Here is a 121,896-nt window from a genome sequence, read left to right on the forward strand (position 1 = left end):
GGTTTCCCAGAGAAAGAGGCATTTAACAATGAGTTAGAATTCCAGGTGGAGGGTCAATGTGAGAACAGGCAGGCATATTCCAGAGGTAGAGAAACAAGGAGAGGAAACACCCAGTGAGAAAGACTGGGGATATTTGGTTCCAGTGTATGGCTCACTGTCACTGATGACTGAAGTCTTTGCATGGCTTGTATATCAACAGGAGACTCTGAGCTGTAAGGCATAGGAACAATACCGGTGAGACAAGATTCTCATGGACCTGAGTATCTGCCCAACTTTGTGAAAACCCTATCTCCATCTCTCATGAGCCAACCAATTCCCCCTTATCACTGAGACCCTCCTAGGAGCCCAGTTTCCTATGAATGGCAAGATTTAGATGCCTGGTAAGACTCATTCGTTCAGTAGGCATTTGAGTGCTAGTTTTACAGAAGGCTCTGGATATATATTGATGAATAAGATGGTGACTCCTGCTCTTATGGAGTATACAGTCTGCAGTGTATAGCCGAATGTGGGGAAGACAAAGTAAACAGTTAACAGACAATGAGGTAAATATTCTGTGTAATGGGTGGAGGAGGGTGGGGGAGGTTATCACTATACCTCATCTGTTGCCTTCAGGGTCTGAATGAGAGCATTAGCTCTTGCCAGTTTTCCATCTCAGTTCTTCAGTTTTGTATTCTTTCTTCTCTAGTCCTGTTTATCTTACTCTTTTAGTGACCTTCAGAGGTTCTTAATGTAAGGACACATGGATGGGCTTGAGAGGGTGCCTGGATCTCTTGAAATTGTATGCAGAATTTTGTGTGTATGTGTGTATTTTCTGATGAAAAATGCCTGTATATCTCTATATATTCTTCAAGTCTGCATTGTCCATTCTAGCCACATGTGGCTATTTGTTTAAATTACTTAAAATTTAGTGAAGTTTAATATGCAATTATTTAGTTACATTAGCCATATTTCCAGTGTCCAAAATCACTTAGTCTAATGGCTGTCAGATTGGACAGCAGATACAGAACATTTCCATCATTACACAAAGAGTTGTGCTCATCATATACAGCATTGCTTCAAAGAGTATTGAAAACATGAGTCCCTGACTACAGTGACTCCATCTGCAGACACTTAAAAAACAGGTTGTGTGGGTTTGTGTGCACATGTACATGCATGTGTTCTTCTACCTTGCACAGATTAGTTGAGTAATTGCTCTCTGTGTCAGTCAAATGCTGTGCTAGGTGCTACAACATTTATACTGGACCTTCAGGAGGTCAGGTTGAATCCAGCTACTCTTTCTTAGTTAATAGGCTGTGCTCAAATGTTTTTCCCTTTGTAAAGTGATACTGTTTTTAGAAATTTAATTCTTATTATAGGCCCCTTCTTACCCTTACTTATCTTACTCTGGAAGTAACCACTATTAATTAAATGGTCTCCTTCCTGATTGTTTTCTATTCATAGATACATAAATTTGTATGTATTTTTAAAATAAAAATTGGATCATGCCATACAAATTATTCTGCCACTTGCTTTTCTCTAGGACTTCTTTTTAAATAGCTGCAGTGTGTTCCATTGTGTGACTACACTACAATTTAATCCATCCCCTATTAGTGGAATTTTAGGCATTTGTGGTTTTTCATTGTTATAAAGTGTAGTGAACATCCTTATATCCTTTCACACCTGTAGTAGTATTTCTGGAGAACAAATTTTTAGTGTAATTATGGAGTCAATAGCTTTAAATACTGATTGATAGGTAATACCATATTTCCCTCCAAAAGTATTATACCAAATTACATTCCCTCTGTAACTAATGTGAGAGGCAGAGACAGCTGAACGTAGTGACTAAAACAGCTGATCAGGGAGCTGCATTTTCAAGCTTGGCTTTAGTTCCATCTGCGGGTTGGAACCATGGGGTTCCCAGAATGTCTGCCTCTTTCAATGGATTACCTAGATTTGCTTGGATCAATCTTGCTCTGAAAGGTTTTAAAGTAAATGGGTTCATTTCAGAGTCTCTTTGGGCTTTGATCATTAGTACTCAGGACTGAGGATTTTATAAACATTGGATTACTGAAAATCAAAGATGGAAGCAGAGCAGTCTAAGGAACGTAACCAGGTTTTGAATGGATAAGTTTACTGTAGTTGGAAGTGTTATTACCAAGGCATGCATTCTGCTTAGAACCACTTGCATTGCATGTGGTAAACAATATTGTCTACAATTATATATTTTTCTCCCCCTCTGTGTACTCTCTTCCTTTCACTTGAAGCTTGTCCATGTTTTCAAAACTACAGCATTTTTTTATTAACCATTAACCATGTCAAAACAGTTAGGAATTGTCCAGTGGGGTTGAACATGCACATCATCAGTGGTTCCACTTCTAGCTATATACCTAGAGAAACACTTGTACATGTACCATAGGAGATATGTGTAAGAACATCCACAGAAGCATTCTTATAGTAGCAGAACACTGCAGACAACCAAAATATCCATCCTTAAGAGACTGGATATCTAACTGTATATTCAGACAATTGTATATTAACCAGCAGTGAAAATGAATGAATTATATGGATAAAACCGTATTGAGCAAAAGAAATCACAGATGAATAAATATGATCCTGTTTATATGAAATTCAAAAACAAGACAAAACATTTTTTAGGAATACATACATGTATATTTGGTAAGAAAAGCAAGAAGATGATTAACACAAAATTTATTAAAGTAGTTAACTCCGGTGAGAGGATGCGGGCAGGGACGGAGACACAGGAAGTTTCAAAGGTGTTTGTAATGTTCTATTACTTAAGCTGGACTGTGTATATACATGGCATTGGTTTTATTATTCTTTTAAGCTGCACATACACAATGTATTACATATGTATGTATTATATCATTGTATGTATGATATCTTTCAAAGTAAAATTTTTAATATAAAAAATGTTAAAAGATCTCTCTCTTTTTTAACCTTTAGTTTTCTCTGAAATAGTGACTTCTGTTATAGTCACCCACCACAAAATTCTTCTAAGGTCTCTTTGACCTCCAAGCAACTGCTTAGGACAACTCCCAAGTACCTAAGCCATGGGTCACTTTCACCAAGGATGGAAAGAGAGCACCATTTGTCTAGTATTTTGGAGAATATAATGATAAACAATATATAATAATTGGCAAAAGTGACCACTTTCATATGGCTTAGCAGATTCAAATACAGCTGACCAGGCATTAGGGGTGCTGACCCCTCTACCCCCCCCACAGTCAAAAATCTGTGTAAAGCTTTTGATTCCCCCAAAACTTAACTACTAATAGCCTTCTATTGGCTAGAAGACTTACCAATAACAAACATTTGATTAACGTATTTTGTATATGTATTATATACTATATTCTTACAATAATGGAAGCTAGAGAAAAGAAAATTTTTCAAAGTGTTGCAAATCTCCAAAGCATTTTCCAATATATTTATTTTTAAAAATCCACTTATAAGTGGATCCACACAGTTCAAAGGGTCAGCTGTGGTGCTTCTTTATCATAAAAGAACTGAGGGATCTAAAAGCAGTTTATGGCTTTGCTATTCTAGATCTGGCATGCTTTCAGACACAAAGAGAGCCCTGTGCCTTGCATTTTCTAACACTTCACTACCATGGCATCTGGACAAAAGATTTGTGAAATGCTTCAGTAAGTCAAGTAAATAATAATAAATGATGCAATTTTCCCATTTTTTTCCCCATAAACTTTCCAACATTCTAAATGTTGAAGTTAGGTTAAGAATTTTAAAAGAGTAGTTTCATATCTCATCCTAAGTGATAAATCTTTCAGAATCAGAATGGAGGCAAAATGATAAAGATTAAGAATTTTATAAGCTAAAGATTGCCAGCAAACCATCAGAAGCTAGTAAAGAGGTGTGGAGCATATTTACCCTCACAGCCATCACAAGATGCCAAGCCTTTTGCACCTTGATTTCAGACTTCTAGTCTCCAAACTGTGAGACTATTTCTGTTGTTCAATTATTGTTTCTAACTCCGTGGAATCATCAGTCATTTCCTCAAGTCTTGCATTCATCCATTAACTTCACCCTACTGGGTTTGGGTTTGACCCAGTTTTGCTACATTCTGGAGATCTCAAATGCAAAATCTGATAATCTGAAATTTAGAAATCTGTGGCATCTCTCCTCCTTGATGTGATGAGAAGGAAAGGTGTAACTCGTTGCTAACTATCTACAGCTACCTCAGCTGAAGAGAAAGCAAGGGAGATAGCAAGTGTAATTCCCCATTTCCCCTATTCTGTAGGGTTTATTCATTTTGTCTTTCATAAGCAAGGTTACTATTAACTGGATTTCAGTTTTTGCTCTATTGATCTTCAGTGTGAAACATCATTTTAGTTTTCAGCTTAGCAGACATTCCCAGAAGCCAATATAGCAAGGGGCATATTTTCACATGATAGAATGCAGCTCAGGGAATGATTGGAGCAAATAAAAATGTTTTGGGTTGGTGTTGCAGACACAGAGAATGCCTGGATTCATTCTGGAACCTCTCCAGTGCTTGTTATGAATGTTTTCCCAGAGATGGTTCTCCAGTGAGACCACACTTCTTAGTGGTAAAAAATAGAATGAACTCACATCTGTCATTGCCTGCCTCTCAAAACCAATCTTTGCAAGCCTTGCAGCCCGGGGCCTGGGTTTTTCTTGCAAGAGTTAAGAAACAAACTAGAGGCACACCAAAAATTTAAAAATAAAAATTCATTAGATTTCAATTCTTCCTGCAGAGCTATGTCCTATTAGGGCTGCTGATATATAAAGTCCTGCCTGGGCTGCAGACCATCACCAACTAAACACTGGGTAGTTCTTCCGGAGAGAACAGGTCTTCCTGAAGCCAGACTCAGAGAACAAAGACACTGGCACCAAATTTGTAAGAGAGCAGGAATATCTTGGTAATCCATTGACTGTGCAATGGTTCTTTCTCTCATGGACTTCCAGAGGTTGAGAGGTCCTGCAATACAGTTCAGGATAGGACTTGTGAAGAGCCTGGTGTTAATGGGGAATGGTTTCCTTGAGCTGTAGTTTGTTGACAAATTAGGGGGAGCAATAGGGATCCTTCCAAAATAGCAGCCATCCTTGTAGAAATATCTTGCCCAAATCTTGCCAATTGCAGCTGCTCCAATAGATGGTGCCTCTAACTCTTTTACTGTTTTTTTTTTTTTTTTTTGAGCAGTGAGAAAGCTTTATTTAAAAGTATACACTTATAGGAGAGTGTGGGTGACCTCAGAGAGGTGGCACACTAAAAGCCTGGGGATTCTATCTTTTAAGCATTTTCAGTAATGTGACAAAGGGCCAGGGGTACAGACTTGTAAAGTAGTCTCAAGATGCTTATCTCTGGTGAGAGACACCATGTTTCCTCTTCTCCATTATCAGTCCTCCAGGTAATTCTGCAAAATTAACTTAACACAAGAAATTGCTCAGTTCCTCTCCGGGATAGTGGCTTCCTTCTGGGAACATATCTTACTGTCTTATTTTATAATAAATTTTCCAGTACTAATCCAAGTGTTTTTTTTTTTCCTCCTTGGGCTTTTAAAGAATATGTCATGTTGTTGATGCTTTTGATTCTCTTTGAAAAAAGGTAAAATAAGCATAGTTCTTATAGATGAAGAAATTGTAGAAAGGCAAAAAACTAGGACTATCATAACGAGTTTTCGTGCAGTTTCACGTGAATGAAAGAAACCACAAATGAACTAAGCATGAAAATAGGTAAAGAACTGAGAAATATAAAAATGAGCTTCCACTAACAATTCTTAAATTTAATTTTTCTCTAGGCATTTCCAGTGCTTTGTATTTTCCGAATTTCTGCAGCTGAAGATTCTCCTCTGAGAAGATAATCCACTCACTTTTTATTTGTGGAGACTGGACACATTTATAAACATTAGTAATTATTTCCATAGGAAGTCATCACTGCAGGAAGCAGGCAAAACTCAGAAAATGATGTAGCCTTGCCAGTCTTTAGAGAGGTTGCAGCACTAACGGGCGATTTAAGTACTGTCTGACAAGTGCTGGGGGAAACCTAGGGAGCTACAGGAGCATCTAGGAGAGATACAAAGGCCAGGAAGTGAGAAAGCACAGGGACTAGTCAAAGGAAATCTAAGAAGGAGTTGCAAATTGCAGAGGTAGGGGTGGCTTGTTGATGGGATGCCCTCTAAGCTGAGATCTGAAGGGAGAGCAGGAGCCAGCCAATGGGGTGAATGGGAAGGAGTGAGTGGGAAACAGGACCCTGTTCCAGGGAGAGGAGTAGGGACAGTATCTTCGAAGATCTTAGGGAGACAGCAAGGCCTAGTTCAGGAAAAGTTAAGAGCAGTATCTTCAGGGCACTTTAGAAAAGTCCCTTAGGGGCTCTTAACCTCTTCTGTGATATAGACCCCTTTGGCAGTCTGGTGAAGCCTATGGGTCCCTTCTCAGAATATTGTTTTTAAATTCATAAAAGGCAACCAATTACAGTTATCAAAATATTTTTAAAATCTGTGATATAACAATCCTTATAAATGCATAACATTACAAGATCTAATGGCAGATCTAATAGCTACCATTATTTTGAAATACATGAGCAAAAGCAGTATGGTAATGTTATATTCTATTGTGACATCTGTGATTTCTATTGGAGACAATAATCACAGGAAGGTAAATGTTATTGTAGTCCATTGCTTACCTTTATTGAAGGAAGGGTTTTCAAACATAGATTAGTGAAAATAAAGTTTCAATGTTTTCCCTAACCAAGTAACCAATTGAATTCTATCCATGGATCCATTAGGAGTGTATGGAACCCGCAGAGAAACCCTTCCCAGCAGCACGGTAGGGAATGGACTGGAGAGCAAGTCTGAAGTGAGGTGCTATGGGGACCCAAAGCCCTCAGTTCACAGAGGTATCAACAGTCCCAAGGGATCTGGATTTAAGAGAGAGGAGCTAGTAGAGCTGGCAGAGCAGGGGCTTTGGCCTTCCCATCCTCAGTACCACAAACCCTACTGAAGCACCTGTCAGGTGCCAGGTCCTGGGGCACCATGAGGTGTTGACAGCTTCCTGGGGAACAGAACATATAAACATTTTTGCAAGGGATTGATGAATGCTGTTTACTAATCTCCAGCCTGATACAGGATGGTTGTTAAGAGCCGCCAGAGTTCAAAAGACTTGAGTTACACTGCCCTTTCTGCAATTACAGAAGCTGTATAACCTTGCGCAAGTTTATCTTTGTGTCCTCATCTATAAAATGGAGTCATAAAAATGTCTGTCATGATCACAGGGTTATGATGAGTTAAAATGATGTAATTCATGATGGTGCCTGTAGATAATAAATACTGAATAAATAAAGGTTGTTAAATGTGAGCGAATGAAATGGAATGAATCTGCCTGAGGGCATTCCAAGAGGGGAATCGCTTTATTTTTTTTCTGCTTCCTGTTACTCCCTCATTGCTTAAATCCAAGAGGATTTAACACCATCTGGAAAGGTAGACATGTCACAGGTCTTCAATCTCTGGTTTCTAGATACTACCAAGATTCCACCTGTTGTCAACATCTTTTTAATGTTTTTCAATGTAAACTTTTCTTGAGCACCTGCAGCCTGCTGGGGGCTAGGAGAGAATCCTAAACATCTGTCTTGCAGGAGCTTTTGAAGTGAAACCTGATATTTCATTGCAAGGACAGGTATTAAAAACCGTGGGTTAAGAGTGCACAATAATTGAAGCCCCTCGGTCAGGAGCTAGGTTAATTAATATGGAGCAGAACAGCATTAGGGCATACGGGAATGGCAATCGTGGAATTCTATATACTGCTGTTTAGTTGATACAAAAAGAAACTAACTGCGGCACGGACATTTTCTAAGATGTCTCTTTCCTTCTTTCTTTACCTATAAGGTTAGAATGTTCCAAAAATTGTCTTTCAAGCATGTCAAACTGAAATTGATAGTGCTATTGTAGTTGACTAATAAATAGTCACTGGAATATTCAACTGCACTCCGCGAACGAATTTACTTTCACTTGTTCAAATCCGAGGCAAAACGGAATACCGACGAGGATGGGATTCGAACCCACGCGTGCAGAGCACAATGGATTAGCAGTCCATCGCCTTAACCACTCGGCCACCTCGTCCCAGAAGTCTACGTCTTCGTAGTAACTATAGGGAGTAATACTAGGGGGATGTGACGCACTGTTATGGAAGCCGCCATTTTGTACGGAAGCAAAGATATGATCATTTTTATAACAATCAAAATAAGATGGCCGCCCCCTTGATGTGAGGGATCTGCAAAGGGGAAAGGCAAAATAAAATTGGGAAGAAAATGAGATAACCTTGAAGGAAATAAAGTCGGCAAACAGGCTGAAAAGTTTGATAAAAGGAGTTTTAAGAATAGGGTTGCTCTGGCGTCTGAAGGGCGGAGCCGACGCGTAGCGCGATATTGCGCATGCGCAATACGAAGGCGGTTAGATTTGAATACCTCTCTGAGGCCGTCTGGGCGTCGTGAGGTGAATTCGAGGGGCGGCGGTGAGAAGCTTGCCCTCTGTGGAGCGCGCTGGGCCCCAGACAAGTCTGAGGATAATTTGTCGAGCAGTTGGGCTGAGACGGGTAAAAAGAATGACCCTTTCGTTCTGGGATCCTGGGGTGGGGGCTTTAGGTTTTGCTTGAGCGCTCTGAGGGCCCCGCGGTGGGAAGTGGGGGAAGGTCCCTCAGCCTGGAAGCCTCTGAAAGAGCTGGGCGCAGAATAGACACTTCTCCCCGGGTTGGGGGCTCTTCTTTCCTCACCTCGGCCAGCACCTCTTTCTTGCGTCCCTCCTTCCTAGCGCTTCTCCCGCCACGCCTGGCTCCGCGGCCGGCTGGGATTACCAGTCGGTGGCTGAGTCAGCGCCGCGCCCGGGGCGCCCCGCCCCGCCATCTTCTGTCAGGGCTCCCGGACCCTTCCTCGCGAACCCCTGCCGTTTTTCTCTAGGGAACTCAAGTCTGTATTTCCGGCTCGGTCTTTCTTAGCTATAACTGAAGTAACAGCAATAACTGATTTTAAATTCTCGGCTTGTCGCGGTTTATTTAGTGTCTGATCCAGATGCTGGCAGCACTGGACATTCGGTTTCCTGAAGATGTACTAACAAATTAAGCCAATATTGTAGTACGCCGCAAATGAGTTTTTAAAATTTTCCCTCTGTCCCTATTAACTCAGAGTTAAAGTCCCTTTTCTTGCTATTTACAATAGAGTTAAAGAAAAAATATTTTTAAAAATTGCCTGTTGGAATTTTAAAGGTAGGTTTGCAGCGATATGACAGCTTACTCTAGATACTAACATTGAAGTTTTCACTCCATTTGAACTGAATCAATCAAATTCCTCAAATACTCGGTTCCTGTTGTCTTGTGCTAGGGCTAGCAGCGGATGGTTCAGAGTCCCTAACCTAGAAGAGTTTACAGTCCGGAAAGGAGAATAATTAATATATACGAATAACTATAATACTAGACAATGTAGAAGATTATAGGACTTATAAAGTGGTCCTTTAGGACCCATAGGTCCTTCTATAGAACAGAAAAGGGAAAGCTTATTTGATGCTTTGGCTTGGAGACTAAAGGAGGTTTCATTGAATAAGTGCCATTTGAGGTGAAACTTGAAGGGAAGAATGATTTACAGACATAAAAAATGTTAAGATTTTGCTAATTAAAGGTTGGGTTCCAAGCAGTATAATTCTTGATTATATGAAGGCTTGGGAGTGTTTACAAGACAAATAGATGTAAACTGAGTAGAAATGTTTATAGTGGTAGTATTAATGATGTGTTTGGTGCTAAATAAAAGACTAGAAAACACTACATGTTTATATTGAAAGGGCAGTGCTATCCAATAAAACTTTCAGTGATAATTGTAATGTTTTATATCTACACTGTCCAACACAATGCCCACTAGTCACATGACACTATTAAGCACTTGAAATGTGGCTATAGTGACTGAAGAACTGAGTTTTAAATTTTATTTCATTGTAATTAATTTAAATTTAAATAGCTACTGTATTTGGACAGCACAGGTCTACAACCTGTATCAGTGGGTAATGGTGGTATAAATGCAGGATGTGGACAAAGAACCAGATAGTAAATATTTCATGCTTTGTAGGCTGAATGGTCTCTGGCATGGTCTCTGTCACATATTCTTTGTTTTTTGTTTTGTTTTCTACAACCCATTCAGAAATGTATAACACCACTCTTAAGGATCCATTTGTCCCAGTAGCCATACTTTGCAGAGTGTCAGGGTTATTTAGACTTGTAGTTCCCAAACTTCCTTGGTTCATGGTACTCTGAGGCCAAAAATATACCTAACAATTCCATTTATTACATGAGGCTCAAACAACTTAAAAAGTTGCTAAGTTGAAATAAATTTACATCCTAAACACTTAGTAGTCATTTGAAAAATATATGTATACATTGAAGGAAAAGAAATTTTATTCTTAAGTAATCACAATTATTTACTAATTGGATGTGTGTACCTGTTGAACATTGCACAACTTCTCAAATTTTAGAAACAGATTTGACACTGCAACCCTCATTTCCTGTACCACAATGATAAAAAGAACTTGCTTTATATATCACAGCAACTGCCAAAAATCAAGCTTTGCAATAATACGTTATCAAAACTAACACAATGCAAGTGACACTATTTTGAGACAGTAGTTGATACAGTGGGATGGTAGTTCACACAGTGCCTGACAAATGTCAAGGATTGTTGTTCCTCTCAAAAATGTAAACATCCCAGGACACCTTTGTGATATGCTATAATACTGCTGCATGCCAGGTGCAGAGCTTTGGGACCAATCAATAATAAATGTGGCAGTGATCAAGAGTTCTACCATAATAGCATTTTACAAATGAGGCTTCATGTGAGGATATGGGGCCTCCTATTTTTATTGCAAGTGGAACTTACAGTTATATAATACAATATTTTTAAAGAGGGCTTCAGTAAGTTTAGAATATCAACAATTGAGTACCAACTTGTCCACAGTTTTGACAAAGAATGATACTCATGACTATTTCAAATTGTGAAGATGTTTAGGTGATCCTAATTTACTAGTATTTAATATTTAAATGTGAGTTTTTTTCCCGAAAGGAGAAGAAATTTGCAAATTGGTGATTGTAAAGGTAACTTAAAAGAATTGTTTCTTAATTACTCATTCAGCAAATGTTTATTGAGCTCCTATTATTTACAAAGTACTATGCTAGGTTCTTAGAATATACCAGTGGACATGTGAGACACTAACTTTATTCTCATAGAGTTGAGGCAAGGGTAGTTTGGGGAGAGAGCAGAAATAATTTACTTATCAGACTTAATTGCAGACATGGTAATGCTGCAAAGAAGACATACACAGTGTTACAAAGAATGCTTTTTCTCGGCTTTCTTGCCAAGAGAAAATAGCAAATATAAATTCATTGACTCAGGAAAGAGCTTTGTGTGGGCAGGAATAGAAATGCCAATATGGCTAGCATAATGAGTGAGGAAGACAATGGGATAAGGTTATAAGTGTGAAGTTTGGGAGGCAAGCAGGGACCAAATCTTGTAGAGCTTAGCACATCCTGGTGAATAATTTATTGTCGGTACAATGAGAAACCATTGAAGGGTTTTAAGTAGGGATTGTCTTAAATGTGATTTATGTTTAAGAAGATGCCTACTATTCAGAGAAAGGATTTTAGGAGGATAAGAGTGAAAGGATGAAGACCAGTGAAGTGAATATTGCAATATTCTCTGTGAGAGGGGATGGTAGCTTGAACTATGGGGATAGCACTGAAGATATAAGTGAATGGATTTGGGAGACATACATACCTCATTTTATTGAACTTCACAGATAGTGCATTTTTTACAAGTTGAAGGTTTGTGACAACCCTGTGTCAAGTCTATCAATGTCATTTTTGTAACAGCATTTCTTCACTTTGTGTCTCTGTGTTACATTTTGGTAATTATGGAAATATTCCAAGCTTTTCCATTATTTTTTTTCTTTTTCTTTTGCTATTATTAATGTACAATTATATAAACAACATTATGGTTACTAGACTCTCCCTATTATCAAGTCCCGACCACATACCCCATTATGGTCACTGTCTATCAGTGTAGTAAGATGCTATAGAATCACTACTTGTCTTTCCTGTGTTATACTGCCTTCCCCGTGTCACCCCCCCCTACATTCTATGTGCTAATCGTAATGACCCTTTTCTCTCCCCTTATCCCTCCCTTCCCACCCTCCTCCCCAATCCCTTTCCCTTTGGTAACTGTTAGTTCATTCTTGGGTTCTGTGATTCTGCTGCTGTTTTGTTCCTTCAGGTTTTGCATTGTTCTTATACTCCACAGATAAGTGAAATCATTTGATACTGTCTTTCTCTGCCGGGCTTATTTCACTGAGCATAATACCCTCTAGTTCCATCCATGTTGTTGCAAATGGTAGGATTTGTTTTCTTCTTATGGCTGAATAATATTCCATTGTGTATATGTACCACATCTTCTGTATCTGTTCATGTCCTGATGGACACTTAGGTTGCTTCCATTTCTTGGCTATTGTAAATAGTGCTGTGATAAACATTGGGGTGCGTCTGTCTTTTTCAAACTGGAATGCTGCATTCTTAGGGTAAATTCCTAGGAGTGGAATTCCTGGGTCAAATGATATTTCTATTTTGAGTTTTTTTGAGGAACCTCCATACCGCTTTCCACAATGATTGAACTAGTTTACATTCCCACCAGCAATGTAGGAGGGTTCCCCTTTCTCCACATCCTCACGAACATTTGTTGTTGTCGTTTGGAAGGTGGCCATCCTAACTGGAAGGAGGTGATATCTCATTGTGGTTTTAATTTGCATTTCTCTGATGACTAGCAATGTGGAGCATCTTTTCATGTGCCTGTTGGCCATCTGAATTTTTTCTTTGGTGAAATGTCTGCTCAGCTCCTCTGCCCATTTTTTAATTGGATTATTTGCTTTATGTTTGTTGAGGGACGTGAGGTCTTTATATAATTTGATGTCAACCCCTTGTCAGATATGTCATTTATGAATATATTCTCCCATACTGTAGGATGTCTTTTTGTTCTACTGATGGTGTCCTTTGCTGTACAGAAGCTTTTTAGTTTGATATAGTCCCACTTGTTCATTTTTGCTTTCGTTTCCCTTGCCCGGAGAGATATGCTCATGAAGTTACTCATGTTTATATCCAAGAGATTTTGTTGTTGTTGTTGTTGTTGTTATCATTAATCTACAATTACATGAAGAACATTATGTTTACTAGGGTCCCCCCTTCACCAAGTCTCCCCCACAAACCCCATCAGTCACTGTCCATCAGCATAGTAAGATGTCGCAGAATCACTACTTGTCTTCTCTGTGTTGCACAGCCGCCCCCCACATTATGCATGCTAATTGTAATACCCCCTTTCTTTTTCCCCACGCTTATCCCTCCCTTCCCTCCCATTCTCCCCAGTCCCTTTCCCTTTGGTAACTGTCAGTCCATTCTTGGGTTCTGTGATTCTGCTGCTGTTCTGTTCCTTCAGTTTTTCTTTGTTCTTATACTCCACATATGAGTGAAATCATTTGGTATTTGTCTTTCTCCACCTGGCTTATTTCACTGAGCATAATACTCTCTAGCTCCATCTATGTTATTGCAAATGGTAGGATTTGATTTCTTCTTATGGCTGAATAATATTCCATTGTGTATATGTACCACATCTTCTTTATCCATCCATCTACTAATGGACACTTAGGTGACTTCCATTTCTTGGCTATTGTAAATAGTGCTGCCATAAACATAAGGGTGCATCTGTCTTTTTCAAACTGGACTGCTGCATTCTTAGGGTAAATTCCTAAAAGTGGCATTCCTGGGTCAAATGGTATTTCTATTTTGAGTTTTTTGAGGAACCTCCATACTGCTTTCCATAGTGCTTGAACTAATTTACATTCTCACCAGCAGGTTAGGAGTGTTCCCCTTTCTCCACAACCTCGCCAACATTTGTTTTTGTTTGTCTTTTGGATGGTACCTATCCTTACTGGTGTGAGATGATATCTCATTGTGGTTTTAATTTGCATTTCATCCGAGAGATTTTTGCCTATGTTTTCTTCTAAGAGTTTTGTGGTTTCGTGACTTACATTCAGATCTTTGATCCATTTTGAGTTTACTTTTGTGTATGGGGTTAGACAATAATCCAGTTTCATTCTCTTACATGTAGCTGTCCAGTTTTGCCAACACCAGCTGTCAAAGAGGCGGTCATTTCCCCATTGTATATCCATGGCTGCTTTATTGTATATTTATTGACCATATATGCTTGGGTTTGTATCTGGGCTCTCTATTCTTTTCCACCGGTCTGTGGGTCTGTTCTTGTGCCAGTACCAAATTGTCTTGATTACTGTAGCTTTGTAGTAGAGCTTGAAGTCAGGGAGCATAATTCCCCCTGCTTTATTCTTCCTTCTTGGGATTGCTTTGGCTATTTGGGGTCTTTTGTCATTCCATATGAATTTTAGAACTATTGAAGAATGCTGTAGGTATTTTGATAGGGATTGCATTGAATCTGTAGATTGCTTTAGGCAGGATGGCCATTTTGACAATATTAATTCTTCCTAGCTAAGAGTATGGGATGAATTTCCATTTATTAGTGTCCTCTTTAATTTCTCTTAAGACTGTCTTGTAGTTTTCAGGGTACAGGTCTTTCACTTCCTTTGTTCAGTTTATTCCGAGGTATTTTATTCTTTTTGATGCAATTGTGAATGGAATTGTTTTCCTGATTGCTCTTTCTGCTAGTTCACTGTTAGTGTATAGGAATGCAACAGATTTCTGTGTATTAATTTTGTATCCCACAACTTTACTGAATTCACATATTAGGTCTTGTAGTTTTGGAGTGGATTCTTTAGGGTTTTTTATGTACAGTATCATGTCATCTGCAAACAGGAACAGTTTGACTTCTGCCTTGCCAATCTGGATGCCTTTTATTTCTTTGTATTGTCTGATTGCCTTGTCTAGGACCTCCAGAACTATGTTGAATGGAAGTGTGGAGAATGGGAATCCTTGTCTTGTTCCCTATCTTAAAGGAAAAGCTTTCAGCTTTTTGCTGTTAAGTATGATGTTGGCTGTGGGTTTGTCATATATGGCTGTTATTATTTTGAGGTACTTGCCGTGTATACCCATTTTGTTGAGAGTTTTTATCATGAATGGATGTTGAATTTTGTCAAATGCTTTTTCCACATCTATGGAGATAATCATGTGGTTTTTGTCCTTTTTGTTGATGTGGTGGATGATGTTGATGGATTTTCGAATGTTGTACCATCCTTGTATCCCTGGGATGAATCCCACTTGATCATGATGGATGATCTTTTTGATGTATTTTTGAATTTGGTTTGCTAATATTTTGTTGAGTATTTTTGCATGTATGTTTATCAGGGGTATTGGTCTGTAGTTTTCTCTTTTTGTGGTGTCTTTGCCTGGTTTTGGTATTAGAGTGATTTTGGCCTCATAGAATGAGTTTGGAAGTATTCCCTCCTGTTCTACTTTTTGGAAAACTTTAAGGATGATGGGTATTAGGTCTTCACTAAATGTTTGATAAAATTCAGCAGTGAAACCATCTAGTTCAGGAATTTTGTTTTTAGGTAGTTTTTTGATTACCAATTCAATTTCTTTGCTGGTAATTGGTCTTTTCAGATTCTCTGTTTCTTCCTTGATCAGCCTCAGAAGGTTGTATTTTTCTAGAAAGTTGTTCCATATCTTCTAGGTTATCCAGTTTGTTAGCATATACTTTTTCATAGTATTCCCTCATAATTCTTTGTCTTTCTGTGGTGTCCATAGTGATTTTTCCTTTCTCATTTCTGATACTGTTTATGTGTGTGTAGGCTCTCTTTTTTTCTTGATAAGTCTGGCTAGGGGGTTATCTATTTTTATTTTCTCAAAGAACCAGCTCCTGCTTTCATTCATTTTTTTCTATTGTTTTATTCTTCTCAATTTTATTTATTTCTGCTCTAATCTTTATGTCCATCCTTCTACTGACTTTGGGCCCCATTTGTTCTTCCTTTTCTAGCTTCATTAATTGTGAGTTTAGACTGTTCATTTGAGATTGTTATTCTTTCCTGAGGTAAGCCTGTATTGCAATATATTTCCCTCTTAGCACGGCCTTTGCTGTGTCCCACAGATTTTGTGTTGTTGAATTACTGTTGTCATTTGTCTCCATATATTGCTTGATCTCTGTTTTTATTTGGTCATTGATCTATTGATTAATTAGGAGCATATTATTAAGCCTCTGTGTTTGTGGTCTTTTTCATTTTCTTTGTGTAATTTATTTCTAGTGTCATACCCTTGTGATCTGAGAAGCTGGTTGGTACAATTTCAGTCTTTTTTAATTTACTAAGTCTCTTTTTGTGGCCTAGTATATGATCTATTCTTGAAAATATTCCATGTGCACTTGAGAAGAAAGTGTATCCTGTTGCTTTTGAATGAAGTGTTCTGTAGATGTCCGTTAGGTACATCTGTTCCAATATGTTGTTCAGTGCCTCTGTCTCTTTGCTTATTTTCTGTCTGGTTGATCTTTCCTTTGGAGTGAGTGTTGTGCTGAAGTCTCCTAAAATGAATGCATTGCATTCTGTTTCCCCCTTTAATTCTGTTAGTATTTGTTTCACATATGTAGGTGATCCTGTATTGGGTTATATATTCTTGTTGGATATCATTATGTAATGTCCTTCTTTCTCTCTTGTGACTTTCTTTGTTTTGAAGTCTGTTTTGTCTGATACAAGTACTGCAACTCCTGCTTTTTTCTCCCTATTAGTTGCATGAAATATATTTTTCAATCTTTGTATGTCTTTGGGTTTGAAGTGAATCTCTTGTAGGCCGCATATAGATGGTTCTTGTTTTTTATCCATTCAGTAACTCTATGTCTTTTGATTAGTGCATTCAGACCATTTATATTTAGGGTGATTATCGATAGGTATGTACTTACTGCCATTGCAGGCTTTAGAGTTGTGGTTACCAAGGGTTCAGGGGTAATTCCCTTACTATCTAATGGTCTAATTTAACTCACTTTGTATGCTATTACAAATACAACCTAAAGGTTCTTTTTTTTCCTCCTTTTTCTTTTTCTTCCTCCTCCATTCTTTGTATGTTATGAATCATATTCTGTACTCTTTGTCTATCCCTTGGGTCACATCTATTTAACCTTATGAATACTTCCGTCTATAGGAATCCCTCCAAAATGAACTGTAGAGGTGGTTTGTGGGAGGTAAATTCTCTCAGCTTTTGCTTATCTGAAAATTGTTTAATCTCTCCTTCAGATTTAAATGATAACCTTGCCGGGTAGAGTATTTTTGGTCCAAGGCCCTTCATTGCATTAAATATATCATGTCACTCCCATCTGGTTTGTAAGATTTCTGTTGAGAAATCTGATGATAGCCTGATGGGTCTTCTTTGTATGTGATCTTTTTTCTCTCTCTAGCTCCTTTTAAAATTCTATCTTTATCCTTGATCTTTGCCATTTTAATTATTATATGTCTTGATGTTGTCTTCCTTGAGTCCCTTGTGTTCGGAGATCTGTGCACCTCCATGGCTTGAGAGACTATCTCCTTTCCCAGATTGGGGAAGTTTTCAGTAATTACCTCCTCAGTGACACTTTCTATACCTTTTTTTCTCTCTTCTCTTTCTGGTATACCTATAATGTGAATATTGTTCCATTTGGATTGGTTACACAGTTCTCTCAATATTCTTTCATTCTTAGAGATTCTTTTTTCTGTCTGTGCCTCAGCTCCTTTGTATTCCTCTTCCCTAATTTCTATTTCATTTACCATCTCTTCTACTACATTTAATCTGGTTTTAAATCCTTCCATTGTATGTTTCATTTCAGCTATGGAATTTCTTAATGATTGCATCTCCAACTTAAATTCATTCCTGAGTTCTTGAATATTTTTCTGTACCTCCATAAGCATGTTTATGATTTTTATTCTGAACTCTCTTTCAGAAAATTTGGAAAGTTCAGTTTCATTTGGCCCTTTTTCTGGGGTTTGTGAGACTGTTGTCTGAACCAGGTTCTTTTGACATTTCATATTTCTATGTGGTACCCTCTAGTATCCAGAAGCTCCAGTCACTGGAGCTGCTCAGCCGCTAGAGTGATGTTGGGAGTCATAGGGGAGCAGAGCTCGTGCCTAGGGGAAGGAAAGATCTGTTTCCTGATTCCCATCTGCGGTGCCTGTCTCCAGTATCACAGCCAGTGGGCCGAGCACACAGGTGTAAGCCTCTGTGCTAGGTGTCTCTAGCTGTTGTAGGCCGGGCCTCCCTCTGGCTGGCCTGATGCCAGTGCAGTGACTGTGGGTTTGCAAGCCAGTGCTGTCAGGCCAGGAGGAGGGCTTGGCAGGCTGCGTGTCACAGTAGGGGGCCTTGGAGCTGAGCAGCCAGCCAGGGGGATGGAGCACCTGAAGCCCTTCAAAGTTCCCAACTTACTGGGCAGAGTGCAATCAGACAACCTTGTCCAGCTCTTCCTTCTCCCGCTCAGCAAGCTCCATGCAAACCCCTCCCCTTCAGCTGCCCTCTCGCTGCTAGGAAGCTTCTCAGACCGCCTGCCTTTCCTTTGTCCCAGAGCGGCCGGATGTGGGTCCCATCCTCTACAAACAGGTGGAATCTCAGTCTCATGCACTCCACCTGTCCCACCTCCCCAGCCTCCAGAGCACCACACTGTGTAGGTTTCTGCTTGCAAAGCAAATCTCCAGGGCTGGGTGTTCAGTAGTCCCAGGCGTCCACCTACTTCCCTCTCCATTTCTCTTCCTCCTGCTGGTGAGCTGGGGTGGGGGAAGGGCTTGGGTCCCACCAGATCAAGGCTTTCTTACCTTACCCTGTTTTGTGAGATTTGCTCTGTTCATGAGGTCTGTATGCAGTCTGGTTCAGCCTTCTTTCCTGTTGCTGTTTTAGGATTAGTTGTATTAATTAACTATATTTTCATACTATTTGTGGTTTTGTGAGGGGTTCTCTGTCCCACCTCTCATGCCGCCATCTTGAATCTCACCATTATTATTTTCATACGGTGATCTGTGGCCAGTGATCATTAATGTGAATGTTTTATTGTACCGTGACTGCATCCATATAAGACAGAAAACTTAGTTGATAAATGTTGTGTGCGTCTGACTACTGCACTGGCCAGACATTTCCCTGTGTCTTCCCTTGTCCTTGGACCAACGTGTTCCTTGAGACACAACAATTTTGAAATTAATAACCCTACAAAGGCCTCTAAATGTTCTACTGAAAGGAAGAGTCACATGTCTCAAGCTAGAAATGACTAAGCTTAGTGATGAGTCCATGTCAAAAGCCAAGACAGGCTGAAATCTAGGCGTCTTGCCCCAGTTAGCCAAGTTGTCAATGTAATGGAAAAGTTCTTGAAGGAAATTACAAGTGGTACTTTAGTGAATGCATGAATGATAAGAAAGCAAAAAGCCTTATTATTGACATGAAAAAAGCTTTAGTGGCCAGGATAGAAGTTGAAAAAAGCTTTAGTGGCCAGGATAGAAGTTCAAACCAGCCACAACATTCCCTTAAGCTGAAACCTAATCCAGAGCAAAGACCCAACTCTCTTCAATTCTATGAAGGTTGAGAGAGGTGAAGAAACTGCAGAAGAGTTGGCGCCTAGCAGAGGTTGGTTCAGGAGGCATAAGAAAAGAAGCCATCTCCAAAACATAAAAGTACAAGGTGAAGCAGCAAGTGCTGATGTAGGAGCTGCAGCAAGTTATCCAAAATATTTAGCTGAAATAGTTAATGAAGTAACAACAGATTTTCAGTGTAGGCCAAACAGCCTTCTATTGGAAGAAGATGCCATCTATGACTTCCAGAGCTAGGGAAAAGTTAGTGCCTTGGTTTACAGTTTCAACAGATAGGCTGCCTCTTGTTAGGGGTTAATGCAGTTGGTGACTTTAAATTGAAACCAGTGCTCACTGACCAGTCTGATAATCCTTGGGCCCTTCAGATAGATGCTGAATCTACTCTACCTAGGCTCTATAAATGGAACAACAAAACTTGGATGATAGCACATCTGTTTGCAACATAGTTTACTAAATATTTTAAGCTCACTGGTGAGACCTGCTTAATATTTTAACTCCACCATTGAAACTACTGCTCAGAAAAAAAGATTCCTTTCAAAACATTACTGCTCATTGACAATGCACCTGGTCATCTAAGAACTCTGATGGATATGAATTTGTTTTCATACTTGCTAACACAACATCTATTCTGCAGTCCATGAATAAAGTTTTGACTTCTGACTCATATTAAACAAATACTCTTAAGGCTTTAGCTACCACAGATAGTGATTCCTCTGATTAATCTGGGCAGTCAGTTGAAGACCTTCTGGAAGAGAATCACCATTCTAGATGTCATTAAGTTCTTAATTCTTTGTGATTTATGGAAAGACATCAAACAGGAGCAGGAGTTTGGAAGAAGTTGATCCCAGCCTTCATGGATGACTTTGATGGGTTCAAGACTTCAGTGGAATAAGTCACTGGAGATATGGTAGAAATAGCAAGAAAATAAGAATTACAAATGGAGCCTGAAGATGTGACTGAATTGCTGCCATGTCATGATAAAACTTGACCAGATGAAGAATTGCTTATTATGAATGAGCAAAGAAAGTGGTTTCTTGAGATGGAGTCTACTCTGGTGAAGATGCTTTGAAGATTGTTAAAATGACAACAGAGGATTTATTTATTTTTTATTATTTGTTTGTTTTATTAAGGTATTATTGATATACACTCTTATGAAGGTTTCACATGAAAAAACAATGTGGTTATTACATTCACCCATATTATCATGTCCCCCCTATACCCCATTGCAGTCACTGTCCATCAGTATAGTAAGATGCCACAGATTCACTATTTGCCTTCTCTGTGCTACACTGTCTTCCCCATGACACCCCACAGCATGTGTACTAAACATGATACCCTTCAATCTCCCTCCCTCCTCACCCGCCCTCCCACACCCCTCCCCTTTTGTAACTGCTAGTCCCTTCTTGAAGTCTGTGAGTCTGTTGCTGTTTTGTTCCTTCAGTTTTGTTTTGTTGTTATACTCCACAAATGAGGGAAATCATTTGGCACTTGTCTTTCTCCACCTGGCTTATTTCATTAAGCATAATATTCTCCAGCTCCGTCCATGCTGTTGCAAATGATAGGATTTGTTTCTTTCTTATGGCTAAATAGTATTCCAATGTGTATATGTACCACATCTTCTTTATCCATTCATCTACTTATGGGCACTTAGGTTGCTTCCAAATCTTTGCTATTGTAGATAGTGCTGCAATAAACTTAGGCGTGCATATGTCTTTTTGAATCTGAGAAATTACATTCTTTGGGTAAATTCCTAGGAGTGGAGTTCCCAGGTCAAATGGTATTTCTATTTTTAGTTTTTTGAGGAACCTCCATATTGCTTTCCACAATGGCTGAACTAGCTTATATTCCCACTAGCAGTGTAGGAGGGCTCCCCTTTCTCCGCATCCTCGCCAGTATGACAACAGAGGATTTAGAATGTTACATAAATTTAGTTGATAAAGTAGCATCAGGGTTTGAGAGCACTGACTTCAATTTTGAGAGTTCTATGGGTAAAATGCTGTCAAACAGTATCACATGGTACAGAGAAATCATTCATGCAAGGAATAGTCAATCAATGAGGCAAACTTCATTATTGTCTTGTTTTCAGAAATTGCCATAGGCACCCCACCCTTCAGCAACCAACATCCTGATCAGTCAGCAGCCAGCATCAGCAAAAAGATAATGACTCACTGAAAGCTCAGATGATGGTTAGCGGTTTTTAGCAATAAAGCATTCTAAATTAAGGTATATACATTGATTTTTTAGATATAATGCTATTATTGCACGCTTTATATACTGCAGTACAATATAAACATAACTTTTATATGCACTGGGAAACCAAAATCTTCATTTGATTCCTTTATTGTAATATTTGCTTTATTACGATGGTCTGGAACAGAACCTGCACTATCTCTGAGGTATGCCTGTATATATTAGAAATAGAACTACTAAAACTTAATGATAGATTGAATACAAGTGGAAATAGCTGTCATACTTGAATCTTAGAAGGAAAGTTTTCAGTTTCACAATTAAGTGGATATTTACTGTTTTTTAAATAGATACTGTTTGTTAGATTAAGGAATTTACCTTCTATTCCTAATTTGCTAATTTTTAAAATATGGATGTTAAAGATCATCAAACCTGTATTTCAGCTATTGAGATGATCATATGATTTTTCTCTTTGAATCTGTTAGTATGGTAAATTTTCAAATTAATTTTCTACTGTTAAGCCAATTTTGCATTGCTGGAATAATACTAACATGACCATGACATACTATCCTTTTTATAAATTGCTGGCTCCTTTTTGCTAGTTATTAGGATTTTTATATTAATGGTAATGAAGTTGGCATGTCTTTTCTTTCTTGTACTGCATTTATCTGGGTGTATGTGTAGGGGGTGAAGCATATGTGAAATGGAGGTGGTTGCATATAAGAGCTTTTTTTTTTATTTTGGTATCATTAATCTACAATTACATGAAGAACATTATGTTTACTAGGCTCACCCCTTCACCAAGTCCCCCCCACATACCCCTTCACAGTCACTGTCCATCAGCATAGTAAGATGCTGTAAAATCACTACTTGTCTTCTCTGTGTTGTAGAGCCCACCCCGTAACCCCCCCCACATTATACATGCTAATTGTAATGCCCCCTTTCTTTTTCCCACCCTTATCCCTTCCTGCCCACCCATCCTCCCGAGTCCCTTTCCCTTTGGTAACTGTTAGTCCATTCATTGCTTCTGTGATTCTGCTGCTGTTTTGTTCCTTCAGTTTTTCTTTGCTCTTATACTCCACGTGAGTGAAATCATTTGGTACTTGTCTTTCTCCGCCTGGCTTATTTCACTGAGCATAATACCCTGTAAGAGCTTTTTTTTTTGAGAGGGCATCTCACATATTTATTGATCAAATGGTTGTTAACAATAAAATTCTTTATAGGGGATTCAATGCACCATCATTAATCAACCCCAAGCCTAATTCTCAACAGTCTCCAATCTTCTGAAGCATAACTAATGAAGGGCCCCCACCAGTAAGATGCCAAACTTTCGGCTTCTCTTCGGGGTCCTCGGTTCCCGCCGGCGCCACCTGAAGCCCAATCACCTCTCACTCCCCTCCCAATCCCAGCACCTAGCCAATAGCCACCAGCCCCGTAGAAGTGACACCTCAATCAATTCATGCCCCTTCCTGTATTACCCAGCACCATTCCCTAATAAAGCGGAATTCTCCGGTGAATTGCTGCTGTGTGTCGCTCCTTTCTTTTCATTGGTGCTGAAACCCGGGAGACGGGACACCCCAACTGGGCCCCGTCTTCCCCCCCGACACCAGCAGCAGCTTGCCCTCGTCCTCTTTTTCCGGCGCTGGCTCATCACACTCACCACTCCTCTCTGGCCTTTAGGTAAGTTTTCCCCCCGGAGTGGGCCACTCTTCCCTGAGCTATCGCAGTGCCATTGACCGTGATCGTCCGGCAAGGCCCTGACGCTCGGGGATGAGGAGGGAATTCTCCCCACCTCAGGCCTTCACAGCTGCAGCAGACCCTCAGGCCCCTCCTCCGACAGCCATAAATCCCCGCCTCAGGCCTTCACGGCTGCGGCAGACCCTCAGGCCCCTCCTCCGACAGCCATAAATCCTCGCCTCAAGCCTTCACGGCTGCGGCGGACCCTCAGGCCCCTCCTCTGACAGCCATAAATCCCCGCCTCAGGCCTTCACAGCTGAGGCAGACTCTCAGGCCCCCCCCCTCCAACAGCTATAAATGAGGTGACTCCTTTGCGGATGAGAATGCTCCCTTCCCCCCCCTCCTTCTGCTCCGTCCGCCGAAATCTGTTCTGTCTGCCGAAAACTCCTAGCACTAGGTACCTCGTGACTCCGGCAAACTGCCTTCTTAGGGAAGTCTGGGTGACGACCCACACTTCCCAAGAAATTCCGACTCATATACGAGTTTCCGCAGATCACCAAGGATCATCGGGGACGCCCTTTGTCTCCTTGCGGTCTGCTCCCAGTCCGAGGATCTCCTTTCGTCTTCCCCTGTTTGTCTCCTTCTCTGTCCTTTAGCCATGGGAGCCTCCTCATCCCTCCCTGAAAGTTCACCTCTTGAATGCCTGCTTAAGCATCTGGCTACCCTCTCCCTGACGCCTGATATAAAACCAAAACTTCTCCGTAAATATTGCTCCCAAGATTGGCCGACATACCCCCTAGACAATAACAACCAATGGCCCGCAGGGGGAACTCTTGATCCTAACATCACTCGCGATCTTTTTAACTACTGCCAGCGCCTGAAAAAATGGAAGGAGATTCCCTATATCGAAGCTTTCCACATCCTCCTCCCCCCACCCCCTCCCAAGTTCTCCTAGCCTGCAAGCCACCGCCCCCGCAGAAGCCTCCCGTTCACTCCCTTCCCCTTCCCCCAGAACAGCCCTTCTCCCTTCCTCCCCCACCATCTCCTCTCCCATCTCACCTCCTCCACCTTTGTCCCCTGCAGATTAAGCCTGAGCCTTTCAGCCCCCCCTTTAACTAGGTCCCAGGGGCCTCCTCCGTCTTTGCCCTCATCACCTGTTTCTCCCGTTAGGGACCGCCTTTGTCTTCTCACATGTTTGTAGGGAGAATGGGAAAGCACCTTCCCCCATGTCTGAACGCAGCATTGGAAAGCACAAGCTAGAGAACAACCGGTGCAGTCCTTAGAAGTTATCTGTCCACAAAAACATATCTTGCCAAGACTCCTCACTCTGAAAATAGGGAGACCTTGAAGATGTGTAGAAACACCGCCCCTCCTTCTAAATATGCCCTTCCTCCACTTGCCGATGTGGCAGGAATGGAGAACAAAGAACATTCTGTTTACACATTCCATAAGCAATTAACTGGAGCCCTGCTGTAGCTCAGTTAGTAGAGCATGGGACTCTTAACCTCAGAGTCATGAGTTCAAGCCCAACTACAGCGGCAGAGGCAAGCAGCAGGGCTGCTAGCTGGCGACACGTGGGTCCGATTCTATCTTTCTTTATTTTCTTTGCCCCCCTTCTGCACTTCAGGACCTGCTCGACTAGGCATGGCTAGACCGCGTCACTCCCCCACAGACTGAGCCAGAACCCTTCAGTCCCCCTCAGACTTGGTCCCTAGGGCCTCCCAGAATTATCGCCCCCCTCTGGGAGGTAGCAGGATCCGAAGGCATCGTGCGCGTTCACGTCCCTTTCTCCTTAGGAGATTTAGCCCAACTAGAGAAACGCCTAGGTTCCTTTTCCACTGATCCTACGACATACATCAGGGAGTTTCAATGGACCCTCCAGTCTTACAGCCTCACACATCATGACATTTTCATGCTCCTGGCCAATACTCTCCCTGAAGAGCGTAGACGAGTTTGGGACTTTGCCCAAACGCATGCTACCGAAACCCACAGGACTGACCCCACCTATCCCCCTGGCCCCACTGCTGTCCCGGGACAAGACCCACACTGAGATTATAACACCGCCATGGGTCTCTGCTCTCGAGATATTTTTGCCTCCTGCTTAATAGCAGGTCTGAAAAAGGCAGCTCGTAAAGTAGTCAGTTTTCAAAAATTCCAAGACATAATTCAAAAGAGAGACAAAACCCCCTCCGAGTCCTTAGACAGACTCACTCAAGCCCTATTACAGTATACCAGCCTTGACCCAGAAACACCTGAAGGAAGACATGTCCTTATGACATACTTCCTAGCTCAAAGCTACCCCGACATTAAAGCTAAACTCAAAAAGTTAGAACAGGGCCCTGCTACCCCACAGACTGAGTTCCTAACAGTGGCCTTTAAAGTCTTCCATAACCGGGAGGAGGAGAAAGAATGCCGTAAACAAAAGGCTGATCAGGCCAATTTCCAGATGTTGGCCCAGCTGATAAAACCACAACCGGGGCGCCCCTCTACAAACAAGCCCCCCCCCCCAGGAGCTTGTTTCAAGTGCGGAAAAGAGGGACATTGGTCAAGGGCGTGCCCCTCCCCCAGATCTCCTACCTCCCCATGCCCCAGATGCCACAAAATGGGCCACTGGGGGTCTGATTGCCTAACCACCCGAAGGGGAGGCTGGACAAACAACCCCCATCCTAAGCCCGCCGTAGTGGGGCTGGCAGAAGAAGATTGACAGGACCCGGGGGCTTCTCACCCAACCATTTCCATCACCAAACAGGAGCCCAGGGTTACTTCAACAGTAGACGGTCGCCCCATCTTCTTCCTCCTAGATACAGGAGCCACCTTCTCAGTCTTGCGAGAATACCGGGGCCCTACCATGCCAGCCATTACTCCTATAGTCGGGGTAGGAGGTAAACAGATTTTCCCATTAAACACCCCCCCCCCTTTTATGCACAGTCCTAGACAATCCCATACCTTTCTCCCACTCCTTCCTGGTTATGCCCCAGTGTCCCATCCCTTTACTAGGACGAGACATCCTTTCCCTCCTCCACATTTCCATAACTATATCCACTCCCACAGCCCCCAGTACTCCCTTTCTGATGGCCCTCATAGCCGATGGCCCCCCTCTACCCAATGAAAGCTCTGGTTCCTCCCTCATACAGCCTGTAAATCCCAAAGTTTGGAACATTACAAGCCCCTCCGTGGCCCTCTGTCCCCCTGCCTCTATCAAATTACGTGACCCCTCTCAGTATATCTGTGAGGCCCAATATCCCCTAACCACTTCAGCCCTCATAGGCCTCCAACCCATCATTCAAGATCTCTTAAACAAAAATTACCTCAGACCCACTCACTCCCCATTTAATACCCCCATATTAGCTGTTAAAAAACCAACGGATCTTTCCGCCTCGTCCAAGACCTTCGCCTCATCAACATGGCCGTTGTCCCTATCCATCCCTTAGTTCCAAATCCATACAGCCTTTTATCGCAGATCCCTGCCTCAGCATTCCACTTCTCAGTCCTAGATCTCAAGGACCCATTTTTCTATCCCTCTAGACGCCTCCTCCCAAGATTTTTTCATCTTCACCTGGACAGACCCATACACAAGACATTCTGAACAACTCACTTGGACAGTTTTGCCACAAAGCTTCCGAGATAGTCCCCATATTTTTAGACAAGTCCTAGCTCAGGACCTCAAACAGTTTCATCATGATCACTCCAAGTCCACCTTATTACAATACATGTACAATCTTCTACTCTGCCGTCTCTCGTGGGAACAGTCTCAACTTGACACTGCCTCCCTACTTAACCTTCTAGCTTCCAGAAGTTACCAAGTATCCCCCATCAAAGCTCAAATCTCTTCCCCTCCTGTCACTTACCTCAGATTCCTTCTATCTCAACAAAGAAAGTCCATTACCTTAGACAGAAAATGGCTCCTCTCTGACCTGCCCGTTCCCAAAACCAAGGCAGAAATCCTTTCCTTTCTAGGCCTGGCTAGATATTTTAGAGCTTAGATCCCTAACTTCTCCCTGCTCCCTGTTGACAAGACCCCTATACGACCTCAGCAAGGGCCTCCCTAAAAAACTATTATCCTCCTCACCCCGACACTCCTTCGTTAAGCTCTGCCAAGCCCTTGTGGAAGCCCCAGCTCTCCATCTTCCTGATTTGTCGAAGCCCTTCTCATTATACATTCATGAGAGGTCCAGTCAAGCTCTAGGAGTCCTAGGCCAATATTATGGCCCATCCTTTGCCCCAGTAGCTTATCTCTCCAAGCAATTAGACCCCACAGTTCGGGGATGGGCCCCCTGCCTACGAGCATTAGCCACTAGACAGCTCTTGCAGAAAGAAGCTCATAAACTGACATTCAGGGCGCCCCTTACCATTCTGTCCCCACATCACCCAAAAGATCTCTTAACCTACAAAAGTTTATAGACTCTCCCTCCCTCCAGACTCCTGACCTTATTGTCCTCTTTCCTCCAAAATCCCGTTCACCCCCTTTGCCATCCATACCCGAATCATGACTTTTTCCTCCTTTACTGCTCTCTCACTTTTTTTCCTCATTCCTATTGTCTTCCCCGCCACCCCAGCCTCCTTTGTATGGTGATTCAAAGTCAGACAGACTTACACACAGCATCAAACAAAAGTTACTGCCCTCATTGCCACACCAGACTGCCCTCTGAAAAGCTGCTCTGAGCCTTTATACCTCCACTTTCCTCCCTCCACCGAAGTGTTCACTAGCAGCTACCCTTATTCTCCCTACCTCTGCTTCCTCTATGACCAAAAACAAGCCTATTGCAGGTGATGGCCAGACACCTACAGGAGATGTTCCTACTAGTCTTGTGCCATTCACTACATGGGTAACTTCCAGTACCCACAGTATTACTCCTCCAACCGTTTCATGAAATATCCCAACGGCTCATTCTCCTTATCAATCCCAGATTCCTGGGACTCTCGATGGGCTGCCAGAGTCACAGTCTCAGTTTACTACGGGGGGTCCTCGACCTCCCACGGTACCCTTCATATCTCTCGAAAGTATGTTCCCTCTCATTCCCAGATCTCTCAAGTTGCATCAGATATCAGACATTCCAAAAAAGTCATTATCCAAACTCTTGACGGTGCCTCTTCATCTTCTTATCCCCGCCCGTCTTCCCATTTCTCCTACTCTTCGTTACAGCTCATTTAGGACACCACCATCTTTCTCAACTACACCCTTAACACCGCCAATTGTTTCTTGTGCGCATCACTACAGCGCCCACTGCTGTCCGCCGTGCCCCTTAATATTTCCAACTACTCCTTCCATGCAGAAAGACAACCCCTCTGCCCCCTGGCAGACATACCCCTATGGGAACCAGAATACGCAGATAATCTCATCATCCACCACTGTGTAGGCCCAACTCCACCCCCCTCCAGCGCACTTCACTGCCTCTCTATCTACACCCCTACCTCCGGCTTTAAGACTTTCACACAACCGGGACACTTCTTTTAGTGTAATGGCAGTCTTTTCAACTCACTGCCTCTCAACTCTGATACACCCTGCATTCTCGTCACCCTAATCCCACAGCTTACACTTGACAGCATGGCAGACTTTATTGAGCTCCAACCTCCCTTGCCCTCGTGCACAAAAAGAGCTGCTTTCCTTCCCATCATGGTCTGTATCTCTTTGATCACCTCAGCTATTGGAGCAGGGTTTTCGGGAGAAGCCTTGGGTCACTCTCTATGGGCAGTTAGAGATCTCAACACCAAACTTGAGGGAGCCCTGACATCCACTGCCGATTCCCTAGCCTCTCTTCAAAGACAGGTCACTTCGCTAGCTAAAGTCACCCTTCAAAACCGGCGGGCCCTAGATCTGCTTACAGCCGAGAAGGGTGGCACCTGCGTCTTCCTATGGGAAGAGTGCTGCTATTACATCAATGAATCCGGCATTGTAGAAACTGATATTACCAAACTCACCGACCTTGCCTCCAGTCTCCACTCTGCTTCCAATTCCAACCCATTCTCGTCAATACTAACAAACCCCCTCCTCACCTGGCTCTGGCCCATCGCAAGCCCCATAATAATCATTCTTCTCGCCTGTCTCTTCTTACCCTGTATAATAAAGTTCATCAAATGCCAAGTCGAAAAAATCACTAATCAAGCTTTCAACCAGCTTTTACTCAAGAACTACCAGCTTCTGGCCACAGAAGATCCCTCACCCTCACGTGACCTCCTCACCACACACTGAGATGGACCCCTCTCTCCACTGGAAACTGTTCCTGGAAACAATGGCTGCAGATGCCTAGCTCCTGACACCCATATCCTCTTGGCACCATTGGAATCAATAGGTCCTCGATCTATGGTTACAGGGAACCTTCATTGATTTCCAAACCTGAAGAAGTCCACATCTACTCATCCTTACTGTGGGGAATCCTATCAACCCTTTCCTCCCAATCCTCAAACCCTCACTCCCTTCTCCGCCCCTGTTCAGCAGGAAGCAGCCAGAGAGAAAGCAGCATCCACAACCCCATGGAGGAGAAAGGGGGGAATGAAGGGCCCCCACCAGTAAGATGGCAAACTTCCGGCTTCTCTTCGGGGTCCTCGGTTCCCGCTGGTGCCACATGAAGCCCAATCACCTCTCGCTCCCCTCCCAATCCCAGCACCTACCCAACAGCCACCAGCCCCGTAGAAGTGACACCTCAATCAATTCATGCCCCTTCCTATATATCCCAGCACCTTTCCCTAATAAAGCGGAATTCTACGGTGAATTGCTGCTGTGTGTCGCTCCTTTCCTTTCAACTAACAAGTTCTGTAAGAGCTTTTTTAAAATACAAAATAATTATCTTACAGTAGTGAAAGTGGTTGTTTTTGGGAAGGAAGATACTGAAGTGCAGGGGGCTGCTGTTTTTAAAAACTAATCTTGTAAAGCCAATTTCTTATACTATGTACATAAAAACTATAATTACAAATATTATTTTAAGTAGATACGGGTGTTATCTGTGAACAGGAGGTAAGTGAAACCAGAAGAATAGATAGACTGAGAAAGCAATGGAGGACAAAAGGAAAGCATCTGAGATCAAATCCTAGAATATGCCCATCATCCTATCTATATTGACAGCTAATTGAGTAAACCAATACCAAAAATAAGCAAACATTTGTTTCAGTTTGAAGTTCAGGTTCTTTATGAAGTATTGTTCCCTAATTTGGCTCTTGTTGTATATGATGAAAACATATAAAATATCTTTTAAGTACCTATTTTTTTTACTTATTTGCAAAGAGTAAGAACATTGATTCTAACAGTTTATGAATATAGTATTAATTTAATATGGTGGTAGAAATACTAATATTGTTGAGTCAAAATCTGTAGCTATTCAGATTTTTGAAGTCTGTAATGGAATTTGTTCTTACCCAGGGGTGACGTTCTAAAGTTAATGCATAGGGAAATGCAAACCAAAACCACAATGAGGTACTGTCAGAATGGCTACTAGTCAAATGACAAGAAATAACAAGTGTTGGCGTGGATGTGGCGCAAAGGGAACCCTCCTACACTGTTGATGGGAATGTAAATTGGTCCAGCTAGTGTGTAAAATAATATGGAGGTTCCTGAAAACACTAAAAAATAGAAGTACCATAGAAACCAGCGATTCTATTTTTTGAGAATTTACCTGAAGAAAACAAAATCACTAATTTGGAAAGATAAATGCTCACCTATGTACAATAGCAAAGATATGGAAGCAACCCAAATGCCCATTGATAGATGATTGGCTAAAGATGTGGTACAGATACACAATAGAATATTATTCAGCAATAAAAAAGAAGGAAATCTTGCCACTTGTAACAACTTGGATGGACCTAGAGAGTTAGGGTATCATGCTAAGTGAAATAAGCCCGGCAGAGAAAGGGAAATACCATGATTTCACTTATATGTGGAAGGTAAAACACAAAACGAGGAAGAACTGGTCCCATAAATATTGGCAACAGATTGTTGGTTACCATAGGAGAAAGTTTTGTGTGGGTACACAAAATAGGTGAAGGGGATAAAAAAGAGGTACAAGCTGCAAACTATAAAATAAGTTAGTCATAGGAATGGAAGTATAACAAACGGAATATGACCAATAATATTGTAATATGTTGGTATGGTAATAGGGTAAGTACACTTACCTTAGCAAGCATCTAATCATATATATAATTACCGAGTCACTATGTTTTACATCTGAAGCCAATATAATATTGTATGTAAATTTTCTAGCAATTAAAAAAAAAGTTGCCAGCTTAGTGATCTGCTTATCTGAATGTGTTTCTGCAGAAATTTAGAGAAAGTTGTCAATAGTAAAGCCATGTTAAAAGCCTTAAGACATTGAGGGCATTAGGTCCCTGAAAATGGCTACCCAAAAAAAAATGTTAATGCATAACGTGAAGCTCTAGTATAGTTATGGATAGGTTGGAACTAAGAACAATTGAGGAAACTTCAGGTTATGCCACTTGTTTCATACCCTTTCCAAGACAAATACTCATTGAATGGATATGTAAGCATAATCAGCTGTAGTACTTAAAAGGTTACTTTCATGTCTTAAATTTTTTTTGCTGAGTACTTATAGTTAAATTTTCATAAGATAAATATGCATATTATGCAAAGCCTCTGTATTTTGATATGTAACTGACTTCACTTTAGGATTGAATTATTATGTAATCCAAAAACTAAAAAACTAGAGCAAATTTTTATTCAAATCATTAAAATCCATATCCCAGTGACTGATTTTATCTTGAAGTATTGATATACAATCTTATATTGGTTTCAAGTATACAGCACAATGGTTCACCAGTTTACCCATATTATTAAATCCTTACCCCTGCTAGTACAGTTACTGTCTGTCAACATAGTAAGAAATTACAGAATCATTGACTATATTCTCCATGCTGTACTACTGATTTGATCTTGAATATGAGAATTTTCCAAGAGTGTTAATTATAAGAGTATAAACTCCTCAAAATTTGTTGTGTTTCATAGCCCCATAGTGTGGCTTTTCCTCCCTTTTCTTATTTTGGTCTTGCCCAGAAAGTAATCCTGAAATAATAACTGCCCTTAATCTCTTCATAGATTATCATTTCTCTTCCTTTTTTCTCACCTTTTCTAATACTATGTATTTGTTACAGAAAAAGTTTTTCTTTGAAAATGGATAGGATGTCTTCAGAGGCAAATGAAGAAAAGTAAGTTCATGCAATGCAAGCTAAATATGTTAAACTCTTTATCGGAGAAAGTTACTGTTGCAACTAGTGAAACCTATTGATAACTTCTGAAATGTTTTTCTATTCTGTCCCAGAGAAAAAAAGTAAACGTTACAGAGTCATAGCTCTCCTTGCCATATCTTTGTATAAACACATATAGAGTCAAAACTGAGAGGGACTTTAGGGACCACCTCCCATCTCTTCAATTTAAAGATAAGAAAATGGAGGCCCAAGGAAATGAAGTGATCACAAACTCGTGGCCTGTTTACAGCCTATGGATGTAACTTTTTTCCTAAACAGTGTTGTTTCTAAATTTCTGAATTAGTTGCCAAAATTTCAAAATCTCAGGATTTCATAGAACAATTAGATTTTCAGTTTCTCTTCAGAAATCAAATGTGGCAACACTGCGCTTATGTTCTTGCTTGGCAAAGATTACTGAGTGGAATAATGGGTGTGACCATTAGACCCAGCAGGAAACTCTTTGTAGTTTCAACACCTCCTATTTTTCTTGCACCTACTAAATTATCTGTTTGGCCTAAGTAAGTATTTGAATTTTCAAAACCTGGCCTAAACATCAAACAGTAGTAAAACCAGAACTAGAGTCTCTTGATTTAAAACCCATTTATATTATAATTGTATCTCTGTAAAATATGATAAATTATGTTATACTGACTGTTTTTCAAGAGATAGTCTTCTAGTATACAATATGTATTTTAAAACACTGACTTCCTATATAATAAACTTAAAGCCTTGTAATACAAAATTTGCAAAGTGAAAGTGATGCCAAGGGTCAAGTGAAAGGGACAGCCAATTTAAAAGCATGTAAGGGATGCTATGTGATAGCTTTTGAAAACTGAGTTTTTACCAGTTTGTATATATTTTTTTCTCTTTCAGTGACAATACAGAAAGACCTGTTAGAAGACGACATTCCTCAGTAAGAAACACTTATTTAAGTTAATAATTGTTGTCTATTATTGAATGATGACTATCTACCACAGTAATTTTGACTGTGGCATCACCACCCACCCCCACTGACTCCTCTGGGTAATGACTCAAATATTTACCCTGGTAACACAATTCTATAAATATACTAAAATTCATGTTTTATTAATTTGATGGTAATATAAATTGTATGCTGTGTGAATTATACTTCAATGAAGTTTTAAAATGTGTTTAAATAATACAGCAAGACAAAAAAATCCAACTGAAACATTTGAGCACAAAATTTTTGGATTTTTTAAGTGAAAAATCCAAAGATAGGAGTGACTTTAGGCATAACTTAACTGAGCAGGGGTTTCAAAATTATCGCCAATACTAGGATTTCCTTTCACTTTTCTTTTTTACTCTGACTGCTTCCTCTAGGTAATCTCCATTGTCAGACAGGTTCTTTCCCCATGATTATTACAGTACATCTAGCTTCCCCAACTTCCAGGTTCAAGCTGTATATGAAAAATAGTGTCTGTTTCCTAAAGATAAAAAAGCAAAAGACTGTTGGCTCTATTATCTTGAAAGGGTCAAGTTCTCATTCCTGAACCAATCCCTATTAATGAGACAATATCATGTGCATATTCTAGACCAACGCTACATGTTGTACCCTAGAGTTGTGGTGGAACTTCACCCAGACCACACGGAATGAGAGTAGGCAAAATAATTTGGGAAGGTAGGCAGGGAGAAGAGAATAGATGGCAAATGTTTAAACCAGCTGTAAAATAATAGTATTAAGCAGTATGAATTTGAAAAGTTTTTTAGAGTTTTTTACAGGAATTCTAGCATCTCTACCTTTCTATTCATGGTATAACTTGAACTGATTATTAATAGATATATGCCAGATTTTCTTGAATAATTCTAACTCTTCTAGATTTTGAAACCCCCAAGGAGTCCTCTTCAGGACCTCAGAGGTGTAAATGAAACAGTTCAGGTAAGTCTCTAGTACAGATGCTTTATAGATGACTATTTTCAGTGATATTTTTAATAGTCAGGTACTTTATTAGCATATGAAGAGAGAACATCATAAATGATTCTCTGTAGAATGTGCATAAGTAAGCATCCCATGGCCTTCAAATTAAAATACAAATACATGAGTAAGGAGGCACTCCTGATTTTTAACCCCTATTTATTCTTCGAGTCTTCTGTCTTTCTATTCTCTCATATGTTTCTTATCATTCAGAATTGCATACTAGCAATTCGACACAAAGAACATATATTTAAGGAAGGTGATTACTGTCACTTACCTTTTCTTTCTTCTTTTAAATGAATGGTTATTTTGCCATCAAGAAGAAAGCACAGAGCAAGGTTATGGAGCCTGTTATAGGGGCCAAATATGATATGAACTGTCAAGCCATAGAGAATTTACAGATGATGTTCCCTCTCTTCAGATGTTGGTTATTTTGCTATCATGAAGAAAGCACAAAGCAAGGATATGGGGCCTGTTATAGGGGCCAAATACGATACGAACCGTCAAGCCTTAAAGAATTTACATATGATGTTCCCTCTCTTCAGATATCTAGTTCCTCGTTCTTTTTTCTTCTAACAGTTTATTAAAAATTTTTTTCAAATAAACTGAAAAGTAGAAAGAATGTGAATGCTCATGTAGTCATCACCTAGATTGTTTAATTAATATTTTATCATACTTGCTTTATGATAAATTTGTAGCCCTCTTTATTTGGCAATTCCTATTTGTCCTTCAAGACTCAGTTTTGTGTCACTTCTCTAAGAAAATCATCCCTTAACACTTTCTATTATAATTGTTTATTAATGTCCATTCTAAATTGAGAACTCCCTGAGGGCAGGAATTCACAGTAAATAAAATGTGGAAACAACTCAGTATCTACTGACAGATGAATGCATAAACAATAAATGTGGTATCAATGTGGTAATCAATAATGGTAATATTATTCAGCCTTAAAAAAAGAAGGGAATTCTGACACATACTACAACATACATGAACCATGAGGACATTATACTAAGTGAAATAAAACAGTAACAAAAAACAAATACTTTATGATCCTACTTATGAAGTGACTAGAATAGTCAAATTCAGAGACGAAGTAGAGTGGTGGTTGCCTGAAGGTTGTCTGGGGAAGGAGAGTTGTTCAATGAATATAGAGTTTCAGTTTTGTAAGATGGAAAGAGTTCTGGAGCTGTTATGTAGAGGTACTTAACACTACTGAACTATACACTTAAAAATGGTTAAGATGCTGAGTACATAATGCTAAGTGAATTAATCTAATCACAGAGTGACAAATACTGAATGATTCCATTTATGTGCGGTATCAAAATAGTCAAATTCAAAGAAGCAGAGCAGAACAGTGGTTGTGAGGAACTGAGAGGACAGAATGGGGAGATGCAAATCAACAGGTATGAAGTTTCAGTTATGTAAGATGAGTAAGTTCTAGAGATCTGCTGTACAACATTGTGCCTATATATAGTTAACAGTGTTGTACACTTAAAAATCTGTTAAGAGGGAGATCTCTTGTTAAGTGTTCTTATCACAAAGAAGTTAATATTTAAATTAAAAAGTGGTTAAGAAGATAAACTCTGTCATATGTATTTTGCCACAATTAAAAAAATATTTGAATCCCCAAAATAGTATAATAAGGTTACTATAACAGCCCCCATATCCTTGCTCTGTGCCTTCTTCTTGATAGCAAAATAACCATTCATTTAAAAGGAGAAAGAAAAGGTAAGTGACAGTAACCACTTTCCTTAAATATATGTTCTTTGTGTCAGTATGTTTATTATCACTCACACTGAAAATCATATTCATGTTTGTTAAGTGCTTCTACATTGGGATATTTTGGAGAATCAAAATAATAACTATCAAATTAATAATGATATCAAATTAATTCAGAATAAGATGTGGTCTCTGTAGTACTTTGGAGACCTAATTCACAGTGGTTTCGTTAAGAATCACACCATATATTCTCTGCCCTCAGGAATCCAATGTTTTGAGAAATAGGAAAAGCTCTCGACGAGTCAGCTTTGCAGATACTATAAAGTAAGTTCTAAAAGGAGAAAAAAGTAAAATGTTACAGGTAATGCTTTTTTGTCAAACCAGATATGTTGATACTATCTGACTTGGATAAATCTGTTTGATTTAGATATGTAAAAAGTTGTTATTCAGCATTATGCTTGAAAGTGAAACATTGAAAGCATCCTCTAAAGTCAGGAACAAAAAAACAACTGTGTCTTACCACTGTTATTTAATATTGTATTGGAATTGTTAACCAACAAAGCTAAACACCCTAGAGAAATTGAAGTTATAAAAATTGGAAAAGATAGGGGTAATATATATTATATATATATAACCTTTTGCAGATTAAATGACTGTATATGAGGAAAATCTAACAATATCAATTGAAGTACCTCTCCAGGTAGTAAGTAGCAGAACACAAAATTAATAGGTGGAAATCAATTTCCTATATATGTAATAACCAGATAGAAGATAAATGTCTTTTTTCCCATTATGTTATAATTTGTTGCTGTAAATTTAACAACAAATACATTTAAAGAATAAAGCATTGCTTTAAAGAAAAAGAATAAAGCATTGCTGAAGGATACTAAGGAATTGTACAAATGAAGACATTAAAAATTCCTGATTAAAAAAGATTCAACGTCATAAAGATGTTACTTGTTCCTAAATTAATTTATTAATTTAATGTAGTTTTTATAAGTAGTGTTTTCATGATTATTCTCTTGATGTTAAACAGAATATTTGTATTGCCTTATTGACTCAAAAGTTGTTTAATAGAGAATTTAAAAATAACTAGATGGTAAGGACATTTTGTTGTCATTAATTTTAATATAGTCAGAGAAGGTTAATCTGTGTTTTGATTTCTATTGAAATTTTCTTTGTGATCTTGTATATGGTCAATTTTTGTGAATGATTCATATGTACTTGAAAAAAAGATATAGTTTATATTTTAGAGTGTAAAGTTTGATATATATATATATCAATTATATACACCTTATACCTTCTGTTATTTGGGAGTTGTATAATCATCTAGTTTTAGTCACTTTAATCTGTCATGAATTATGAGAGGTAAATTAGTCTCTTCTTGATGGTACATCTCACTCTTTATATTTCCAATAGTTGTTTATGAATGTTGATTCAATGTTCATTGGTGCATTGTCATCACTGTATCTTCATTCAGAATTGTACCTTGTATGAAATACTCATCTTTGCTTTGTTACTGCTTTTTGACCCTGATTCTACCTAGACAGAAATACTAAGATTTCTGTCTCTGATATATTTTTGTTTTGACATGCCTGGTATACCTCTATGTATTGTTTGACTGTATATGAGCAATGATAATATTAGTCCATTTCCTTTTCCCAACCCAATTTTAATCAATAATATATCTTCATACTATTAAATATGCTTAAATTTCAATTAGAACTATTGTTATATGTCCTTTGGCAGTTAAAATAAATGACATAACTAGCATACTTGTACCTTTCATAATATTCCCCCCTCCCCCCTCATTCCTCCTCTGCCCCACCTTCTTTTTTTTTTTTTGACCATACCGAATTGACTTTATTGTTTTAAAACCAGCCCCTTCTGCCCACCACCACCCAGCACCCCCGCCCCAAGGGGAAAAGAATTTATAATAGATGTCTCTCCAGCGTGTGCCTGTTTTCTTCTCTCTGATGGCAGCTTGGAACCCTGAGGCAGTGACTCTAATAGTGTGTCCTAATATCCAGCATTTGTTTGACTAATATTTAGTGACCAACAAGTCTCATCGTAGCCACCATGGATCAATACCCAATTTAGTGGCACCCCCTTCTTTTTCTTTTAAATACTTTTTTTTTGGTATCATTAATCTGCAATTACATGAGGAACATTATGTTTACTGGACTCCCACCATCAACAAGTCCCCCACCCCCAACCCTTACAGTCACTGTCCATCAGCGTAGTAACATGCTATAGAATCACTACTTGTCTTCTCTGTGTTGTACAGCCCTCCCCGTGACCCCCCTACATTATGTCTGCTAATAGGAATGCCCCTTTTCCCCCCTTATCCCTCCCTTCCCACACACCCTCCCCTTTCCTTTTGGTAACTGTTAGTCCATTCTTGGGTTCTGTGAATCTGCTGCTGTTTTGTTCCTTCAGTTTTTTTCTGTTCTTATACTCCACAGATGAGTGAAATCATTTGATACTTGTCTTTCTCCACCTGGCTTATTTCACTGAGCATAATACCCTCTAGCTCCATCCATGTTGTTGCAAATGGTAGGATTTGTTTTCTTCTTATGGCTGAATAATATTCCATTGTGTATATGTACCATATCTTCTATATCCATTCATCTACTGATGGACACTTAGGTTGCTTCCATTTCTTGGCTATTGTAAATAGTGCTGCGATAAACATTGGGGTGCATCTGTCTTTTTCAAACTGGACTGCTGCATTCTCAGGGTAAATTCCTAGGAGTGGAATTCCTGGGCGAAATGGTATTTCTATTTTGAGCTTTTTGAGGAACCTCCATACTGCTTTCCACAATGATTGAACTAGTTTACATTCCCACCAGCAGTATAGGAGGGTTCCCCTTTCTCCACGTCCTCATCAACATTTGTTGTCTTTTGGATGGTGGCGATCCTTACTCGTGTGAGGTTATATCTCACTGTGGTTTTAATTTATATTTCTCTGATGACTAGCGATGTGGAGCATCTTTTCATGTGTCTGTTGGCCATCTGAATTTCTTCTTTGGAGAAGTGTCTGTTCAGATCCTCTGCCCATTTTTTAATTGGATTATTTGCTTTTTGTTTGTTGAGGTGGGTGAGCTCTTTATATATTTTGGATATCAACCCTTTATCAGATCTGTCATTTATGAATATATTCTCCCATACTGTAGGATGCCTTTTTGTTCTATTGGTGGTGTCCTTTGCTGTACAGAAGCTTTTCAGCTTGATATAATCCCACTTGTTCATTTTTGCTTTTATTTCCCTTGCCCGGGGAGATATGTTCATGAAGAAGTTGCTTATGTTTATGTCCAAGAGATTTTTGCCTATGTTTTTCTCTAAGAGTTTTATGGTTTCATGACTTATATTCAGGTCTTTGATCCATTTTGAGTTTACTTTTGTGTATGCGGTTAGACAATGATCCAGTTTCATTCTCCTACATGTAGCTGTCCAGTTTTGCCAGCACCATCTGTTGAAGAGACTGTCATTTCCCCATTGTATGTCCATGGCTCCTTTATCGTATATTAATTGACCATATATGTTTGTATTAATATCTGGACTCTCTATTCTGTTCCACTGGTCTGTGGGTCTGTTCTTGTGCCAGTACCAAATTGTCTTGATTACTCTGGCTTTTTAGTAGAGCTTGAAGTTGGGAAGTGAGATTTCCCCTGCTTTATTCTTCTTTCTTAGGATTGCTTTGGCTATTTGGGGTCTTTGGTGGTTCCATATGGATTTTTAAACTGTTTGTTCCAGTTCATTGAAGAATGCTGTTGTTATTTTGATATGGATTGCATTGGAATACTGTTGGTATTTTGATAGGGATTACACTGAATCTGTAGATTGCTTTAGGCAGGATGGCCATTTTGACAAAATTAATTCTTCTAGCCAAGAGCATGGGATGAGTTTCTATTTGTTAGTGTCCTCTTTAGTTTCTCTTAAGAGTGTCTTGTAGTTTTCAGGGTATAGGTCTTTCACTTCTTTGGTTGTTTTACTCATAGGTATTTTATTCTTTTTTATGCAATTGTGAATGGAATTGTTTTCCTGATTTCTCTTTCTGCTAGTTTGCCCCTTTTTTTAGTTATAGCCTTTCTATCTCTCTTCCTCCTCCTACCCTCAACCCTGGCATTTGATATTAGGACATCTGTCACATTTGTTTGTCTTCATTTTATTATATGTATTTAAATGTTCACATTCCTTTGCTGTAGTTGCCCTAATTCTTATCATTGACTTTAGTTTGTTTTCTTATTTTTTCCCAAAGAAGAACTCATTGAAACAATATTTCCTGGATTCTTGGGTGCTCAGACTGTTAGCTAATAGACTTTATACTTGAAGAAGAAGATTCTTTTTCAATTCACATTTTCTTTCCTTAAGGAACTTGTTAATGTGGTTCTCTGTTGTCTTCTGGCATTGAATGTTTCTATGAAGTCCTGAGGAGTGCATGATTTTTTCCTCCTCATAAATGATTGGATGTTTTTTTAACAGGCTGCCTAACAGATTTTTTTTTTTCCTTTGTCTAAAGTTTACTCACTTTACTAAGATACATCTCCATTTTGACTGCTTTGGGTCTTGAATCTTGAGTTAACATTTAAATATTCTTTTCTATTCCATTATCTTAGATTTCTTTAGGGACTCTATTATTTATAAACAAATTATGTTTATATTCTTGCTTTTTCTCTATATTATTTTCTCTTTTAATTCCTTTTATTTTATTTTGCTTTGTCCATTTAAAGAATTTTCTCTGTTCTTTACTATATTTTTCAGAGTGCTTATTCACCCTTATGCCCCTTTCAGTTTTGCCTTAATTCTGTGCTAATATTTTTTCTTCTGTTTCTTTTTTGCGTTTTCTCTATTTGTGTTTCATTTCTTGTCTCACCACCTCTTCTTTGAGTTCTTGTATTTCTGCTTCCATTTCTGTTCCTTTGTTACACTCTTTAGGTCCATAGCAAACTTTTTAAATCCCTCTGCTGTGGGACATCATTTTTTTTGCCGAGTGCTTTTCTTATGTGAATAAATTATGTTATGCTGTTGTTTTAATTTTAGGTTGTCTTTCTAGATTCTTTTTTTTTTACTCATTGAATGGATTAGGTTTTCTTGAACCAGCTATTTGCAAGACATTCCTGTGGAGGGGGCAGAGATGTAATATTCCAGGGCAGCTCTTTTTCTATAAAGGCTCTTTTTAGCTATAAACACAGACTGTCTACTTCATATCAGCTTTTTCAAATTTTATTTTTTTGTATACCTCAGACAGCTTCAACTTGGACTTCTGTGAGGTGATCTCCTAGATAAATTTAACACTAAATTTAAACATTTTAGGATAAGGCCTGACTGTCCCGTGTCCAGAAATCTTCCTAGGAAAGTCCTGGACTTTGATCTGCATTGTTTCCAATTTCTGATTTGTTCCTCTTTGTCCCCCTAATTCTTACCTTAACGAACCTTTACAATCAGACAGTTTAAAGAACTCCAATTTTGCAATTGCCATATACAACATGATTTCGCATTAAAGTAAGATTTCAGTTGGGAACCTGTTTTCTTCCTTTCCTTAGGGGAGTAAGTAGTTAAGTAGATGTTGGTAAGGAGTGAAGAAGAGTGTTCCTACTTTGTAGTAGACAATGTGTGACATCTTTAGGGTACTGAATAGTTCCAAAAAGATGGCATCCGAAATGCAAAATTTTTTGTTGTTGATTGATAGTAATTTTAATTGTTTTATAACTTTTTCTATTCATCTTTTATCCATAAACTAGTTAATGTCTTCCTGGATAAACACATGTTGTCAAAATGTCATATGTGTTGGTTTTGGGGAAAATAAGTACATAATAAGATCTGGTATAACCAGGGAAGACTTGCTATTACCTGTTAGTAGAATTTTATTGGTGGTATTTTTCTTGGTGAAGTTGCCACTTTCTCGGGTCTTGCCCTTCCTGGGCTTTGCAACCTCCATAGTGTTTTTGTCTGCCAAAAATGGGTCAATCTCTTAGAGATGGGCTTCACTAAACCGATTCACTATAGAGATTTGTATATAAATAGAATGCTACTACTAAATGTATCATGAGAAACAAATAAAATGAAAGAGAATACTTGTTTGAATAGATTGGTATATTCCTTATAGGTATTCTACCTAAGAAATTAAATTATAAATTAAAATGCCTTGCTGATCATGGAATCTGAACTATTCATTATTTGAATGATTCAGAATATTTGATGGCACCAGGCTGTGAAACCTAATGAATCTATCTCCACAGTAGACACATACATACCTGTTGCAAGCCTTGAATGCTTCAGTCTGTACACTTGTTTTAATAGGTGTGGCCAAGGTTTGAGCTAATAACTCATTTTCTCCTGTTTCAAACTAACTTTTCTTTCATGTTTTCTTTAGCTATATTCATGTTCATGTAACAGTAACCATTTTTAATTTTCTGTTGGGCATTTGATTGATCTTTGTGCTGTGTTAGATATTCCTGTGTAAATTGCCTTTTCTTTTAAGTTACTTCCTTGGGATTATATTCCCCAAAGTAAAACTGTCAGGTTTAAAGAAGCAGTTGTTATTCATATAAGTAGCCATTATTACGTTTTTGTTATGGGTTTTAGTACCACTAGTAATGCACATTTTTTCCCCCAATATATTGTAAGCATTAGGTTTTAGCATATATTTTTAGCTGACTTGGTTGATTATAATGTTATCTCTTAGTTACTTATATTTCATTTTCTTTGCTATTACCGTTTTTTGTATATTTTCTTTTTTTTTTTTCTTCATTTTCAAATGTTTCATTTTTGTTTCCAAGTTTAACCTTGGCAATATTGGAGAAAATATTTTAAAGTTTTTGTGTGATTAAGCCCTTTAAATTTTTTTTTCATAAAATTTTACAAAGTCATTCTTCTTTCTCAATTTATAAGTAATTTTTGCAGAAGATTATACCTCTGAAAGCTTTCTTATATCACGGATACTATGTAGGTAAAAAAGAGACAGCAAGAACAACCATAATTAAGGCAAATTTACAAAAAAAATGGAGGAAAGGATTATTTTACCCTTTTGGTTAGGCTTCTCCATATGGTTGCTAAATATGCACTATTAATACTGCCTTACAACTTATTCTTTGATTGCCTAATATGTGGCAATCTAAAATTTGGATTTTGAGGCATCTTAATATATTTGACAGTTTTCTCTTTGAATTTCTTTAATCTTGTTCCTCTGGTGTTTCTTTTTTCCTCAATGTAATGTGGATTTTTTATTCTTATTAGTTTTCATTATTAGCCTTCTTTTTATTATATGATAACAACACTGTTTAGTTATTAAATTTTTTTGCTTTGAAACTTAATGTGTTTGGTAACTTTATAATTGATTTTACCTTTCCGATGTTTGTCCATAGGTAATTTCCTAACTGAAAATTTTCAATTTTTACCTTAAAAATTATATGTTGAGTTTTTTTTGTTTTTTTTTTTAATGGAGGAATTGCTCGGTGTGATGGCTTTATTTCGTTATCCTGAGTGTGGTGGTGGTTACATTACTGTTTGTCAACACTGGCAGAACTAAAAGGGGTGAAATTTACTGTCTAAATTATATTTCTTTTTTTTTTCTGAGAGGGCATCTCTCATATTTATTGATCAAATGGTTGTTAACAACAATAAAAAAAATCTGTATAGGGGAGTCAGTGCTCAATGCACAATCATTAATCCTTCTCAAGCCTAATTCTTGTCAGTCTCCAATCTTCTGAAGCATAACGAACAAGTTCTTACATGGTGAACAAATTCTTACATAGTGAATAAGTTCTTACATGGTGAACAGTACAAGAGCAGTCATCACAGAAACTTTCGGTTTTGATCACGCATTATGAACTATAAACAATCAGGTCAAATATGAATATTCGTTTGATTTTTATACTTGATTTATATGTAGATCCCACATTTCTCCCTTTATTATTATTATTATTTTTATTTTTAATAAAATGCTGAAGTGGTAGGTAGATGCAAGATAAAGGTAGAAAACATAGTTTAGTGTTGTAAGAGAGCAATTGTAGATGATCAGGTGTGTGCCTGTAGACTATGTGTTAATCCAAGCTAGACAAGGGCATTAAAACATCCACGGATGCAGAAGATTTCTCTCAAAACAGAGGGGGGTGAGGTTCTAAGCCTCACCACTGTTGATCCCCAGTTTCTCACCTGATGGCCCCCCTGCGACTGTGCCTGTCTTAGGTTGTTCCTCCCTTGAGGAATCTTACCCGTCTCTGGCTAACCAGTCATCTTCCGGGGCCATACAGGGAGATGTAAAGTTGGTAAGTGAGAGAGAAGCCATATTGTTTGAAAAGGTTAGCTTTTTACTTCTTTGCAGATTTATGCCCTGTGGCTTCTATGCCCAGCATTTGTCTTGAGGTATCTTTACCACTTGGAGGAATTATGATACTCGGTAAATTCGATATGAGGCACGAATTCTATCTAAGGGTTGTAATTAGGAAGGAAGAAGAAAAGCTATAGAGGTAGCAGACGGAAGAAAACATGGGAGGATTGATTATTTCTTTGACATATCTTCTTGTAGTATGTTGAGTTTTTAAATTGTTTAATTTAGTCAATAGCCACTCTTTAATAAGGTAGCTCAGCCTATTTACATTTGTTAAAATCAGTACACCTATTTTATATCTTATGTAAATTTAACGTTTTTGTTGCAGATTTTTTTTTGTTTTTAATTAAGAATGGATATTGGATTTTATTAAATGCTTTTAGAGCACTTATTAAAATAGCTATAGAGTTTTCCCTGTTTTAATCTTTAACATAATAAAATGACTTTTTGGATATTGAATTTCTTCTGTATTCTTGGGATAAATCTAATTTAGTCATAAAATATCCTTTTAAAATATTGCTAGATTCAATTTGCTAATATTTTGGGATTTTTGCACTAATATGTCTATGTAAGATTGGCTCATAAATTTATTTGTATGCTTTTCTTGTTTAGTTTTCCTCTGGGTTTTATAAGTCTAACAGAATCAACTAGAAAGTATCTTATTTTCTATTCTCTGAAACACTTTTATGTAAGTTTGTTAGAAGTGACCTACAAAATACAAAAGTGCCTGGCCTCCTTTCCACTCCTGTGTCCCATTTCTTCAGCTTTTGTCCCCTAAAATAGATCTTACTCTTTTAGAAAAAAATTTTTACATACATAAGTCAACACAAATATCCATTCTTTTTTCTTTTGTGCATAAATGGTAGCATGTTACCCAATTTCTTAAGAATTAAAAAAAATTTTTTTATTAAGGTATTATTGATACACACTCTTATGAAGGTTTGGCATGAAAAAACAATGTGGTTACTACATTTACCCATATTATCAAGTCCCCACACACACCCCAGTGCAGTCACTGTTCATCAGTGCAGCAAGATGCCACAGATCCACTATGTCCCTTCTCTGTGCTACACTGTTCTCCCCGTGATCCCCCACACCATGTGTACTAAACATAATACCCCTCAATCCCCTTCTCCCTCCCACCCGATCCGCCCTCCCACTCCCCTCCCCTTTGGTAACCAGTAGTTCCTTCTTGGAGTCTCTGAGTCTGCTGCTATTTTGTTCCTTCAGTTTTGCTTCGGTGTTACACTCCGCAAATGAGGGAAATCATTTGGCATTTGTCTTTCTCTGCCTGGCTTATTTCACTGAGCATAATGTCCTCAAGCTCCATCCATGTTGTTGCAAATGGTAGAATCTGTTTCTTTCTTATGGCTGAATAGTATTCCGTTGTGTATACGTACCACACCTTCTTTATCCATTCATCTACTGATGGTCACTTAGGTTGCTTCTATTTCTTGACTATTGTAAAAAGTGCTGCGATAAACATAGGGGTGCATATGTCTTTTTGAATCTGAGAAGTTGTATTCTTTGGGTAAATTCCAAGGAGTGAGATTCCCGGGTCAACTGGTATTTCTATTTTTAGTTTTTTGAGGAGCCTCCATATTGCTTTCCACAATGGTTGAACTAGCTTACATTCCCACCAGCAGTGTAGCAGGGTTCCCCTTTCTCTGCATCTTGGCCAGCATTTGTTGTTCTTAGTCTTTTTGATGCTGGCCATCCTTACTGGTGTGAGGTGATATCTCATTGTGGTTTTAATTTGCATTTCCCTGATGATTAGCAATGTGGAGCATCTTTTCATGTATCTGTTGGCCATCTGAATTTCTTCTTTGGAAAACTGTCTCTTCATATCCTCTGCCCATTTGTTAATCAGGTTATTTGCTTTTTGAGTGTTGAGGCGTGTAAGTTCTTTATATATTTTGGATGTTAACCCCTTGTTGGATATGTCATTTACAAATATATTCTCCCATACTGTAGGATGCCTTTTTGTTTTGTTGATGGTGTCCTTTGCCGTAGAGAAACTTTTTAGTTTGATGTAGTCCCATGAGTTCATTTTTGCTTTTGTTTCCTTTGCTCGAGGAGATGCTTTCAGGAAGAAGTTGCTCATGCTTGTATTCAGGAGATTTTTACCTATGTTGTCTTCTAAGAGTTTTAAAGTTTCATAACTTACATTCAAGTCTTTAATCCATTTTGAGTTTACTTTTGTGTATGGGATTAAACAACAATCCAGTTTCATTCTCTTACATGTAGTTGTACAGTTTTGCCAACACCAGCTGTGGAAGAGGCTGTCATTTCCCCATTACATGTCCCTGGCTCCTTTATCATATATTAATTGACCATATATGCTTGGGTTTATATCACAGCTCTCTAGTCTGTTCCATTGGTCTATGGGTCTGTTCTTGTGCCAGCCCCAAATTGTCTTGATTACTGTGGCTTTTTAGTAAAGCTTGTTGGAGAGCATAATTCCCCCAGCTTTATTCTTCCTTCTCAGAATTACTTTGGCTATTTGAGGGCTTTTGTGGTTCCCTATGAATTTTAGAATGATTTTCTCTACTTCGTTGAAGAATGCTGTAGGTATTTTGATAGGAATTGCATTGGACCTATAGATTGCTTTAGGCAGGATGGCCATTTGACGATATTAGTTCTTCCTATCCATGAGCACGGGATGTGTTTCCATTTATTGGTGTCTTCTTTAATTTCTCTCATGAGTGTCTTGTAGTTTTGTAGTTTTCAGAGCATAGGTCTTTCACTTCCTTAGTTAGGGTTATTCCTAGGTATTTTATTCTTTTTGATGCAATTGTGAATGGAATTGTTTTCCTGATTTCTTTCTCTGCAAGTTCATTGTCAGTGTATAGGAATACCACAGATTTCTGTGTATTAATTTTGTAACTTGCAACTTTGCTGAATTCACATATTAGATCTCGTAGTTTTGGAGTGGATTCTTTAGGGTTTTTTATGTACAATATCATGTCATCTGCAAACAGGGACAATTTGACTTCTTCCTTGCCAATCTGGATGCCTTTTATTTCTTTGTATTGTCTGATTGCCGTGACTAGGACCTCCAGTACTATGTTGAATAGAAGTGGGGGAAGTGGACATCCTTGTCTTGTTCCCAATCTTAAAGGAAAAGCTTTCAGCTTCTTGCTGTTAAGTATAATGTTGGATGTGGGTTTGTCATATATGGCTGTTGTTATGTTGAGATACTTGCTGTGTATACCCATTTTGTTGAGAGTTTTTATCATGAATGGATGTTTAATTTTGTCCAATGCTTTTTCAGCATCTATGGAGATGATCATGTGGTTTTTGTCCTTTTTATTGATGTGGTGAATGATGTTGATGCATTTTCGAATGTTGTACCATCCTTGCATGCCTGAGATGAATCCCACTTGATCATGGTGTATGATCCTCTTGATGTATTTTTGAATTTGGTTTGCTTATATTTTGGTGAGTATTTTTGCATCTATGTTCATCAGGGATATTGGTCTGTAATTTTCTTTTTTGGTGGGGTCTTTGCCTGATTTTGGTATTAGAGTGATGCTGGCTTCATAGAATGAGTTTGGGAGTATTCCCTCCTCTTCTATTTTTTGGAAAACTTTTAGGAGAATGGGTATTATGTCTTCTCTGTATGTCTGATAAAATTCTGAGATAAATCCATCTGGCCTGGGGGCTTTGTTCTTGGGTAGTTTTTTGATTACCGATTCAATTTCGTTACTGGTAATTGGTCTGTTTAGATTTTCTGTTTCTTCCTTGGTCAGTCTTGGAAGATTGTATTTTTCTGGAAAGTTGTCTATTTCTTCTAGGTTTTCCAGCTTGTTAGGATATAGATTTTCATAGTATCCTCTAATAATTCTTTGTATTTCTGTGGGGTCCTTTGTATGTGTGTTGATTCTCTTTTTCTCTTAATAAGTCTGGCTAGAGGCTTATCTATTTTGTTTATTTTCTCAAAGAACCAGCTCTTGGTTTCATGGATTTTTTCTATTGTTGTATTCTTCTCAATTTTATTTATTTCTTCTCTGATCTTTATTATGTCCCTCCTTCTACTGACTTTAGGCCTCATTTGTTCTTCTTTTTGCCGTTCCAATAATTGTGATGTTAGAATATTCATTTGGGATTGTTCTTCCTTCTTTAAATAGGCCTGGATTCCTCTTAGAACTGCCTTCACTGCGTCACATAGAAGTTGGGGCTTTATGCTATTGTCATTTGTCTCAATATGTTGTTTGATCTCTATTGTAATTCTGTCATTGATCCACTGATTATTTAGGAGCATGTTGTTAAGCCTCCATGTGTTTGTGAGCCTTTTTGTTTTCTTTGTACAATTTATTTCTAGTTTTATACCTTTGTGGTCTGAGAAGTTAGTTGGTAGAATTTCCATCTTTTTGAATTTACTGAGGCTCTTTTTGCGGCCTAGTATGTGGTCTATTCTGGTAAATGTTCCATGTGCACTTGAGAAGAATATGTATCCTGCTGCTTTTGGGTGTGGAGTTCTGTAGATATCTGTTAGGTCCATCTGTTCAGTGCCTCTGTGTCCTTATTTTCTGTCTGGTGGATCTGTCCTTTGGAGTGAGTAGTGTGTTGGTCTCCTAGAACAAATGCATTGCATTCTATTTCCTCCTTTAATTCTGTTAGTATTTCTTTCACATATGTCAGTGCTCGTGTATTGGGTGCATATGTCTTTATAATGGTTATATCCTCTTGTTGGACTGACCCCTTTATCGTTATGTAATGTCCTTCTTTATCTCTTGTTACTTTCTTTGTTTTGAAGTCTATTTTGTCTGATACCAGTACTGCAACACCTGCTTCTCTCTCCGTATTGTTTGCATGAAATATCTTTTTCCATCCTTTGACTTTTGGTCTGTGCATGTCTTTGGGTTTGAGGTGAGTCTCTTGTAAGCATCATACAGAAGGGTCTTGATTTTTTATCCATTCTATTACTCTGTGTCTTTTGATTGGTGCATTCACATTTAGGGTGATTATTGAAAGATAGGTACTTATTGCCATTGCAGGCTTTAGATTTGAGGTTACCAAAGGTTCATGGGTTGCTTCTTTTCTATCTAACTGTCTAACTTCACTCACTTATTAAGCTATTATAAACACAGTCTGATGGTTCTTTATTTTTCTCCCTTTTAATCCTCCTCCTCCATTCTTTATATGTTACGTGTTTTATTCTGTACTCTTTTGTGTTTCCTTTGACTGCTTTTGTGAATAGTTGATTTTATTTTTTTGCCTTTAATTAGTATTTGGTTGGTCTGCTTTCTTTGGTGTGATTTTAATTTCTCTGGTGACATCTATTTAGCCTTATGAGTGCTTCCATTTAAAGAGAGCAGTCTCTTTAAAATATCCTGTAGAGGTAGTTTGTGGAAGGCAAATTCCCTCAACTTTTGCTTGTCTGGAATTGTTTAATCCCTCCCTCATATTTAAGCGATAATCGTGCTGGATATTGTATTCTTGGTTCAAGGCCCTTCTGTTTCATTGCATTAAGAATATTGTGCCATTTTCTTCTGGCCTGTAAGGTTTCTGCTGAGAAGTCTGATGATAGCCTGATGGGTTTTCCTTTGTAGGTGACCTTTTTTCTCTCTCTGGCTGCCTTTAATACTCTGTCCTTGTCTTTGATCTTTGCCATTTTAATTATTATATGTCTTGTTGTTGTCCTCCTTGGGTCCCTTGTGTTGAGAGATCCGTGGGCTTCCATGGTCTGAGAGACTATTTCCTCCCCCAGTTTGGGGAAGTTTTCAGCAATTATTTCTTCAAAGACACTTTCTATCCCGTTTCTCTCTCTTCTTCTGGTACCCCTATAATGTGAATATTTTTCCATTTGGATTGGTCACACAGTTCTGTTAATATTCTTTCTTTCCTGGAGATCCTTTTGTCTCTCTCTGTATTCTTGTTCTCTGATTTCTATTCCATGAAGGGTCTCTTGCACTTCATCCAGTGTGCTCTTAAGTCCTTCCAGAGATTGTTTTATTTCTGTATTCTCGCTTGTAACTTGATCCTTTAGCTCTTGCATATTTCTCTGCAGGTTCATTGGCATGGTTATGACTTTTATTTTGAATTTGTTTTCAGGAAGATCGGGTGTATCTGTCTCCCCAGGCCCTCCTCTCTCGGGGGTTGTCTGCTTGATTCTGGACTGGGCCAAATTCTTCTGCCTTTTCATGGTGATAGAGGTAGTCGTAGGCAGGTAGCGCATGTGTTAGCTGGGAGAACAAAGTCCCTTTCTGCTTGCTGGTTGCTTTGCCCTTCTCCGCTGCTTGTGTCAGTTCCCTGCACACCGGGAGCAGCCCTCAGGGCAGTGCAGAGCCCTGTGGAGAGAGGCAGGCGCGCTGGGTGTGCTCTCCTGCAAGAGCGGCACCCCTTCACACCCTGCTCAGGCCTACTCTGTTTGTGCCGGGCAGCTCCTCACCGGCTGTGGTCTGGGTGGCTGCACGCTGGGAGGAGACTCTGGGTGGCTGCTCTGGGGGCGGCTGTGCCCAGGCTGCTCGGCCACTGTAGGGGGGCTGCACCTGAGGAGGAATGAACGGCAGGGTGCTTATCACCTTGAGGGTCTTCAGGGCTGTGTTGCCTCCCAGGGGGCTGGGACACCTGGAGTTCCTCAGGATTCCCAGCCTGCTGGGCCGAGTGTGCCGGGACAATTCCATCCAGCTGTGAGGTCCCTGTCCCTGTAAGACTTTCAAAAAGCACTTGCTTTTCTTTTGTCCCAGGGGAGCCGGCTGCAGGGACCCGCTTGCAGATTTTACTTTTCCGTTTCTCTAATATCCAGCACACCATGCAATGTGTGTCTGTGGCCCCGGTGAGGATTACTAGGGCTGGTTATTTAGCAGTCCTGCACTTCCACTCCCTCCCCACTCCAACTCCTCTCCTCCTGCTGGGGAGCTGGGGTGCGGGGAGCGCTCGTGTCCCACCGGGCCGTGGCTGTATCTTACCCGCTTCATGAGATGCCGAGTTATCACAGATGTAGGTGTAGCCTAGTTGTTGTACTGTATCCTCTGGTCTCTCTTTTAGGAATAGTTGTCTTTGTTGTATTCTCAAAAATTTGTATAGTTTTGGGAGGAGATTTCCTCTACCCTACTCACGCCACCATCTTGGCTCTTCCTCCCAGATGTCATTTTATTTTTTAGATTTAAAAAATATTCTTGCTCTTACCTAGAAGGAACTTCTAAGAGGTTTTTTTTCCTGCTTAGATTTTGCAGACCTGACAGTGGGATCTTGAAGGTGACTTTATTTTAATTATTTCTCAAAACAGCTATGTAAACTCAAAATTTATGATGAAATGACCATTTTAACACAGGAAGATCACCTGTCTCAAATAATCAAAAGTGGGTTTATATATGTCAAAATTTGACTTATTGTTAATAGCTAATATTAACAATGTGACAGGTACTGTGCTGCCAAATTCACTGTTACTCATTGAATCCTTAAAAGTATCTCATTTCATGAATAAGGAAACAGAGGCTTAGCTTAAGTAATTTGCTCGTTAGCTTAAGTAATTTACCTATTAAGGTGTAGAGCTCAGGCTTTGAAATATTTCACATCAAGTATTCTTAATTACTATATTATGGTGTCTTCTATTATGTTTTTCACATTGTTGGTATTTTCAGATTATATTATCTTTTCTAGGTTTATCTGATTGGTATTATTATGCTTCTATTTCTGATTTGTTTTTCAGATATACTCTGTGTCATTAATACTATTTATGTGGCTTATTCTGTTTCTTTTGCTTGTTTCATAATGAGTTTGGCTATCAAAAAATATGTTCCCAAACGTCAACAGCAACTTTTGAGACAAGAAGAGGTGTACCTGGGATAGGATTCTTTTCCTCATCTGTCTATATAATACAGACAGATATATAAGAAAATTGAGAATTTTCTACTCAAATTTGTGTTCTGGATAATAGAATGTTAAAATTAGAACCTTAAAGAATATATTCCAAACTCTTAATTTTTTTAGGTAAGATTAAAACCAGGGAAATGATATGATTTAGCCATATATAGGTAGTGACAAAGCCATAATTATAACATATGTCTGATTCCTAATGAGTGTACCTCTTTTTCCACTGCTTCTGTCTTTCCCAAATGCTGTTAAACCTAGTCCACCCTTTCCTTTCTTCGGGAAAAATCTATTCACTATACTTACTTTTCTAAAATGGTTTTGAAATATTAAAAGGAATGTCAGCTTCAAAACCAAAAAAACCTGGAACAAGTTCTGGCTAACTACTCAATAGCCCCTAGTTCATTTAATTTATCAGAGCATTAATTTCCTCCATTTTGGAGATAGAAATAGTAGTCCTTACATGTCTCATAGTGTTATGTTATTGCATGGCAGAAAGAAGATAGCGTGTGGTATCACAGGAGGTGTCAATTTGAATAAATATTATTGTATAAGTAGTGTTTCAAAAACCTATTCCTTGTTAAAAATAGATTAGTTAAAAAAGAATCACAGGATTCTAGATACAGAAACAAGATTATTAAAGGCTGTCTTAACAACTCCCACCTCACTGAGTTGTTACAATTAACCTATATTTTTCATTCCCCTCATAAGACACACTGTCTACAGCACAATGAACACTCTTTCATGTGCGTAAACTTCAGATCCTGAGAATTGATTGGTAGGCTTACGAGAAAAGCATTTATCTTCTTGAAGTCATAATTATATAATTTAACTTAATATTACATAAACCAATGAAAATTAGTCAAAGATAGTAAACTATGAAAATTATATTGAACAACTAGTGAAAACTTAATAAAGGTGAATTTATTTTTAAAAATGTTTTCAAATTTAGTATGGAAGAAACAATGTAAAATACAGAGAAATAACTTACAAAATTTAGAAGGATTCTGTGTTTGTATTGCTTTAAGGTGTCCAAAAGTATTTTTCCACTTTATAAATACACTGAAATTGTACCAGTAGATCCACCCAAAGTAAAGACCTCAGATTGACAGTAGGAGATTTGCAAACTAAATTCCATTTATATGTTTTTCGGGGTTTTTTTTGTTTTATTCATTAAGGTATCATTGATCCACAATCTTATGCTCAGGTTTCACATGAGCAACATTGTGGTTACTACATTCTGCCTTATTATCAAGTCCCCACCACATACCCCATTACAGTCACTGTCCATCAGCATAGTAAGATTCTATAGAGTCACTACTTGTCCTCTCTGTGCTGAACTTCCTTCCCCATGGCCCCCCCCATACTATGTGTGCTAATCATAATACCCCTTAATCCTCTTATCCTTCCCTTCCCACCCACCCACCCCAACCCCTTTCCCTTTGGTAACCACTAGTCCATTCTTGGGTTCTGTGAGTCTGCTGCTGTTTTGTTCCTTCAGTTTTTTCTTTGTTGTTATATTCAACAAATGAGTGAAATCATTTGGTACTTGTCTTTCTCTGCCTGGTTTATTTCACCGAGCAGTATACCCTTTAGCTCCATCCCTGTTGTTGCAAATGGTAGGATTTCTTTTCTTCTTATGGCTGAATAATATTCCATTGTGTATACGTACCACGTCTTCTTTATCCGTTCCTCTACTGATGGACACTTATGTTGCTTCCATTTCCTGGCTATTGTGAATAGTGCTGCGATAAACATAGGGGTGCATATGTCTTTTTGAATCTGTGATCCTGTTTTCTTAGGGCAAATTCCTAGAAGTGGAATTCCTGGGTGAAATGGTATTTCTATTTTTAGTTTTTTGAGGAACCTCCATATTGCTTTCCACAATGATTGAACTAATTTACATTCCCACCAGCAGTGTAGGAGGGTTCGCCTTTCTCCACATCCTCGCCAGCAATTGTTGTTGCTTGTCTTTTGGACAGTGGCCATCCTAACTAGTGTGAGGTAATATCTTATAGTGGTTTTTATTTGCATTTCTCTGATGATTAGGGATGTGGAGCATCTTTTCATGTGCTTGTTGGCCATCTGAATTTCTTCTTTGGAGAAGTGTCTGTTCAGGTCCTCTGCCCATTTTTTAATTGGGTTATTGGCTTTTTGCATGTTGAGGCACATGAGCTCTTTATGTAATTTGGATGTCAACCCCCTATCAGATATGTCATTTATGAATGTATTCTCCCATACTGTAGGATATCTTTTTGTTCTATTGATGGTGTCCTTTGCTGTACAGAAGCTTTTTAGTTTGATGTAGTCCCACTTGTTCATTTTTGCTTTTGTTTCCCTTGCCTGAGGAGATATGTTCATGAAAACGTTGTTCATGTTTATATTCAAGAGAGTTTTGCCTGTTTTCTTCTAAGAGTTTTATGGTTTCATGACTTACATTCAGGTCTTTAATCCATTTTGAGTTTACGTTTGTGTATGGAGTTAGACAGTAATACAGTTTCATTCTGTTCCATGTAGCTGTTCAGTTTTCCATTTATGTGTTTTAATTTTTAAAAATGCTTAAGATGTTTATGGGACTATTATGATTCCTTATTTTAGGAGTTTTTTTTTCAAGTAATTAACCAACTGCTGATCCTGCTCATATTGAATAAAAAGGTTTCTGTTGTTCTTTTGTAAACCATTTGAGGAAAAGTTGTTTCAAGTACAGCTTCGTAGTATATAAGCTCAGGTTTTGAAGTCAAACAGATTTGGGTTTGACACTTATCATTTATATGACTTTGGGAGTTACTTAACCTTTATTGTCCTCAATATCTACATCTGTAAAATAACATGGTAATTGTTATAATCATTAAAGATGCATGTAATGAACATAGCACAATGCTTGGCACACAGTATGCAAGCAAATGTTTGTTACTTTTTTGTATAGAAATGAAATTCTACTTCTAATTAAGAAGAGCTTCTATATAATAGTGATACTTAATATTAGCGGAATGAAAATGACTGTTCAGATTCTTTAAGGCAGGTATCAAATGCTACTTCTGCAAGAAGCTTATTCTTAATTCAGTGACAAGCGATCCCTTCCTCTGGAGTCCATGCCACTTTATGTGAGCTGTTAATAACAAAAATCAATGAAATAATATCTGTAATCACTGTTACAGCTCTCTACTTACAATGAAAGCTCCTTGAGGTCAAAGATTATGTGTCAGACTCTAGTCTATAGCACCAGGTATATACTGAGTACTTAATAAATGTTTGTTGATTAAAATGAATACTTCAAGTTATTGAGGGATAAAATAATGGTTCTATTAGAGTTCATTAAAAAAACCATAACAGATTTAATGTGGTGAACTAATTTTGGCATTTGAAATATTAGTAGTAGACACAGCAAAGAGGAGGCTGGAATCAAAGTGTTATCTTTACCTGTCTCAAAACAGAGTGTAAATTAGTACCATAGGTTTCTAATTAAAAATTAGAGATTTCCAGTAATCTTTATTTTCTCTTTTAGGGTGTTCCAGACAGAGTCTCATATGAAAATAGTGAGAAAGTCAGAAATTGCAGGTAAGTTTATTCCTTCAATCCCTGCTAAATCTGTTTTCTATAAAATTTTACCATGGCTGTCTAATCAGGTAATTGATATAACTTGTTGTCTATCTTATTATTACTCAAGAAATATAACTTAAGCCATAGCGGGCAGAAACTAAGATGTGTAGTTAGTAATTTTCTTAAAATTATTAATGTCCTTGGAGAGGTTTAAAGATGGTGGCGTGAGAAGACAGAAACCTCCTCCCAAAACCACTTATAATATAGCAAAATACAGCAAATACAACTAATCCTCGAAGACCAACCAGAAAGAAGACTGTGACAGACTTCCTACATGTGGGGAAAAGAGAAGACCGCACGGAAAAGGGTAAAGTAGCAAAGCTGCGATCTGGCGGGGCCCATGCCGTCCCACCACCCCAGCTCACCATCTGGAGGAAGAGAAATGGAGTGGGAAGGGGGAAGAAGCCTAGGACTGCTGAACACCCAGCCCTGGAGATATGCTCTGGGAGCATGAACCTACATTACTTGGTGCTCTGGAGGTAAGTGGGGTTGGAAAGCAAAGACAGGCAGAACACTCGGAGAGGCTGAAATTCCAGCTCCTTGTGGAGAGCAGGTACCCACAACCAGCTTCTCTGGGACAACAGAAACACACTTTGAAAGACTTCACAACAGTGAGAGGGCTGCTAAAGGGGCAAGGATTACACAGAGCTTCCTGCTCAGGAGAAAGGACAGGTGTACAAAATCATCCCGACACATTCAGCCCAGCAGGTTTGGAACTTTCAGGAGCTTCAGGCGTTCCATTCCCCTGGGTGTAAATGCAGCTCCGAGTCCCCCCACTGCGATACACAGCCTGCCGATTCTTCCTCCCATTCAGCACTGGTTCACAAATCTGCAGCCCCTCTATTGCGCCAGGCCTGCCAAAGGGCAGCTCCACCTACAGCAGCTACAGGGTCATAACGCAGAGGCTGTTCTCTGTGTGCTTGACCCATTGGCCCTGGCAGTGGGGCCAGGCACTGCAGTTGGGAAGCAGGAAAGAGCTCTTTCCTCTCAGCAGGCACCAGTGCCACTCATCTGTGACCCCCTCAGTTGCTCCAGGTCCTGGGCAGCTCCACAAAGTGGAGCTCCACCTTCAGAGCACTAGAAGGTGATGCCTACACAAACATATTATTTCATATTATTCATTACAAATATGAAGCAGCAAAAGAAACTTGTGAAAACAAAAATCCTTCAAACACAAGAAGGGGCTCAGTGAAACTGAAATCACCAGTCTTCTTGAAAAATATTTCAAAATAAAAATCATAAACATGCTCACTGAACTATAGAAAGATATTCAAGATTTCAGGGATGACTTCAAGAAAGAGAAAGTTTGAAAAATACAGTATCTGAAATGAAACATACAATAGAAAAATTTTAAAGCAGATTAGAATAGATAGAGGAGATGATAAATGGAATAGAATTTAGAGAACAGGAATACAAAAAAGCTGAGACCAGGAGAGAAAAACGAATTTCTAGGAATGAGCATAATAAGACGATTCTACAACCAAACCAAACAGAACAATATTTGCATTATAGAAGAAGAGAGAAAAAGGGATAGAAGGTGTCATTGAGGAAATGATTACTGAAAACTTCTCCAGTCTGGGGAAGGAAATAGTCTCTCAGGCCACAGAAGTGCACAGATCTCCCAACATGAGGCACCCAAGGAAGACAAAACCAAGACATATAATAACTAAAATGGCAAAGATCAAGGACAAGGACAGACTATTAAAAGTAGGTGGAGACAGAAAAAAAGATCACATACAAAGTAAAACCCATCAGGCTGTCACCAGACTTCTCAACTAAAACCTTACAGGACAGAAGGGAGTGGCATGATATATTTAATGCAATGAAACAGAAGGTTCTCAAACCAAGAATACTCTACCCCACAAGCTTATCATTTAAATTTGAAGGGGGGATTAAACAATTTCCAGATAAGCAAAAGTTGAGGGAATTTAACTACCACAAACCATCTCTATAGTGTATTTTGGAGCAACTGCTATAGATGGAAGTGTTCCTAAGTCTAAATAGCTGTCACCAGAGAAAACAAAACCACAGTAAAGGAAGTATACCAATTAATTACTAAGCAAATGCAAAATTAAATCAACTACCCACAAAGTCAGTCAAGGGATATACAAAGAGTACAGAATATGACAATTAATATACAAAGACTGGAGGAGGAAGAAAAAGAAGGGGGGAGGAAGAACCTATAGATTGTGTTTGAAATAGCATACTAAGTGAATTAAGTTAGACTGTTAGATAGTAAAGAAGCTACCCTTGAACCTTTGATAACCACATATCTAAAGCCTGCAATGACAAGTACATACCTATCGATAATCACCCTAAATGTAAATGGCCTGAATGCACCAATCAAAAGATATAGAATCACTGAATGGATAAAAAACAAGACCCATCTATATGCTGCCTACAAGAGACCCACTTCAAACCCAAAGACATACACAGACTAAAAGTGAAGGGATGGAAAAAGATATTTCATGCAACTAATAGGGAGAAAAAAGCAGGAGTTGCAGTACTTTTGTCAGACAAAATGGACTTCAAAACAAAGTAACGAGACAAAGAAGGACATTACATAATGATTAAGGGCTCAGTCCAACAAGAGGATATAACCATTAGAAATATCTATGCATCCAACATAGGAGCACCTAAATATGTGAAACAAATATTTCAGAATTAAAAGGGGAAATAGAATGCAATGCATTCATTTTAGGAGACCAGCACACCACTCACTCCAAAGGACAAATAAATCAGACAAAATAAGGAGAAAGAGGCACTGAACAACACATTAGAGCAGAAGGACCTAACAGATGTCTACAGAACACTCCACCCAAAAGCAGCAAGATACACATTCTTCTCAAGTGCCCATGAAACATCTTTAAGAATAGATCACATATTAAGTCCCAAAAAGAGCCTCAGTAAATTCAGAAGAATTGAAATTGTACTAACCAGCTTCTCAGACTGCAAAGGCATAAAACTAGAAATAAATTATGCAAAGAAAACAAAAAAGCCCGCAAATTCACAGAGGCTTAACAACATACTCCTAAATAGTCATGGATCAACAACCAAATAAGAACAGAGATCAAACAATATATGGAAACAAATGAAAACAATAACAACACCACAAAATCTGAGTGTTGCAGCAAGGGCCATGCTAAGATGGAAGAAGTATATTGCAATACAGGCTTACCTCAAGAAAGAAGAACAATCCCAAATGAATGGTCTAAACTAACAATTAATGAAACTAGAAAAAGAAGAACAAATGAGGCCCAAAGTTAGTAAAAGGAGGGACATAATAATGATGAGAGCACAAATAAATAAAATCAAGAAGAATAAAACAATAGAAAAAAATCAATGAAAGTAACTGGTTCTGCAAGAAATAAAAATACTTAAACCCCTAGCCAAACTTACCAAGAAAAAAAGAGTCTGCACACATAAACAGAATCAGAAATGAGAAAGACAAAATCACTACAGACACCACAGAAATAAAAGATTTATTAGAGAATACTGTGAAAAATTACATTAACAAATTAGATAACCTAGAAGAAATGGACAACTTTCTAGAAAAATTCAACTTTCCAAGACTGACCCAGAAAGAAAAAGAGAATCTGAACAGACCAATTACCAGCAGTGAAATTGAATTGGCAATCAAAAAACTACTTCAGAACAAAACCCCCAGACCAAATGGCTTCCCAGCTGAATTTAATCAAACATTTAGAGAAGACCTAATACCCATTCTCCTTAAAGTTTTCCAAAAAGTAGGACGGAATACTTCCAAACTCATTCTATGAGGCCAGCATCACTCTAATACCAAAACCAGGCAAAGGTGCCACAAAAAGGAAATTATAAACCAATAACCCTGATGAACATAGGTGCAAATATACTCAACAAAATATTAGCAAACTGAATTAAAAAATACATTAAAAATATCATCCATCATGATCAAGTGGGATTTATTCCAGATATGCAAGGATGGTACAATATTCTAAAGTCCATCAACATCATCCACTACATCAATAAGGGGGGATTTTTTCCTAGAAAAAAATCACATGATCACCTCCATAGATGCGGAAAAAGCATTTGATAAAATTCAACATCCATTCATGATAAAAACTCAACAAAATGGCCATAGAGGGCAAGTACCTCAACATAATAAAGGCCATAGATGACAAACCCACAGCCAACATCATACTTAACAGTGAAAGCTGAAAGCTTTTCCTCCAAGATGGGGAACAAGGCAGGGATGCTCATTCTCCCCACTTTTATTCAACATAGTTCTGGAGGTCTAGCCACAGTAATCAGATAACACAAAGAAACAAAAGGTGTCCACATTGGTAAGGAAGAAATTAAATTGTCACTGTTTGCATATTGTACATAAAAAACCCTAAAGAATACACTCCAAAACTACTAGATCTAATATCTGAATTCAGCAAAGTTGCGGGATTCAGAATTAATACACAGAAATCTGTTGCATTCCTGTACACTAACAATGAACTAGCAGAAAGAGAAATAAGAAAAACAATTCCACTCAAAATTGCATCAAAAAGAACAAAATACCTAGGAATAAACCTAACCAAGGAAGTGAAAGACCTATACCCTGAAAAATACAAGACACTCTTAAGAGAAATTAAAGAGAACACGAATGAATGGAAACTCATCCCATGCTCTTGGCTAGGAAGAATTAATATCGTCAAAATTGTTATCCTGTCTAAAGCAATCTATACAGATTCAATTCAATCCCTATCAAAATACCTACAGCATTCTTCAATGAACTAGAGAAAATAGTTCTAAAATTCATATGGAACAACAAAAGACCCCGAATAGCCAAAGCAATCCCAAGAAGGAAGAATAAAGCAGGGGGAATTATGCTCCCTGACTTCAAGCTCTACTACAAAGCCACAGTAATCAGGACAATTTGGTACTGGCACAAGAACAGACCCATAGACCAATGGAACAGAATAGACAGCCCAGATATAACCCAAAGCATATATGGTCAATAAATATACGATAAAGCAGCCATGGATATACAATGGGGAAATGACTGCCTCTTCGACCACTGGTGTTGGCAAAACTGGAGAGCTGCATGTAAGAGAATCAAACTGGATTATTTTTCTAACCCCATACACAAAAGTAAACTCAAAATGGATCAAAGACCTGAATGTAAGTCATGAAACCATAAAAGTCTTAGAAAAAAATATAGGCAAAAATCTCTTGGACATAAACATGAGTGACCTCTTCTTGAACATATCTCCCTGGGCAAGGGAAACAAAAGCAAAAATGAACAAGTGGGACTATATCAAACTAAAAAGCTTCTGTACAGCAAAAGACACCATCAGTAGAACAAAAAGACATCCTACAGTATGGGAGAATATATTCATAAATGACACATCCGATAAGGGGTTGGCATCTAAATTATACAAAGAGCTCACGCACCTCAACAAACAAAAAGCAAATAAGCCAATTAAAAAATGGTCAGAGGATCTGAATAGACACTTCTCCAAAGAAAAAATTCAGATGGCCAACAGGCACATGAAAAGATGATCCATATCGCTAATCATCAGGGAAATGCAAATTAAAACCAGAGTGAGATATCACCTCACACCAGTTAGAATGGCCAACATCAAAAAGACTAAGAACAACAAATGCTGGCGAGGATGTGGAGAAAGGGGAACACTCCTACACTGCTGATTAGAATGTAAATTAGTTCAACCATTGTGGAAAGCATTATGGAGGTTCCTCACAAAACTAAAAATAGGAATGCCATTTGACCCAGGAATTCCACTCCTAGGAATTTACCCTAAGAATGCAGGATCACAGATTCAAAAAGACATATGCACCCCTATGTTTATCACAGCACTATTTATAATAGCCAAGATATTGAAGCAACCTGAGTGTCATGAATGGATAAAGAAGATGTGGTACATATATGCAATGGAATATTATTCAGCTCTAAGAGAACAAATCCTACCATTTGCAACAACATGGATGGCGCTAGAGTGTATTATGCTCAGTGAAATATGCCAGGCGGAGAAAGACAAGTACCAAATGATTTCACTTAGTTGTGGAGTATAACAAAGCAAAACTCAAGGAAAAAAACAGCAGCAGACTCACGGACTCCAAGAAGGGACTAGGGTTACCAAAGGGGAGGGAGGGAGAAGTGGATTAAGGGGCTTTATGATTGGCACACTTGGGATGTGTAGGGTCATGGGGAAGAAGTGTAGCACAGAGAAGACAAGTAGTGACTCTGTAGCATCTTGCTACACTGATTGATAGTGACTGTGGTAGGATGCGGTGGGGGGCTCAATAATATGGGTGGATGTAGAACCACAATGTTGGTCATATGAAACCTTTATAAGATTGTGTATCAATGATACCTTAAAAAAATTATTAATGTCCTTTTGCAACTTTTCTAATGGTTTATCAGTGTATCTTTGTACAAATTGGATTTTATTTTATTTTTAGAAACAGAAGCAGGAGAAAATGTTCTATTTATACAGTAAGTAAGAAAAATATGATTTAACTTTACTTTAGAAGCTATTCATAATAAATGAAGTGTTCTTCAAATTAATATTATTATTTTTTATTTATTTTTGTATCCCTGTTGTGGAATATACAATGGGGAAACGACAGCCTCTTCAACAACTGGTGTTGGCAAACTGGACAACTGCATGTCACAGAATGAAACTATTACTGTCTAACTCCATACACAAAAGTAAACTTGAAATGGATTAATTCAGAAAACAAATTATTTGCAGAATTTAATATACTGCTATATCTAATAAGTGTGTACATTGTACAGCTTATTGTTTTAACAGTGATGAAACACTCTACTTTCATATATAAATCCTTAAATACGTCAGCTACTACAAACCAGTTAATACCAAGTCTTCCAATATTTTTTTATTAAATCAGTTTTCCTTATAATAATGATATATAGAAAAGTAGGCCTTGAACGAATGGAAAGATGCTTACTTCATCAGAAGAGAAATATAAACTTAAAATATTTGTGGTATAAATTTTTATTTAAGCAGTTAAGAATATAGGTAGAAAGTCAGCTATTGCTAGTGGGTATAAGTTGTAGAAGGCAATTGGCAGTATCATTCAAATTTTAAATATTCAGATTTTAAATGCATATGCTCTTTGACTCAGCAATTTCATGTCTGGGAATTTATCACAATATACTTGAACATATTTGAAATGATGAATATATAAGATCATTCACTGCATCACTTATTATCATAGAAAAAGATGCAAAAGATTCTAATCCACCAGTAGGGGACTGGTTAAGTAAATTATAAATTTTACATGTTATTGACTACTTTTGAGCTGGAAAAAAGATTCTCTTTTATATACTGATACAGAAAATCTCTAAGCCATATTACTTTGGCTCCTCAGAGGTAACAACTGTTGATAAATTTGGATGTCATTGCAGAAATTTTATATGTAATCCAAGTGCATGTTTGTCTTTAGCTTTTCTTTTTAACAAGACAAAAATGGGATCGCTTATTAATTATATGTCTTGTAGCACTTTCCATGTTGTTGCATACATGTCTACCTCAGTCTGTTAAAATACAATGTCTGACTGCACTAACATTGAGTCAGCTCCCTAATGATGGATATTTCAGTTGTTCCTTTTACGTACCTTTTTTTTTAAGGCTAACTTTTGTAGGAAATGAGTTGCTTTGTAGGTGATTGTTTTTGAAAAAATTAGCAAGTAGCATGTATTAAACATATTTTTACAGTACCTTGAAATTAACAAACAATTAAGACCAATATGAAAAGGGTCCTTTACGTATCTAGTTATTTTTTTCTGCCAGTATTAGATGAGTCTTTTTTACAAATGGCTTTGTGTTTTTCTGCCATTCACCTATGAAAACCTTTCACCTTCTCTACTCTTTCAACTGTTCTGATTCTTGGTAATTGTTTGGGATATAGATTTTGATAATACTTTTTAATTTTTAGGAATAAGAATCCAGAAGATAACTACTGTGAGATAACTGGTGAGTATGACCAGAATACTTTTCCTACCATACACCTTTCTCTTCATTTCGATTTCTTGAAAAGTAATATGTAAAAACTGGTGGGGGAAACGTGAAAGGTCTCTGTTCTTTACATAAAACCTTCAACTTAAAATTTCATAGGCATACTAGTATTTCTCTTAAACCTGCTGTTCCTCATTTTCTCTATCTTGGACTCCTAGTCACTCAGTTAATTCACTGAAGTCAAGAATGGAGTCATTTTTTAACTTTTCCTTCTTTTTTGTATCATTTGGCCCTACTCTCTATTCTGTCTCCTAAATATCTTGCAAATCTGTTACATATTCTCTAGTCCTTCAGCCACTGTTTCAATTCAAGTCCTCATTATTTTTACTTGGGCTTTTGTATTTCATTTCTTATCTTTGTAAATCTGATCATATTACCTCCCAGCTTAAAATTATTCAATGACACTTTTTTGTTTACAGGATAAAATCCACAATTCCTAGCATATACTTAGAAAGCTCTTTATAATTTGGTTTGTCTTCTCCAAACTTATATCTTGCCCTTTATAGGCATCCTATGCTCTAGCTCATGAAGAACTATTTGCAGTTTCCCACGCAGACTTCTTTCTGCCTATGTCCATTTGTAAATGCTATTTCATACTTAAAGTGTTCTTCCTACTCCAATTTGCTTAGTAGTCTTCTCATTTTTCAGTTAGCTTAATTTTAGTGCTATTCAAAGTCCAAAGTCCACAAACTGTTACAGTCCATGACAGAAAAGGAATTTGCACTAGAATATAAATCAACTATGGCAGTAAGCTTCTGTTTAGTTAGCTGCTGTGTTTTCCTTAGCAAAACTTTCATGATAAAGGAAATATTACATGATTTACATTGGCTGAAAGTTGTTTATCCCATCATGAATGGGTAACAAGCAGTTCACATACATTAAATAGTACTGGCTTACATGGAGCTTTCTCTGACAAAACCAAGGAGTTAGTGACTTTTGCCCTGTGCTCTCATTAACACCCCTTCAGTTTCTCAGACTATAGAATTTATCACATTGTATTTTAGGTATTTACTTCTTGCTCTTATTAAACTAGGAACTGTTTGAGTTCAGAAATGTTTTCTTCTTTGTGCTTTAGTAGATAGTTGAGTTTGGGGCATATAATAAGTTCTGAATCAATACTTGTTGAAAAAATGAATGGAGACTTGATATATAAATAAGCCTTTGAATAAAAAAACCTATAATTACTTCATCATATTCAGTCAAAGTTGCCATAAACTCTTTAAAATGTTTTAAAGATTGCCTTAAATATAATTATTTTTAAATGTATTTCCTGATTTATTGTAGCATCCTTAATCCCTTCCTTATTTCTGAAGTCCAGATTGTTACCTAAATTTTGTATTTCAATTCTAAAATGTCCTGAGTCTCATTTCTTATTTTCATTCTCATTGTCTCTTGCGCTAACATAAACTCTCATCATGTTGTATCTAAACTATTACATTAGTTCCTCATGGTTCATTTTCTCTTGAACCTACTTTCTTCCTCTCTGGAATTATTTTTATAAAATGCACATCTTGTCATGGGAACGTCTAGATCCTTAACATAGAATAAAAGATGCTTCAAAATCTTACCCTAATATTTCTGTCTCATCAGTTAGTAAGCTTTACCATGTAAATCTACTTTCCAGGAAATAAAACTGGGGAAGTGAAGGGGAATAAAGTAGCCTAAACTTCCATTCTTAAAATCTCTACCAGATTCTAAAAACATTTCAGTTGCACAGAGAATACAATAATCACTGCTCTGTCTCTAAAATCGAACAATTAAAAGTCTTAATGAAATTTAATACCTAAGTCCTCATGAAGGGCTTAGTAACTGATAAAACTTCAGTAAATACTCATAACTGATGAAGAACATAAGAAAAAGAAAAGCAGGCTCTTGATGATATGTATTTTTGTCACTGACTATACTTGTTTCTTTTTGCTCTATAGGGATGAATACATTGCTTTGTGCTCCCATTCAGACCCAGATGCAGCAGAAAGAGGTATGGGTTCTTGCAAATGTCTTCATATTTTAATCTCACTTGCCAGTCAAAACTTTAAAAACACAAAATATTTAATGCTAATGGCATGATTTAGGGATCACTTACCTAAATGAACCTGCATAGACTAGAAGAACTTACAAACTTTCCAGTTAAATAAGGATAGTTAAATCACTGTCAATTTAAATAATAGGAAATACATAAATTATATCAGGACTTTTCAGACATCAGTGGTCATATAAATCATCTCAGGATTTTGTTAAAATACAGATTCTTATCTGGTATACCTGAGTAGGCCCTGAAATTCTATATGTAAAACATTCTCCTACGTGATGCTAATAGACTAGTCCACACACCATGCTTTTTGAGTAGGAGTTAGAGTGTGTTCTTAATCCACTACATTAAGACTCAAAGAGAACCCAGCTCCCAAGAGTGGAGAGTATACTATAATAAATTAGCCATCATGGACGTGTTCCTTTCCAAGCCTTTTTTATTTACAATGAAAATAACACAGAATTTTCATTGTAATTACATTTTTTTTTCATTTTTTAGTCATTCTAGAGGGTGTATAATTAACATTGAACTTTTAATCTGTACAAAACACTGAAAGTATTCGTAGACTTCAGCAGTTTTAGAAACAAATTACATGCTACAAACCACACCATTGATTCAGATAAACCAATGTATCATGAAACCATCACTGAGGATTATTTATATAGTAATCTATATACAGTCTAAAATACCTTACTAAAAGTTTGCATTTTTTTATGTGGAAAAAAGACTCCGTGTTGCAAAATTTCTTCCTAAGAAATACTGAGATCTTAATTCTTTTCACTTTAAGAGATAGAAAACAGTCATTCGATTGGTTTTTTTTACATTTTTAAAATTTTTTAAAATTCTGATATCGTTAATGTACAATTACTTGAACAACATTAATGGTTACTAGACTCCCCCTTTTATCAAGTCACCCCCACATGCCCCATTACAGTCACTGTCCATCAGCGTAGTAAGATGCTGTAGAATCATTACTTGTCTTCTTTGTATATACTGCCTTTCCTGTGTCACCCCCACTACATTATACATGCTAATCGTAATGCCCCTTTTTCCCCCCTTATCCCCCCCTTCCCACCCATCCTCCCTAATCCCTTTCCCTTTGGTAACTGTTAGTCCAGTCTTCAGTTCTGAAAGGCTGCTCTTGTTTTGTTCCTTCAGTTTTTTCTTTGTTCTTATACTCCACAGATGAGTGAAATCATTTGATACTTGTCTTTCTCTGCCTGGCTTATTTCATTGAGCATAATACCCTCTAGCTCCATCCATGTTGTTGCAAATGGTAGGATTTGTTTTCTTCTTATGGCTGAATAATACTCCATTGTGTATATGTACCACATCTTCTTTATCCATTCATCTACTGATGGATACTTAGGTTGCTTTCATTTCTTGGCTATTTCTAATAGTGCTGTGATAAACATAGGGGTGCATATGTCTTTTTCAAACTAGGGTCCTGCATTCTTAGGGTAAATTCCTAATAGTGGAATTCCCAGGTCAAATGGTATTTCTATTTTTAGTTTTTTGAGGAACCTCCATACTCTTTCCACAATGGTTGAACTAGTTTACATTCCCACCAGCAGTGTAGGAGGGTTCTCCTTTCTCCACATCCTCACCAGCATTTGCTGTTGTTTGTCATTCGGATAGTGGCCACCCTAACTGGTGTGAGGTGATATCTCATAGTGGTTATTATTTGCATTTCTCTGATGATTAGGGATGTGGAGCCTCTTTTCATGTGCCTGTTGGCCATCTGAATTTCTTCTTTGGAGAAGTGTCTTTTCAGGTCCTCTGCCCATTTTTTAATTGACTTATTTGCTTTTTGTTTGTTGAGGTGTGTGAGCTCTTTGTATAATTTAGATGTCAACCCTTTATCGGATGTGTCATTTATGAATATATTCTCCCATACTGTAGGATGTCTTTTTGTTCTACTGATGGTGTCCTTTGCTGTACAGAAGCTTTTTAGTTTGATATAGTCCCACTTGTTCATTTTTGCTTTTGTTTCCCTTGCCCAGGGAGATACGTTCAAGAAGAGGCCACTCATGTTTATGTCCAAGAGATTTTTGCCTATATTTTTTTCTAAGACTTTTATGGTTTCATGACTTACATTCAGGTCTTTGATCCATTTTGAGTTTACTTTTGTGTATGGGGTTAGAAAAATAATCCAGTTTGATTCTCTTACATGCAGCTCTCCAGTTTCGCCAACACCAGCGGTTGAAGAGGCAGTCATTTCCCCATTGTATATCCATGGCTGCTTTATCGTATATTTATTGACCATATATGCTTGGGTTTGTATCTGGGCTCTCTATTCTGTTCCACTGGTCTACGGGTCTGTTCTTGTGCCAGTACCAAATTGTCTTGATTACTGTGGCTTTGTAGTAGAGCTTGAAGTCAGGGAGCATAATTCCCCCTGCTTTATTCTTCCTTCTCAGGATTGCTTTGGCTATTTGGGGTCTTTTGTTGTTCCATATGAATTTTAGAACTATTTTCTCTAGTTCATTGAAGAATGCTGTAGGTATTTTGATAGGGATTGAATTGAATCTGTAGATTGCTTTAGACAGGATGACCATTTTGACAATATTAATTCTTCCTAGCCAAGAGCATGGGATGAGTTTCCATTCATTCGTGTCCTCTTTAATTTCTCTTAAGAGTGTCTTGTATTTTTCAGGGTATAGGTCTTTTCACTTCCTTGGTTAGGTTTATTCCTAGGTATTTTGTTCTTTTTGATGCAATTTTGAGTGGAATTGTTTTCCTTATTTCTCTTTCTGCTAGTTCATTGTTAGTGTATAGGAATGCAACAGATTTCTGTGTATTAATTCTGTATCCCGCAACTTTGCTGAATTCAGATATTAGATCTAGTAGTTTTGGAGTGGATTCTTTAGGGTTTTTTATGTACAATATCATGTCATCTGCAAACAAGGATAGATTGACTTCTTCCTTGGGAATCTGGATGTCTTTTATTTCTTTGTATTTTCTGACTGCTGTGGCTAGGACCTCCAGAATTATGTTGAATAAAAGTGGGGAGAGTGGACATCCATGTCTTGGTCCTGATGTTAAAGGAAAAGCTTTTAGCTTCTCACTGTTAAGTATAATTTTGGCTGTGGGTTTGTCATATATGGCCTTTATTATGTTAGGGTACTTGCCCTCTATACCCATTTTGTTGAGAGTTTTTATCATGACTGGATGTTGAATTTTGTCCAATGCTTTTTCCGCATCTATGGAGATGATCATGTGGTTTTTGTCCTTCTTTTTGTTGATGTGGTGGATGATGTTGATGAGTTTTCTAATGTTGTACCATCCTTGCATCCCTGGGATGAATCCCTCTTGATCATTATGGATGATCTTTTTAATGTATTTTTGAATTTGGTTTGCTAGTAATATTTTGTTGAGTGTTTTTGCATTTATGTTCATCAGGGATATTGGTCTGTAATTTTCTTTTTTTGTGGTGTCTTTGCATGGTCTTGGTATTAGAGTGGTGTTGTCCTCATAGAATGAGTTTGGGAGTATTCCCTCCTGTTCTACATTTTGGAAAACTTTAAGGAGGATGGGTATTAGGTCTTCACTAAATGTTTGATAAAATTCAGCAGTGAAACCATCTGGTCCAGGAATTTTATTCTTAGGTAGCTTTTTGGTTACCAATTCAATTTCTTTGCTGTTAATTGGTCTATTCAGATTCTCTGTTTCTTCTTGGGTCAGCCTCAGAAGGTTGTATTTTTCTAGAAAGTTATCCATTTCTTCTAGTTTATCCAGTTTGTTACCATATAATTTTTCATAGTATTCTCTAATAATTCTTTGTATTTCTGTGATGTCCGAAGTGATTTTTCCTTTCTCTTTTCTGATTCTGTTTATGTGTAGACTCCCTTTTTCTCTTGATAAGTCTGGCTAGGGGTTTATCTATTTTGTTTTTTTTCTCAAAGAACCAGCTCTTGCTCTCACTGAATCTTTCTATTGTTTTATTCTTCTCAATTTTATTTATTTCTGCTTTAATCTTTATTATGTCCCTCATTCTACTGACTTTGGGTCTTATTTGTTCTTCCTTTTCTCACTTCATTAATTGTGAGTTTAGACTGTTTATTTGGGATTTTTCTTCTTTCCTGAGGTAGGCCTGTATTGCAATATATTTCCCTCTTCGCATGGCCTTCGTTGCATCCCACATATTTTGTGTTGTTGAATTATTGTTGTCATTTGTCTCCATACATTGCTTGATCTCTTCTTTGATCCACTGATTATTAGGAGCATGTTATTAAGCCTCTGTGTGTTTGTGGGCTTTTTCATTTTCTTTATGTGATTTATTTCTATTTTCATACCTTTGTGATCTGAGAAGCTGGTTGGTACAATTTCAATTTGAATTTACTGAGGTTCTTTTTGTGGCCTAGTATATGATCTATTCTTGAAAATGTTCCATGTGCACTTGAGAAGACTGTGTATCCTGTTGCTTTTGGATGAAATGTTCTGTAGATGTCCATGAGGTCCATCTGTTCCAATACGTTGTTCAGTGCCTCTGTCTCTTTGCTTACTTTCTGTCTGATTGATCTGTCCTTTGGAATGAGTGTTGTGCTCAAGTCTCCTAAAATGAATGCATTGCATTCTGTTTCCTCCTTTAATTTTGTTAGTATTTGTTTCACATATGTAGGTGATTCTGTATTGGATGCATATATATTTATAATAGTTATATCCTCTTGATGGACTGACCCATCATTATGTAATGTCATTCTTTGTCTCTTGTTACTTTCTTCTTTTTGAAGTCCAATTTCTCTGATACAAGTACTGCAACTTCTGCTTTTTTCTCCCTATTAGTTGCATGAAATATCTTTTTCCATTCCTTTGCTTTCACTCAGTGTATGTCTTTGGGTTTGAAGTGAGTCTCTTGTAGGCACCATATAGATGGTTCTTGTTTTTTTAATCTGTTCAGTAACTCTATGTCTTTTAATTGGTGCATTCAGTCCATTTACATTTAGGGTGAATATCAATAGGTATGTACTTATTGCTATTACAGGCTTTAAATTTGTGGTTACCAAAGATTCAAGGTAATTCCCTTACTATCTAACAGTCTAATTTAACTCACTTCGTATGCTATGCTTGATGCTATTGCATCAAGTTCTTATTTTTTCCCTCCTCCATTCTTTGTATGTTATGAATCATATTCTGTTCTCTTTGAATATCCCTTGGTTGACATCTATTTTGCCTTAGGAAAACTTCCATCTATAAGAGTCCCTCCAAAATGCACTGTAGAGGTGGTTTGTGGGAGGTAAATTCTCTCAGTTTTTGCTTATCTGAAAATTGTTTAATCCTTCTTTCAAATTTAAAGGATAACGTTGCTGGGTGGAGTAATCCTGGTTCAAGGCCCTTCTGCTTCATTGCATTAAATATATCATGCCACTCTCTTCTGGCCCATAAGTTTTCTGTTGAGAAATCTGATGATAGCCTAATGGGTTTTTCCTTGTATGTGTTCATTTTTCTCTCTCTAGCTGTTTTTAAAAGTCTGTCCTTATCCTTGATCTTTGCCATTTTAATTATTATATGTCTTGATGTTGTCTTCCTTGGGTCCCTTGTGTTCGGAGATCTCTTTACCTCCTTGCTTGAGAGACTATCTCCTTCCCCAGATTGAGGAAGTTTTCAGCAATTACCTCCTCAATGACACTTTCTATCCCTTTTTCTCTCTCTTCTTCTGGTACACCTATAATGTGAATATTGTTCCATTTGGATTGGTCACACAGTTCTCTCAATAGTCTTTCATTCTTAGAGATTCTTTTTTCTCTCTATGCCTCAGCTTCTTTGTATTCCTCTTCTCTAATTTCTATTCCATTTACTGTCTCTTCTACATCTAATCTGGTTTTAAATTCCTCCATTGTATATTTCATTTCAGATATGGAATTTCTTAATGATTGAATCTCTGGCTTAAATTCGTTCCTGAGTTCTTGAATATTTTTCTGTATCTCCATAAGCATGCTTATGATTTTTATTCTGAACTCTCAGAAAAATTGGTGAGTTCAGTTTCATTTGGCTCTTTTTCTGGGGTTTGTGAGATTTTGATCCGAACCATGTTCTTTTGACATTTCATATTTCTGTGTGGTACCCACTAGTACCCAGAAGCTCCAGTGTCTGGAGCTCCTCAGTCCCTAGAGTGAAGTTGGGGGTCATAGGGGAGCAGAGCTGTTGCCTGCGGGGAGGAAAGGTCTATTTCCTGATTCCTGTCTGCATTGCCTGTCTCCATTGCCAGAGCCAGTGGGCCAAGCACACAGGTATAAGCCTCTGTGCTTTGCATCTCTAGCTTTTATAGGCGAGGCCTCCCTCTGTCTGGCTTGCCACCAACACAGTAACTGCCGGTTTGCGAACTGGTGCCGGAAGTTTAGGGGAAGGCACAGCAGGGTGCTTGTCACTGTGGAGGGCCTCAGAGCTGAGTAGGCAACCAAGGGGATGGAGCACCTGAACCTCCTCAAAGTTCCAAACCCCCTGGGCAGAGCACACTCAGACAACCTTGTCCAGCTCCCCCTTCTCCCGTGCAGCAAGCTCCATGCAAACCCCACCCCTTCAGCAGCCCTCTCTGCTGCTAGGAAGGCTCTCCAACCACCTCCCTTTCCTCTGACACAGAGCGGTCAGATGTGGATCCCCCTCCTCCACAAATGGCCAGAATTTCAGTCACTCAAGCAGTCCGCCTGTCTGAGCTCCCCATCCTCCACAACACTACACAATATAGGTTTCTGCTCACAAAGCAGATCTCCACGTCTAGGTGTTCAGCAGTCCCAAGCTTCTACCCCCTCCCCACTCCGTTTCTCTTCCTCCAGCCAGTGAGCTGGGGTGGGGAAAGGGCTTGGGTTCCGCCAGATTAAGGCTTTCGTACATTACCCTGTTCCATTTGGTCTGCTCTGTTTATGAGGTCTGTATGCAGTCTGGTTCAGCCTTCTTTCTTGTTGCTGTTTTAAGGTTAGTTGTATTAATTAACTATATTTTCATACTATTTGTGATTTTGCAAGTTCTCCGTCTCACCTCTCACGCCGCCATCTTGAATCTAAAAGTTTGCATTTTTATCTGATCTCCTATATTTTGCTTTCATTATAGATTTCAGTTATACAACACAACTATCAAAGGAAGCATGCGAATGACCAGACAGTCATCTTTTCAGATGAAAACCAGATGGACCTGACAACAAGTCACACTGTGATGATTACCAAAGACCTTTTAGATTGTACCAAAAATGAAATGTCCACCAAGATAGATACCACATCATTTCTCGCTAACTTAAAGCTCCATACTGAGAATTCAAGAATGAAAAAAGAATTAAATTTTTCTGTGGATCAAAACACTTCTTCAGGAAAGAAAATAAATTTCAATGATTTTGTAAAAAGATTGAAAAGAGGAAAATCTAATGCTTCTCCTTTTATAGGACCTGATAAAGAAAATTCTGAGATATCCATTCATTCCAAAGAATCACATAAGACTTCTACATGTCAAATGCACACATCTCTCAGTGTAAATGAAAATACCAGTAATGTAACTAGAATCTTCAGAGAACAAGATGATGGTATGAATTTCACCCAGTGTCATACAGCTAATATTCAGACTTTGGTTCCCACATCCAGTGAGGCCAGCTTACAGGAATTTAAAAGTGATGGTATTACAATTTATGGCAATGACTTTATGGACTTAACAATGAACCACACTACACAGATTTTGCCCTCAGCAGATAATTTATCTGAAATAGAAAATCAAACTCAGATTGTTGATACTACAACAGGTTATGGAACTAAAGCTCAAGAAAAGAAGACAATCTTTAAGAATAAACAGAATGTTGCTTTTCAGGATCCTTCCTTAAACCCTAAGACTGAAATACATAATACAGGGACAGAAACTCATACAGTCACACAGATTTCTAACCAAGATGTCAGAACATTGGCCATGATCCCAGAATCTGTATGTTTTAGTACAACTATTCATGATAAGACATGTTTATCTTCCAGTTTTAATGATGCCATGGAATTGACCAAGTGTCTCTCAGGTATGAGAGAAGAGAAAAATTTGCTAAAGCCCAACGGTAATTATTCTAAAATATATCCCAGTCTAGATACCATCTGTCTTCCCATAGAGAAAATGATTTATTCAGGAGAGGATAGCATGGATATTACCAAGAGTCATACAGTTGCAATAGATAATCAAATTTTTGAACAAGATCAGACAAATGTACAGATAGCTGCACCAATATCTGAAAAAGAAATGATGCTCCAAAATGACATAATCATGTCAGAGGATGGGGAAATGAATGTAAATTGTAGCTCAGTTCCTCATGTATCTAAGGAAAGATTACAGCAGAATCTGGCAAATCCTTTATCTGTTTCATTGACTGACAAGACTGAAATCTTCAGAGGTGAAGATATGGATTTGACCAGAAGTCACACAACTAACTTAAAAAATCAAGCTCCTTTTGCATCTTACACTGTAGCACCTGTGAATACGAGTAAATCTCACTCTCACAGCAAAAGCCCTTCAGATGAATGGGGAGAAATGAGTAAAAGTCATGTTGAGCCATCCCAACAACCAGACATAATGTTTACAAACATCCCAACTAATACCTGGGGCAAAGAAAAAGATCAGGTTTTGAAAATTTCACCCTACCTTCATAAAGATTCTCCTCAGACAGCTGAAACCAACTATAATATAATATACTCTGATGGAGATCTTGATAAACAAGTAGCACTGAGAAATAATAGAAATACCATTTTGTGTGAGCAACCTTTATTTTCTACCACAAAGCCATTTTCTTCAGAAAGACAATCTGCTATGAAAAATCCTAATACTGCTGTTAACAGTCATACAGCGAAATCTGTACCAAGCCAGAATTCTAAACTGACTGAATCACTGAGGAGAAGTTTAGGCAATCCCACACCTGATTGTTCTCATGACAAGGTAATTATTTGCTCAGAGGAGGAGCAAAATATGGATCTAACAAAGAGTCACACTATTGTCATTGGATTTGGTCCTGAAGTACAAGAACTGGGTAAGAATGATTTAGAAGATACTAGCAGCCAGCTAACAACAGTAAACAGACAGATAGCTGTAGAAGCTGAAAAATGTAATGAAAGTCCTATTAAAAAAACTGACGTATTTATTTCTACTGGTATCATGGATGTGTTGGAGGATGAAAGTGTACAGAAACCTGCATTTCTTAATGAAAAGCAAGATATCAAAACTTGTAGAAGCAAAAGTGTTGGCAGACTAAAAATTGACAAGACTATTGTGTTTTCAGAGGGTGATGAGAATGATATGGATATCACCAAGAGTTATACAGTGGAAATAAATCATAGACCTTTAGCAGAGGAACATGATTCCTATTTGGTGCCTTTGACAGGAACTTCTAAAACTGTTTTGTATACATGTGGGCAGGATGACATGGAGGTCACTAGAAGTCACACAACTGCCATAGAATGTAAAACTGTCTCACCAGATGAAATAACTACTATACCTGTGGACAAAACTGAAATGTTTGTAGGTAATCATGATGAACTAGAAATGACAAAGTCCCACACTGTTTTCATTGACTACCAAGCAGTAGAAACAACTGTGCTTCCAAACAGACCTAATTTTGAACTATCCAACAAGGAAAGCCTAGAAAAACCAAAAGTGACATCTGCCAAGGAGAATGTTTTCTTTCCAGAGAATGTTGAAAATGATCATTCTGCAGCAAAAGTCAGCCAGCTAACACTACTGGGAGAGTGGTCTAACAGTGGTCCTATAGAGAAAGCTGTAGCATTTATAGCTGATGATAATATGGAAGTGTCAAAATCAACCATTTGGAAAAATGACAAAGAGGTACAACAGCCTATATTTCTGAATGAACTTCTATCAGGCAAAAGTCAGAGAAGGAAAAGCCTGAGACCCAAAAATGACAAAACCATTGAATTTTCCAAGAATGATAAAAATGATAGGGATATCATCCGGAGTTGTTCAGTGGAAATAAATAACAAAAGTACCCTGGAAGACAGACAGGACTCCCATTTGATGCCTTTGGCAGGAACTTCTAAAACTGTTCTGTATACATGTGGACAGGATGACATGGAGGTCACTAGAAGTCACACAACTGCCTTAAAATGTAAAACTGTCTCACCAGATAAAATAGTCACTAGGCCTATGGCCCAGACTGTAATGTTTGTAGGTAATCAGAGTGATCTAGAAGTCACCAAGTGCCATACTGTTTTCATTGATTGTCAGGCCAAGGAGAAAATACTTCAGGAGTGCCCTGAATTTGGAATAAGGGAAGAAAAAACCCTGAGTGCTTCTTTTCCTAAAGATGGTAGTTCTGTTCAAGAAATCACTAAAATGCAAACACTGGCTGTAGAACACAAAAGTGTTCTTCACACCAAGCAAAAGCATCATGTGATACCATTTACTCCTACTAATACATTGCCTAAGGGTCAAGATGAAATAGAAATCATCAAATTCCACAGCACTACTATGGATGAAGAGGTTGTGGGAAAAGTTGTAGACCAGGCTTTTACATTAGAAAAAGCCAAAACTGGAAGTTGTCACTTAAATAATACAGATAGAATAAATGTGGATTTTATGAACAGTCAAGAAACTGCTATTTGTGGATCCAGTGATAATTATTCCTTTTTATCAAATGTTATTTCCTATAATTCGAAGGGTAACATCATGTCCTTATGTGATAAAGATGAGAAAGCCAGTAGTTGCCCAGTGCAAAATCATCTTGCTTGTGCAGATGATTTAGCCAGTGAGCATTACTTGAAATCTGAGGGACTGCCTCTCTCTGCTCCTTATTATGTGTTAGAGAAGGAAAAAGTTTTTCAACCCAATGCCAAAGGACAGTTAGATTGTATCATTACAGTGCTCAAAGATCAAGATCTTATTAAGGAACCCCAAAATCAATTAGTTAATCAAACTTTAGTATATGGTCAAGATCTGGGGGAGATGACTAAGCTTAATTCAAACCAAGTATGTTTTAAGCTTCCAAAGGATCAAATGGAGGCTTTTGTTGATAATGCAGAGCATAGTTTACAGAAGACCTTTGTTAGTGATGTTTGTGTTGCTTCTCAGGCTCATCTCTCAACCCAGCAATCTCCATTACCTCAACAAGAAAAGAGTATTGTCAATAAAGATGAAACAATATTGTCTAAAGCTGGAAATGATTTAAATACTGTTCCAGGAAATTCCTCTGAACCTTCATGTGAAAATGAGTCCAAAATGCTCAATAATGAGAAACAGTTTATTATAGCCTATAATAAAAAACTGAAGAAAAATATTCAAACATCTAAATGTAATACAGCTATAGATTTCCACAGTAACTCAGACTTGACTAAGCAAGTTATTCAAACCCATGCCAATCCTAAAGAAACATCAGATCCTGTAATTGTTTCTAATGCTGCAAGTTTTAGTAGTATCAAACCAAATCTGAATAATTTAAGTGGAAAAACTGAAAAATTTTTAGATTTTCAAACTGTTCATGTACCACCTTCTTCAGAACAATTACTGGAATTAGTAAATCAGGCACACAATCATATGAATATAGTACAAGCTACAGAAATACATAATAACACAGTGTCCAGCAATGTTAAAGATGATAAAGATGAAGAAAATAAAACTTCTCATAATGGAGCTGAAACCAACTCTGTATCATTAATGACAGTTGTAAAAGAGAAAGTGAGGAGATGTTCTTTAGGAATATTTTTGCCCAGATTGCCAAACAAGAGAAATTGTAATGTTACTGGTATAGATGAGGTGCAGCGTCTTCAAGCAGAGACAGCTGATTTAAATCACCTGGAAACTCAGGAAGTCTCCACTAAGGATTTAAGCATTGGATTTGTTGCAGCTAAACTGAAGTTAAGTCCATCTCAATATATAAATGAGGAAAATCTTCCTACATATCCTGGTGAGATTAATTCCTCAGACTCTGTTAGCACAAAAACTGAAGAAAAGGCTTCGATTGAGACATACCAAAAAGAGATTTCACCATCTGAAAATGAAATGCAAGCAATCTGCAATAGCCAAAAAAGAACCTGGGTACAAGAAGATGATGATACTGAAAATGAGAAAAAAATCAGAAAAAGTGAGATTAGCTTTAATGATACTGCACAAGATCAGGAGGTGAGCTCTGTCTTCAACTAAGGAATGTTCTTGATTTTTTAAAAATTATGACTACTCTTGAACTTTAATTTTAGTATTAGGTAAGTAGGGAATTACTTATTTCCAATAATAGGGCTGGAGAAATACTCCTATGTAGAATCATAGGTAGCTCATAGGATATGGCTATAATATAACTTAGATACATTTGAGAAAATTTGCTTATACAGTATAATGCATAGTTATTTCTACATATTCTTAAATTACTTTGAACCTTAACAGTCTAATAATTTGCCTGTTACTTATTCTAATTCTACTAAGATACTTCATATGAATTATAAATAAACTTTGTCAGAAGTAGTATAGGCATACCTCGTTTTACTGTGCTTTGCTTTATTGCTCTTCGCAGATACTGTATTTTTTACAAAGTGAAGGTTTGTGTCAACCCTGCTTTGAGCAAGTCTGTTGGTACCATTTTCGCAACAGCATTTGCTCTTGTGTCTGTGTCACATTTTGGTAATTCTTGAAATGTTTCTTTTTCCTCATTGTTATATTTGTTATGGTGATCTGTGATCAGTGATTACCACTCACTGAAAGCTTAGATGATGGTTAGTATTTTTTAGCAAAGTATTTTTTAATTAAGGTATGTACATTGTTTTTTTTAGACATAATACAATTGAACATTTATTAGATGGCAGTGTATTATAATCATATTTTTATATGTACTGGGAAACCAAAAAATTCATTTGACTCTCTTTATTGCAATATTCAGTGTATTGTTGTGGTCTGGGACCAAAGCTGCAGTATCTCCAAGGTGTGCCTTTATTTCTGTTAGTGTTCAACAAACATTTAATCATTATAAGTATACAGTATCATAACTCTATCCTAATGATGTCCCTTACCTGATAATTTCAGATTTTTGATCATCATGCTGAAGAGGATGTTGGTAAAAATGCTAACAGTGTATTGATAAAAAGCCTGAGCAGGACACCATCTAGTTGCAGCAGTTCCCTGGATTCAATCAAGGCTGATGGTACCTCTCTGAATTTTAGCAGTAAGATCATGAAGTCTAAATAATAGAAGTCATTTGCTTACTTAACTAATAATAAATGTATTTCAATTCAGGAGATACTTGAAATTTATATAAGCTTTTTGAGAGTTACAGATAATTGATAAGTAAAATAATAGCTTATTTTAAATTCTAGGTTATTTTAATAAATTGAGAAGTGATATACCACAAAGGAAAGAGTGATTTCCTTAAGAGGCTTATAATTTGTAGAGAAATAATGAATGTAGCCTTAAAACTGTAATATATTTTGTCCTACAGATGACTTTCTTCCTAGAAAGATCCTAGTGGATAGTTTCAGGAGAATGAACCACACATAAACCTGAACGATAACAAAATAAAGTTTACAATTTAATTTTGACTTGTTCATCACCTCATTTGCTTTACTTGTAGCACACCGTGATAGTCAAATGGAATCACAGTTTCTGAGAGACACTATTTCTGAAGAGAACTTAAAGGCGGTATGTTAAAATACTTTTAAAAACAACTGATTTCCTTTTTTCTCTATTTTTAATTTTTAAAAAATTGTGAAATGTTTCAAGTATACAGAAGACTAGTTTCTTTGTTAGAGACACAACATGGCGATTCATCATATAGGATAGAAATTATAATTAGAAGACCTATGTTTTGTTGGTTTTTTTCCCCCAATTTTACTCCTACTGAATAAACTTAAGAAATAATATTAGATAAAATCTCATTATAGCTTACAAATATCTTAGTAATATTTCCACAAATATATGCAAAATACTTTAAGCTATTTAGAAATAAATGAAATGGTTATAGTCAAAATGAGCTCATCTTGAATGATCATGCAAACTTTTTTCTCCCGCAGAAACTCAAAGATGGAAGAATAACAGTAAAGGAGTTCTTTATACTTCTTCAGGTCCACATTTTGATACAGAAACCACGACAAAGCAATCTCCCAGCCAAAGTAAGTGCAATTTCTTGACAAATAGCAATGTTTTTTCGTTTAAATGTTTATTTATAAAAATTAGTTGTGCCCTTGGCCACAAAGATAACATTAATAAATTGAAAAAAAGTGGCAATTTTATGGACATCATCTGATATTAATCCCATAAAATTAGAACTAATAAAAAGACTAAAACATTCTTAGCTTCTTGGAAATTAAGAAACACTTCTAGATAACTCTTAGATAAAAGAGAAAATCAAAACTATGCAGAAAGCAAAGTAAAAGAGAATATTTAATACCAATCTATGGGACATAGAGCAAAATTTATACTTAACAGGTAGTTAAAAGCCTTAGACATCATTGTTATAATAGAAGATAGTTTTAAGATATGGAATTTTTAATATTTACTTTAAGAAATTGGAAAAGGAACAATAAAATAGCATGCAAAAAAAGGCAGGAAGACAGAATTACTGCAGGAAAATGTTAAAGCTAATGAAATAGAAAACAAAAATTAGTAGAAAGGATAACAAATCCAAAAACTGTTACTTTGAAAAGACAATAAAACTCTTAAAGAGCCTAATTAAAAAAAAAAAAAGAAAATATAGATGATTAAGAAAGAAGACATGTCCACAGATTAAGAAAAATTGAAATAATTTTTTTTTATCCATCAATTCTGACAACAAATTTTAAAACAGCTATTCCTTTTTTTTCTTTTTTGGTATCATTAATGTACAGTTAATTACATGAGCAACATTATAGTTACTAGACTCCCCCTATTATCAAGTCCCCACCACATACACCATTACAGTCACTGTCCATCAGCGTAGTAAGATGCTGTAGAATCACTACTTGTCTTCTCTGTGTTATACTGCCTTCCCCGTGCCGTGCCCACCCCCACATTATGGATGCTAATCGTAATGCCCCTTTTTTCCCCTTATCCCTCCCTTCCCTCACAACCTCCCCAATCCCTTTCCCTTTGGTAACTGTTAGTCCATTCTTGGATTCTCTGAGTCTGCTGCTGTTTTGTTCTTCAGTTTTTTTCTTTGTTCTTATACTCCACAGATGAGTGAAATCATTTGATACTTGTCTTTCTCTGCCTGGCTTATTTCACTGAGCATAATACCCTCTAAAAACCCTGGATATTATTAACAAAATATAAATTATCAAAATTAACCCAAGAACTGGAAAACTTTCAGTAACTACCACAAAATTTTTATTTTACAATTTACCATTAAAATTGTCACAAGGACCAGATGAGTCCTATCTAACTTTTAAATAACAGACCCATACATATATGGACATTTGGATTATTACAAAGATGACCCTATAGAACAGTAGTCTTTTTATACATGGTGTTTTTATCGGTTGGATATCCACAGGGAAAAAAAGAACCTTACCTGTACTTCACACTATACACAAAGATCAATTCTGTACACCAAAAACACAAGTGACAAAGTTAAACTTGGACTTCATCAAATAAAAACTTAAGTGCTTTAAATGGTATTATGAAGAAAGTAAAAAGACAACCAACAGAATGGCAGAAAACATTTACAAATCACGTATCTTATAAGACCCTTGTATTCAAAATATATTAAGAACTCTTGCAACTAAATAATAAAAAGACAACCCAATTAAAAAAGTCAAAAGGATCTGAATAGACATTTCTCCAAAGAAGGTATGCAAATTGCCAATTATCACAAGAAAGCATGTTCAGCATCATTAGTCATTAAGGAAATGAATATTAAAACCGCAATGAATTATTCATATCCACTAGGATGGCTGTAATTAAAAAGACAATAAAAAACAAGTGTTGACAAGGAAGTGGAGAAATTGGAATCTTCATATGTTATTGGTGAGAATGTAAAATGGTGCAGCCACTTTGGAAAACAGTTTGCAGTTCCTCAAAAAGTTAAACATGAAGAGGGGATTAAAGATGGTGGTGTGAGAGGAGAGACAGAGGCTTCCTCCTAAAACTGGATACAATTAGAAAATAGAGTTGGCGCAACTAATCCTGAGAAAGCAACAGGAAAGAGGACAGCACCAGACTGCATACACCTGGAGAAAAGAGCAGACCTCACTGAATGGGGTCACGTACCAGAGCTGTGGCTCTGCGGGACCCAAGCCCTTCCCCGACCCCAGCTCACCAGCGGGAGGAAGAGAAACTGAGCAGGGAAGGAGTGGAAGGCTTGGGACTGCTGAATAACTAGCTCTGGAGATCTGCGCTGGAAGCACAAACCTACATTTCATGGTGCTTTCATCATATTCTTCTGATTACAGAGTTGGAAAGCTGGGACAGGCGGAGTTCCTGGAGAGACTGGGATTCTGGCTGCTTGTGGAAAGCAGGGATCCATATCTGGCAGCCCTGAGACAAAAGCTATACCTGTGTGCTCGGCCCACTGGTTCAGGCAGTGGAGACAGGCACAGCATCTAGGAAGCAGGGAACAGCTCTTTCCTTCCCCCAGGCACCAATACCACCTCCAACATTGCTTCAGGAGCTGAGCAGCTCCAAAATTGAGCTTCTGGACACTAGAGGGCGCCATATACAAATATGAAACACCAAAGAAACCTGGTCCAGAGTAAAATTATTAATACAACTCCCGAGAAAGATTTAAATGATATGGATCTCGTGACTCTTCCTAAAAGGGAGTTCAAAATAAAAATCATCAACATGCTAATGGAGGTATGGAAAGACATCCAAGAACTCAGGAACTAATTCAGGTCGGAGATCCAATCATTCAAGAGCATGATGGAGGGTATTAAAGCAGGTTGGATACGGTGGAGGAGACGATAAGTGAAACACAAACTAGAGAAGAGAAATACAAATACAAAGAAGCTGAAGCACAGAGAGAAAAAAGGATCTCTAAGAATGAAAGAATATTGAGAGAACTGTGTGACCAATCCAAATGGAGCAATATTTGCATTATAGGGATACCAGAAGAAGAAGAGAGAGAGAAAGGGATAGAAAGTGTCTTTGAGTAGGTAGTTGCTGAAAACTTCACCAATCTGGCCATGCAGATCCACAGATCTCCCAACACAAGGGACCCAAGGAAGACAACACCAAGACACATAGTAATTAAAATGGAAAAGATCAAGGATAAGGACAGACTGTTAAAAGCAGGCAGAGACAGAAATAAGATCACATACAAAGGACAGCCCATCAGGCTAACATCAGACTTCTCAGCAGAAACCTTATAGGCCAGAAGGGAGTGGCATGATATATTTAATGCCATGAAGAAGAAGGGCCTAGAACCAAGATTACTTTATCCAGCAAGATTATCATTTAAATTTGAAGGAGGGATTAAACAATTTCCAGATAAGCAAAAGCTGAGAGAATTTGCCTCCCACAAACCATCCCTACAGTCTATTTTTGAGGGACTGCTATAGATGGAAGTGTTCCTAAGGTTGAATAGCTGTGACCAGAGGTAATAAAACCACAGTAAAGAAAGTAGAACAGGTAATTACGAAGCAAATGCAAAATTAAATTAATTATCCCCAAAGTCAATCAAGGGATAGACAAAAAGTACAGAATTTGATACTTAATATATAAAGAATGAAGGAGGAAGAAAAAGGAGGAGAAATAGAAAAGAACCTTTAGATTGTGTTTGTAACAGCATACTAAGTGAGTTAAGTTAGACTCTTAGATAGTAAGGAAATTAATCTTGAACCTTTGGTAACCACGAATCTAAAGCCTGCAATGGCAATAAGTACATACCTATCGATAATCACCCTAAATATAAATGGACTGAACGCACCAATCAAAAGACAGAGAGTCATTGAATGGATAAAAAAACAAGACCCATCTATATGCTGCTTACAAGAGACCTCAAACCCAAAGACATGCACAGGCTAAAAGTCAAGGGATGGAAGAAGATATTTCATGCAAACAACAGGGAGAAAAAAGCAGGTGTTGCAATACTAGTATCAGACTAAATAGACTTCAAAAAAAATAAAGTAACAATAGATAAAGAAGGACATTGCATAATGATAAAAGGGTCAGTCCAATAAGAGGATATAACCATTATAAATGTATATGCACCCAACACAGGAGCATCAGCATATGTGAAACAAATACTAACAGAACTAAAGGAGGAAATAGAATGCAATGCATTCATTTTAGGAGACTTCAACACACCATTCACTCCAAAGGACAGATCCACCAGATAGAAAATAAGTAACGACACAGAGGCACTGAACAGCACACTAGAACAGATGGATCTAATAGTCATCTATAGAATTCTACATCCAAAAGCAACAGGATACACATTCTTCTCAAGTGCACAAGGAACATTCTCCAGAATAGACCACATACTAGGCCACAAAAAGAGCCTCAGTAAATTCCAAAAGATTCTACCAACCAACTTTTCAGACCACAAAGGTATAAAACTGGAACTAAATCGTACGAAGAAAGCAAAAAGACCCACAAACACATGGAGGCTTAAAAACATGCTCCTAAATAATCAATGGATCAACAACCAAATTAAAATAGAGATCAAGCAATATATGAAAACAAATAACAATGACAACACAAAGCCCCAACTTCTGTGCGACACAGCAAAAGCAGTCTTAAGAGGAAAGTACATAGCAATCCAGGCATATTTAAAGAAGGAAGAACAAATCCAAATGAATATTCTACCGTCACAATTATCGAATTTGGAAAAAGAAGAACAAATGAGGCCTGAACTCAGGAGAAGGAGGGACATAATAAAGATCAGAGAAGAAATAAATACAATTGAGAAGAATAAAACAATTGAAAAAAATCCATGAAACCAAGAGCTGGTTCCTTGAGAAAATAAACAAAATTGATTAGCCAGACTTATTAAGAGAAAAAGAGAATCAACACAGATCAACAGAATCAGAAATGAGTAAGGAAACATCACAACGGACCCCACAGAAATACAAAGAATTATTAGAGAATACTATGAAAACCTACATGCTAACAAGCTGGAAAACTTAGAAGAAATGGACAAATTCCTAGAAAAATACAACCTTCCAAGGCTGACCAAGGAAGAAACAGAAAAATCTAAACAAAACAATTATCAGCAAAGAAATTGAAGCGGTAATAAAAAAACTACCCAAGAACAAAACCCCCGGGCCAGATGGATTTACCTCAGAATTTTATCAGACATACAGAGAAGACATAACACGCATTCTCCTTAACATTTTCCAAAAAATAGAAGAGGAGGGAATGCTCCTAAACTCATTCTATGAAGCCAACATCACCCTAATACCAAAACCAGGCAAAAACCCCACCAAAAAGGAAAATTACAGACCAATATCCCTGATGAACGTAGATGCAAAAATATTATTAGCAACAAAATATTATTAGCAAACTGAATTCAAAAATACATCAAGAGGATCATACACCATGACCAAGTGGGATTCATCCCAGGGATGCAAGGATGGTACAATAATCGAAAATTCATCAACATCATCCACCACATCAACAAAAAGAAGGACAAAAACCACATGATCATCTCCATAGATGCTGAAAAGGCATTCAACAAAATTCAACATCTATTCATGAGAAAAACTCTCAACAAAATGGGCATAGAGGGCAAGTACCTCAACATAATAAAAGCCATATATGATAAACCCACAACCAACATTATACTGAACAGCGAGAAGCTGACAGCTTTTCCTGAGATTGGGAACAAGAAAGGGATGCCTACTCTCCCCACTGTTATTCAACATAGTACTGGAGGTCCTAGCCACGGCAATTAGACAAAACAAAGAAATACAAGGAATTCAAATTGGTAAAGAAGAAGTTAAACTGTCACTATTTGCAGATGACATAATATTGTACATAAAAAACCCTAAAGAATTCACTCCAAAACTACTAGAACTAATATCAGAATTCAGCAAAGTTGCAGGATACAAAATTAACACACAGAAATCTGTGGCTTTCCTATACACTAACAATGAACTAATAGAAAGAGAAATCAGGAAAACAATTCCATTCACAATTGCACCAAAAAGAATAGAATACTTAGGAATAAACCTAACCAAGGAAGTGAAAGACCTATACCCTGAAAACTATAAGACACTTTTAAGCGAAATTAGAGAGGACACTAACAAACGGAAACTCATCCCATGCTCTTGGCTAGGAAGAATTAATATCGTCAAAATGGCCATTCTGCCCAAAGCAATATACAGATTCGATGCAATCCCTATCAAATTACCAACAGCATTCTTCAATGAACTGGAACACATAGTTCTAAAATTCATATGGAACCATCAAAGACCCCAAATAGCCAAAGTAATCCTGAGAAGGAAGAATAAAGTGGGGGGATCTCACTCCCCAACTTGAAGCTCTACTACAAAGCCACAGTAATCAAGACAGTTTGGTACTGGCACAAGAACAGAGCCACAGACCAGTGGACCAGAATAGGAACTCCAGACATTAACCCAAACATATATGGTCAAATAATATATGATAAAGGAGCCATGGACATGCAATGGGAAAATGACAGTCTCTTCAACAGATGGTGCTGGCAAAACTGGACAGCTACATGTAAGAGACTGGATCACTGTCTAACCCCATACACAAAAGTGAATTCGAAATGGATCAAAGACCTGAATGTAAGTCATGAAACCATAAAACTCTTAGAAAAAAACATAGGCAAAACTCTCTTGGACATAAACATGAGTGACTTCTTCATGAACATATCTCCCTGGGCAAGGGAAACAAAAGCAAAAATGAACAAGTGGGACTATATCAAGCTGGAAAGATTCTGTACAGCAAAGGACACCGTCAATAGAACAAAAAGATACCCTACAGTATGGGAGAATATATTCATAAATGACAGACCCAATAAAGGCTTGACATTCAAAATATATAAAGAGCTCACACACCTCAACAAACAAAAAGCAAAACAATCCAATTAAAATATGGGCAGAGGAGCTGAACAGACAGTTCTCCAAGGAAGAAATTCACATGGCCAACAGACACATGAAAAGATGCTCCACATCGCTAGTCATCAGAGAAATGCAAATTAAAACCACAATGAAATATCACCTCACACCAGTAAGGATCACCACCATCCAAACAACAAATGTTAGCGAGATTGTGGAGAAAGGGGAACCCTCCTACACTGCTGGTGGGAATGTAAATTAGTTCGACCATTGTGGAAAGCAGTATTGAGGTTCCTCAAAAAGGTCAAAATAGAAAGACCATTTGACCCAGGAATTCCACTTCTAGGAATTTACCCTAAGAATGCAGGAGCCCAGTTTGAAAAAGACAGATGCACCGCTATGTTTATTGCTGCACTATTTACAATAGCCAAGAAATGGAAGCAACCTAAGTGTCCATCAGTAGATGAATGGATAAAGAAGATGTAGTACATGTACACAATGGAATATTATTCAGCCATTAGAAGAAAACAAATCCTACCATTTGCAACAACATGGGTGGAGCTACAGGGTATTATGCTCAGTGAAATAAGCCAGGATGAGACAGACAAGTACCAAATGATTTCACTTGTATATGGAGTATAAGAACAAATAAAAACTGAAGAACAAAGCAGCAGCAGAATCACAGAACCCAAGAATGGACTAACAGTTGCCAAAGGGAAAGGGACTGAGGAGGATGGATGGGAAGAGAGGGATAAGGGTGGGGAAAAAGAAAGGGGATCTTTTGATTAGCATGTATAATGTGGTGGGGGGGCATAGGGAGGGCTGTGCAACACAGAGAAGACAAGTAGTGATTCTACAGCATCTTACTACTCTGATTGACAGTGACTGTAATGGGGTTTGTGGGGGGGGACTTGGTGAAGGGGGAAGTCTAGTAAACATAATGTTTTTCATGTAATTGTAGATTAATGATAACAAAATGAATTTTAAAAAAGTTAAACATGAAACATGATCAATCAGTTCCACTTTTAGGTGTATACCCATGAGAATTCAGTACATGCATGCACACAAAACTTGTACATGAATGTTATTCCTTATAGCCAAAAAGTGAACTAATTAGTGGATACTTGGGACTGGGATGGGGATGGAGGAGAATGGTGGCTATTTCATCTTCTTTTAGTGGAGGTGAAAATGCTCTAAACTTAGATTGTGGTCAGTGGTTGCAGAGCCCTGAATACACTTTTAAGAAATCATTTAATTGTACACTTAAATCAATTAATTATATGATGTGTGAATTCAGTCTCAATAAAACTGTTTAAAAGAAAATACATTCCAGGAGTATTGTATATCTAAATGGGAAAAGTAAGTCAAATATGGAAACTGGGAAGATGGGCACACATCTTTTGGGTCTCCCACCTCACTATTCTTATACACCATAGCTGTCCCTTCCCTCTAGAATCCTCTTGCCTCAGCTGTAGATGAGAAGTTGAAAGGAGTCTAGGTGTACACCCAGAGTACACCTTTTTCGTAGGAAAAGCAGAAAGTATCAGTGGACCAGGAGAAAGCAGAGGAGAGCCAAAGGGAAGGATAGGAGCAGAGAGGATGCTGGCAGGGTGAAAAAAGGAGATGATATCTCAGGAGCTAACTGTTGAGGTTATGAATCTTACCCTTTCCTCTCAGGGGAGGCCAGTGTTAGGGAAATAGATCTGGGAACAAACCCACCAAGACAGAAAGAGAATTCATGCTATCTCAGGAAAGAAATTTAAAAATCCTAAATTAGGGAAAGGCCTAAAGATGGAGTACATATGGACCATGGAAAATGAGGTTCCCAGCTATGGGCATCTGTTGCAGGACTTAGATGACTGTGAGTCCCTCTTAGGGTGGAACTGGAAGAGTGTTCTTGAGGCAGGTGGGGAGATGTGTGCTAGCCCTCAAAGACACTTGTACAGCACCCATGTACATGTGTAGTCGTAGAGGCTCAGCAGGCAGCACTAGCAAAAGGTGCTGCTGTGATGCTCCATGACACCCTGCATGCCCATGAAGTGGCTCTGGATGAAGTACTGTAACTTATGAGGTTGAGGAACTACTGCAGGTGTCCTACCAGCCTGAAATACCCACAAGCTAATTGTGCGTGAATTGGACACTTAATCGAAAGATAAGTCAAGCAAAGAGAGTGGCTTATGTATGTGGTCTTGGGCTCTGGGTGCATCAAATTAACCTGTCTATTTCATACAGCATGGGTGATTGCATTCAGTGTGTACCCCAAGTGCATGAGCCTCATACCCTTGCATTCCTGGATCTCTGGGAACATGGGTCCTGTGTTTCACTTTGTGTTTATGAAGGTTGAAGAGGAAACCTACCCTTTAAAAAAAATATTAATATAGAAAATTTCAAACATACAAAAATAGACAGTAGCTTAGTGAACTCCTCATGTATCTATCACCAAACTTCAAAAATGACCAATTCTTGTTTTGTGTCTGTATTTCCCTACCTCCCCACCCCTGTTATGTTGAAGCAAATCCCAGGCTGTCTCAATTCATAAGTATTTCAGTTAAGAACTCTTCCAAATACCATAATCATACCTTAAAAAATAATTATTCAGTCAGTATTTATATTTCCCTGATTGCTTTATGTTAAGAACTCTTCCAAATACCATAATCATACCTTAAAAAATAATTATTCAGTCAGTATTTATATTTCCCTGATTGCTTTATGTGTTGTTTTCCAGTTTGTTAAATTGAGGCCCAAAAGAGGTCCACACATTATAATTGGTTTATATGTCACTCCTAATTGTCTTTTAAACTATAAGGTCCCTTTCCATCTCTCTCTGTCTCTCTCCATCTTTTTTTTAAATAAAGAAACAAGATTTTTCCTGTAGTATGGATTTTGCCAGTTGTGCATACCCAGACGTCCATTTTAATGTGTTCCTCTCTGCCCTGTTTAATTTCTGTAAAGTGGCAGAGGCTCTGTCGTATTCAAGGTGTTTTTTTTCAAGTTTACTTTATAGTTGTACTTCCGTCAGGAGATAGATAATGTCTGGTGATGATGTGATGTATAGGCAGCCATTAATGATCATTATATACATCTAGTAATTCATTAGGAATTGTAAAGTAGTAGTGGTTGTAAACTAATTCTATCATTCCTTTGTGATTAATTGTCCAAATTCTTCTGTAAAGAGAAATATTCCTTCAGGTATTTGGCTCCTTTATGAAGGCAATTAGCCATTTTCTCAAGGAGGCCTGATTTCTTTGAGTGAGAAAACAGTGTTTAGAAGACATGATCTGGGTTCTAGCGTTGCCATTTCTTTTTGAGCCAGTGCATACATAGCATTTTGATTTTTATTAATAAATCTAGCCTTAAAAATACTTTTTAGAAATTAGTCAAGTTCAATTATAATTGCTTTTGACACTTAACTTTATACTTTCTTAGCACATCTGCTAGAAGACGTATAAGGGGAGAAGAAGGAAGTTAAAATTTCATTCAGTTACTTCCTTTTAATTATCAACTAAAAGGGGAGAATGAGAGGACGATAACATTTCTTAGATTACTTTAGCAGACCCTGGGCTTGGGTATCTTTTTAAAGAAATTTTTACTATAATCTTAAGACACTGGTCAATATTATGCCCATTTTATAGATGAGGAGACCAAATCTGAGAGTGGCAAAATGACTTACTCTGTGCCATACTGCCTATGAAAAGTGGACAGTTGTGAGGTTTTGTTTTGTTTTTATATGTAGTGTGGTGTAAGGAACTGACTTGGCTTTTTCAATATTGCATCAAGGACAGCAAAAGTCACTGGATTAGAGCTGTAAGACATTCTTTAAAAAAACAAATTTTTTCTGCTTTATCTTACCAATGCTGGAAAAGTTTGAGTTCAACCTGGGATACAAGTAAGGATTAGGGCTAGAGAACAGAAATAGAAAACGATTATCTGTGAAACTGACATCTCTTTTCTTTCTTAATCTATGAAACTGACATCTCTTTTCTTTTAGTGAAGGGCTTCCTGGTAAATTAGAATTTTTAGATCTGGAATTTCTTAAAATAATGCATAGCCATTTTTTTTTCAGCTTTATTGAGGTATACTTGACAAATAATGCATAGCCATTTTCAAACCACTTTCAATCTCATACTAGTGGAACATCCACAATTCCACTAAACATCTGTGTGAAATATACTTTGCTGTCAGAAACTTGAATTCAAATTCCAACTACTACTTTACCAGGTGTATGAATTTAATATTCAAATTTTTATTTGTAGAACTTTTTAAAATAAGCTCTGAAAATTGAAACAGTTCTTGAATATGGTTTTGTCCTTAAAACACCAGTTTTGAGGGACTGACTTTTTTTTTCAGTTTACTATAAACACATCACCTACTCCAGAAGACCTGATGTTAAGTCAATATGTTTACCGACCCAAGATACAGATTTATAGAGAAGATTGTGGGGTTCTTCGCCAAAAGATTGAAGAGTATGAAAGCTTTCATTTTTTTGTGTGTATTTTGTTGGATGGATTCATAATCTGTGTGGTAAGGTTTTGATTAGAATAACACTGGTATAGGAAAAAGTTGATTGCATTAATTGGTGCTGTGATTTGTTATGTAGGAGTTTCAGCTTTGTAGTGAAACAGATTAAAAATCAGTCCTGGCTACAACACTAAATAAGTTATTTAACCTTTGTTTCCAAATCCATACTTTGAAGGTAATAATAATAAATAGAAAGTAAAGTAGAAAAGAGCAGTAAAAATAGTGTATATAAAATGTTTTTATGCCATTTTTAGCAAACAGTAGGTCCTTAATATATATTATTAGATTATGATATCATAAATTCATTGCAAAAGAACATTTTCAAAAGAAGATAGTACACTTTAGATATTTATATTTGGTGCCTAAAATCAAAATTGCCTTTGGTTTATAATTTTATCACATTTGTCCTTGATTTGCATGTATAAAAGAACATGGTTTTACCCATACGATAGCTAAGTGCTTTAGTATATGTAAATTGTGTAGACCAATTTGCAAATTAGGTATACTAGATACCTGTGGTAAATCAGGGCTTGTAACCCAAAATAATGTTTATATCATACTTACCTAGAACTACCCAACTTAACTGAAACCAATCCAACAAACATAAATGATGTTTTAAGAATTATGTAGTTCTAAAACTAGAAATTTAAGATGTTGTTAAATCAGCTATACTGCAGATTTGTCTGATTGTAGCTTGTTCATTCAACAAATACATACTCAGCATCTACTTTGTGCCAGCCACTATATTAAGTACCGGGATTCATCACTGAACAAGACCGGCAAGTTTCTATCTTCATGTTGTTTAAAAGAGTTGGGTGTCTCCTACTATTTGATTTTACAGCTGTGTGCCTTTGTATAGTATCTTCTAACTCTTGATAAAAATGTATTTCTTTCTGCTTGTTAACAGGAGACTAATATATAACTTTGCTACTGTTATAAATTCTATTCTATAAAGGTGAGGTAAGACTTAACTGAATTGGCAACATTTACTTAAAACTTCATAACAATTACGCATTGATAGGCCTTTAGGATTCTTGTAAGCAACATATTTTCATGTTGGAAAAAGTTGATACATTGAGATGAGGTACAAAATTCTGTTTGTGAGGGAAGTTTTTTTGAGTCATAACATTCTTGAACTATTCTATTGAAGTAATCAAGCTGGCTGCTATTCTTGAGTGAATTCCCTCTTTATGTGGAAAAGAACTAGGAAGAAATAAATTAATTATGCCTGTATATCTGAGTTAGCTGACTTCCGACCCTGTGCTAATTAACTTTTCTATATTTTAGATTAAAGCTTTCTACATTGAACCAAGATAAACTGTTGACTGATGTAAATAGAAATCTGTGGGAAAAAATGAGACACTGCTCTGATGAGGAGGTACTCTTGTCTCATTTTCTGAATGGGAATCAGTATAGACATTCTGAACAATGTTTATTGTGAAATAAGTAACTGTTAATTGGTAATTGGCAATGAGTTCTATAACTTCTCAGGTGTTATATTTTTCCAAAGTTTTAATTGTAACAATTATTAATATGTAATCTTTTCAAATCTGAAACGATCAATTCAATATTGAAATATATTCGAAGTTTATTTAGTTCCCTTGTTTGCCTTTCACTTTGATTTAGATGAAGAAAAGATTTTCTTTAACTGATAAATAAGTAACTCATTTTTTATGTGCTCTAGTGTGTTAAAAGGGAGTTCTGTTAACTAGAGGCTATCATTTTCTAATTTATAATATGGATATGTGAATTAAAAACAGGAATCAAAATTGAAATCTTTGGTTCTGTTCTCAAACTATTAAATGGAATTAAATTTGCAAATGAGAAGTGCTGTGCCATCAGTCTAGGATGGGCAAGCTTAGCACATAGCAGCTGAACCAGCCTTACCAGAACATTTGCCTTTTCTAAATCATTTGTTTTAGTGCAGTGTTGCCTTTAATTTTTCTTTACAGCTGAAGGCCTTTGGAATTTACCTGAACAAAATAAAATCAGGTTTTACCAAGATGACTAAAGTCTTCACTCACCAAGGAAAAGTGGCTCTCTACAGCAAGCTGGTGCAGTCAGCTCAGGTAATTTGAGACAGTTAATAGCATAGAAAGAAAGATCTATTAAAACTATAGTGGTTATAGAATATGAAAAATGTCCCTTAGGAGATATGTGAATGAGAATTGGACAAAAACTTAATATTCTTCATAAGAGGTGGAGTTCAATTTATCAAAAGTGGCAAATCCTGAAATCTTGAGTAATTCTAGAATATAATTACTAATACAGGCCTATATCTCATCTCATATTTGTTATCTATTATGCATATTGAAATACAACAATGTAGAATCCTGATTTTCTATTGCTAAGGACTATGCTGTAGTGGTATCTTCCTCATAGTCTATACTCAGTAGTGATGTATGTATATGTATTTAAAGTAGCATTTTCCAAAATGATCCTTCTTTCAGAAAGGCTTTTTATAAAAAAGCTGCCTGTTGGTGTAAGTTAGGGATATGCTACATGTCGTATCCCCTTTTTGGAGAAATATAGTAGCGTAGTCTAAAGCCAGACTTTTTTTTAAGTCTAAGAAGAAAAAAATTCTCTAATTCTATTTGGCCAATGTTCCCTGTATTTATTTGACAATAGAACATCTTTTAAGCAATATATATTAACATCTTATATTACATGGAAATGCTAGAATAAAGGAAAGTACAAAGAATGAATTTATATTAATCTGTTGTGTATGTATTTTTAAAAACTTTATGTCCAGACTTGAAGCTGTGACTTTTATTTTAAGATTTACCCGTTCATAATTTAGGCATAGCAGTTAAACCACCAGTTTGAACCATTCATAATGTTACAATGTTTTGTTTGGGGGTTTCAAATTGACCGTCTATAATATTTTGTGTTTAGAATGAGAGAGAAAAACTTCAGATAAGGATAGATGAGATGGACAACATACTTAAGAAGATTGATAACTGTCTAACTGAGGTGGAAATAGGTAAGTATTTTAAACACTTTTCCAAAAGAAATTTAATTTTATCTAAATGCTTCTCTACAGTACAGATGTTGGTATCACTGTGCTTGAAACCTTTATCAGCAACTTGAGACATTAAATTAGAGCATATTAAAGCCCTTTTAGTGTGGTCATCCAAAACACTATAAACAAGGGAAGCCCAAGATAGTTAGTCTCTCTGGAAAGCTCTTCATAACCTAAACCATAATCTTGATGAATTTATCTCCATTTGAAAATTATCTGTTCTCTCAGTTTAACCTCATAATACTAACTTGTTAGTATTGTCCTAAAACTGCTTTCTCAAAGATCACTGAATTCCACATAATCATCAAATTTGGTAGCTCTCAGTCCTTCCCCATCTTGACCTCTTTCAGCATTTGATACTGCTGATTATTCTTTTCTTCCTGAAACTTTGATCTCTCTGAACTTCTGTGATATTGCACTCTTCTGACCCTATTCTGTTTTCTCCTGGCTTTTCCTTTTATTTCTGTGTTGGCCTCTATTTAACGTCTTATGTAGGCATTTAGATTTTATCATCTACTCACTTCTGTATTCTTCCCTCTAATGCTTTCATCTGCCATAACAATTGTGTTTATATGAATGATTCCCAAATCCGGTTAAATTCATCAAGCATTTGTTGATTACCTACTCCATGCTGGACACTGTGCTTAGCACCAGAAAAAACAGATACTATATACACAGATTTTGCCTGTAAGTAGCTTATAATCACTTTGGGTGAAGACATCTTTAGCTTCTCTCTTTTTTTTTTATTGAAATATCATTGATATACATCTTATATTGGTTTAACACAGTGGTTCAACAGTTACCCGTATTATTAAATCCTCATCCCTTCTAGTGTAGTTACTATCTGTAAAAATAGATGTTACAGAATCACTGACTATATTCTCCATGCTATAGTAGTATCGCTGTGACCAACTTATATTATGATTGAGAATTTTTGTGCCCCTTTATCCCCTTTGCCCTCCTTACCCTCCCCACCCTACCCAAACCCCTCCTCCATGGTAATCACTAGTCACCTCTCAGTGTCTGTGAGTCTACTGCTGTTTTATTCATTTGATTTTGCTTTGTTTTTAAATTCCACAAATAAGGAAAATCATATGGTATTTGTCCTTCTCCACCTGACTTACTTCACTGAGCATAATACCCTCTAGACCCATCCACATTGTTGCAAATAGCAGGATTTCTGTCTTTTTATGTCTGAATAATATTTCATTGTGTATATGTAACACATCTTCTTTATCCATTCATCTATTAATGGACACTTAGGTTGCTTCCGTGTCTTGGCTATTGCAAACAGTACAGCAATAAACATAGGGGTACATATGTCTTTTTGAATCAGGGATCTAGTTTTCTTTGGGTAAATTCCTAAGAGTAGAATTACTAGGTCAAATGGTATTTCTATTTGAAGTTTTTTGAGGAACCTCCATACTGCTTTCCACATTTGTTGCACCAAGTTGAAGTCCCATCAACAGTGCAGGAGGGTTTCTGTTTCTCCACATCCTCACCAGCATTTGTTGTGTCTTGTCTTTTGGATAGTGGCTATTCTAACTGGTGTGAGGTGATATCTCATTGTGGTTTTGATTTTAATTTCCCTGATGATGAGCAGTGTGGAGCATCTTTTCATGTGCTTATTGGCCATCTGTATTTCTTTGGAGAAATGTCTGTTCAGTTCATCTACCCATTTTTTAATCAGGCTATTTGTTTTTTGGGTGTTGAGGCATGAGTTTCTTTTGTATTTTGGATATTAACCCCTTATCAGATGAGTCACTTACAAATATATTCTCCCATATTGTAGGATAGCTTTTTGTTCTACTGATGGTGTCCTTTGCTATATAGAAGCTTTTTAGTTGGATGTAGTCCCACTTGTTTATTTTTTATTTTGTTTCCCTTGCCCAAGGAGATGTGTCCAGGAAAAAATTGCTCATGTTTATAGTCAAGAGATTTTTGCCTGTGTTTTCTTCTAAGAGTTTTATGGTTTCATGACTTACATTCAAGTCTTTGAGCCATTTCAAGTTTACTTTTGTATATGGAGTTAGACCATTATCAAGTTTCATTCTCTTATGTATAACTGTCTAGTTTTGCCAACACCAGTTGTTAGAGAGACTGTCATTTCCCTATTGTATATCCATGGCTCCTTTATCATATATTAATAGACCCTATACACATGGGTTTATATCTGGGCTCTCTATTCTATTCCATTATCTATTTGGGTCTGTTCTTGTGCCAGTATCAAATTGTTTTGATTACTGTAGCATTGTAGTACAGCTTGAAGTCAGGGAGTATAATCCCCCCAGCTTTGTTCTTTTTTCTCAGGATTGCTTTGGATATTCAGCGTCCTCTGTGGTTCCATATGAATTTTAGAACTATTTGTTCTAGTTCATTGAGGAATGCTGTTGGTATTTTAATACAGATTGCATTGAATCTGAAAATTGCTTTGGGCATGACGGCCATTTTGACAATATTAATCCTTCCTATCCTTGAGCTTGGGATAGATTTCCATTTATTGGTGTCTTCTTTAATTTCTTTCATGAGTGTCTTGTAGTTTTCAGAGTAAAGGTCTTTCACTTCCTTGGTTAGGTTTATTCCTAGGTATTTTATTCTTTTTTATCTAATTGTAAATGGAATTGTTTTCCTGATTTCTCTTTCTGCTAGTTTGTTGTTAGTGTATAGGAATGCAACAGATTTCTCTGTATTAGTTTTGTATCCTGCAACTTTGTTGAATTCAGTTATTAGTTCTAGTAGTTTTTTGATGGATTCTTTAGGCTTTTCTATGTATAATATCATGTCATCTGCAAATAGAGTTTAACTTCTTCCTTACCAATCTGGATGCCTTTTATCTCTTTGTGTTGTCTGATTGCCATGGCTAGGACCTCCAGTACTATGTTGAATAAAAGTGGTGAGAGTGGCCATTGCCTTTCCATTTATTATAAAGTCCAAAATTCTGAGCCTGACATTTAACATTCTCTACAGTCATTTTCAGATCTTCCTTTTTTACATGATTTCCTATTACTCCCTTACACACCCTAGATTCCAACCAAAACTTGTCATTTCTGTGCAGTCCTACCACTTTGTCTTTATTAACTCTCCTCCTGTTTTCTACCAAAGGAAGTAATCTCTATCTCCCTTGAGCTCTCATGACTGTTTTGTTAATTACATCTGCTTGTAGTTATAGTCACTTTTGTATAGGTTATCTTAACTAACTGTAGGCGCAAAGATCTGCTTTTATTTTCCTCCATATGCTTCAAAGTTCTTCACACCATGCTTTGCACAAAATAAATGTCTTGTACACATTGCCTGCACTACATAAATTCCATATCCTCAAGTTGCCCCACTCTTTTGTTCATTACCTTACTTTCTACTGCACACAAAATAAATAGAAGCCATCAGGCCAGAACTTCTAAATTTCCTGCTACCAAACAAACCAAACTTATATACAGCCATATGCATTCTTTCTTCTTTTCTTTTCCCTAAAACCAGTCTTTCTACCTAAACCTTGAATTCCATTCCCTTTTGTCTTCTCAGGAATGTTACATCACTGGTTTTCCCTTATCTCTTGTATATTCAGCCTTTCTGGCTCCTCAACTGAATGTATTCATTTATCTCATCTTTAAAAACAATAACCGCACTTCCTTTCTAGGTAGTATTGACTGGCTCCCTGTTTCTTTTCTTGTCCCTTCATTATTACTTGAGCAGATACACTGAGTGCCTGCTATATACCATGTACAGTGCTGGGCACTAAGAATACTATGGTGGTTCAAAACAAAAAATGCAGATTCCTTATGGTAAGTGCCATGGAAGAGAGGTCACATGATGCTATAGGGTCCTGAAACAGAAATTTGACCTAATCAGGTCAGGAGAGGCTTCCTTCTGAGGAGATGACATTTAAGCTAAGATCTGAAGAATGAGTAGGAATTAAAATGAGGAGAGGAGAACAGACTATTCAATATGCATAACTCATGCAGAGGCCCTTCTGTAGGAAAGAATATACAAAGTACAAGTGTCTGAAATTCAGTGTGGCTGTAAGAGAGAGAAAGCAAAACGGAACATGGTCTGAGAAAAAGTCAAGAGATGTAAGCTGTAGGATGTCTCCTTTAGGCCAGGCCATGGAGAGCTCTTAAGGAATTTTGACCTTTTCTAAGAACAGTGAGCAATCATTTAAAAGGGGATAAGCACTGGCTGCAGTGTAGATATTGGATTTGTATAGATCAATAGTAAAAGTAAGAAGTTAAGTATTACTGGACTGGTATGCTTAAGCAAGGACATCAGCTCACATTAAGGAAACTGGTGATAGTGAATCAAAAAAGTAGCTTCAAAAAATGTTTTTAAGGTAAAAGTCTAAACTTGGTTTTAATATGAGGAGGGAGAGGGGTTTTAAGGATGGCTCCAGTGTTTAAAAAACAAATTAAAAATTTTGAACATGTGTACAGGTGTTTGTACATGTGTATCTGTTCCTGCTTAGTCTGGGGGGTTGCCTAACAAATAACTTTGATATATGCAAATTATATATAAACAATTTCCATCTTAAAGTGGCCCCTTAGAAGCTGCTATTAGAAATCATTGCCATGTGGCTCAGAGTTCACTTATCTGCCACTAGAAGCAAGTATTTGTGTGAAGTTATAATTATAGCTCAGTGCTTTATTGGCAAGGAAAGGTGGGGGAAAGAGAAGTAGTTGTGAAATACTCTCAATGTTTCATTTTGGAACGGTCTATTCTATTAATCTCTGATTGTTTATTTTTGACTAACTTATTCTAATGCATATTGTTTACTTAGAAACTAAGAATTTGGAGGACGAAGATAAAGACAATCCTATGGAAGAATGGGATTCTGAAGTGAGAGATGCAGAGAAAGGTAACTGAATTAATTAAGAAGATAAATGATAAAAAATAACCTTTCTGTTCTGAGTTTATTTAGGTGAGATTGAGTTAGAATTGTCAGTAAAACAGATTATTTCTATAGCAATGTTTTAATGTGTTCATGATGATAGATTTGTTTTTTCTTTTTCTCTTCAAAGATTTGGAACAGCTGAAAACTGAAGAAGGGGAGCTTCAAAGGTCAGCCTTCAGTATGAGTGTTAGAAAATATACTAGGTTTCACAAGGCTCAGAAACTTCCCACATATGACTGGGGGCATGAGTATTAACTAAGGCTCACTCAGGGCCTGTGCTCCACTTGGAATCTGACCCATCTTAGTTGACGATATTTCCAAAGTACTTACGGTTTATAGGACATTAATCCAAGGCAATATTTCTCAAGCTTGAATAATACCAGGATCCTTCAAAGAAAATAAAACTAGCATTAAACTTTTTGTATTGTACTTTTGTATTGTACTTAAGAATAAATAAATATAAAGTGAGATTTATATTTTGGATCTTTTCTAACTATAAGAAATCAAATACAAGTAATGACAAAACCAATAAAATTTCTTGACAACATTAATTTGATAGATGATAATGTTTGGTTAGAATTAAATTGATGTTCGCAAAATTGCTAACAAAAGCATAAATTCTATTTAGCTCTATCTAATAAACTAAACAAAACCAAATGGAGGCACCAAAATTATGACTTGCCTCAGTTTTAAGGTGGGCATTCTTATGATCTATATTATGCTGATATTTTTTTATATACATTACAAAACACCATGATAAGTATAGTCACTATTTGTCACTTACAAAGTTATTAAAATATTATTGTATTACTGATTATATTCCCTGTGCTGTACTTTTGATCCCCATGACTTATTTATTTATTCTTTTTTTTTTTGCTATCATTAATGTACAGTTACATGAACAACATTATGGTTACTAGACTCCCCCTATTATCAAGTCCCCACCACATACACCATTACACTGTCCATCAGCGTAGTAAGATGCTATAGAATCACTACTTGTTTTCTCTGTGTTGTACTGCCTTCCCATGTCACCCCTCTACATTATATGTACTAATCATAATGTCCCTTTTCCCCTTTATCTCTTCCTTCCAACCCATCCTCCCCAATCCCTTTCCCTTTGGTAACTGTTAGTCCATTCTTGGGTTCTGTGAGTCTGCTGCTGTTTTGTTCCTTCAGTTTTTGCTTTGTTCTTATACTCCACAGATGAGTGAAATCATTTGATACTTCTCTTTCTCCACCTGGCTTATTTCATTGAGCATAATACCCTCTAGCTCCATCCATGTTGTTGCAAATGGTAGGATTTGTTTTCTTCTTATGGCTGAATAATATTCCATTGTGTATATGTTCCACATCTTCTTTATCTATTCATCTACTGATGGACACTTAGGTTGCTTGCATTTCTTGGCTATTGTAAATAGTGCTGTGATAACATAGGGGTGCATATGTCTTTTTTCAAACTGGGGTCCTGCATTCTTGGGGTCAATTCCTAGGAGTGGAATTCCTGGGTCAAATGGTGTTTCTATTTTTAGTTTTTTGAGGAACTTCCATACTGCTTTCCACAATGGTTGAACTAGTTCACATTCCCACCAGCAGTGTACGAGGGTTCCCCTTACTCCACATCCTCGCCAACATTTGTTGTGTTTGTCTTCTGGATGTCACACCTAACTGGTGTGAGGTGATATCTCATAGTGGTTTTTATTTGCATTTCTCTGATGATTAGGGATGTGGAGCATCTTTTCATGGCCCTGTTGGCCATCTGAATTTCTTCTCTGGAGAACTGTCTATTCAGATCCTCTGCCCATTTTTTAATTGGCTTATTTGCTTTTTGTTTGTTGAGGTGCATGAGCTCTTTATATAATTTGGATATCAACCCCCATCGGATATGTCATTTATGAATATGTTCTTCCATACTGTAGGATGTCTTTTTGTTCTACTGATGGTGTCCTTTGCTGTACAGAAGCTTTTTAGTTTGATATAGTCCCACTTGTTCATTTTTGCTTTTGTATCCCTTGCCCATGGAGATATGTTCATGAAGAAGTTGCTCATATTTAAGTCCAAGGGGTTTTTGCCTGTTTTTTTCTAAGAGTTTTATGATTTCATGGCTTACATTCAGGTCTTTGATCCATTTTGAGTTTGCTTTTGTGTATGGGGTTAGGAAATAATCCAGTTTCATTCTCTTTCAGGCAGCTGTCCAGTTTTGCCAACACCAGTTGTTGAAGAGGCAGTCAGTTCCCCGCTGTATATCCATGGCTCCTTTATCATATATTAATTGACCATATATGCTTGGGTTTATATCTGGGCTCTCTAGTCTGTTCCATTGGTCTATGGGTCTGTTCTTGTGCCAGTACCAAATTGTCCTGATTACTGTGGCTTTGTAGTAGAGCTTAAAGTCAGGAAACATAATCCCCTAGCTTTATTCTTCCTTCTCAGGATTGCTTTGGCTATTCGGGGTCTTTTGTCATTCCATATGAATTTTAGAACTATTTTCTCTAGTTCATTGAAGAATGCTGTAGGTAATTTCATAGGGATTGCATTGAATCTGTAGATTGCTTTAGGCAGGATGGCCATTTTGACAATATTAATTCTTCCTATCCATGAGCACGGGATGTGTTTCCACTTATTGGTATCTTCTTTAATTTCTCTAATGCATGTCTTGTAGTTTTCAGGGCATAGGTCTTTCACTTCCTTGGTTAGGTTTGTTCCTAGGTATTTTATTCTATTTGATGCAATTCTCAATGGAATTATTTTCCAGATTTCTCTTTATGCTAGTTCACTGTTAGTGTATAGGAATGCAACAGATTTCTGTGTATTAATTTTGTATCCTGCAACTTTGCTGAATTCAGATATTAGATCTCCTCGTTTTGGAGTGAATTCTTTAGGGTTTTTTATATACAATATCATGTCATCTGCAAACAGGGACAGTTTGACTTCTTCCTTGCCAAGCTGGATGCCTTTTATTTCTTTGTATTGTCTGATTGCTGTGGTTAACACCTCCAGAATTACGTTGAATAAAAGTGGGGAGAGTGGGCATCCCTGTCTTGTTCCCAATCTCAGAGGAAAAGCTTTCAGCTTCTCACTGTTCAGTATGATGTTGGCTGTGGGTTTATCATGTATGGTCGTTATTATGTTGAGGTACTTGCCCTCTATGCCCATTTTGTTGAGAGTTTTTATCATGAATGGATGTTGAATTTTGTCCAATGATTTTTCCGCATCTATGGAGATAATCATGTGGTTTTTGTCCTTCTTTTTATTCATGTGGTGGATGATGTTGATGGATTTTTGAATGTTGGACCATCCTTGCATCCCTCGGATGAATCCCACTTGATCATGATGGATGATCTATTTGATGTATTTTTAAATTCAGTTTGCTAATATTTTTTTTAATTTTTATACCTGATTTATATATGAATCCCACATTTCTCCCTTATTTATTTATTTTTTTAAATAAAATGCTGAAGTGGTAGATGATGCAAGATAAAGATAGAAAGCATAATTTAGTGCTGTATGAGGGCAAGTGTAGATGATCAGGTCAGTGCCTATAGACTATTAGTTCAAGCTAGACAAGGCAACAAAATATCCATGGATGCAGAAGATTTCTCTCAAAACAAGGGGGGTGAGGTTCTAAGCCTCACCTCTGTTGATCCCCAATTTCTCACCTGATGGCCCCCCTGCAACTATGCCTGTTTTAGGTTGTTCCTCCCTTGAGGAATCATACCTGTCTCTGGCTAACCAGTCATCTTCTGGGGCCATACAGGGAAATGTAAAGTTGGTAAGTGAGAGAGAAGCAATATTTTTTTAAAATATTAGCTTTTTACTTCTTTGCAGATTTATGCCCTGTGGCTTCTATGCCCAGCTTTTGTTCTGAGGTATCTTTACCACTTGGAAGAATTATGATGCTCGGGAATTTTCAATATGAGGCACAAATTCTACTAAAGGGCTGTAATTAGGGAGGAAGAAGAAAAGCTATAGAAGTAGCAGACAAAAAAACATGGGAAGATTGATTATTTCTTTGACATAACTTCTTGTAGAGTAACATAAGCATGTATAGGTTTTAACAAACTACTAATTAAATTGCGCACACACATTAACAGAATAGGAGTACAGATGCATAACAAAAGCAGACCTACAATTACCAGTCATATCCAGTGAAACCAAGAAAACCAGTTAGGTACCCTAGGCATTTATGAAAACTTATCAATAATATAATGGATATTGTCTAACTGAATTTGAATAATTTGAGAAAAATTAAAAGAACACATTCCTGGGAACTGTTCACCTCCCATATGTTCTTTTAACAGTAGATAGTCTATAGTCGCACGATTTTGAAGCACTACAACTCGCACTTCTAATTCTTGGTTGAGTTCTGACAATATAGAACCAGTCAAATTTGTTGTTTTACTGCATGCACAGGCCAGCTTAGATATCTCCTTCTGCATTCCAACAGCAAGTCCAGGAACCTGCGGGGTGAATGCAGCTACAACTGCAACAGCACCAGGATCTTTGTTGAAGTTTTTTGATGATCATCTTCTGGAATGACTCTTCCAGAGGATGTTGATGTTGGAAGTTCTTCTTCATACCGTATCTTAATTCGTTTTCTGGGTAGCCAAATTAGGTTTGCTAATATTTTGTAGAGTATTTTTGCATCTATTTTCATCAGGGATATTGGTCTGTAATTTTCTTATTTCTGTGGTATTATTGCCTGGTTTAGGTATTAGAGTGATTTTGGCCTCATAGAATGAGTTTGGAAGTATTCCCTCCTGTTCTACTTTTTGGAAAACTTTTAGGAGGATGGGTATTAGGTCTTCACTAAATGTTTGATAAAATTCAGCGGTGAAACCATCTAGTTCAGGAATTTTGTTCTTAGGTAGTTTTTTGTTTACCAATTCAATTTCTTTGCTGGTAATTGGTCTTTTCAGATTTTCTGTTTCTTCCTTGGTCAGCCTCAGAAAGTTGTATTTTTCTAGAAAGTTGTTCCATTTCTTCTAGGTTATCTAGTTTGTTACCATATACTTTTTCATAGTATTCTCTCATAATTCTTTGTCTTTCTGTGGTGTCCATAGTGATTTTTCCTTTCTCATTTCTGATACTGTTTATGTGTGTGTAGGCTCTCTTTTTTTCTAGGTAAGTCTGGCTAGGGGGTTATCTATTTTGTTTATTTTCTCAAACAACCAGCTCCTGCTTTCATTGATTTTTTTCCTATTGTTTTATTCTTCTCAATTTTTCTTTAATTTTTATTATGTCCCTCCTTCTACTGGCTGGGCCCCATTTGTTCTTCCCTTTCTCACTTCATTAGTTGTGAATTTAGACTGTTTATTTGGGATTGTTCTTCTTTCCTGAGGTAGGCCTGTATTGCAATATATACCTCTTTTAGCAAGGCCTTCGTTGTGTCCCACAGATTCTGTGTTGTTGAATTATTGTTGTCATTTGTCTCCATACATTGCTTGATCTCTCTTTTTATTTGGTCATTCAGCCATTAATTATTTAGGAGCATGTTATCAAGCCTCTGTGTGTTTGTGGGCTTTTTCATTTTCTTTGTGTAATTTATTTCTAGTTTCATACCTTTATGATCTGAGAACCTGGTTGGTAAATTTCAATCTTTTTGAATTTACTAAGGCTCTTTTTGTGGCCTAGTGTATGACCTATTCTTGAAAATGTTCCATGTCCACTTTAGAAGAATGTGTATCCTGTTGCTTTTGGATGAAGTGTTCTGTAGATGTACGTTAGGTCGGTCTGTTCTAATACGTTGTTCAGTGCCTCTGTCTCTTTACTTATTTTCTGTCTGGCTGATCTGTCCTTTGGACTGAGTAGTGTGTTGAAGTCTCCAAAAATGAAGGCACTGCATTCTATTTCCCGCTTTAATTCTGTTAGTATTTGTTTCACATATGTAGGTGATTCTGTATTGGGTGCATATATATTTATAATAGTTATATCCTCTTGATGGACTGACCCCTTTATCATTATGTAATGTTCTTCTTTGTCTCTTATTACTTTCTTTGTTTTGAAGTCTAATTTCTCTGGTACAAGTACTGCAACTTCTGCTTTTTTCTCCCTATTAGTTGCATGAAATCTTTTTCCATCCCTTTACTTTCAGTCAGTGTATGTATTTGGGTTTGAAGTGAGTCTCTTGTAGGCCGCATATAGATGGGTCTTGTTCTTTTATCCATTCAGTTACTCTATGTCTTTTGATTGGTGCATTCATACCATTTACATTTACAGTGATTATCGATAGGTATGTACTTATTGCCATTGCAGGCTTTAGATTCGTGATTACCAAAGGTTCAAGGATAATTCCCTTACTATCTAACAGTCTAATTTAACTCACTTCATATGCTATTACAAACACAACCTAAAGGTTCTTTTTTTTCTCCTTTTTCTTCCTCCTCGATTCTTTATATGGTATGTGTCATATTCTGTACTCTTTATCTACCCTTTGATTGACTTTGGGGGTATTTGATTTGATTTTGCATCTGCTTAGTAATTAATTGTTCTACTTTGCTGTGGTTTTATTTCCCCTGGTGACATCTATTTAACCTTAGGAATACTTCCATCTGTAGGAGTCCCTCCAAAATGCACAAAATGCACTGTAGAGGTGGTTTGTGGGAGGTAAATTCTCTCAGCTTTTGCTTATCTGTTAATTGTTTAAGCCCTCCTTCAGATTTAAATGATAACCTTGCCAGGTACCGTATTCTTGGATTGAGGCCCTTCTGCTTCATTGCATTAGATATATCATGCCACTCCCTTCTGACCTGTAAGGTTTCTGTTGAAGAATCTGATGATAGCTTGATGGGTTTTCCTTTGTATGTGATCTTTTTTTCTCTCCCTAGCTGCTTTTTAAAAGTCTGTCTTTATCCTTGATCTTTGCCATTTTAATTATATATCTTGATGTTTTATTCCTTGGGTCCCTTGTATTAAGAGATCTGTGCACCTCCATGGCTTGAGAAACTATATCCTTCCTCAGATGGGGGAAGTTTTCAGCAATTACCTCCTCAATGACATTTCTATCCCTTTTTCTCTCTCTTCTTCTTCTTCTTCTGGTACCCCTATAATGCAGATATTATTCCTTTTGGATTGGTCACACAGTTCTCTCAATAGTCTTTCATTTTTAGAGATCCTTTTTTCTCTCTGGGCCTCAGCTTCTTTGTATTCCTCTTCTCTAATTTCTATTCCATTTACCATCTCTTCTACTACATCTTATCTGCTTTTAAATCCTTCCACTGTATGTTTCATTTCAGATATGAAATTTCTTAATGATTGAATCTCCATCTTAAATTTGTCCCTGAGTTCTTGAATATTTTTCTGTACCTCCATGAGCATGTTTATGATTTTTATTTTGAACTCTCTTTCAGGAAGATTGGTGAGTTCAGTTTCATTTGGCCCTTTTTCTGGGGTTTGTGAGATTGTGGTCTGAACCAGGTTCCTCTGACATTTCATAATTCTATGTGATGCCCTCTGGTGCTGAGAAGCTCTAGTCTCTGGAGCTGCTCAGCTCCTAGAGTGGGGTTGGGGGTCACTGGGGAGCAGCGCTGGTGCCTGGGGGGAGGAAAGATATTTCCTGATTCCCAGCTGCAGTGCCTGTCTCCAGTGCCAGAGCCAATGGGCTAAGCACACAGGTGTAAGCCTTTGTGCTTTGCTTCTGTAGCTGTTGTAGGCAGGCCTCCCTCTGGCTGGCCTGACACCAGCTCAGTGCAAGCACTTGCTAGCAGGCCAGGAGGAAGGTACTGCAGGCTGTGTTTCACAGTGGAGGGGGCCTTGGAGCTGAGTAGGCAGCCAGGGGGATGGAGCGCCTGAAGGTCCTCAAACTTCCCAACCTACTGGGCAGAGTGCACCCAGACAACCTTGACCACCTATCCATTCTCCCCCTTAGCAAGCTCCATGCAGACCCCACCCCTTCAGCAGCCCTCTCGCTGCTAGGAAGCCTCTCAGACCGCCTGCCTTTCCTTTGTCCCAGAGCAGCCGGATGTGGATCCCCGTCCTCCACAAACGGCCAGAATCTCAGTCTCTCAAGCACTCCACCTGTCTCAGCTCCCCAACCCCACCAACCTCCAGAGTAGCACACAATGTAGGTTTGTGCTCCAAAGCAGACCTCCAGGCCTGGGTGTTCAGCAGTCTTAGGCTTCCATGCCTTCCCTACTCCATTTCTCTTCCTCCGGTCATGATCTGAGGTGGGGGAAGGGCTTGGGTCCCACCAGGTCAAGGCTTTTGTATGTTATGCTGTTTTGTGAGTTCTGCTCTGTTCGTGAGGTTCCTATGCAGCCTGGTGCAGCCTTCTTTCCTGTTGCTGTTTTAGGGCTAGTTGTATTAACTATATTTTCACACTATATGTGGTTTTGGAGGAATTCTCTGTCTCACCTCTCACGCCACCATCTTGATTCCTCGCCTTATTTATTTTATAATTGGAAATTTGTACCTATTTACCCCCTTCAACTATTTCATTATGCTTTATTTTTATTATCAAATTGAAAATGTAAGTATTAATAATAATCTTAGTGAGCATGTGAACCCTGAGGATATTTTCATGGATCATAATTTGAGAACCACTGAATTAGGTCTGCCCTAAAATAGACCCAAACTACTAGCTTAATGAATGCTTAAGAAAAAAATAAAACAACCAAAAATGCTAAAATGGACACTGTTCACCTCATTGGAGAGCCATCTAGCATGTGACTTCTTGTCATGAATCTTTAATTTTAATAGTGTCTGAATTCTCTAATAACAGCCTTACCTTTCTGCTGTGATTTGCAGAAATCTCTTAGAACTGGAGGTACAGAAAGAGCAGACCCTTGCTCAAATAGACTTTGCACAAAAACAAACAAGTAGAACTGAAGAGCTGCTGGATCAGCTGAGGTAAGGAAAGGCAGGTGTCATTAGTTTGTGTTTTATCTTGTGCCTTTGTAGTTGTCTAAACCTTCCAGAGCATTTGCCATGTATTTGAAATCTGTATCACTCTTTTTAACTACAGTGCAGCCAAAAAAAAGTCAGTGTACTCAACACTAAGCTGAAAGTACACAAGGTGGAATTGCTATGGAATTATAATTTAATATATTTAACATTTTATATTGCCTGGACTTGGTTTTTCTCTGATATACAACTCAAGATTGAGTTAATACTTTTTTCTTTCAAAAGTGTAAGTTTGTACATTAAAATATTGTCTCCCAAGCCATTAGAAAAACCCCAGCAGCTGCCAAAAACTTTTTGGGTGTTATCAGAACTTACCTCTCTTTCTTTATCTCAAAAAAATATGTTTTTTGTCTTGTTTACTTCTCTCCAGCTTGTCTGAGTGGGATGTCATTGAGTGGAGTGATGATCAAGCTATATTCACCTTTCTTTATGACACAATAGAACTCACCATCATCTTTGGAGAGCCAGTGGGTGAGTAGTAAAAGTAAGACAGTTCCTCTGCAGAAAAATGTATGGCTAAACTGACAGATTCAAATCTTTATTTTAATACAATAACAACTGTTGGCATAATGAAAGCACTACTGAAAATCTTGGAAGAGGCAATAATGTTAAAAGTTCCCTTTCTCAAAGAATACCATCAACTTCTACCCAGGTCCAACATTAAAACTTAGGAATCAGTGTAAATCTTTCTCCCTCACCAAACATGTCTAAATCATCAGTAAGACTTACTGTTTTTTTTTCTTAATATTAATCTACATTTCTTCATCTTCTATCAGTAGTCATCTCTAACCTAGATGACTACACTAACATTCCACTGGTCTTTCTGAGTCATTTCCATTTCCTCTCCAGTTCATCTCAAATCATCTCCATTCCTCTCCAGTAATTACTATAGCTATAGTAATTATTGGAAGTCTTAACATGCACCTACTACTTTTAGGCTAAAGATCAAAATAGTATAGCTGGTAAATTTCTGCATGAATTGAATTTTTCCTCCCTTTCCTGCCTCAGCTTATACTATTCTCTGCAGATCAGCTATAACTGATTTCTGTCATTTCCTTAAAAGATCATGGTTTTTCACACTCAGTCATATTCCATCCTACCTCAGGACTTTCATATTGATGTTTCTTTCTTTTTTTTTAGTGTTCAATTATAGTTGATACATACTGATGTTTCTTATGCCTGGAAGCTCTACCGCACATCTTGGTCTTTTCAGGGTGCTATAGAAAAATACCATAAATGGGTAGGTTATAAATAGTAGACATTTATTTCTCATAGTTCTAGAAGTTGGTAGCCCAAAATCAGGGTGCCAGCATAGTGTGATCAGGTGAGGGCCCTCTTCTAGGTTCCACACTTCTCTTTGTATCCTTAAATGGCAGAAAGCCAAGCTAGCTCTCCAGGATCTCTTTTTTTTTTCTTTTTGGGTATCATTAATCTACAATTACATGAAGAACATTATGTTTACTAGGCTCCCCCCTTCACCAAGTCCACCCCACAAACCCCATTACAGTCACTGTCCATCAGCATAGTAAGATGCTACAGAATCCCTACTAGTCTTCTCTGTGTTGTACAGCCCTCCCCATGCCCCTCCAATACTACACATGCTAATTGTAATGCCCCCTTTTTCCCTGCCCTTATCCCTCCCTTCCCACCCATCCTCCTTAGTCCCTTTCCCTTTGGTAACTGTTAGTCCATTCTTGGGTTCTGTGATTCTGCTGCTATTTTGTTCCTTCAGTTTTTGTTCTTATACTCCACATATGAGTAAAATCATTTGGTACTTGTCTTTCTCTGCCTAGCTTATTTCACTGAGCATAATACCCTCTAGTTCAATCCATGTTGTTGCAAATGGTAGGATTTGTCTTCTTCTTATGGCTGAATAATATTCCATTGTGTATATGTACCACATCTTCTTTATCCATTCATCTACTGATGGACACTTAGGTTGCTTCCATTTCTTGGCTATTGTAAATAGTGCAGCGATAAACATAGGGGTGCATCTGTCTTTTTCAAACTGGGCTGCTTCATTCTTAGGGTAAATTCCTAGAAGTGGAATTCCTGGGTCAAATGGTAAGTCTATTTTGAGCATTTTGAGGAATCTCCATATTGCTTTCCACAATGGTTGAACTAATTTACATTCCCACCAGCAGTGTAGGAGGGTTCCCTTTTCTCCATAACCTCGCCAACATTTGTTGTTGTTTGTCTTTTGGATGGTGGCGATCCTTACTGGTGTGAGGTGATATCTCATTGTGGTTTTAATATGCATTTCTGATGATTAGCAATGTGGAGCATCTTTTCATGTGCCTGTTGGCCATGTGAATTTCTTCTTTAGAGAACTGTGTATTCATCTCCTCAGCCCATTTTTTAATTGGATTATTTGCTTTTTGTTTGTTGAGGTGTGTGAGCTCTTTATATATTTGAGATGTCAGCCATTTATCAGATCTGTCATTTATGAATATATTCTCCCATACTGTAGGATACCTTTTTGTTCTATTGATGATGTCCCTTCCTGTACAGAATTTTTTCATCTTGATATAGTCCCACTTGCTCATTTTTGCTTTTGTTTCCTTTGCCTGGGGAGATATGTTCATGAAGAAGTCACTCATGTTTATGTCTAAAAGATTTTTGCCTATATTTTTTCCTAAGAGTTTTATGGTTTCATGACTTACATTCAAGTCTTTGATCCATTTCAAATTTACTTTTGTGTATGGGGTTAGACAGTGATCCAGTTTCATTCTCTTACATGTAGCTGTCCAGTTTTGCCAGCACCATCTGTTGAACAGACTGTCATCTCCCCATTATATGTCCATGGCCCCTTTATCGAATATTAGTTGACCGTATATGTTTGGAGTCTCTATTCTGTTCAATTGGTCTGTTGCTCTGTTCTTGTGTCAGTACCAAACTGTCTTGATTACTGTGGCTTTGTAGTAGAGCTTCAAGTTGGGGAGTGAGATCCCCCCCACTTTATTCTTCCTTCTCAGGATTACTTTGGCTATTTGGGGTCTTTGATGGTTCCATATGAATTTTAGAACTATGTGTTCCAGTTCATTGAAGAATGCTGTTGGTAATTTGATAGGGATTGCATCGAATCTGTATATTGCTTTGGGCAGAATGGCCATTTTGATGATATTAATTCTTCCTAGCCAAGAGCATGGGATGAGTTTCCATTTGTTAGTGTCCTCTTTAATTTCTCTTAAAAGTGTCTTATAGTTTTAAGGGTATAGGTCTTTCACTTCCTTGGTTAGGTTTATTCCTAGGTATTTTATTCTTTTTGATGCTATTCTGAATGGAATTGTTTTCCTGATTTCTCTTTCCGTTAGTTCATTGTTAGTGTATAGGAAAGCCATAGATTTTTGTGTGTTAATTTTGTATCCTGCAACTTTGCTGAATTCCAATATTAGTTCTAGTGGTTTTGGAGTGGAGTCTTTAGGGTTTTTTATGTACAATATCATGTCATCTGCAAATAGTGACAGTTTGACTTCTTCTTTACCAATCTGGATTCCTTCTATTTCTTTCTTTTGTCTAATTGCCATGGCTAGGACCTCCAGTACTATGTTGAATAACAGTGGGGAGAGTGGGCATCCCTTGCTTGTTCCCAATCTCAGGAGAAGCTTTCAGCTTCTCGCTGTTCAGTATAATGTTGGCTGTGGGTTTATCATATATGGCCTTTATTATCTTGAGGTACTTGCCCTCTATACCCATTGTGTTGAGAGTTTTTCTCATGAATGGATGTTGAATTTTGTCGAATGCTTTTTCAGCATCTTTGGAGATGTTCATGTGGTTTTTGTCCTTCTTTTTGTTTATATGGTGCATGATGTTGATGGATTTTCAAATATTGTGCCATCCTTGCATCCCTGGGATGAATCCCACTTGATCATGGTGTTCTGATCCTTTTGATGTATTTTTATATTTGGCTTGCTAATATTTTGTTGAGTATTTTTACATCTACATTCATCAGGGATATTGGTCTGTAGTTTTCTTTTTTGGTGGAGTCTTTGCCTAGTTTTGGTATTAGGGTGATGTTGGCCTCATAGAATGAGTTTGGGAGTATTCCCTCCTCTTCTGTTTTTTGTAAAACTTTAAGGAGAATGGGTATTATGTCTTTTCTGTATGTCTGATAAAATGCTGAGGTAAATCCATCTGGCCTGGGGGTTTTGTTCTTGGGTAGTTTTTTTATTACCGCTTCAATTTCGTTTCTGGTAATTGGTTTGTTTAGATTTTCTATTTCTTCCTTGGTCAGTCTTGGAAGGTTGTATATTTCTAGGAAGTTGTCCATTTCTTCTTGGTTTTCCAGCTTGTTAGCGTATAGGTTTTCATAGTATTCTCTAATAATTCTTTGTATTTCTGTGCGGGGTCCGTCATGATTTTTCCTTTCTCGTTTCTGATTCTGTTGATGTGTTGATTCTCTTTTTCTCTTAATAAGTCTGGCTAGAGGCTTATCTATTTTGTTTATTTTCTCAAAGAACCAGCTCTTGGTTTTATGGATTTTTTTCTATTATTCTTCTCAATTTTATTTCTTCTCTGATCTTTATTATGTCTCTCCTGCTGACTTTAGGCCTCATTTGTTCTTCTTTTTCCAGTTTCGATAATTGTGATGTTAGAATATTCATTTGAGATTGTTCTTCCTTCTTTAATTATGCCTGGATTCCTATATACTTTCCTCTTAAGACTGCGTTTGCTGCATTTCACAGAAGTTGGGGCTTTGTGTTGTTGTTCTCATTTGTTTCCATATATTGCTTGATCTCTATTTTAATTTGGTCATTGATCCATTAATTATTTAGGAGCATGTTGTTAAGCCTCCACGTGTTTGTGAGCCTTTTTGCTTTCTTTGTACAATTTATTTCTAATTTTATACCTTTGTGGTCTGAAAAGTTGGTTGGTAGGATTTCAATCTTTTGGAATTTACTGAGGCTCTTTTTGTGGCCTAGTATGTGGTCTATTCTGTAAAATGTTCCATGTGCACTTGAGAAGAATGTGTATCCTTTTCCTTTGGATGTAGAGTTCTATAGATGTCTGTTAGGTCCATCTGTTCTACTGTGTTGTTCAGTGCCTCTGTGTCCTTACTTATTTTGTGTTTTGTGGATCTGTCCTCTGGAGTGAGTGGTGTGTTGAAGTCTCCCTAAATGAATGCATTACATTCTGTTTCGTCCTTTAATTCTGTTAGTATTTATTTCACATATGCTGGAGCTCCCGTATTGGGTGCACATATATTTATAATGGCTATATTCTCTTGTTGGACTGATCCCTTTATGATTATGTAATATCCTTCTTTATCTCTTGTTACTTTCTTTGTTTTGAAGTCTATTTTGTCTGTTACTAGTACTGCAACACCTGCTTTTTTCTCCCTGTTGCATGAGATATCTTTTTCTATCCCTTGACTTTTAGTCTGTGCATGTCTTTGGGTTTGAGGTAAGTCTCTTGTAAGGAGCATATAGATTTTTTTATCCATTCTATTACTCTGTGTCTTTTGATTGGTGCATTCAGTCCATTTACATTTAGGGTAATTATTGAAATATATGTACTTATTGCCATTGCAGGTTTTAGGTTCATGGTTACCAAAGGTTCAAGGTTAGCTTCTTTAGTATCTTACTATCTAACTTTTCTTGCTTATTGAGCTATTATAAACACTGTCTGGTGATTCTTTATTTCTCTCCCTTCTTATTCCTCCTCCTCCATTCTTCACATGTTGGGTGTTTTGTTCTGTGCTCCCATCTAGAGCAGTCCCTCTGAATACCCTTTAGAGGTGGTTTGTGGGATGCAAATTCCCTCAACGTTTGCTTGTCTGGGAATTGTTTAATCCCTCCTTCATATTTAAATGATAATCGTGCTGGATACAGTATTCTTTGTTCAAGGCCCTTCTGTTTCATTGCATTAAATATATTATGCCATTCTCTTCTGGCCTGTAAGGTTTCTGTTGAGAAGTCTGATGATAGCCTGATGGGTTTTCCTTTGTAGGTGACCTTTTTTCTCTCTCTGGCTGCCTTTAATACTCTGTCCTTGTCCTTGATCTTTGCCATTTTAATTATTATGTGTCTTGGTGTTGTCCTCTTTGGGTCCCTTCTGTTGGGAGTTCTGTGTTGTGATCTGAGCAACTATTTCCTCCCCCAGTTTGGGAAAGTTTTCAGGAATTATTTCTTCAAAGACACTTTCTATCCCTTTTTCTCTCTCTTCTTCTGGTACCCCTATAATGCGAATATTGTTCCATTTGGATTGGTCACACAGTTCTCTTAATATTGTTTCATTCATGGAGATCCTTTTATGTCTCTCTGTGTCAGCTTCTCTGCGTTCCTGTTCTCTGATTTCTATTCCATTAACAGCCTCTTGCACCTCATCCAGTCTGCTCTTAAGTCCTTCCAGAGATTGTTTCATTTCTGTAATCTCCCTCCAGATTTAATCCATTAGCTCTTGCATATTTCTCTGCAGCTCTGTCAGCATGGTTATGACCTTTATTTTGAACTCTTTTTTGGGGAGATTGGTTAGGTCTATCTCACCCAGCCCTCTCTCAGGGGTTGTCTGGACTATTTTGGACTGGACTAAATTCTTCTGCCTTTTCATGGTGATAGAGGTAGCTGTAGGCCAGTAGTGCCTGTGTCAGCTGGGAGAACAAAGTCCTTTCGTGCTTGCTGGTCGCCTTGCCCTTCTCCACTGCCTGTGTCGGTTACCGCACTCCTGGAGCAGCCTCCGGGTTAATCCCCTAAGCTGCTGTGGGCGGGGTCTCCGTCAGAGTAGCACAGAGCCCTGCGGGGAGTGGCAGGCGCGCCAGGTGCGCTCTTCCATAAAAGCGGCACCCCTGCTGGGCAGTTGTGTGCCGACAGCGGCTTTTGGGTCTGGCCCAGGCAGCTGTGCGCCGGGCTGAGCTACTGCTGGGGGCACTGCTTCTCCTGGGCTGCTCCTCCGCCACTGCTGCCGCCTTATGCAGGCCACTCCCGGGCCCCCTGGCACTGCCACGAGCTCGCGTGGGCCTCTCCCAGACCCCTACAATGCTGCTGCTGCTGGCACACGTGGGCCACCCCCAGGCCACTCGGTCGCCGCTGCCCCAGGCTCATGTGGGCCACTCCTGGTCCCTTTTGGTGCTGCCACTGCAGACTTGCACAGCCTGCTCCCCGCCCCCTCTCACGCCACCACCGCAGGTTCGTGCGGTCCACTCTTGCCGCCACTGCCAGCCCATGTGGGCCCGTCCTGGGCCACTCAAGCAGGCTCGCACGGGCCACTCTGTCACCACCCCCGTCACTGGCCCACATGGGCTGGCCCCGGGCTGCTCCACCACAGGCTCACGCAGGCTGCTCCCGGGCCCCTCTGGCACTGCCTCCCCTGGTGCGTGCTGCCACTTTCCCACTACTGGGCCGGTGTGTCAGGGTCTGAGCCAGTTGCGGGAATGACTGGCAGGCTGCTTATCGCCATAATGGGCTTCAGAGCTGCACGGCTGCTCAGGGGGTCAGGTCGCCTAGAGTTTCCCAGATCCCCAGGTGCTGGGGTGCGTGTGTCGGGATAACTTTGTCCAGCTTTGAGGTCCCTGTCCCTTTAAGACTTGGAAAATGCACTTCCTTTTCTTTTGTCTCAGGGGCAGCAGTTGTGGGGACCTGCTCGCAGGGTTTGCTTTTCTGTTTCTCCAGTATCCAGCATCCCATGCACTGTGTGTCTGCACTCCTGGTGTGGATTTCTAGAGCTGGTTGTTTAGCAGTCCTGGGTTTTCACTCCCTCCCCGCTCTGACTCCATTCTTCCTGCCAGGGTCTGGGGTAGGAGGGCCTTTGGATCCTGCTGGGCCATGGCTTATATCTTACCCCCTTCGTGTGATGCTGAGTTCTTGCAGATATAGAGTAGATGTAGCCTGGCTGTTGTACTATATCTACTGGTGTCTCTTTTAGGAATAGTTGTATTTGTCGTATTTTCAAAAATATATATGTTTTTGGGAGGAGATTTCTGCTGAACTACTCACGCTGCCCTCTTGACTCCTGTCCATCCAGGATCTCTTTTATAGAGCGTTAATCTTATTCCCAAAAGCTCCACCTTCATTACCTAAGCACTTCACAAAGGTCCCACCTCCTAATATCATTTGACATTAAGATTTCTACATATGAATTGGCAAGGGAGGGTTGGGAGCAACAGCAGCTGTGCACAAACATGTACACCATAGAACTCACTCTTCTCTAAATAAAATTCTAATAATCCTTAGGAAAGTTCAATCATCACTTTCTCAGGAATGTTTTCCTGACTCCTTTTACCTACCCTCTCTGCTACTTGCCTTCCTGTTAAATGTCCTCTTGCTTTCAGCAATTTTCCTTAATAGTGCTTTTCACAGTTTATAGGTGTTACTGTGTTTATTAGTGTACTTATCCGTGTGTCCCTCTGAGCTGTAAGCTTCTTAAGAGCATAGATTGATCCCGTCTGGTTGTCTCATTATTGTATCCACAGTGCCTAACACATAGAAAACATTCACCAAAGTGCAAAGAAGCAGAATTTGAGAGACAGGAAATAATTCTAGAGTCTGGAGGAGCAAGCAGCTTTCCTGGCTACCTAAAACTTATTACTGTAATGCTGCAAGCATAAATCATTTTACTGTATTTACACAAAGATAGTAGGTATTGGGGAGGTCTTAGCCATTTTCCTTAAATGGTTCTGAAAATAATACTTTCTTTGCATAGAAGCTATGGGTCAAGGGAAAAGATCTTGACAAATTTATTATAAATGTACTACACCTGAAATTGCCCTAAAAAGCCTGCCAATCAATGTATTCAACAGTGTCAGGGGAGCCCTTTCTCATATACAAAGAATAGTATGATTCAAGGATAAACCTTCAACTTCCTATGAAAAACTCTGTTACCTAAGAAGAGTAGGATTCTGTCTTTAAGTATGTGGCTTAAAATCAGATAATAAAAAGAAATACTATCCTTATTCTGGTTCTTCCTAGTTGGTCTCCCTTTCCTGGACAAGGCTTGCAGGAAGATTGTTAACCTGAATTTTCAATCTCTGTTAGATGGTAAGTTCAAGACTTGTAATCCACTAAAAGTTTATTGGAAACTAACAAGTGTAAATGGCTCCTTAAGAACTCTTTCACATACTAAGTTGAATATAAATAACAACAACAATAATAATAATAATAATTTGTCCTTAGAAAAGTGTATTAGACATAATGCTTGGGTAATATTGGGTGGGTTTTAAAAGAAAATTTTTTTAGATTATTACTAGATCTTAAGCAAAGATTAATAAATTAATAATTTTTAAATTATCATTATGAGTACCTATTTTGTATCAGTCATGTGTATTACTTAACATTAACACTGTGAGGTAACATTATTCCCCATTTCACAAATTAGGGAACTACAACTCAAAAGAAGTAAGTGTTGTATTTAGGATCACCCAGGTAGTAAGGCAAGCCAGGATTTAGACTCAGGTTTATGTTACATTTAGGCCCATGCTTTTACCCAAGTTTTATTCTGTATGTGATAGAGGGTTGAGTTTTTATGTTTACTATATATGTTGTTTTATTGTTAGAAAATAAAGTATAGAGGATACTTAGATACCTAGTAATTGAAAAGTTATTTCTAATTTATATAATATTTTTACTTACATATATAAAATATATGAATAATAAGTAATATCCTGCTTTTGATTTTTATTTTCCTTCCTCAGAGGATAAAGCTCCTCCTTCCTCTCTCTTAGTTCATAAGCTTATTTTCCAGTACATTGAGGAAAGAGAATCCTGGAAGAAGAAATGTACAACACAGCATGAAGTCCACAAGGTAAATTCTGATTGAAGTATTTAAAGGAAAATATGTTATCTATCCCAAAAAGCAGAACTGAAATTTTATATATATAATAATGTCATGAAATGATAGATATATTAAATTGTTTAGCTTTTGGGAGTTCTTTGTGAAAGAGTCACTAAGCATTGAAATGTTTTTATGATTTCATCTTTTTTTTTTTTCTCCTGTTTTTCCCAGATACTTCAAGAAGTCTCACTGGTAGTAAGCCACTGTAGACTCCTTGGAGAAGAGATTGAATTTTTAAAGAGATGGGGACCAAATTACAACCTAATGAGCATAGATGTGAATAATACTGAGTAAGTATATTGGTTCCTTTAGAGCTGCCATAAACTGGGTTGCTTAAACAACAGAAATTTATTGTCTCATAGTCTCATAGTTCTGGAGACTAGAAGTCTGAGATCTAGTGTCAGCAGGGTTGGTTCTGTCTGAGGGCTGTGAAAGAGAATCTGTTCCATGACTCTCTCCTAACTTCTGGTGATTTGCTGCAGTCTTTGGCATTCTTTGCCTTTTAAATATATAACCCCAATATCTGCTTCCATCTTCACATGATGTTCTTCCGGTGTGCCTGTGTTCATACACACATACATCCAAATATGTCCTTTTTATAAAGTTAGTAGTCATTTTGGATTAGAAGTCCACCCTGCTCCAGCAGGACCTCATCTTAACTAAATAAATTTGCAGTGACCCTATTTCCAAACAAGGTTACATTCTGAGTTACTAGGGGTTAGGACTACAACATATGAATTTGAGGACAGGAACACAGTTCAACCTATAAGTAAGTTATTAGCCAAACATTTATTAAAATAACTAATGTTATTAATGAATTTCCTGATTAACAATGCAAAAAGAACCATAATAATACTTTGTTCCTGATGTATTACCCTCTGTCCATTTGATAAGGGTAAGAAATAATGTAAACTTATGTTTCACATCCTAGTATAAAAGGGAAATGTATTTGTGCTTCATTCTCTTTTTGTTTGAACTTTAACTCGGGATCCTGTCTTTTACAGATTGAGGCTTTTATTCTCCAGTTCTGCAGCTTTTGCAAAGTTTGAGATAACTTTGTCTCTCTCAGCCTATTATCCTTCTGTCCCATTACCTTTTTTCATTCAAAATCACCTTGGAAACATTGGGTAAGTAAAGAGCCAGAATGATCGAGCTCCCAACAACTTTTTACCTTTGTTACCATTTGAAAGGTATTTCAAAGTGGTCAGGAAATACATAGGCCATAATGAGAGCTAAATGTTGCTTCTCTCTAACTTCATTTTTAAAAATTTGTTTTTAGTTGTTGACCTTCATTGCTGTCTCCAGTGGTGGATGCTGGAGACCATTGGTCTATCCTTTTATACTTGCTCCACTTTTTGAATACTACCTAAAACAAGAACTCCAGAAGAAAAAGCTTAGCCCAGATATATATGAACAGCTTTAATGGTCTTAAAAATGGAATAATCACTTAAAAAACTATGCAGTTGTAATACTTTTCTCAATTAGTCTGTGGAAACAAACTTAAAAGTATTTCATTCCTACTATATATTTGTGATTTTTTTAGACACACTGCCAACAGATTGCAAGATAACAGTGAGCATACACCCTTTTCAAATCCATCAACAGACAATAGTTTAGCTTTTTGTAGCCAGAGAAAGCAGCAAATGAGTCAGGGTACCTCACAATTGCAGACAGAATTAGCTCTTAGACCTTGCTTTTTGGAATCTCAATTCAAACTTGACAATCTAATTATTTCTAGAAATGCTTATTTGTGCTTTCTAGGGGACTCAGAGTATCCTCAAAACATGAATTCTACTGAAATAGAAGTATAAGTTTCAGAAAAATTAATTAATCTTTTGTTCTTTTCAGCCAAAATGAAATCACTGCTATTGTTTCTAAAATACCACTGGAGGACAACTACCTAAAGAATGTAGTCAAGCAAATTTACCAAGATCTGCTGCAGGACTCTCCATTTCTACCGCTAGATCCATGGACTGCAGCTGTAACAACTAAACACAGTGTACCTAATAATGATATTACATCAGTCTCCATTGTTATTTAATCTTTATCTTTAGGTCATAGAAAGAAGCCTAGTAAAATTCCTTCTGATGAAATTATAATTAATTTGTATGGTTAGTTTTTAAATCTCTGCAGTTGGGAATGATGAAAGGCCTCATATAGCATACTATTAACTTGCTCGTCTTTCTACCAAAGGTTTAAGCAGTAGACCACTTAAGGAGAATTTCTTCTAACTAAAGTAGTACTCTCTCTCTCTGCCTTAGTATAAGCCCTAAGGAGTAACTTTTAAGTATAAGAGGAGATGTCACTATTTAGAAAAACATTAGCCATTTCCCCATTTATATGAGCTTTTTAGGTTGCCTGGCTTCTGTCTAGGCCATATTTCTGAAGTAGAGACACTTCTGTCTACAAAGTACTCACCATCCTTTTTTTCCATTCCAGAAATGTTATTAATAGAAAGCAGTAGCACTCAGCTATTAGAATGATTGCCATCTTTTCTTGAAGGCCTTGCCTTCTTTTATTATCTGGTATTTACTAGTGTTTTCTTAATAAGTATAATTTTTTAGGGAAGGTTAATTCATTTTGTCCCAATACATGTATGCAAATAATATGTATTAATATTGCTTTTGTGTTTGTGATGTAATAAGAAGATAGATATAGAAATACAGAGATGTGTAACAAGTTACCCTTCTGCCTATGCCGTTTATATCTTTCTGAGAATGCCTTACAGCAAGATTCTCAGCCTCCTTTTATTAAATAATTATACTTCAAACAATATCACATCCAAAACACCATTTTTGCCAAGTTCTGGCATCACTAATGAACTTAATGTGAATATTGGTTTCTGAAGCCACACCCTTCTTGTACACAAAGTATCCATTGATATTGAATAATCAGTGTTATCTGTGAGATAGACAAATGTGAAAAAACTTTTACCCACTCTTTAGTCAAATCCTAATCATGATAATTTTTGTTTCTTTTATATTTAACTCCAAACTAAAATGTATTCACATTTTTAACTAATTAATCTTAAAACTTTGGTTTATACTTTAGGATCAGGTTAAAGTTCTATAGGTCCCATGAATGTTGTTATCCTTCTTAATTGGCTTTTATTTCTGAGCTATTAGTCAAGAGATCACATGGTCTTATAAGCTTCAAAAGTCAACACCAAAACTCATTTGCCATAAAAATCAAGACGTAGATGTTCCCTATTGCCATGAACTCCTTAAAAAAACTTTAAAAATCACCCATATAGTCTGTTTTCCTTACAACTTAAATTAGTTTCTTACTGGAGTTGTTTTGTTTTCTGTAAGCCTAAAATGTAGTTTTGTTTATGCATTATAGTGACCACAAATTGACCAGGTCCAAGAATGATGTGGCTTGTAACAATGGTCTCTGCTTTCCGGGGGTTATAGTACATAAATTGTAATATTTACCTAATTATTTGCATTTTTATTTGTCCAAAGTATTGGCTATTTTTAGAAATGTTTGGAAGGTTTTCCTTCACTGATTTGAAATAGATTTTTTTGAACTATTAAAACAAGTTTATTATATGGAATCTTTTTTAAGCAGTGTCTCTTTTTGAAGTGTTTTACCAATAGACCTTTGAAGAAATACCAAAGAAAGCTCCCTTTAGGAACATCCACTTACATGAAAACTGGGATAAGATTAAAATATGGCAGGACCCAAGAGTAAAAATCAGGTACAAACCATAGCAATCTCTATGTCTCTGAAGGACAATAAAAGAAAACTATTTGAACTTCCTCAGGTGCTATCATTTCCATGAGCTAACAGTGGTTCTCAAAGTATATCCCTAGACTAGCAGCAACTTCACCCCAGTCCTGCTGAATTGGAAACACTAGGAGTGAAGACCAGCTAT

At 37.6% G+C, this 121,896-nt stretch overlaps 1 protein-coding gene, 1 long non-coding RNA gene and 2 other non-coding genes across 7 annotated transcripts; 2 read left to right on the plus strand and 2 right to left on the minus strand.

Annotated features, from left to right (window-relative positions):
* Positions 1-8,005: 8,005 nt before the first annotated feature.
* Positions 8,006-8,087, minus strand: TRNAS-GCU (transfer RNA serine (anticodon GCU)). Its single transcript has one exon. It is a non-coding gene; the product is annotated as a tRNA-Ser (tRNA).
* A 341-nt stretch (positions 8,088-8,428) lies between these two features.
* KNL1 (kinetochore scaffold 1) lies at positions 8,429-121,575 on the plus strand. Of its 4 annotated transcripts, none has more exons than XM_037018982.2 (26): positions 8,429-8,559; positions 32,493-32,546; positions 33,459-33,498; positions 34,423-34,482; positions 36,500-36,561; positions 55,893-55,945; positions 62,438-62,471; positions 63,938-63,975; positions 65,943-65,995; positions 73,094-78,127; positions 79,019-79,157; positions 79,563-79,630; positions 80,002-80,100; positions 91,279-91,394; positions 92,737-92,827; positions 93,402-93,518; positions 94,345-94,432; positions 99,240-99,317; positions 99,481-99,520; positions 108,099-108,200; positions 108,625-108,725; positions 117,158-117,226; positions 117,880-117,989; positions 118,191-118,309; positions 119,024-119,146; positions 119,868-121,575. In XM_037018982.2, the coding sequence occupies exons 2-26, from the start codon at positions 32,512-32,514 to the stop codon at positions 120,058-120,060; spliced, it is 7,062 nt and encodes a 2,353-aa protein (XP_036874877.2). In that variant the 5' UTR covers positions 8,429-8,559; positions 32,493-32,511; the 3' UTR covers positions 120,061-121,575. The 4 variants fall into 4 exon arrangements, with proteins under 4 accessions (XP_036874877.2, XP_036874879.2, XP_036874878.2 ...); XM_037018984.2 differs by having other exon boundaries at positions 117,910-117,989; XM_037018983.2 differs by having other exon boundaries at positions 79,019-79,136.
* Positions 31,603-31,730, plus strand: LOC118972484 (small nucleolar RNA SNORA33). The gene has a single exon (XR_005061503.1). It is a non-coding gene; the product is annotated as a small nucleolar RNA SNORA33 (small nucleolar RNA).
* On the minus strand, positions 99,539-108,645 carry LOC140843130 (uncharacterized). Its single transcript, XR_012120659.1, has 3 exons — positions 108,570-108,645; positions 108,079-108,195; positions 99,539-99,740 (listed from the first exon to the last, which is right to left on the minus strand). It is a non-coding gene; the product is annotated as an uncharacterized lncRNA (long non-coding RNA).
* Positions 121,576-121,896: the final 321 nt, after the last annotated feature.

This window comes from Manis javanica, chromosome 8, assembly GCF_040802235.1.
Source record: "Manis javanica isolate MJ-LG chromosome 8, MJ_LKY, whole genome shotgun sequence".
NCBI classification, from domain to species: domain Eukaryota; kingdom Metazoa; phylum Chordata; class Mammalia; order Pholidota; family Manidae; genus Manis; species Manis javanica.

What these genes read in the sequence shown, in the direction of transcription:
- KNL1 (XM_037018982.2), top strand. Translation starts at nt 32,512, where the DNA reads ATGGATAGGATGTCTTCAGAGGCAAATGAAGAAAA. An exon ending in ATACTGCACAAGATCAGGAG is followed by an intron (nt 78,128 to 79,018) that starts GTGAGCTCTGTC and finishes TGATAATTTCAG; the next exon opens with ATTTTTGATCATCATGCTGA. An exon ending in CACAGCATGAAGTCCACAAG is followed by an intron (nt 117,990 to 118,190) that starts GTAAATTCTGAT and finishes TGTTTTTCCCAG; the next exon opens with ATACTTCAAGAAGTCTCACT.